The 140,566-nt window shown below is 47.6% G+C and overlaps 10 protein-coding genes and 1 long non-coding RNA gene across 12 annotated transcripts; 9 read left to right on the top strand and 2 right to left on the bottom strand.

The window, feature by feature from the left end:
- Positions 1-54,631: 54,631 nt before the first annotated feature.
- LOC135416395 (potassium channel subfamily K member 16-like) lies at positions 54,632-69,357 on the bottom strand. 2 transcript variants are annotated; one of them, XM_064659497.1, is made up of 6 exons: positions 66,058-69,357; positions 65,657-65,854; positions 63,611-63,731; positions 60,095-60,261; positions 58,371-58,539; positions 54,632-55,582 (listed from the first exon to the last, which is right to left on the bottom strand). In XM_064659497.1, the coding sequence occupies exons 1-6, from the start codon at positions 66,088-66,090 to the stop codon at positions 55,266-55,268; spliced, it is 1,005 nt and encodes a 334-aa protein (XP_064515567.1). In that variant the 5' UTR covers positions 66,091-69,357; the 3' UTR covers positions 54,632-55,265. The 2 variants fall into 2 exon arrangements, with proteins under 2 accessions (XP_064515567.1, XP_064515566.1); XM_064659496.1 differs by lacking the exon at positions 66,058-69,357 and having other exon boundaries at positions 65,657-66,024.
- A 1,357-nt stretch (positions 69,358-70,714) lies between these two features.
- On the bottom strand, positions 70,715-72,101 carry LOC135416396 (uncharacterized). The gene is made up of 2 exons (XR_010431570.1): positions 71,895-72,101; positions 70,715-70,894 (listed from the first exon to the last, which is right to left on the bottom strand). It is a non-coding gene; the product is annotated as an uncharacterized LOC135416396 (long non-coding RNA).
- Positions 72,102-72,404: 303 nt separating this feature from the next.
- LOC135416394 (inositol 1,4,5-trisphosphate receptor-interacting protein-like 1) lies at positions 72,405-74,521 on the top strand. Its single transcript, XM_064659495.1, has one exon. It carries the CDS (start codon positions 72,426-72,428, stop codon positions 74,010-74,012), a length of 1,587 nt encoding a protein of 528 aa, XP_064515565.1. The 5' UTR covers positions 72,405-72,425; the 3' UTR covers positions 74,013-74,521.
- Positions 74,522-77,818: 3,297 nt separating this feature from the next.
- Positions 77,819-79,476, top strand: LOC135416393 (inositol 1,4,5-trisphosphate receptor-interacting protein-like 1). Its single transcript, XM_064659494.1, has one exon. It carries the CDS (start codon positions 77,848-77,850, stop codon positions 79,423-79,425), a length of 1,578 nt encoding a protein of 525 aa, XP_064515564.1. The 5' UTR covers positions 77,819-77,847; the 3' UTR covers positions 79,426-79,476.
- A 3,764-nt stretch (positions 79,477-83,240) lies between these two features.
- On the top strand, positions 83,241-84,897 carry LOC135416392 (inositol 1,4,5-trisphosphate receptor-interacting protein-like 1). Its single transcript, XM_064659493.1, has one exon. The coding sequence runs from the start codon at positions 83,270-83,272 to the stop codon at positions 84,845-84,847; it is 1,578 nt and encodes a 525-aa protein (XP_064515563.1). The 5' UTR covers positions 83,241-83,269; the 3' UTR covers positions 84,848-84,897.
- Positions 84,898-88,662: 3,765 nt separating this feature from the next.
- Positions 88,663-90,320, top strand: LOC135416391 (inositol 1,4,5-trisphosphate receptor-interacting protein-like 1). Its single transcript, XM_064659492.1, has one exon. It carries the CDS (start codon positions 88,692-88,694, stop codon positions 90,267-90,269), a length of 1,578 nt encoding a protein of 525 aa, XP_064515562.1. The 5' UTR covers positions 88,663-88,691; the 3' UTR covers positions 90,270-90,320.
- Positions 90,321-94,156: 3,836 nt separating this feature from the next.
- Positions 94,157-96,136, top strand: LOC135416390 (inositol 1,4,5-trisphosphate receptor-interacting protein-like 1). The gene has a single exon (XM_064659490.1). It carries the CDS (start codon positions 94,171-94,173, stop codon positions 95,689-95,691), a length of 1,521 nt encoding a protein of 506 aa, XP_064515560.1. The 5' UTR covers positions 94,157-94,170; the 3' UTR covers positions 95,692-96,136.
- Positions 96,137-99,124: 2,988 nt separating this feature from the next.
- Positions 99,125-102,007, top strand: LOC135416389 (inositol 1,4,5-trisphosphate receptor-interacting protein-like 1). Its single transcript, XM_064659489.1, has one exon. It carries the CDS (start codon positions 99,365-99,367, stop codon positions 101,045-101,047), a length of 1,683 nt encoding a protein of 560 aa, XP_064515559.1. The 5' UTR covers positions 99,125-99,364; the 3' UTR covers positions 101,048-102,007.
- Positions 102,008-104,707: 2,700 nt separating this feature from the next.
- Positions 104,708-107,371, top strand: LOC135416388 (inositol 1,4,5-trisphosphate receptor-interacting protein-like 1). Its single transcript, XM_064659488.1, has one exon. It carries the CDS (start codon positions 104,729-104,731, stop codon positions 106,409-106,411), a length of 1,683 nt encoding a protein of 560 aa, XP_064515558.1. The 5' UTR covers positions 104,708-104,728; the 3' UTR covers positions 106,412-107,371.
- Positions 107,372-110,215: 2,844 nt separating this feature from the next.
- Positions 110,216-112,696, top strand: LOC135416386 (inositol 1,4,5-trisphosphate receptor-interacting protein-like 1). Its single transcript, XM_064659487.1, has one exon. The coding sequence runs from the start codon at positions 110,268-110,270 to the stop codon at positions 111,843-111,845; it is 1,578 nt and encodes a 525-aa protein (XP_064515557.1). The 5' UTR covers positions 110,216-110,267; the 3' UTR covers positions 111,846-112,696.
- A 2,120-nt stretch (positions 112,697-114,816) lies between these two features.
- On the top strand, positions 114,817-118,073 carry LOC135416385 (inositol 1,4,5-trisphosphate receptor-interacting protein-like 1). The gene is made up of 2 exons (XM_064659486.1): positions 114,817-115,297; positions 115,593-118,073. Exons 1-2 carry the CDS (start codon positions 115,253-115,255, stop codon positions 117,219-117,221), a joined length of 1,674 nt encoding a protein of 557 aa, XP_064515556.1. The 5' UTR covers positions 114,817-115,252; the 3' UTR covers positions 117,222-118,073.
- The last annotated feature ends 22,493 nt before the right edge of the window (positions 118,074-140,566 follow it).

Genomic DNA, 140,566 nt, shown 5'->3' with positions numbered 1-140,566 from the left:
AGGGTCACTTATCCCACAGTGAGTGCTGCAGCTTTCCACAGGGACTCACTTTGCTCTGGATTTAATGGTTTACAACCTGGAGGGATTTCATGTGTCTAAAACCACGTGTCCTCTAGCCAGTCACTCCTGATATTTGAGTGTCAAGGCCAAGGTTTGTGTCAAACCTGACTGAGCAATTCCGGAGGTTCCCATTTGAAATGGCTGGAAACAGTTTCTCAGGGGTAGATGCACCAAGTCTGTGACTGAATTCTTCCATTATTTGAGATTTATTTCTGGCAATGGACAAGTTCCTTTGGGTAAGTCTTAACATGAGCTGACAGTAATTCACCAGAAGTTTGGCATGGTTTTACCCCAGGGAACTCTACACCAGCAAGCCTTCCCATGACATAAATATCACAGAGGTCACGGAGCAATTAGGATTAGGGTTACAAATGTGTTTATCAGTGTCAGGACAATTACGTCTGCTATCTTTGTTAGATGGGCATCTTGAGGCACCGACTCTGGAGAACTTACTGGGAGAAGGAAGAGCTTGAACCATAAACCTCATGAGTGCTGTGTGTGCCACACAGGCTGTTCCTTAAGTGTTGACAACATATTGGCATTGCCAAGAAGGACTGGAACTGAATTCTCACTATTTTTTTTCCACTACAAAGACTAGGAGGTATCTGAGGAAGCCAGAAGAAACTCAGCACAAACAGTAGGAAGTGCACCTTCCCAAGTTAGGCTGATGCCTGTGGAACAACCACAGTGCCTTGATCAGCTGTGGGTACAGATGACAAAAAATTAATGAAGGCTCCCACAAACGCTAAAGAAGTTCATGCAAGGGATATACAGAGAAACCACATCTCTCTTGGGAAAACCTTGTGCTGAAAATGGCTGGAAGCTGGAGAAATACCAGTAGCTGCTTCCCTGAGCTAAGACTCTTTCACAGCCACCTCCTCTTGAGTTAGGCTGATCTGTGTTCTGATGGCTATGGCCATGTTGATGGTTTGTTTTGCTACAGCCTTCCACATTTGGGCTTTGTGGACAGAAAATAGCTCCTTGTTGTGCCCTCGCTTCCTCCCCCCCCTCCCCTGACATGCTGCATCTGATTTGTGGGATCAAAACCATGCAACAGACCTCTCATCAGGAAGGAAGGTACAAGGTGTGTGCTCAGATACCACCACCAGAAAACTATCCCAGAGGGAAGGTAGTTTTTATTGATGACCTCAGTTCATATTAGCCATAACTCAGTTTATTTCTGCTCAGGGGTGGTACTTCTGAAAAAAAAAAAAAAAAAAGAGATGTAGCCTTCCATGAGGACCACACTTGTGTCTCTTTTCCAGAGAAGGAAGATGAGGATTTTCACGTCTTTCCATGCTGAAATCAATTTATTGCTTTATGGGATCCAGAGCTCCTCGGGAAAGTGTCATGGATTGTGTCATGGTGTGCACTACTTGCATGGAGACCTTTGATTCAGCTGGCAGACATTAAAAGAAGACAAAATGTGTTTAGCCAAAATGCTCAGTAATGACTGCATGTATGCAGCTGCAAGAAGAGCAGTGGTAATTGAGCCAAGAGTGGGAATTATTGGCAGCAGGGTCTACATTCATGTGTGCTTCATATTTTATCCCTGATTTATAATTTCTTTACCAGCTGTGCAATGTAGCTTTCAAGGTGACTGCTATGTCCCCACCTTACTGTTGTCCATCCTGCTGCTTTCTCAGGGCTCCTCTGATCCAATGGCTGAGCCTGACCTGCTCTTGACATTGGCCTCCACTGCCCGAGAGTCAGGGAGGTGCTATTGAGTTTGCTCCAGGTATAAACATTTGGGGTGATGTAGTGGAGTAAGAACTTCCCCTGTATACCTTACCCTGGGTTTGGAGAAACTGGAAACAGACTGAGAGCTCAGGAACTTGGGCTGAAGCCAGAAAAACCAAAGCCATTGAGGGAAAGCTGTTTCAAGCTTCAATCCAGCTTGTACGACCCAGCCAGTAAATCCCCACCTCAAGGACTGACAAAATTGTCCTGACAAGACAGATGTTGTCCTTGGTGTATGTTTTCCTCCTCCTCTCATCATCAGTGGGACTGAGGGCTTATTGACAGAGCTGATGTCAGTCATGTGCTGGTTTAATACCTCCTTCACCCTCTCCTGCTGGATGCAGGGTGCAGTTTGGGCTCAGGGCAGATGGTATGGAATTGGTTAAAGGTGTTGAGGACACAGCTGCCTCTTTGCAGCTCAAGTCATTTTTACAAAAAACACAAGAGCCGACTGGTGGGCAGAGGGACAAGGAAACACTCACATAAATATGCCCCTAGATGAAGCAGTGCTGCAGTCTGCTCTCCACTTGCTGTGGGTAGCTTGACATAACTCCTGGAGCGGACTGAGCTGAAGAAGCAGATCCTTGTGGATTCCTAATCTTCAAGTGGGTTTTTCCTGTATTTCTTTAAGCAACTTAATGACCAAGCTAATGTTCAGCTCCAGCCAGGACACACTGGCCATGCTTGTTCCTATATTTTGGATGTCCTGCAGGGACATCAGCCAAAAATATTGGCACAAGACAGAGACAGACCAAGAGTCCCAGCAGAGCTGGTAGCTGGTCCCATTGGCTTGCAGAGTCTCCATTTGTAGGATGAAAGGGAGAAAGAAGGATGCCTCCTCTGGCTTGTTAAAACACAGGGTTTCTGCTGGAATAGGAGATGTCAAATCTCCTGGCCTTACAATGGATCACAGCATGGGCCACAAATCTCTGCTGTGGCTGCTTTAGCTCAGAAGTTCAGAAGTTAAACAGAATTATGTCCTTGGAGAGATGAAATCCTGGACCTGTTAGCCCTGAAGCCAAAGCTCCTTTTTCACTTTTCATAGAATTATAGAATAATTAAGGTTGGATAAGACCTTTAAAATCATAGAGTCCCACCATTAACCCAACACTGCCAGGTCCACCACTAAACCATGTCCCCAAGTACCACATGTATACTTCCAGGGGTGGTGACTCTTCCCTGGGCAGCCTATTCCAATGCTTGGCCACTCTTTCAGTGAAGGAATTTCATCCAATATCCAATCTAAAACTCCCCTGATGCAACTTGAAGCCATTTCCTCTTGTCCTGTTCCTTGTTATCTGGGAGAAGAGACTGACCCCCACCTGCCTACAACTTCTTTTCAGGCAGTTGTAGAGCTCTGCCCCATCCTCCCAGGGACAGGGACAAGAGATGGTGCCCAAGCTGATGTAATTTGCTGCTGGGAATTGCTGAGGAGGTGGGACCCCCTCTTCAAATTCGTGGTTTGGGGAGTTTGTGAGCACCAAGGTGTCAGCCAGGTGCTGCCACTGGAAAGAGTGGCTTTTCCCTTAAAGGCAGGACCTCAGCAGGGACCTACAGGGCTCTGCTACGTATAACTGCAGCCCTGGGGTATTTCCTGAACTTTGCTGGCCTGGCAGCTCTGAGTGCAGCTGGACTTGGGCTGTACTTTGCTGGGAGAGAGCACAGCAGGAGCCACACCATGTTTTCAGTGTTTTCCACTTCTGTCTCTTCCACAAACAGTGGAACTGCTGCCTCTCACACCAAGCTCTGGTGTGGAAGGTGTGATTTCTGTGGGAGTTGTGAGTTTTTGTTGCAACACCTTGTGATGGCAGAGGGATTCTTGCAAATGTAGTTTAGGTTTATTTTAAAGGTTGGAACAGCAAAGTGCAAGAGTGCCTTGTACAAAGAATGAGAAACAGATCCCAACTGTACTATTCACTTGCGTTGTAAGTCATGAGGCTTTTTACACTATTTCTAAAAATTCTTATGGGTATGATTATGCCTTGCAATTTATAAAATCTGGAGCTGTTGCCAAATTAGCTCTCCAAGTTAGAGACAGAGAGGGGATGCTGCTTTTACAGTCATCCCAGGGATATTGTGCACCCCCCTTCAGCACCAGGAGCACATGGGTCTGAAACCCCCCCCAGATGGATGTATCTCCTGAAAACCTCTGCTGCTGTCTCGCCTTTCATGCGTGGTTCTTCCTGGATATTTTCCTTGCCCTTTTCAGAGGTGTTGGTTTCTTTTCCTCCCTTCAGAGAAATTCTCCCCCAGCAGAGACACAGCGTGTCATGCCTCACTGTTAAACCCCACTGGATGGTTTTCAGGCCAATACATCCTGCTTGAATTTGAGGTTTTGTTCAGGCTCTCCTATGTTCCACTACTAGTAAGTGTGAGGAGGAGGAGGATAATGTCTGGTAAACCAATTTCTAGTGCTCTAAATACCTGCTAGAGGAAGGATGTGCCTTCAGCATCAGGTGTATGTGAGCCATGTCTCTCCTGCTTGAGCCCAGCTGTATCCCAGTGCTTCTCTTTGGTAACAAGAGAAGTTTTCCCCTTAGTTTGCAGAGCTCTTGAATTTGCACAGACAAACCCTCCTGGGCCCAACACCTGCACCTTTGGTTCCTGACCTGAAGGTAGGACCCGGCAGAGACTCCTGGAGCTGCCAGCCCTAAAACTCAGTGAGACATATGTAAAGATTTCCATATACGGGAAACAGGGTAAAGAGACTTCTAAGGTCATTGATTCAAATCATTAACCCAGCACATGTGTAACCTCCTTCAGAGGGAAGGATGCAGTCTAAGAGCCATGGGCTACCTCAGCTATAAATAATCCACTCTATTATAGAGGAATTGTTCAGATTCAGATATGACTTCATTAAATCTCAGGTCTTCTGTTCTTTCCATTTTCCATTTCCCCCTGTATTTCTCCATGGTAGGTTTGGGGCACAGCCTGTGCATGGTCCCAGGGAGCTGCCAGTGCCTCTGGGCTGGTGTAAAGGCTCCTTGGGAGCAGTGCAGCTGGGGAGGGGGCACTTCCAGTCACTCTCACACACTGTCCCCTCCTTCCATCTCTATGTCTCTTTCACTGGTGGCTGCCCAGGTGTGGTGCCCTTCCAGTCCATTTGCACCAACAAACAGGGTGAGCTGCCATCTCCTGGGGGTGAGTCCTCAGCTGGTGGTGAGGTGTGAAGATGGGGAAAATCTGGCAGCCACCAGAAATCACATTACTTCCACAGTGTTCCCAGAGCAAACAAAGGTGCTTAGCAATAAATGCCACTGATACAGGAGGTGCCAGGTTTCAGCAACAAGCTGCTCCCTATCTGAGCTGGTCTGTGCCTGTTCCTGCTGAAAATAAGGCCGGTGCCACGGGTAAGCAGGCAAAACAGCACACAGAGAGATGAAACTGGTGGGAAAGGGGAAAAGTGCAGCTTAAAAGAGGGGCCTGTTGTGGTTTGGGCTTCTTTAATGGTCCCATGGCCTCCTTTGTGTTTCGCTGTGATTAATGTATCCTCATGCTTGGCATTGACTGGCGCTCCTGAGTCATTTGATGGTCTCTTGGGAATGACCATAGAATCATAGGATGTTTTGGGCTGGAAGAGACCTTAAAGACAACCTATTTCCCACCCTCCTGCCATGGACAAGGGCATCTTCCACTAGACCATGTTGCTCCAAGCCCCTTCCAGCTTGGCCTTGAACACTTACAGGAATCCACACTTACAGGGGCATCCACAGATTCTCTGGGCATCCTGTGCCAGGGCCTCACCACATTCCCAGTAAAAAACCCACTTCCTTATATCTAATCTAAAACGACCCTCTTTTAGTTTAAAATCATTACCCTTTGTCCTATTGCAACAGGACAATGAGTGTCCAATGAGTTGGACGCTGCATTGAAGACACCAGAGGTAACAAATACCTTCTCCAGCTTCTCTGCTAGGAATAGTAGCCAAATTTGTCTTCTACTCTTTCTCATGCATTGCAAGACATGCACCTCCAATTACCACTGCTTTCAGACTTAGGATCACTCTTTCCAGGGGATATAAATTTTTTTTGAACCACGTGATGGCATAAATACTTCTGCAAAGTTGAACTGGAATTTCATGGAGGCTTAGCCATGTACCTCAAGATCCAGCCTCCCTGTGCCATAGGGGACTGTTCCATAGAATCCAACACTAGAACTGATGAAGTGCTTGTAAGGGTAACAGTGAAACACCTGTATTTTGCCTGTAGAAATCCCTGTTGCTGGCAGTTTGGAAAAACAAATTTCTGCTGGGAAGGGATGAACGAGAGGTGCATCAGAGCAGAGGGACAGTCAGGACCAGCCAGTTATGATGCTCCTTGCAGTCTCCCACGCATTTGACCACCTCCCCATGTCCTTAAAGATCAATTGCTCCCGCCTTCACACACATCCAGCCCCCAAAACGTCCTGGTGTGCCAAGGAGCGAGTTGGAATTAACCACCACACATGTACAAAATGGTCCTGTTTTCTCAGCAGGATCATCCAGTGGTTCCTGGCTGGGATGTAACACCAGAGCTGCTGCTCTGTTGTTCAGCCATCGAGACAGCTGCTATTGATTTTTATTTCACGCACATTGATAGAGATGGTGCAGGTGGGAAACTGTGAAAGGAGACATAAATAATAAACTAAGAAAAGCTGTAGCAGGGGGGTGAGCGAAAAGCAGTCTGGCATTTACTGGAAAAGCAGAGTTTAGCAGGTAATTTTTCAACACAAAGACAGTTTTGCTACAGAAAATGCTGGGCCTGCTTTAGCTGTTAGTTATGCAAGTGGAATTTGGAATCAGTCCTGGGCCAGTGCAGAGAGTGGGGACAGAGTCAGCCCCACTGCTTTTCTTGTGTCTTTTCCCAGGCCCCAGCAGCAGTGAGAGTCAGGAGTGGTCTGGTGCCACTGCCAAGTACCTGGGTTAACAGTGGCTCTGCTGATCAATTAGAAACCCCAATCAACTGCTTGCCAATTGGGGCCTTTTAATCAAGATTTTTTCTTTTGGGGAATGAACTAAATGGTCTTTCTTGCTCACTGTTCAGGTAGATTTACTGAGTGTGGGATGGTTTGAAGGGGAGGGAGGCCCAAGTAAGGGTTCATTTAACACAATATGAGTTCTTAATATAAGGTGAAAGGCTTGCCAACTGTCCTGGACCAAAATCACATTCTCCTTCTCTCCTGTTTAGCATCTTTTATTCAGGAGATACTGTACAATGCTGTGTAAGAATAAAGTCATAAGCCAGAGTCATAAGCAGGGAAAAGGGACATGTCATGTCTGTGATGGGTGAATCCAGCAGGTTCTTCTGTGCAAGGTCTGGGTCTTCTTTCTGGTGTTCACCAGAGCTGCAGGTCCTGCCCTGAGCCCCATCAGAAGAGTCACAAACTGTAGTTGAGACCTTTGGTTTCCTCAAGAGGATCCACTTGGAATCAACAGAGCATGCCCCAGGCATGCTTACAGCTGTTCCATGCTGGGAAAAACCTACCTGCAATTTCCACAGTTATCCATTGATAACCTTCCCTTTGGTGGAAAACAAAAAAGGAAGAGTCATGTCTAGAGCTAAGCAGGCTGTGGACAGTGAGGAAAGGACCTGAAAACCACTTGGAGAAGAGTGGTAGAAAACCCAGAGTGAACAGGAGGAGAACTTAGAGCGGGAAACCCAGATTGTCTCCCTTCTGGTGCCTGCGGAGGGGGTTGGTTACACATCAGCTCAGTTTCAACCAACACCCCATGCAGACCCAATGGTCGCTTCCCACCCGCACACATGATGCAGCTCTCTCTGGGAGAGGCTGCCCACACTTTCTGCTCTCATAAAGCAGCCCACAGCATCAAGAATCTCCCATCCCTCCCGATTGTTTTCCCAGCAAGGAGCATTTATCGGTCAATTTGCCTGTGGTGCAGATGTCTGTCTGGAACCGTAATGACATTTACTAAAGGGGACTTGAAATTATCGCTGGGGGACTGCAAATAATGAAGCCAATGCCTTTTATTGACACACGTGGAAGCTGTTTAATTTGGGATGTTGGCTGTCAGAGAATAGAGCTCTTTTGTGGAAGCAAAGCAATATTGTGCTTAATTTCAAGGTTCATGCTCACATTTAGAAGTGAGCTATTTTCAGCTTTTAGGTTTGGAGTTTCTTCATAGCAATAACCTATCAATTCAACACACATCTAGGGGTCTGATCTGTCTCTGCCTGAAAGCTGTGATGATTTCTGCCAAGGATTTCTTGCTAAGAAAGAACATGAGAATTTTCATTTTTTTTCTCCTTCCAAATGTAGCTGCAAGCCAAGCCCTTCAGCCTGGACCCTTCGGTGCCCCCAATTTTTGATTCAGACATTCTCCTTCCCATTTATGATATGAAACTTGGTCTTCTTGGAATTTTTATGTGTTGAAAAGAGGCACACTGTTTGCCACCTTGTTGTACAGTCATCCAAGAGGACCAAAATCTCTCAAAGTGGTACCTAAAGCTGAGCATCATTGGTTTAAAGACCAGGATAACAGTTCCTGTTAGGAGATGATGCAGGTGCAGACCTCCTTGTAATGATAAGCTATGTTGGTTCTTTTTGTCTCACACAAGAGTCTATGGACTTCCCAACATCCCAAAAACTGGGTGATGAAACCGGATGGTGCAGCAGCAGAGGTTTGCACAGGTCAGCTCTGCTACCAGCTCCAGCTCCCACCAGGGCTGAGAGGTGTCACATTCTCCCTGGAAACTGGAAAAAAATGGTTATTTTTGCATATGCAATATAGGGTGGAGAGAGGACAGGGACATACTGATATTTTTGGGAGGGGGATCTTGTCAAAACATCCCTGCTGCATGGCAAAGCAGCCTGCCTGGGCCGCTCACAGCCCCAGCAGAGTCACCTCTGGGATTAAAGCCCTTCCAAGAAGCTTCAATAGCAATCTCCTCTCCCGAAGATGTGTGTGCATTAGGGCTTATCTCACCGCTTCATTAAGGAATATGACCAGGGGCAACCTCGGGGGTCACCAAATCCCGTCTCCTGCCATTGCAGGTAGATGTGCTGACTAATCCCTTTATTATTGTACAAGGGCGGAGGCGAACGTCAGCGGGGACCCGAGCTCGTGCAGCCTGTCAGCCCCGGAAACATGGCTGGGAAAGGCCCACAGTCCTTTCACTTGACATCTGCCAGGGTTACATCCACCCCAAGACTCGTCTTCTGGGATGGTGCAGCCCAGGAGGAGGCAGCCTGGCTTATTAATTTTAAGTGTGCTTGAGATGCTGTAGTATGCAAAGCTATCATCACGAAAGCGCTCAGCAGCATGTAATCAGTGCTCGGCCTCACAAAGAGACCTCTGTTACGCTCAGCCTTCTCCAAAGGCCAGTTATAATCTACATTATTTATGTGGAAAAGTATTATTAGCCGAGTTTCCTTTCTTTTCTTTCTTTTTTATTTTTTTTTTTTTTTCATGGACGGATTTTAAGGGAGCTCTTTGTAAGGAGTCCCAGAGGCTCTGGGACTTTCTCTGTTTCCTGGCGGGACCAGGTTTTTTATTTATTTACCTTTTTTTTTTACTGAATATTTCAAATGCCAGGAAGTGATATAACGTTAAAGCCAAGCCAGTCAATGTGTAATTGTGGCACCAGTCTAGCTGGTGTGAAGAAAGGTATTTTCTGTACTATTATGAGAGCCTGGGAAATTTAAGAGCTTACCTTTTAACAGCTTCCATAAGAACATGGGCAGACATTAATGATTGGAATAGGCAATTAAAAGCAAAAATGGCTGACACCCTCCATGCCACAGGGTGGGGTTTGTAACAAATTAGACCTCGAAATAGATATTGGCAAAAAGGACCTCCGGAATTATTAAAAAAAAAAAAAAAAGGAGGAAGAGCCTGTGGCTACATCATGCACTGCAGAAATCAGTGTGGGTGTTTGCTCAGCCACTGCAGCAGCTCTGCCTCTGCCCTGAGTTTGTAGAGCAGAGAGGTTTCAGTGAGTGTCCCCTGCCCATGCCAGGCTGGGCATGAGTCCTCCTACCCAGTGGACAGTTTTCCTGGCAGCGAGCTGTTGCAGAAAAAAAAAAGGAAAATGGTCCAAACTATTGCTTTTGGGGGTAATCCAGAAGAGACCAGGGATGATCTCCCTAGACTCAGCAACCCCTTAAAACTTGTTTTTGCATGGACACTGAATTGTCTGCAAACGGTGTTTTAGGGAAGTGGGATCTCAAGGAATCATGAGTGTTCCCATGGAAGCTAAAACAGAAAGGAAGTACCTACTTAGAGTCTGCTCTGGACAGCACTGGACTTAATGCATAAGTGCATTAACACAGCAGTGCTTTGATTGATTAGGCATTTGGAATAAATGCTCGTAAAAATTGGGCATTGGATTTGCCAGGAGTCTAATGCAGCCCTGTCACCTCAGGTGGTGCTTTGCATCTCGGGGTGCAGACCAGCATCCTGCTGAAACAGACCCTCCACTGGGTCCAGGCTGACTCTGGTCAGTACTTGGAATGGATGATCCTCGTGGGTCCCTTCTAATTCAGGGTATTCTACGATTCTATGAACCAGTATGTCTCTGGGCCATTCTTTCCCACTCTGGCATACAGCAGAATTTCTTTCTGCTGTGATTTTCCCTTTTCATTTTCTGCAAATATTTACAGCGTTAATTCCAAATTGGACCTTCTGTCTTTTTCAATGCATAGAACGAGACGCTGATTGAACATTCAGAATATTAAGTGAAAAAGCCGTGTCCAGTATTTGCTGTAAATATGTATAAATGCTTATTGGATCTTACCCAGTAGCACCTGTTTCTTCTGATGAGGCCTACGATATGGAAGAAAAATGCAAACAGGAGCCCTCTAAATGAAATGGCAAATTTAGAGGGTGTAATGCACAGAATACTAATGAGCAATCCCACGGAGCCGGCACCGCACAATGACCTTGCTCAGCCGCGCCAGCGAAGGGAGTCCTTGCACTGGAGAACAAATAGATGATTCTGATTAAACCACAGCCACCTCACCTCCCTGGGGACCTTCACAGCCAAGATTAAGGAGCTTAAGCTGCCAGTGAGCACCTGAATTCAGCTCACGCTTTGCAGTCACTTTGCACCAAGCCCCCCTTTCCCCGCAGTCCCCTTCCAACCCCACCGTCGCCGTCATTGTCACAGTGCGCTGGGTGATGTCTCCTATTAATAAAAATACCAGAATGGCACTCTGTTCCCTCCTGCAGCCTCGAGCTGGTCAATTATTCTCCTTTAATTACCACCTTAAACATGTTTTTTATAGGCATGGGCTTTTCTGTGTTTACGCCTAATGAAGTAATGAAGTGATGCAGTGATAAATTAACTCTTCTGCTTGAGGTGGGGATGGGACATGACAAGTGAAGGGCTGTGAAGGTGGGGATTCAGAGAAGTTTAGTGCACTGCTGTTCTTTGGAGACACAGTTCTTTTTTTTCCCCCATGGAATGCCTTTGTCTCTCCTCTGGTTTTGCAGCAATTTTGATGTTTTAGCATAAGTTTGTCTTTTATTATGTGACTGAATATGAAAATGCTGAAAGTGTCTTTGTTCAGAAGGTTAATTTTCTCGCTGATGATTAAAAGGAGACAATCATTTAAGACAGCAGAATAAAAAATCGCACTTGGGAATTTCATTAGACCAAGAAATAAAGCGGAGGGGTTTTAATAAGGGGCTGTCTAATTTGGATTTCTTTCTTTCTAAGCAGAACAAGGAAACTGCTTTCCATTATGTAAAATCAATAATACTATTTTAAAATCCCATTTTCATATTTAATAATTTGCTTAATGTTTGTGCTGGATCTTTCTGCCATTCCAGCACTGACCCCAAAATGCAGGGATATTTTCTCCAGTGGCCTCCTATGGAAAACTAGGAATTAAGTCTTTCAGCAGTGATCACTGTTGCTCTGTACTGGAGAGGACAAAAAGGTGAAGAGCAGAGGAGATGCTGGCATGATGGAGGTGGGGTGTGAGTGGGGTCTGAGTCATATATGGCCTTTGAATATCTGCAAAATGACAGGTACCTCTGGTCTAGGGATGGGATTTCTCCCCACGTGCCATCAGCAGATTCTTCTGTGCAAGGTCCACAGCCCAAGGGACTCCTGCTCTTACCCTGAGGTTCTTCCACATTGTTGCCGGCCACCTTTTAATTCAAGCCAATATTCAGACTAGGAATATTGCTGTATATATAAAATAACTCCCAAAACTTGTTTTATTGGGGCCAAAAGATCAAAAGCTTAGTGTAATATATTACAATTTTTTTTTATTTTTTTTTTTTCTGACCTCCTTCTCCACACTCTTGGGTGCAGCCAGACCTTAATTCTATTTTAGTGAGTCTATGGTTTTAGAGTTTTTTCCTACAGGGAGCAGAGGGCCAGAAAGATTACTCCCCTGGAAAAAAGCAATATTCTCTGTGCTTCAGTGGCTGAGACTCCTGCCCATGCTCATGAACATCTGTAAGAGCTGAGATAAAAGAAGTATGGAGCATCCTGGATGGTCTTATGGGTCAGACAGAGGAAATTCTGGGACAGGACCTTGCAGAGGCCTTTCCCTTGTGGATCTCCAGGTGCTGTCACAGCTCCCCAGCCTCTACTTTGCTGGGTGATGTCTCCAGCCCTGATCAGTCCCCAATGTCCCATGCCTGGGGTTTATCATCCCTTACTGGGTTTGGTATGGGATAGGTGCATGGATGGATGGAAGGATGGATGGATGGACAGGCGCATTCAGCGTGCAAGCCATCAGAGGCATTAACCCCTTGCAGCCACACTCGTCATCTCCTTCCATGCACAGCTGGAAATCCTCTTAGAAAACTTGTTAAATTAAGTGAAAGCCAGGCTACCCTGGAGCAAAGAGAGGTCCCTCAGAAACAGCATTTGATTTGCTGCTCCTCCCTCCCCCGAGTGCTGCTCAAAGCAGCCCTGTGTTGTAGGTAAGGATGTGGCTGAGCAGCTATTGAAAATATGTAAAGCTGCAAAAAGTAAATGGGCTAGATCTGCAGTAACTCCCAGTGCTGCCGCTGGCCCCTTGAAACAGCCATTTCATCACCACACACGGCCCGTGTGTCTCCTTACATTTACATACACAGAACGTGGCTTTTTGTGGCATGTAGGAAGAGCTAGGGGTGAAAAAGAAGCCCTGGGCGGGCAGGATGTGAAATGCAGTTGGCCTGCAGTGAATGTCAAAGAGGTGAAATGGGAGGAAAAACTGTTTCTTAAACAAACCTCCCCTTGCAAGCGGGGGCAGGGTGTTTAAGCAGGTTGTGGTAGCGTGGAGAGACAGCCCTGCGCCCACTGCAGCCCCTTCCCATCTTGAGTGGGGCTCTCTGGCAGCACCCTACAGGTGGCTGCCTGAGATGTGTAAGTGTATCCCTGCACTCGTGGATGTGTAAATGCATCTCTATACTCATGTGATGAGCTTGTGCTCACTCTTTCCTTCTAAGCAGAACATGGAAACCGCTTTCCATTATGCAAAATCAATAATACTGTTTTAAAATCCCATTTTCATATTTAATAATTTGCTTAATGTTGGTGCTGGATCTTTCTGCCATTCCAGCACTGACCCCAAAATGCAGTGGTATTTTCTCCAGTAGCCTCCTATGGAAAACCGGGAATTTAGTGTTTCAGCAATGATCACTGTTGCTCTGTACTGGGGAGGACAAAAAGGTGAAGAGCAGAGGAGATGCTGCCATGATGCTCACTCATCTTGCTGATCTCACCAAACAGATGGAAAAAGAACCAGGGAATGAGAAGAAAAAGGGAAAAAACCCCTTCTTTATCGCACTTGGACAAGGACCTGTGCCCAGCCCTGCACCCTGTGTCTGCAGTTCTGCCCTAATGGGCTGAGATGAGTCTCTTTCAGCACTGTCCCCCTGGGGCTGTTGACTGCTGCTGCAGGAGAGCAGCTCTGAGGCTGAGCAGCCTCTGTGTGTGCCCAGGAGCTCACAGGTGCCTCTTCATGAGACATCCATTCAGGAAAGGGGGAATATTTTCACTTAACACACTTTCTTTCTCTTTTCCAGGTGTTTCCTTCTGTGTGGTGGATATGGGATGGGTCTTTTCTCCTCTTACTGGTAGCCGGCTTCATAGAATCACTGAACATCTCAAGTTCGCAGGGACCCAAAGGATCATCAAGTCCAACTCCCTTCTCCTTGCAGGGCTATCTAAAATCAAACCACAGGACTAAGAGGACCATCCATATGCTCCTTAAACTCTGACAGGCTTGGTGCCCTGACCACTTCCCTGGGGAGCCTGTTCCAGTGATCAACCATCCTCTCATAGAAGAACCTTTTCCTAATGTCCAGTCTGCCCACTTGTACCCTTTTGCATGCACTGACTTTGGAAGGTGGTGTCTTCTCCCAGCTTTATGCTGCTTTTGGTCCTGGCAACTCAACATACCTGGCCTCACAATAGCACCTCCTCAAACCTCCTGCTTTCCCCACTAGGAGTGAGGAAATCCAGGTTTTTCCTTCCTGCTTCCTTCCTCACCTCCCTTTTGCACTCTTCAGTGTTTCCATATGTTCATTTCTGGGGTCTCAGCTCAACCTAGCCAGCAGGCACAAGAGTTTCCCATCATGCAAGCTGCAGACATGCATGGTGACTCTCAAACAATGATGTTAGGAGGAAACAATCCTCCAGCCTGTGCCCTCCCTCCTCGGGAGGCTTTGAAGGGGGCAGACACTGCACAGACACTGGGCTGCTGGACAGTGTGCACTTGACCCTGTCAAGCATTGCAAGGCAAATATCATGATGGATCACAATTCTGGCTGTGGGAAGGCACCAGTTTTCCCAGAATAATGCTGTCTTCTGCTGGATAGTGCAAAATAACCTTGTCTGGCAGAACATGCCACCTGGGTCCACCCCATGGGATTGGGCTGTAGTGGTTTTTGATCCTACAGAGCAAGGGAAATCATGATGGAGGCCAGAGAGCTGGAGAGTCATTGCCTGGAAAATTGGAGAAAGCCACATGGCAGGGCATGGGTAGGGAACTGTGGAATAGCCATTTACCTCCACTCTTCCCCAGACTTCCAAGAAATGTCCTAAACTCAGAGGCAGGAGTATGAGTTGGGTAGATTGGCCTTTCTGGCCCTGTCTAGTTCAGGACACAAGGTCCAGGTTTGGAGGCAAATAAGTGGCCTTTCCTTGGGGGGGGGGAGGGGGGGGGGAAGATTTTTCCTCATGATTTCATAAGGATTTTTGTTATCTTCTGGAATGGCAATACAAAGGCCTGTTGGGCCCCTCAGCACTCCCCAGGAGTCCCTCTCCTCCAAGTGAAGGACCACCAGCCTTGTCTGCATATGTCTGCATCAATTCAGACATTCACATCATGTCAGTCATGTCTAAATCCACCGAGATCTCTCCCTGCCTTTCTCAAACATCAAAAATGTGGAAGTGGCAAAACCACCTCCAGCCTTTCGTGCCGCTTCCTTGAAGACAATCCCTGCTCAGGCAACAGGGCAAACCTGTGTGGTAAAGGTCTTTCCAGCTCAGTGGTGATCTTCTGCAGGACAGAAAAAACTTCATCAGCTGAAGAAGTAAAAGCTCTGGATTACAATGGGTGCAGAAACAATCTCTTACCTGGGGAGGTGCAGATCCCGGTTGCAGGTGTAGCAGTTGTACTGTGCTGGGTGAAAAGCTCACAGAGCTGTAAGAAAGTACACTTTGATTTACCTCCAACCATAGCCAGCAGCAGATGCCTGAGGAAAAGTAGCAGGACAAAACTTGCATATAGTGATAGTTCTCTGATAGACTCCTCCACTGTGCTGCAATGCAGTTCACAGGTCAACGTTACCTTTGTAACAGACCTTGAGGGGCTTTTCTCAAAAAAATGTGGCTCAAACATTGCCTAAGCAAAAGAAACTTCCAGCCATCGCTGTGGCCCAGGTGAGGAGCACCCCATTTAAAGTGTGATGAGGCAACTTGTTGTTTATTTTTTCTTTTTTTTTTTTTTTCTTTTTTTGTGTGTGGCTGATTTGTTGCTGCTGTTTTTATCTGCCACTGATAATTTCAAGGCCTGACCCTCAGAGTTTGCAATATGTGGGGTAGTGAGTAAAACCTCCCTATTCATCTCCTTTGGGTCATTCATGATCTTTGGTTTTTCCCTTTCCTCCTTTTCTGGGGTTAACAGGGCTCTGTCTCTGTCTCCTGGTGCCGAGAGACTCTGTACCCCTGGAACTGTTAGTCACCCTCCTCTGTGCAATCTGGCTCATCTTGCTGAGATTGTGAAAGGCAAAGAAATACCATATTCAAGGTGGAGGCCAGTCATAGTCTTACGTAGCTGTTCAGGGAGGATTTATGGCTTATTCAGTATTCCTGATCAAACATTTCTCAGTTCTCCTTGCCAGGGCTTACCAGCCTCACCGCTGATGTTTCACAGAATCATGGAATCACAGAATGGTTTGGGTTGGAAGGGACTTTTAAAACCACCTTATTCCAATCCCCCTGCCATGGTCCACTAGACCAGATTGCTTAGAGTCTCATCCAACATGGCCTTGAACACTTTCAGGGATGGGGCACCAACAACTTCTCTGGGCAAAGAGAGCTGCACTGTCTGACGTAGTTGCCTGTTTCACTTTTCTCTGTCTCTTACAGACCAATTTAATGCTCTGTCTTTGCATCAGAACTTTCCCCCATAGTCAGTTCCCTGAAATCAACTCTTGAGTGATAACTCTCAGCTAGAATAGGCAGCTGGGTCAGTTTATAGGTGGTGTGCCCACCTCTAAGCATCATTGACAAAGAGTCCCAGAGGTGCATGGCCAAAGTCTTGGTAGTGTCACTGTGACGTCCCTGGAGCACAGGGTTAACTGCCTGAAAAGTCAACTGAGTGCATTTTCCAAAGGCTTTGCAGAAAATCAGTTGAAGATGTAGACAAATGGACAATACTGTAACTAATAGGAGGTTATGTTGGCTCCTGTAGAACTAACTGAAAATGTTGCCAGCTGGATACAAGAAAGGAAAAGTAATACTGAATAATTTATTTTTAAATAAAACACACATATGTTGCAAAGTGACTGGATTAAAGCTTCTGGGACTTGGGGAATTTTGTGGAATGCGTGTGAAATTCAAAATGTGTACTGTGCTGAGCTGAAGATTAGGCTGTTTCCAACTTTGATATTTCCTAGCTCTCCCTCACCTGCCTTTCAATGGCCCAGGGCAGTTTAAGCTGCGTTATCAGATGTGCACTGGACATGTCTGACGAATGCCAAGATCTCACAGTTTGAGCAGACAGCTACTGCTCTGATCTGAATCACTGCAGACTTTGAACAGGCTGTGTTTAAGCTGAAAGTGGGTGGTCTGAGTTGTCTGCAGACAGTCTAACTTGAGAGGGATCTTATTCCTGGAGCATATCTAACGCCATATATCAAAAGTTACTTTGATTCTTATCAATATTCTGGAGGCGAAACTTCAAAATATGCCATTAAAACAAAAAGGCATGACTGATCTTTTTAAGAACTCTTGGGAATTTATTGTTCTCCTTAAGTCAAATAACCTGGGAACAGAAAATATATTTTCTGAATAGATATCTAGGTTAAAGCAACTTCCTCTGTTAAAAAAAAGCAACAAAACCAACAAAAAACTTTGGAAAGCTATTTTTTTCAGACTTTTCTGACGTTGCTCTGGTTGCACTAAACAGTCCCCTTAAAGCAGTTCTCACAGCACAGTTGAAAATGACCTCCAGCAAGAGGCAATTCTTCAGTAAACAGCCAGCAAGCGCCCTATTAAAGAAAGTATCCTCATTCCTTACATGACACGCAAGCTAAAATAATGGGCTTGTGCTGTCCTCGTGTCTTGATGATGTACATTCTGAGCCCAAGGGGATTTTCCAGAAGAGAGGAGTGCATGGATGGTCAGAGGATACATAAGCAGCTATGTAAAGCCACAAAGATTGCTGTTATTTTATGTTCATTTATATTTTATGCTCATTTATGTTAGCTGAAGATAATATAACTTCCAGTCCCACCTACATGAGAGTTGTGTTTGTAGTACTCCGTTGCTTGAAAATCTCTGTGGAAAAAGACAGTTTTATTATACAAGGAAAGGCAGGGAAAGGGAAAACTTTTCTGGGAGTTCTGTGCTCTCCTTAACTCTTACTTCTTTTGCTCAGGTCAAAGGAATACATTATTTAAATTGGAAATATCTCCACGAAAATTCAAGAGTCAGTAGGTTAAAGACACTATTATCTAAACTTCTTGTTTGACTGATTTCTTTGGAAGGAGCAGTATAATTGAAGATGGTCAAGAAAATCCTCATAACCCTTTCCAGAACTCATCACTTGTGTTTCAAAAACCCAAGGCACAGACTGGACATCCACACCCTTTTCTGAATCAGTATTAAAATATTGGTGGGCTAAAGTCTCCAAAACTGCTTTGGAAAACAATCATCAACTTCCTGGTTTCAGCTGTATCATTTGGTATTTCCACGTGATGGTAGAGGGCAAAATGTGTTTTAATTCATTTTTCAACCCTGCCTGTGATTCAAGATATAACACTTAAATAATTTTAAGCAGTCTTCTGTTGGAGACAGGCTTCTTATAAAAAAAAAAAATTAACTCTCATTGTTTGATTGCTCAAAACAAAGCACAATGTAATTTTGCAAACAGCTAGAGGTGTTGTTTCTTTTTTTTTTTCCAGTTTCACATTAATTTTATTGGCCCCAGATCCAGGGCTGTGTCTTTGTATTTGGGCTTTTACCAGGAGTAGAGTATTTCCTGTAAAAATGCTGTTAACTTGCTGGCACTGTGTTTCCTCCTCCATAGTTTTGCTGTGAAAGAGCTGGTGGATTTATATAAGAAGAACACACTTTCCTAGTGACACATTTTTTTCTGGTGATCACGTTTCCTAGAGGGTGCAGGCTTGTCTTGTTGGTTTACACTGTTTTCTGCCAGTGGGGAAAAGCATATACATCTGTGTCAGTCGACCTATACAAAGAACAGCTGTTTTAGCCCCTGTAGAGATATTTTCCCCTTGAAGAGGATTGTTTGGTCTTGTCTTTACTGCTAAATTTTTTAAATCTCCTTTTTTTTTTTTTTTTTCAACCCCAGGGGAACAAGTGCTCATCCAACATCCTGAGGTAAGAACACAAACAAGGCAGTAAAACTGAAGCACCCCGTGAGATAAATTTGCAGAGGTCAACTTCAAGCGGGATCACAGCATTGACCTTGGTGAGTTTACCCACAGTAAAACTCAAGTCCTCTGTCTTGGCTGTGTTGTTTACCTCAAGAGGGCTGCTGGCCATTAGTTACCTTCCAGTAAAAAGAAATAGAACTGTTTTTCACTAGTGAAGACAAGTATTTGGAGATCTGACAAAACCCTGGCCTTTGGGTGTATTGTCAAAATATAAAATACAGTGGAGATTCTGCTGCCTTTAACTCATGAGAGCAGCTTCAGCAGGAGGGCACTTGGGAGAGCATTTGCTGGCTGAGCAAGCCCTCCCTGCCCAAATCTGCTGTTTCCCTGCCCTGTTTGCCACAGTGCCTCAGGCAAATTCTCAGGTGGACTTGGACCTGGATCCTATAGAATCATAGAGTATCCTGAGTTGGAAGGGACCTGCAAGGATCATCGAGTTCAACTTCTGATCTTGCACAGGACAGCCCCAAGAATCCCACCATGTGCCTGAAAGTGTTGTCCAAACCATCCTTGAACTCTGACAGACTTTGGGCTGTGACCACTAAAGCTTGAGGGCTTTAGGTCCACTGCCCAACTATTGAATCATCTTGCATCCAGAAAGATCTAATAATCACAGAATCACAGAGTGGTTTATCTTGAAAGTACCTCATAGCCCATCTAGTTCCAATACCCAGCTGTGGGCAAGGACACCTTCCACTAGACCAGGTTGCTCCAAGCCCCACCCAACCTGGCCTTGAATGCTTCCAGGGATAATCCTGCCAAAATGAGTCAGTCTAGAGGGTGCTGGTTTCGTAGCAGAGTGAAGGTTATAGACCAGCTAGGATATGACACTTAGAGACCCCAAGGTGATGGTCCTTTGGGTTTTGGAAAAGAGCTGCAAGAGTTGTCCAGGCTTCACCTGTGCCAAACTTACAGAGTTTCTTCTGCAAACAAAGTGGAGAACAGACACATTTGCTTCTTTCCCTGGCCTTGGCATGGGTAAAAGTGGTGCTGTCAATGGTTTTACGTTAATCTAAGTGGCCTCATTTTAAATCATGTGTGCGTGGCATTCAGCTGCTTTCCTTTGAATTCAGTGGGATGGGATGGATGTGGTGCTCAGAGGGAGGATGGAAAGCAAGTGCCAATGGAGGTTACTTTAAACAAAAAAGCAGAGTGGACACAGGCCAGAAACTACACTGTAAAGGTCCTTGGGGAGTGGTAATAATTCCTCTTACTGGCCAAAGGCTGCTTCCTGCTGGTCTGTGCAAACAACCCCACTGCACTAACGGGGTCCTCAGACATCTGTGGAGAAGTGGGGTTTGGCACTGGTCACGAGTGGGCCCAGAAAGGAGACCTGTCCTCTGCAAACGGGGGCTGTGCAAGCCCCGACTGCTGTTTTCACATATCCCCAGTGGGGTTGCAGCTCTCGGCACCACACCCAGGAATTAGAAACTGGGATGAATCTCAAGTTATCTCTCTCTGACAGAAAGCATGATAGGAAGACAGGCTCTTAGCCACAGAAGAGCTCTTCTTCCCAGCCTGTCTCCCTACCAGCGTAAAAATCAAGAAGTGCTCGGCTGTTGTGGTTTGTAATGCTGATAATTCAAGCCTGAGGAAGGGCTTGATCCTGAAAAAAAAGAACTTTTCAAAAGTTCACTTTTGAAATAATGAGCTTTTGCAAATTGTATCAGTTGCTTCCTAAAAACCTGACCTGGAAAGAGTAACTGTTTCCCAAAGGAGCAGAGTATTTGAGATGGTCCTGACCTCTCTCCACATGTAATGTGCATTGTAAGATGAGTTTTCACCAGGTGTTGTTTGTTTAAATAGATTTCTGGTGACGGCATGGTTACATAGGACCTTTGGGGACAGGGCTGATAAGGAAGGAGTAATTAAAACAACCCCCTGAAAACAGATATGGAGAGCCATCAGGAAGCAGGAGACGCAGATGAAAGTGCATTGGCCCCACAGCTCTGAAAAAAAAAGCACAGGAAGAGAGTCCTGTGGGTTGTAAGATGGCTGGAAGAGGATAATACGTCTGGGCAAAGAGATTGTGAGTCAGTCTAGGGGTTACAACTGCATGTTTTCAGTAAAAGTACAACTATATCAATAGTACAACTATACCCCTTCCAGCATTGCCAGTTTTGTTGTCTTAACCGAAGCAAATCCAAAGACCTCAAATACGATAAGATCAGAAAGGGTTTAGAGATTTATTGATGATTTTGGGGTGGGGAGGTTCAACAGGTGAGAAGTGTGCAGAAGGCAGGCAACATGGCCAAGGCCACCTAGGAAATCCCTGTGAGAGAGACTGCTCACAGATGTCCTAAACTCCAAGTGAAGATCCTAATGACCAGAACACTTTTTTACCCTGCAAGAGGTCTCAAGGCCCTGTTCTTTCTGTGCTAGGTCTGCTGCAGGAGCCAAACAGTTCAGCTTCATCCATTCCTTTTTACATTTTATTTATTTACAACACATGGTTTGCTGTTTCTTTATGGGGTGAATCATCCTGGAGGTCCCTCTAAGTGTTTGATTCAGACGTTCCCCCTCCCAGGCACCACTCCTCACCTAGTCACAGGCTTAGAGAGCTAACCCTCTTGTGTTACCCCTGCTGTGAGTTTAGAATGTTTTGAGCTTGTGAAAAGGTTTTGCATTGAAGCCTAGGGCATCAACTGATGAAAAGTGACTCAGAGAACACTTTGGATCATAATTCAATTCCCATCTGTGTCCTGGCTGGGTGGGAGATTAGGGTGAGGTGATCTGCCAGCCAGCCAGGGGCTAATGGGAACAGATAGAGATATTCCTCCTCTCTTTCCCTCTTCAGGAGTGCTTGGTTGGGTTTCCCTCCTTTATGTGCAGGTGATGAGTTTTTCTTTGTCTGTTAACTGAGAAACAAATCAGTAGGAGTGTTATCTTGAAGGCATCTACCCCTCTTTTGAATGTGGTTAAAATTGGCAATCTGGTTCAAAAGTTTGAGGCTGGAGAGGAACCAACGGGTTGTATCCTCATATAAACCTTGTTTCCTGAGGTAAAAATGGCTCCTTCTCCTTCTGCACAAACATAACATTCTCTTGCTGTGTATGAGGCAGCTAATTGGTGTGGTAAATAATGAACTCATCTGTTCACGGCCTGCCCTGACTATGACAAAGGGAACCCTCCTTCGCTCTCCAACTTTTGCCACCACCCACCACCCAAACATACTCTGCCTTCCAGGGTCTTGGGGGTTTGAGGTCTCCTTTGATCCAGGGCTTAGCTCTGTGAAGAATAACTCACTCCACCTGGGATGTGTCCAGCCATTGTTATCTCTGTGCCTTTGAAGCAGCCTATCTGCAGTGCACTTCTCTGTGCACTTCTCCAAGTCCTTTTAACAGCCCCTTCACAGCTGCCTTTGCCTCCACCCCAGGCATTTGGCAGGGCAAAACCAAACAGGGAAGTGGAATCACCCACAGTGTTAATTAAATATTCTCCCTCCATCCCATGGGCTGGAGACACTGGCTCTGGGAGGAGGATTTGCTGGCTGCGATGAGGGATGCTTTCATGTGCCCAGTGTCCCACTGGCTCTTTCCCACGAGGAGAACTGCAGCAGTCTGCCATGACCCCAGGGCTAAGAGCACAGGGGTACAAAACCAGTACAGCTATCATGCTGATTGGAAATGAGCCCAGGGGAAAATCCCTGCTTCAAATAGCTCTGAGCTTTGGAGGGAAGTTTTAGCCCAGGACCAAGAATTGATTAGTAAGTGTTGGGTTTTTTTCCCCCTGAATGCATTTATCCTCCACTTATCGCCAAGATCCCTGGACCCCTGGCAGTGGTAAAAAAAAGCCAAATGTTGAGGTATTCAAAAGCTGATCAGGATCCCATCCTGATCAGCTTCTGTCCCTTCCAGCCTGGCCTTGAACATTTCCAGGGACGGGGCATCCACAGCTTCTCTGGGCAACCTGTGCTAGTGCCTCACCACCCTCACAGTGAAGGATTTCTTCCTAATACCCAATCTAAACCTACTCTCTTTCAGCAGAAGGACAATCATTACAGAGGATTACAGTTCATTTTGAGGGCTAGGTGAAATCTCAAAGCACATGGTGGTTAACTGGGAATAAGTACATGAATTCTTCATTCAGTTTGGCCTTTGCTCAGGACAAGTGGTTGAGTCTCCTCTCCCTGATCTCCCTTATCTTTGTTTGAAGCTGCAGGGAGTTCATTAGAATTGTCTGTCTTTGAGGAGCTAAAGATTAAGGTGTGCATAGATTAGCTAAAGGAAAAACACATCAGGCCAAGGGGGGAAAATAACCCGGGCTCTATATGCTACAGCTGAGTACAATTGTGTGCTGCCACACACCAGTGAATATAGCCCTGGATCCCTCACGTCTGATTCTGCACAGAAATAATTCAGGAATGAATATGGGATCTATTTGTACGTCAGCCTGCAGGACTCTGAGTGTGACTCCCGGCGGAGGTTACTTGGACCGGAGCCCACGAAGTCCCACTGAGATTCCCATTGAGATACATATAGACCATTGTGTATTGCACATTAATGCAGGGTAATTATGTCGTACTGGAAACCTTTCAAGTCAGCATTCATCATTCAGAAATCGTCTTAAACCAGTTTGTGCTGCTCTTGTGCTTGAAAGTGAATTGTGTGGAATTGGCAGCCACCGCTGCAGCAGAGCGTATAAAAGCCCTTTCATTGTGGAGTTAGTGGTTTTACTGTAACTTCCCTGTCTCATCAATGAGCACCATAACTCCCTGCAAAAATCTGTAAATCCTGCAACATCCCGAGCCCTTGGCTTGCTGGGCGTGAGCGACTCCAGCCTGAGCTGCGGTGGGATCATTGCTCCACATCCCAAGTGTAACATCAGCAGAGAGACAGACAGACAGACAGACAGCCTGAACGAAGACTCCCATGGAAGTTGGTCCAGATTGCCCTTTCCAGGTGGTACGACTGTGCTTGCTGGGCGGGAGCAGGGCAGGAGGAGGAACATCATCCTCAGCAGCCGTTCTCAAGTTGAGCTAATATAGGGGCGAGCAGGCATTTGCAAATATCATGCTGGGCAAATTCTCCAGGGCCTCTGTCACAGCTGCAACATGAAAGAGATGATAATGAACATCTCGTCTGTTCCGTGGCCTTTCGGGCTGTTCCTGAGTTTGCGGCAGGATTGCGGTATGCAAAGAGCAAGCCTCCAGCCTCGTGCACCAAATTAGGTGGTAAAAATAATTGTGAAGCAATTTGTGGCTCAGTTTCATTATGTTGGTTTTTTTCTTTCTTTCTTTCTTTCTTTAGGAGCTGCAGACACATAGGAATAGCCTTGAGACTCCTTCGGTGAAGATCTTCCAGGCCAATTATGCTTTCTGTGTCATTTCAACTTCCAGCATGTAAATGAAGGAATATCCATCCAGGTTGCTAGGGGTGGGAAGGAGTGAAACTGAGGTAAAAACCCCTTTGAAGCACACATATAAGACACTGTTCCCACTAAATTCAATGCTAAAACTTTCACAGATCTCATTACAGACAGATTTTCACCAGGCTCCGACTGAAGGGGAGCTGCTCACATCCTTACAACAAGCATCTTAATAAGCTCTTGCAAACTTGAAGCCTTAACTCATTGTCCCAGCTGCTGGATGTGGGAAAGATATATTAGTCCCACTTTTTGCCCTGTGGAAGACTGCTCTCGACGTGACATTAATTGCTTTCTGCCTCGCTTAATAAGAGTCTGCTTTCAGCAGCCAAATATAACCATGTAATCGGAAGAATTTCTGTTTATTGTTAAAATGTTTTCATGCCCAGGAAAGGAAGACTTCTGGAATGTGTCTGATGGCAACATGACATGGGTGTTGGGAGCAAGCGCAAGCATCTGGAGTGCTGGGCTGTGATTTTCTCTGCAGCCTCCCCGTGCCCTGCTCCGTGATGAGCTAGAGTTTAATTTCAGATTAAGGAGCCTAAGGCAGAAAGGGCATTTCACTATAAGTGAGGGAATAGCATGCCAGTTCTGCTGCTTGCTTGCGTGTGCTCTGGGTGTGGGAGCACAAAAGTGTCACTGGCAATCCCCAATCCGAACGGATAAGCAGCTGGGCCATGTCCTGAGCACATGCACCATTCCTGCAGTGAGGGTGAGCTCTCAAACGTGTTACTGCTTTCCCACATCAGGGATGGCACAGAGACATCATTGGCAATGCCCTTCTTCCCAGGATAATCCCCTGCCAGTTGTCCACACCACCCCTCACAGCTACTGCCACAGCATGCCATGCAAGGAAGGAGAAGGACAGTCCAACCTTTGGGGTGCCAGCTTGCACTTCAGGATGCTGTCACCTTGGGCCATGTCTCTGGTAATCAGCATCTCCCCTGGTCCTCTCCACCCCAGGAGGTTGTCCCGTGTGTTTTCAACAGGGGAGAGGGCTCCAGGGCAGGGGCATGTCATTCTAAAGAGGGACTTTCTCCAGGGAACTTCTCCCAGTGCTCTCATCTCTTGCGGGAGCTGTGCTGGAGAAAATTCAGGTCAACAAAAGACACCCTCGCTCCAAAACAAACTCTCATACTGATGTTCATCATTTTTAATTGGGCAGCACCTTCTCAGCTAAATTAACTGGTGCTCATCTGTTTCATCCTGCTGCACACTCCCCCACCCCAAACTCCAGACTAGCGTCCACCGGGTCTCACCTGGATCTAATTAGTGCTGGAAGAAAACGAAGAATTTGAGAAGCTGTGTCTGAAACAGGCATTTTTCAGAGGCTCTTTTGCCTATGGGTGTTCACTGAAGAGAGCCACCATGCAGGAAAACAGGCTGTATGTCAGGGGGCACATACCCAGTGTGTTCCCCCTCTAAGCATCGTGGTGAGGGTTCCTATAGCACTCAGTGTTGAGCTGCTGTGGCAGCAGGGACACGTGTGCCGCAGGCATCCCCTGCCCTAACTGGCCTTGGCTTTACCTATTTATTTCTCAGTAAGTGCATCTGAGCCAGGAAAATTACTGTTTTGGCTGCTTCTCCCTTCACCCATGAGTGTATTTTTCATCTCCAGGCAGCCACCTGTGTGCAGGGCACAAGGGACTCAGTAAGGAGTGAAAAGCACTGATTTTTTTTTTCTCTTTTTTTCCATTGCATCCTGCATGTTTCCAAGGGGAGCCCTTTCCCCTCTGCCAAGGTTCAATGCAGCTCTTATGCACTGGATCCACAAAAAAAGCAGTAAATACAGCACAGAAGCATGCTTTGTGTGCTCTCCTGCCCGAGAAAAGTGGTGCAGAGCAACTAGAGTTTCAAAGCTTCCTTCGATAGGACGTTTCATTCCCCGCAGGATTTTGGGCACCATGAAGCCGAGCTAACTCAGCAAATGTGTTTACTTTTCTGAACTGGAGAGCCACAAGGCAGGAATTCACAGCAACCCCAAGTTCTTAGCACAGAACCAATAACATTATGAGCACCTCAGGGCAGCTGTGAACAAGGGCTTCTTTTATAGGCAGGAAAGTGTAATACAAAGTGATTCTCGGCCACAGGAAAAGGGAAAATTGCCCAGGTAAATGTGCAGTGGGAACTGCAAACTGGATTCTTTCTGAAAAGTTTAATAATTCTATGTTATTCCATGAAAGCTTTCCGGTATTATGAGCAATAACCCCCTCCTCCATCCCTACATGTTAAAGTAATTAGATTGCAAAATTCAATGGCTGTATAATTTATCTATGGCTTTTGTTATTTAGCAGGGATTTTTTGGTTTGTTTCTCTACACCCATGATGAGTTTAATTGAAATCCAAATGAAATCAGAGGCTAAAATAAATGGTGACAAGCTGGGCGCTCCCTCTAGGTCTGTAGCCCCACTGACACACACATTTCTTTAAAAACTTCTAGGAAATGCAAAGCCAAATTAGAAAAGTCATAATATGCCAAGATGCTGCAAGAGATGTTTGGCTGTTCCTCAGAAACTGGTTCTCTGGATCAGTTCTTTTAGCGTAAGGATTTTCCTTTCCAGCCAGCCTAGCACAGTGGTGTTACTAAATGAAATTACACAGGGATCACCAGTGCAAGAAAAAGAAATATAAAATCTACCATTCCCTCAAAAAAGGGCTGCAGTGTGTCACCTTGTGAGACTAGGAAGGAAATTCCATCTTCTCAGGGAAATAGCAACATTGGCTATTTTCTGAAGATTAAGCAACACTAGTGCTACCTGAAATTTAATTACAGATACATGTATGTTCTTTATATTTTTTTAGCTGTTTGACCAGAGGAGTTGCAAAGTCAGGTGCTTCCTAGAGAGCTGAGAGACACCAGCAAAAGTCCTGTTTCTGCTTCTATCCCTGCTGAGAGGGTAAAAGCAGAGATCACATCCCAAAGGGACGGTGCTGAGCTATCAGGAGAGGGAGCTCTGACCACACGACCCAGCTGCGAGCCTTCCCTGCCTGCTTCCAGATTTCTGCCCACATCTTCAGTTCCCTCCGGTCTGTACTGGCTTGTGCATCAGCATCCAACCTCATCTCTCTCTGCTCTGTGTACTTGTAGTAGGGATCTCCACATGCCTGTGTTCCGGTGAGGGAAATGAGATCCTCCCCACGGCAGTTTTGGTGTTCCCCAGGAGACAGCTGGAGGGTTTGGTGGGTTTAGTGTTTGGTAGGGGGTCCCTTTCCCTGTCACAGCACAAACCATCAGTTCCCACATCCCCCTCTGTGTTTATGGTGTACTGGGGAAAATTTTCATAAGCAGTTGTTACTGATGGGAGCTTTTAACACTCGCAGCTGTAACGCTGAACAAGATGTGTCTTTCAGAATGCTTTTGACTAAATAAATGAAATCCAGTTATTTAAATTTATGTAAAAAGACTGCAATAAATGTGAGAGCATTTTTTAAAATGCATGTCACACAAGGATTCTATAGAAAAAGCAGACACTGAGGACTAGTTATCAGCTGCTGGGATCCAGATGATCAATAGGTATCAGTCCTCAAGACAGACCAGAACAGCAGAAAATGATGAATAGGGATTTTCACCATCATACTAGTTCCTGTAGTACCTGATGGCTTCCAAATCTCCTAATTATTTAGCCTCATGACCTCTGGAGGTGCCAGGTGCTCTGCAGGGGAACAAAGGCACAGACTCACATGCCATTTTGGTTCTAGGCCTTAAGATTCTTCCTTGGCTGAGATCATAGAATCACAGAATGGTTTGTGTTGGAAGGGACCTTAAAGATCATCCATTTCCAACCCCCCTGCCATGGGCAGGAACACCTTCCACCACATGCTCTGAGCCCCATCCAGCTTTTCCTTGAACACTTCCAGGAATGGGGCAGCCACAGCTTCCTTGGGTAACCTGTGCCAGGGCCTCACCAACCTCACTGCCAAGAGTTTCTTCTGTATATCCAATCCAATCCAATCCTGCCCTCTGTCAGTTTGAAGTCATTCCCTCCCTTGTTCTGTCACCCCATGCCCTTGTCAAAAGTCCCTCTCCTGAGTTGTAGATACTTTAGGTACTGGAAGGTGCTTCAAGGACTCCCTTTAGATCTGACCCCCCACGTTTGAGGAGGACACAATAGTCCCAAGACACTGTTTACCTCTCTCTGCATCTGTGTTAGAGGAAAAAGAGTCACTTTGGTGATTTTGTTGACATTCATTTGCAGCAGAGTATTTGAGAAACTTCAACAGCCCGGCATGTGTAGGGGACTATGCTTCATTCCTTCTGCCAGAGCTTCTTGCGTCCGGGGCTGTGCTGGTTTGGCACCTTCTTGATGGAAAAAACATGCAAAAATTTGCCCCAACCTGAAACAGTGACACCTTCCCAAAGCAGGCTGCTCAAGGATCTGTCCATGCTGCTATACTTTGCCTGAGAAAATGAATATAAAAGCAAACAGTGCCAGGATTAGTTTCAGCTTTTTCTCCTTAAGAATTTATGCATAAACATCATAGCGTGTATTGTAAAGAGAAAACGTCACAAGGTTTAAATCTCTGAGGGCTGGACTGCAGGGAGGATGCCAAGAGAGGATGGATCCAGCCCTGTCCCAGACCATCCCAGTCCCATCAGAGCCCACCATGGCCAGATGTCCCTCTTTCTTCTTCAAGCTGACGTGTGAATTAAATGTAGAGGGATGAGATGGATTCGTCTCATAAAACCACTGAGCTCTGAAATGAAGCCCAACAGGTTGTGGTGGTGACCCAACAGAGGTGGTTGTGAAAGAGAGTTTAAAATATGTTGCCCATCCCTGCTCTAAAGTATACTTTCAGTTGTAAAATATTTAGTTTCCTTAGTCCCTTTCTTAGACCACAACCTGGCTAGTGTTTCCCCGTGCTGGGATTTTCATTTCCAAGCAATTCAGTCATTGTTTCCACTCCAGAGCTTTCTCTTTCTGAAGCATTTTTGCTCTCTGTGGATAAAGTGCAGCCCCAGCCCCTTGTAAATCAGAGCTCTCGCCTTGAACAATGAAGACTCCTAACCACGATTTAATAAAAACCAAAGGAGGTCCCAGTGGGAGCAAAAGCAGCTGGAACCAGAAGGCTTCCTTGCATCTTTACATGCTGTCCTAATGCTGAGGAGTGTTGCAAAAGACAACACTCTTTTTTGGAAATCAACACCAGCATTTCTCTACTTCTGGCTGTTGTCAAGAGTGTCCCTGTCAGCACAGGATGAGGCCAGTCCCAGCGCTCAGCTGCTGCTGGAAGTGCTGGGCCTGGTGTAACAGCCTGTGACCACTGCTGGGGCTTACCTGGCCATTCAGTAGCAGTTCACAGGGTTGCAACTTCTCTCTGGAAGATTTTAAAAGTCCAGTATAAAATATCAGGGAAATACAAAGAGGCATATTTGGCACGTAGCATCGATTTCTGTCCCTGCAGCTGGCTTCGGGTGATAGTCTGAAATATTACTTGTAATATTATGAGATCCAGAGTGATCTTCAAATTGATGATGTCCCCTTAAAATGACTTTCAAAAATCCTTTTAAAATAGATGACAGATTCTTAATACCGCCCACAGAGTTCAGCATGTATCAGTGTCACTGTTCCTGCACAGCTGTAACAAACCCTCTCCATCTGGACTTTAAAAGATTCGACTTTAAAAAGGAAAAACAGCAACCCCCCCAATCATTAACGAGGACCCATTTGCAAGAGATCAATGAAATTAAAGAGCACTCATGTTAAATTACTTCCATCCAATATGTATGACACATTAGATTTGTTACACTTGGGGAAATCGTGATATTCCTTCTGCTATTATGAGGCAGAAATACAAAAATTCCTAATAAAAGAACACACACACACACACACACATGAAAAATCAGCTTCTTGTGGCATTTCTCTTTGAAGCTGCTCTGGCTCAGTGCCAGTGAGTGGTCACAGACCCATCTGCAGCAGCATTGCTGGACCCTGTGTGCTAAGACAGATGCTGAATTTGATGCCAAAATTTGAATCAGCGTCTCCTCTCTCTCATGCTAGTATAACCAGTATGGCATTTTGCAGGCCTCAAAACATCTTCCTTTTATTTTTTTAATTCTATTTCTTGGTTTTCAGGAAATGCAGATCGTTGTTGTCCTAAGTGCAACAGGTGACTGCGTTGAGAGAGCTGCACCAAGGAATGCTGTCTGGGAGAAAAAGGTCACCTTCAGGCATCTTCTCCAGCAGCATCCCATCCTCAGAGGCTCCCCTCTTTAGCTAACAGTTTGTCCTGGTTTTGATAGCCATCTGCCTCTTGGTTTGCACAGGTTATCCAAGGACACAAAGCAGGAGGACTTACCCAAAGTGCTGGTGGCATGAAAGATGTGTGGGTTATCCGAGGCACGAGTTGTGCACATCAGAAGCGATCGATTTAAAACAGACGTGCAAAAGTGCTGAGAAACATGGCAAGCCCCTGTGAAGCCTTGCCTCCTCCTCATCCTCCCACATCCCAGTGAAGAGAGACCCTGCCTCCACTGGAAAATTTACAAATAGTCAGGAACCCAGCTGGTGTGAGGGAGGGGAGAGGGCGAGTCTGCGAGAACATGAGGAGGAGTTGATTTTTCTTGCTGCCTTCCACGGGCTGACCTTTGTCTTCGTCTTCTATGGAGAGATGATCTTATTTATCAGCTCCTTGCAAGTTCCTTCTGAGGTATATGCAGGGAGGATGCCCAAGGCTCTGATAGATGGAGGGATGGAGGGATGGATGGATAGAAGAATGGAGGGATGAATGGATGGAGGGATGGAAGGACACAAGTAGAAACACATCGCCTCTCCTCTCTATTCTCCTGCTCCCCCAGTTTTCCTACACAAATATGCATGCCCTGTCATTTATCACTTCCTTCAATCCTGACAACTGATGAGAAAGTGTTGTTTAGAATCAAGGTCTTTATTTAATTTTCTAATCAAATAATTTAAATGTATGAGTTGACACAATAGGCAAGGAGCCATAAGTCCCACTGCTTGCTATTATGTGTGATTCTCCTTCGAACAAATATATAATCACAGCCCTAAGTTATAATAATTATGTAATATTTCTTGATAGAAGCAATTGGAATCCATTGTGCAGGGAAGTAATTACAGCCTACTTTAGTTCCTTTGTTTCTGAGTGGGTGGCGTTTATGGGCAAAAAAATTATGCATGCTCAAAAATCTTCATAAAATGTTGGGTTCTTAGAAAATCTTGAACCTCCTCAGATGCATGGGATTTTTAAGGGATAATAAGTTCTCTTTCTTTTCTGCAATGAAAAAATTGTTTATTCAATTAACCAAGAAACATTTAGTTCTAAGGATGATAGAACATCAAGGCAAATGTTTTCCTTACCAAAAAAAAAAAAAAGAGACGATAAATTTACATATTCAAATAAGCTTGATGGGTGTGTGCACATGCTCCCCCTTAAACACACAGAAGGTATGAGCTGTTTTTAAGCTGACACCTTAAATATGGATTTTTATCCTGTAGCAGTTTCATGTTGGAGTGTTCTTTTTCGTAATTAATTTGCTGAGAAAACCTTCACAGTAGTGACAGAGCAAAAATTGGCTTAAAGGAATAAATTAACAGTAACAGCACAAAAGAAGGAATGTCAGGCAGACTGTTACAACACTGCCTAATTTGCTTTTCTGATGGCATCAGTGAAGGTCTGGAAATACATAGATGCATTAACATTTATCTAGAAATGATAAAAGTTGCCATCCTGCCAGATATTCAGTTGGTTTATTAATTACCTCCAGAAACCTGAGATGGGATGTGTGTTGGTTCAGCTTCTTAACTGCTCACTGGAGAATGTTTTTAAAGGGATTTCCTGTAGAGAAATAAGAGATGTTTGGGAAATATTTTTGAAGCTTGAAAAAAAAATGTTAAGTTTCAGTTCCTGCCATGATCTTTGTCAGTCTTTCATCAAGCATATAGGGAACTGGTAAAGGATGCAGGAAGTGGGATAAAGAGGAGAAAAGATCATAAAACCACAAATATTTATCTGGAGGCATGGGGTGGTCTTTTATACATGGCAAGTTAAGGGGCTCCTCTAATAATGTGGTGTTCTCAATCAGTCCTGCATCCATTAATATCATGCTGGGTGCCAAAATTAGTGTTGAGGAAGCCAGAACTGGAGTTTTCTCCGTCAGGTGTGGCATTTGCATCATCCCCATCCCCAGCAGTGACTTTTCTCACTAAAATTTAGTGCTGACTCTGGAGTTTAGATGAGACATCTCCCAGTCCAGGGCATGTCTGGTGATAGAGATTTCTTTGGGCCAGCGTTTTCCACTTGGATTCCATTTGCTCAAATATTACAGCCCATCTTTAGGATTTTCCTGTGCGTTTCCTGTCTTCTTTTTCTGTGATATTACCCTTCCAAAGGATGCTTTTTTCCCATATCTGCCCCTCTTTATACCTTTCTGAAGCAGACTGCATTTCTTGGGGTTCAGGAAATGCAAGACATATTTGGATACCATCACAGCAGCTCCTCCATCTCCGTGTCCACTGCTGGGGCTGGTGGGACAGCTGATGAGTCAGTGCCTTGTGTCCCTCTCTCTGCCATCCTGTGGTCTGAACAAAGAGCTGCCTTGCTGAAAGCATTTCCTGGAGGTTTGTGAGGGCATCACCTCCGAAATGGGACTATTTGCTGCTAATCTTCTGTTCCTACCCTCCATTTCACAAGAACCCATCTGAGAGTTTCTGTTGTCATAAGTATTCAGTCACCAGCACCAGCTGAGAAACTGGCCCATGGCTTCATTTGCTCCTGACTGACACAGAGGCTTAAAAACTTCAGCTGCAATGACACCTTCAGAGCCAACACTTGGCACTAGGCATTTATTCACTTAGATCTGCCTACTTCATCTGTCTGCTTCCCATGGAAAGCTTTGCTTCCTAAGATGAAAAAAAAAAAAGTTATTTTCCTCCCACTGCACGTAGATTCAGATACTTTTTTTCCTTTTGACTTGATTCCCTGCTTCCTGATCAATAGGCCAACAGTTTAGCTAGTGACCCTTTCCAAAATGTTCTCCTGACCATTAGAGATTCTCTAATTTGCTCAAAAATTTCCCAGGTGAGAACAGAAATAGGAAGGGTGGTTGCAGATGCACGGGCTATATATAATTCCATGTTTTGCTGAGTATAGACCTATGTGCAGGCCCCCACAGGAAACCTTTTCTCTGTGGCTGAGTAGCACTTAGGATGAAATTTTTTGCATGTGGATCTTTCAAGATACACTTTTTCATGTGTCAGTTTTATTCTGGGTGCCTGCTGCTCACAAAAGTGATGGCATGGTAGCAAAGCCCACCCTCTTCCACATATTTTGACTAATTGCCTCAAAACATCCTGTGTTAGAGTCAGGCTGTGTTTTACACCCACGTCACCACCATTTTCTTGTGTTTTTTTATTTCCCTGGCTTTCTGAAGGAAAGCTGTGAGCTGCCAAACTTCTCAGAGATAAATGACAGGTCAGAGTCAGCTGCTCCTGAGTGGGCAAGCAAAAAGCCAAAACTGTTCCTTATCCTATGGGGCAGCTCTTGTGTAGCTGTGAAAAACTTCATTTGCCAAGAAGATAAAGAAAATTCATACTGAATTTGATAGGAAACATAATTGATGGGTGTGGGAGGTGGTTTAAAACCCCCCCTAAAGCTCTTCGTACGGGGTTGGCTGCTGTCCTGCTCATCCCTGGCTGTGGAACCCTGGTTTTCCTCCCCACCTGAGTCCCACCTGAAGGGAGACTTTCAGGAACAGACACTTCAAGGATGTGCCAACTCCACAGCTGCTTCCTACCTTATTGAGGCTTTGTATTGAGATTCAAATTCTTTTTGAAAGATTGCAATTTACGCTTCAGTGTTATTGTAGCTGTGGAGATTTCTTAATGACTTCCTGTCAAGTGGAAAATGCAAGTTAATTTCTGATCCTAAAGAAGTGCAGTGACAAAGACAGTTTTAATGACAACGTTTGGTGCAGCCAAGCCACAAACCACTCTGCTTCTCCAGGTCAGTATGTACAGCTCATTCTCCTGTGACTACTGCCCTGATGTCCTTCACCCCCTAAAAGTAGCACAGAAAAAGTAAAGCCAAGTTAATAAATAATCTGTTTTCACCTCAGAGTGACTAATTTGTCCTATCGGTTTCAGAGCATGAAAATGTGATCCCACCCCAGGTGATAGCTTTTAAGAATATCCTTGACAACTCCACAGTGTGACTTCCTTCAGCAGCCCAGTATTAATAAACAGCACCTGATACTAATGAAATACAACAAGACAGCAAGACATTGTCCCAGAGGCCAAACATCTCATAGTTCATGAAAGAGTTAACAGGCAGTCCTGCACCTCGCAGGGAGACCTTTGCTACACTCTTGGTAGGTGAAAGGAAAGTTCCAAGCAATAATTCAGGTTTAAAATACTGTCTCAGTGCCAAGTAATCAAACTAGTTTTAAGTGAAGCAATTAGCAAGCATTAGAAAGGCAGCTATTTCCTGCTTGAAGGTGGTAAACTCTGTCTCTTATTATGATTTCTCTGGGGATGTGAGTAATGGGCTATGGAGTTTTTTGGGGGGGGAGTGGGGATTATTTTGCATGCATGGGAATACTGGCAATGTCCTAAATCCTTGCCAATTTACTAGATACGAATGACGATGAGGGTGGAACAAAGTCCTTACTCATTTCTGGTGGCTCGAGCAATATCTGTGCCAAAGTCAGAGAGGTGGTTTTCTCATTAGTTGCTTCAGTACAGGTTTTTTTGTTGCTGGTTTGGCCCCACTGCCTTACCAGATCACCATCTTTGGGACCAGGCTAGTGCTGCTGGCTGGAGTGAGAAGATTAGGCAGAAACTGGTCATTCTGCAGCTCTTGCCAGATTTTGTTGATGGAGGTTGATGGAGCACAGGTGGGGACCACATCTCCCTGAAGGAGAGTTTTCTCTTTGGAACCAGCTTGATTTTTTTGCCAAGGGGAGCTCTCAGACCTGCATTTCCAAGGTGAGGTGGCTCCAGGTGGGTGCAGCTGCATCAACAGTCTGTTTTAACCTAAATGGGCACTTTTGGAGCCAATCTGTCACTTTTCCTAATTTCCTAGGCTTTACTTTGTGAGTACACTTTACCCTGGAGAGCCAGACCGGTTCTCTCCCCCATCTCCCTTCGTGCCTCTTTCCTCCACCACAGCTTTGTAACCAGCATCCACACCTAAAGCACCTTGGATTAATGAGAAATCCCCCTGTTGGCTCTGCTGGGCTTTGAAAAAGGCCTTGGGGGCTCCAACTGAACAGACATGCAGCCAAATAAAGGTGAAAAGTGAGGTGAGACCTTGCCAAAATGCTTGAGGTGCAGGAACGTGACCTTGAAGGCTCAGCACCACATGGGGGCAAACCCCTGCCCCAGAGGAAAACCTCTACAGGAGGTCCAGAAATTCCATTACTTTTTCACTGCAATTTATTCTCCTTGTCTTGACTTTGGGGAAAACCCTCACCTTTTCTAAATGAAAAGTATGCATCTTAGGAAATATTAAAACTAATTTGTTTTATATGGTTTATGTTCCTTCCCCAGCAAATTCAGCAACAGGCTGGAAAGCCTGAAAACCAGATTGTTCAACAGCATTTTGGATTTTGGCAAGCACGTGTCCTTATCTAGTACCAAGCCTGATGAGACTAGTTTTATTTTAACAAACCTGGATCATAAATTTGATCAGGTGGAATTTTATGTTAACACCAGCTGAAACCTGTGCTGGTAGAATTATTGCTGACTGTAAGCAAAAAAGGAAAGCACACAGAAAAAGGTGGAATCTTAACTTCAGCTTAAAGAAACAATGGGAAGTTTGGCAGAAAATGTGGAATTATATCCATTTTTTTTTTTAGAAGACTTGAATTTGTGTCACCACAGGAAGCAGAGGGGGAAGGTCCCCCTCCCATCCCCTGGATTTTCAACCCATTTGTTCTTAATTCTTTCTCTGAACACACAGTACAACTCAGGCTTTTCTGACAGGGTGCCCAGATACTGAAAATAACCACAACTGTGCTTAAACTATTGGATTTTGTGGCTAAGTGCTGGAAGAAAGAGCAGAGCAGAGAAGAGGAAGAAGCAGTGTCCCCCCAGCATGTTGGACCTCAACCCAGATAGATATTGGCAAATGAAACTCCTACTTTGGGAAAGAGGGGAGCTGACTGCGTCCTTTCCAGCTGACAACTCAGCTGATGAGTCTATCAGCTCATCGAAAAGCCTCTTGCCTGCTCTTTGTTTCTTATTATCATGGCATCTGTGCAAAATTTGGTGGTTTTCACAGCTTTGATTTTCACGCTCAAGTTTTTCTGGTGGAGGCATGAATGCCTTTACAGCAATCTAAGCACCTTCCTGGTATGCTTGAATTCACAGAGGAACAAGCCACAAGTTGGAAACCATTAAACCACAGATGATGGATGTGATATTTTCCATCAGAAGACCCAGCATGTGGTTTTTTTAGAGCTTTTCCAGCCCAGCCTACTTCAGATGGGAATTTTGCTGTGTGTCCCTGGTCGGGTCAGACTTCTCAGAGATGGGCACTAATTACATACTGCTGGTGGCTTCACTGCCCAGCTTGTCCCCCTTCTGCCAAACACCAGGGTGAAGCTCTCACAACTGCAGATGCAGTCAAAGGGCACCTGTACTGTGACCAAGTAAAGTGCTGCAGAAATAAGTACTCTGAAAAAATCAAGCCCCGTGCTTCCTCAAATTTGCAGATGCTTTTAACGATGTTGACCTTCCTATCTCTGCAACTCATTTCCCTGTCTCTGAAAATAGGGATAATGGTGTCATTTTGTGGCACTGGGCTCTGCTGATGATACCCCCATTAGTGCTGATGAGGTTTTCAATCTCAAAGAGAGAGCACTTCATAGGAATGCTTAGCCCAGGATTAGAAAGATGTGTAAGGGAATGAGGACAAGAGGATGTGTGATGAACAGGGAGGGAAATTCCCAGCAACTGCCCTATCTGGGGATGTGGATCATCATATCCAGAGCAAAGCAGGGTCTGATGGAGGGCAAAGGAATAGGTCTGTGATCACATCTTTCTAGACCACATTATAACACATGCAGAGGAGACTAAATCAAAGTGGATGGCACTGTGTGTGTTCATGTGTGCATATATACATACAGGATCTAATTTTAAATTAACACCTAGGGCAAAGCAGTCATTTGGAATGGTGAGATTCACAGGAATGAGTGTGAAGTTTAGAGTGGCTGTGAAATGTGTATTTATCAAAATAAAATAAAATAAACCAGGCAAATTTCTAATCCTGCAATAGAAAGGTTCCTTTGCTGACATCAAAGCCACCAGAACAGCAAAAAAATTAACTTATGGCAGCAAAGAAATCTTAGAGTATCACATTTTGGCACAGGGCAGACTCCCAAGCACTTCAAGATGACAATAACCAAGACTGCTAAGGCTGAAGTCAAAGGCCCAGGATTTTACCAGGCACCAGGATCCTTCCAGGGTATCCACCCACTTGTCTCAACCAGGAGACCCTCCTGTGCTGGCTGTGCACTGGGGTCTGCCTTTGTCTGGGGTCTCCACTGCTTCCTGCCCCATCTGCCCCTGCCTGATCAATCCCCTCCCGGCTGCCCTTTAGCCAAGACCTGCCCAATGTTGAGGTGATTTCTCTTTTCTTCTTTCTGCAGCCAAATTTCTTGAGGGCTGGGATTGGAAAGGCAGAGAAATGGTTGTGCTGCACAGCTGGTGGGGTGGTAACCTCTGGCCAGCTGGGGCTGAGAGAGGGTCATAAACCTCTGATCCAGGGGAATGGTCACTGCTGGAGCTGGGATGTGTAACGTGGCCACTCCTGAAATATCCAATTGCTTCCACATCAGACTTTGGAAGCAGAACAGAAAGATTTGCATCCTACAGCTTATGTCTTGCTAGCAACACTCTCCAAACTCTCCTCACTACCTCTTTCCCACCCCAAATGCAAATGTCTTTTTATATGTATTTTATTTCCAATCTGAGCAACTAAACTTCGATGATTATGCTGCTCAAGTTTCCTCGTTTGAAGACTGAATCTTCTATATACTCTATTTACCCCATTTCCTTTCAGTCAGACCTGATGGCTGCTTGAAATATTCCCATTACATCCGGCTGATGGAGATCTTTCACAGTGGAGCACAGTGCAGTCGCCCAGAGTGTCTCCACCTGAGCGCAGCAGTGCTGCATTATTAGCTTGGGAAGCTATGACCTTGAAGGCTTTATATTTAATTTATTTCAACATTCCAGCCATAGAGATGTTTGCTCTGATTAGACCCAGTAAATTACCCTCCACAGATGAATTATCAGGAGATTTTCTTCTATTTTTTTTTTCTGCCCATTCTCAAACAACTCAAAATGAGCCTGGATATGTAGCTCTGTGTGTCTGGATATTTTAAATGACTTCTTTTTCATAGCACAGATCTCCAAACAGTCTACAGTGAGTTTTCCTGAACTGCCCATCATGTATGTGCCATTTATGGTGTCACTCACTGGTTAATTTGATTATCAAAACTTTTTAATAGTTAAACAAATCACAAATTATTTGTGAGTTTGGCCAGTGATTAGTAGGTGTAATTAGAAGGTGTCCTTGCCCACGGCAGGGGGGTTGGAACTGGATGATCTTTAAGGTCCCTTCAAACACAAACCAGTCTATGATTCCATGATAAGCAGCCATCCTCTTGGCATTCGGGGAAGGAGGGGAACTTTCTTAGCAGTTTAGGAAAGGAGACATGCAAATAATGAAAAACCAATGGATGTTATTAATGAGAGTCCAAAAATTGTGGCTTTTTGGAATTAGCAAATCAAGAACCTTGATTTATATAGTCTGCTATGGCAGTGACCACGACTTCTCTAGATGAATAACCTCTCTTGCAGAAATATCCTGTAATCTGGTAATAGAAAAGTGGGAATTTCCTCTTGGTGTGTGAACTTGAGACACACTGACTGACCAGCCACGAGAAGAGCTGAACCAAATCTTTAATGTTTTCTGGCTGTCTATGAGCAAGGGGTGTGCTTTTTCTGCAACATTTTTTTCCACCAGAAATAGAGCAAGCACTTGCAAGCAGCTGAGTAATAGGAGCTTAATTCTTTATCACTTTTGCCCCAGCAAGAAGCCTTGTGCGACTCTGAGCCAAATGCAAATGCAAAGCAAAGCATATTAGCTCCAGTCACCCTGCAGGGACATTTTGGTTTGCATTTGCAGGAAGCTAAAAATCTGCACATGGGTAGTCACTGTGGCTTACTTTGTTAGCAGGAACTTTCCCTGAGCTTCCCTCATTCAGCCACCTGCATCTACATGAATATCTCCCTAGGGAAGAGGCAGTTATACCAGCATTTAGAAAAGGGCTTTTTCCAAAATGACTCATCTGAAAGAGTGAAAATAGGGATAGATGCACGCTTCTGAAGGTGTTTTTCTCCTTGGGGGACATCTTTTCCCCGAGCAGGAGCTGTGGCATGTGCGGAGGCCAGGTTTAAGCCGGTGTGCTCATGATTCCCAGCAGAGCAGTCAAAAAGCCTGTTAGAACAAGTGTTCACCCTGCGAGACCCAGGACTGTGCTACCTTACCTATCACCTGCTGAGCTTCCTGCAGGCTCCTCAGCTTCACCTCACACCTAGAATGGTGATGAATATTGCCTGCTCTCCGGCACCTCTGTCCTGGCATGTTTCCAGCCCGGGCTTGGGGACTCCATTAGGAGCTTATTGCACTTGCAGAACGAGCCACCATTACAAAAAAAGCATTATTTTCTGATACTTCTGAAGCTCTATGAGAAAGTTTTCCCCCACAAACTCATTTTGCAGTTTAGATGAGGCTGGTAATGATAGGGGTTTGTGGCTCCAGGTACCCTGAGATTAATTTCCTTGTGGTAACTTGGATAATGCTTCCCAACTCTGGGGGAAGGAGGGCTGGAATTTTTTATTTGTTTGTCTTTATACCAAAGACTGGAAATTGTGATTTAATCCTTGAACTGTGTAAACAAAATCCTAAATGCAGATTTACTGGAAAAGGTACAGGGGCTATTTCAGCCAGGAAATAGCTTCATCCAATATTTCTTGGATCAAAACTTCTCAAAGTGTATTTTGCACTTTTCATACCCAAAGAAAAAGTGTTGCAATGAAAGAGGGCACACAGTTATTTGAGCTCTAGCATAAAACACTGACATAACATTCTCTTGCACATGAGCTGTGATTCTTTGGGGTCTGTATAGCTACAGGCAAGTCAGAGCTTTGGCAGGTCAGGGTAACATGTTTAAGCTTGGGCTCCAGTGACCTCACTAGCCAAATAGATGAAGCTAAAAATAAATGTGAGATGTTGTAGACATACAGGAGCCCCTGTTGCCTGAACTGTTTGCAAAAGGAAGAGACTGATTCTCCTGCTTTCAGTTTGTTGTTGGAGATAAGAGCTCACATCAGACAGTTTTTTTTTTTGAGGGGGTCCTTTGGTCTCATTTTCCCAGACAGCAAATACTGCATAGAGATCCTCCAGAAATCCCTCTTGCTCTCTGCATTCCCATTCCCCAAATACTTCAGGCCCTTACATTTTTATGGCTAGATAATGAGGCCAGAACAAATCTGTCATCTGATCTCTCTGCTAATGTAGCAGACACAGTTTTCCAATCCCAGCTTAAGCCGATTTTACTTAACTGTGACCTCTACAGCTGATGGGAGCTGAAACAAAACTCCTTCAGTTCAGGTCCCAGGTTTTGGACAATGTGTGATTGCTGCTCTCTACAAATCCATTTGAAAATCCATAAAACTACCAAGTAAAGATGCTGAGTTCAGAGCTACAATAAATTATCTGGAGCAAATAATTATCCTTGATCGCAGAGGGGGAATTTCATATTCACAAACAATTTAAGAATCCAGTTGAGCTGGTACAGAAAAATTACAACAGACAACAGGCCACTGTTAGTTTTCCCATGTAACATGGACTCAAAATTATTTCAGCAAAGGTTGGATGTGCTGTGCTATGGGACATGAAGATGGACCTTCGTGGGTCTCGATGAATTTTCTCTGAGTTTTCTGAAGCTTCAGGAGCAGAATCAGGTGACGGTAACTGGTCATGAAGGCAAGAAACCTTTGTGTTGACACGGCTTTCACTGCTAGAGTTGACTCCATGTGTCTTCACCCCAAGATGAGACTGGACTTGTGGAGCACAGGGAGACTTTACACCGGCTGGGGCCGGCAGACCCAGGTCACCCACAGCACCAGAGGTGGAACTGGGACAACTAAACAGACTGAATTTTTCAGTAGGAAAGTCCCAAATGCAACCAGGCAACCTGTGACAGCTGACACTGGAGCGGGTCTCCACAGATGTGGCAATCTTGCACTGTGCCCTGTAGTGGGAACAGGATGTTCCCTTTGTTCCTTCCCCTCCTAATTAGTTGTGGCCTTTTAATAACAAGGCTGTCAGGTGCAAAGGGATCTGGGTCCCATGGGCTGGGCAGGGAGATTGGCCATCCCCACCACAGCGCCGTTCCCCAGGCTGAGGCGATGTCCTCCTTTTTGTATTTGGAAGGGAGCACGGGAGAACAGGGCTCTTTAGGGGATACTTTAAATTATTTTTCCTGCTGACAAGGAGGGGAGAAAAGGCTTCCAGAATGAGACCTGACCTTTAGCGTGCCGTGGCACTGGTTCCCAGAGAGGCCCATTGAATTCCTCCCTAATGAGAAAGAACTTTGTTTTTGCGCCGCGGCAGAGCTCACCAAGAATAGCCCTGTTTTCCTGCTGATCAGCTGGAAAACTTCCTCTTTCGGAGCTCTTGTGGGCTCCTCTGGCCAAGGGCTCATCCTGTCCTCCTGTGTATGGGGAAACCACCACATACCAGCCATGGAACCTTCTGCCCAGGAGCAACTCCATGCCTTCAGCGCTCCTTCCCCAGGTGACCCTGAGGCTGGCCATCAATTTGGGGAGGTCCAAGAGGTCCAACTAAACCCCAAAGTCCCTGAGTAAAGCTGATATACCTCTGATGTATCTTAAAAGAGCCTCACAGCCCCAGCTAGTCCCAGTGGAGGGAGAATTTGGGATGTGCAGACAGCCCTTTTCCTCCAGGAAAGGCAGCGGTGTCTCCTCCAATGCTTGTTCCTGCCCTTTACCACAATCTCCCTTTTATACAGTCAATTCCTTTTCCTCTGCACTGTAACCAACCTCCCCTCAACCCTTCATCCCTCTTTCCTTGCCCTGGAGCATGTGGCAGTGGAAGGCATAAACATGGTTTCCCTTCCTTGCTCCAGGATGAAATGGAGCTTTGCTAATTTTCTTCCTCTGGTCTCCTAGGATCATCTCCAATGGACTTTACAGGTTAACCCCGATGTCAGCTCAGCTCTGTGACAATCTGTAACACCTGTGTAAAGAAAACCCCAAAAGATATCTTTGTTTTGTTTTGGTTTTTTGGTAAGAATAAAGAAGGAGTGTGGTAGGAATGTGTCAGCTGCAACAGCTGCCACAGGGGAAGGGGAAGCAGTTGAGGTGGGATGTGAAAGACAAAAATGTTTTTTACCAGGGATACCCTGGGATGCAGGGAGGGTGAAAAGGGACAGAAAAGAGCTAATATAAGGGAGATGAGAGGGGGGGTTCAGTCTCCCATTCCTCCCTGCTGGTGAGGCTCAGCAAGGACGTGCTGGAGTTTGAGATTTGCACTCCGGACTTTGCTTCCTCGGTCCCAGCCCTGAGTCCCATTTCTGCTTTTGGCCAAAGCACTGAGCCTGGCTGCACCTCGTCTGCAAGGGAGTACTCACTATCTGGATTGCACACAAATAGCAGCATTCCCATCCCTGAAAGGCTTGAGCAGAGCAGCACCAGTGACTGTGTGCACAGCCAAGACCCACCATACATCCTTTTCCTCGTGAATAACAAGGGTGAAGCGTGTTTGCTGTGTCGCAGCACCTCTGAAGGGGCTGACACGTCTCACCAAGCAGGTACAAATAATTGCTTTACACTGCACAAAGGCAGTCGAGGGCCAGGGACTGGCTGTTAAAATGTTTGCAGTGACGCTGTGCCAGGCTCTGTGAAGGGAATTCACCTTCATATAATTAATTCTGAGGCTCTGTCACTGAACCCAGTTCTCCTCAGATAAAGCCAGTGTTAAATAGGCTCAAAAACTTGCCATGTCAGTCTGCTTTGTACTTGAGAGGAGACATGTACCTCGGGGTAGGGGGAAGGAAGGGAAGGCAAATATGCTGATGACTGAGAGACACTGAGACATGCTGGTAATGGGGCCAGCCAAGAGCCAGAGAGAGAATAAATAAACATAATTTGGAAGTGACAGTCTGTCTGGCATTGTACTGCAGTCTGCTAAGATTTCTCTTTTTAAAGGATGCAGTAATTTAGTGAAAGCAATATGGTGAAAGGGCTCTGGTATTATCGATTAACTTTGATCCATGTATTGCTGCTGAGCTCCTTGAAAATGCAAGAGATGCAGGGTAGACTGAGGCCAGATCTGGACTGATGTGCAGGTCTTGGTGGTGCTAGCACCACAAAATGTGACCTTAAGGACAACTTGGGTGGGAATGAAGGGTCTTTTACTATTCTGTGGTGGGTCTTAGTCTTGATTAGGTATAAAACTAGTGAAATCATAGTAATCATAGAAATAACAGAATGGTTTAGGTTAAAAGGGACCTTACAGATCATCTTGTTCCACTTCATCGCCATGGGCAGGGACACCTTCCACTAGACTGGGTTGCTTCAAGCCCCATCCAATCTGGCCTTGAACACTTCCAGGGATGGGGAATGCACAGCTTCTCTGGGCAACCAGTGAACCTGGCCTTACTCAAGCCCCTCAGGTCCTCCTATACTTTAGGGAGACTGTGTTGTGCTGCAGCGACAGAGAAGCTTGTTTAAGGTGCCTCAGGATGTGCATGGATTCCTGTGGAGATGGCTTGCCAAGCTGGGAGACAAAGGGGAAACAGAAACAACCCAGACCAGTGGCTAGCAGAGCATGATGCAACAGGTCCCACCACGAACCCCCATGAGTGCTGGGCTATCCCAGCCTCCCAGTGCATATTTTCTATCATACATTTGCTCCCGGTTTCAGGTGAGTGGGTTGTGACCCCTTGGGGTGTGGGAATTTTGTCAATCAAAACCTTGTCCCTTGGGATGCTCTCTCTGTGGGATGTTTCTTTGCAAGTTTAAGCTGGGCAGCGTTATCAGAAATGCTTATTCTCACAGGCAGATTTGAGCATCTGAGCCCTGTTTGGTGGAAATTTGACCAGATTGCTTCCTGAGCAGTGAAACAGATACATTCCATAGGGCTTTAGCCCCCAGGTGACGTGAAATATTAATCTCCTCTGTGTAATGCTTGCTGGCCTTGCTTCCCAAAACATTATGTCTCAGCATTGCAAGAGTTATCACATGTCTCTGAATGCATAGCTCAGGTTCCTCAGACACAGATTTCCTATGGCTATCTTGTCACTGGTACCATGAGCAGGGCTGTGGACAAAGAATGGACTCATATAAGGGTGATTTGGTGTGGGGTCAGGTTTCCACAGAGCCTGGAACTGGCAAATGCATTGCAAGTTGCCAACAAGTCTTTGCTGTTTTTGCTTGATGATCCTCCAGACCAGCACATTCTCAAACTATGGTGATTTAACATTTTATTGCATCAGGGATCAGCTGTGGTCAGATTTGGCAAAGCCAGTGGCTTCTTGCCAGCTGTCAGATGTGTACTCCAAGGCTGGAGCTCCTTCAAAGAAGCTGTGTGAGGAACAGGGTATTCCCTTCTCATGGTTCCATTGTAAAAGGGAAGCAGTTTATTTCAAGCATCTGATCTTGCAACTCTCTCCAGGGTGCTCCAAGGCTGACCAGGGAAATCATGGGCTTTTCTTTGGACCATCACTGTCTCCTCATGGGTTTTTATGGGTAGCACACTTGCTAAGCTCTCTCCCACAGCATCCTTTTTCAGGTGATGATGGAGTCTCTTGACTCATCCTCCCACAGAAGTCTGTACCCACCTGGCTCCAAGTCAGTGACATGTTGTCCATCCAAACACTGACTGTTTCTCCAGGATCAGGCCATGCATGCTGGTCTTCAGTGGCTTGGATTCAAACCCTAGAAGCGTCCATGGAGAAATTCCTGTTTCTTTCAACTTTGGACCTCTTGCCAAGTTCTCAGCACTGTGCTGAGTATGAGCCAGGATCCTGCTGGAGTCAATATCTGATCCAGTACTATGTCACCCCTTTGGATTCCCTGTCTGCAGATTTTAAACCCCTCATCTCCCTAATGGCTATTCAAGAACACAAGATGGGAAGATGATTCCTTGAATCATCAAGGCTAATCCCCCGCTCTCTCTGGCAACCATGCCACTCAAATTCTTGAATAAATCTCAGTTCTGACTGTAATTAAACTGTTTGGCCCTTTAAACCATGACTAGCCTCTCCTGCATGTTGCATCCTTTTTCTGCCCAACATGCAAGTGCGTTGTAGAGTCTTTTCTAGTAGAACTTGGCTGCTGTCATTATCAGCTCACACCTTCTACTCCCACCCCATCTGTGCCTGGCACTATTTTCATGCATAATACATCGATCATCTGCAGCCTGGTAGGGGGGGAAATCATCACTTCAAGTCACTTGTCTGAATTCAAGCCACATCCGAGCTGTATCCTTTGCTGAATTCCATATCTACAGTCTGATATAAGGGAGGGAAACCAGTGAGAAGACCTCAGGCTCCTCCTGCCTGCAAGGACTCCAAAGCAAAAATATCGTGTAAAGCAAAAGTATTGTGTTTATAAGCCTTTGAGAGCCTTATGGGCCACTGTTGAAGCTGGTGGAAATCCATGCAAGTCTGATGGACTCTTGCAGCAATGTCAGCTGATACCAGGCAAAGCATAAGACCTCTGTGTGTCTGCCTGTCTTGGCTTTCTGCAATGCAAAGACTCTCCTCTTTTGCAGGTTATCTGCACCTTCCTGAATGCTTCCTGATTTTCCAGTGTGCTGATCTTCACCCACACCAGCATGGCTGGGAAGGGCACTGATGCTTAATTCTGGAAGGTAGATCTTCAAAGTGTAACGTACACTTGACAAACTTGATTTTGAAGTCTCTCAGGAAGGCTTTGAAAACAAAGGCTCAAATTCCAGAGTAAGTAGAAAGTCCTTGGTTCCTAGTGGTGAAAGCTTCCTACCAGAATTATTCCCAGAGGCAGTACAGACTTCACATTTTTGCCTCATCTAAATGCATTAGGAGGAGTATTAAATTTCACATGTGCTGCATGTTGATGTAATTCTCCTGACATGTCTGTTTGCACCATTATGAAATAAGGGATTTCCTTTCCCTTTCTTTCCACATTTGCCCAGCTCTCTAGGGATCTCAAGGATATGATCCATTGGCACACAAGGATTACGCCTTTTACACAGAGGACTTAAAAAAGGCTTCGTCATTGTGCTAACAGAGGTCTCGGGGCAACATCCTGCATTAGCAGTGCTTGACTTAACTGACAACCTACGGCTGGAAGAGATCCATTAATCTTCTGTGTCACGATCCCCACGGGCACCCCTCACCCTGCTCAAACTCTGTGATGTGCAGCTCTGCTCTTCATACAAACTATTTTGGTGCAGGAGGACCTTGAAGGTCTTTTCATGCAAAACCAGCACCTCTGTGTCCTACCAGGGTTGGAGAATCTGGCATTTCCTTCGGCAATATTCTTTTTGATGTGGTGTTAAGGGGGACCGTGTGTTTAAATAAACAGACCCCGGATATCCCTCCAGCTATCTATGGGTGCAAGGTTCAGTCAGAGGGTGCTCTGCCACCCTGCACACCCCTCTGCAGCCTGTGGAAGGGTGACCAGCATTCTCCCTTGGGTCCCACACCTCTGCTGCCTCAATGCTTGTGACTTTATTCTGCGTCACAGCTCCACACTGTGACAGGGACGATGTAAATGCCGTCTTTGAGCAGAGTTTAGGGCCTTTTCCTTCCTAATGGATTTTGGATGCATTTGAAATGAGAGGTCAGAGTTAAAGGGAAGGAGGCAGAGTTGGGATTTTTTAAGACTTGTTTTTTCCTAATAGGCAAATTTGGATTGCTGAAAGAGTGGCATAAAGCAAACTTAACAAGCCAAGGGAAACAGAAGAGACAACCAATTCCTTGATTGATTAACACTGGTCTTACTACATAGACTTGAGGGCATGCTGCTTCTCATCACTGGGGGATCCCACACCTGCTTATGTTCTCAGATCCTTTATCCGGGGCTGATCGCTGAGTTTCTCAGCTCACCAGCTGCATTGGGACACAGGAATATGTACTGGAAGAGATGAATATGCATAGAGCTAGAAAAGGTACTGGAGGAAATGCCTTGCTTTTACCTTCATGTAAAGTTGTTGGCAAAGAGCCTGTTATTCTTAAGACCTAAAGTTATATAGATAAAGTTACGTAGATAATTTTATATGTATATTAAAAATATGTGTACACAGACATAGGTGATAGCACCTACACATAGGGGAGAACACATGTGGTCTACATCAGTATAATATGCATGAAAAATGCTTGCACTCACGGCTACAAACTACATTCCCCTGATTTTGTCTGTGAACCGAGCATTTTATCCAGGTGAATTGGAAACCGTTCTGCCTTGTCTGTCTGTCTGTCTGTCCCAAACAGCAGAGCAGGGGCTGCAGGAGAGGGTTTCTGGAAGTTAAAGCCTGCGAGTCGGGATTTTCTGCACGGTTCGAGTTGTGCCTCTCTCTTTCTTGGGTTGATGGTGACATCTGGAGGTTGTCTCGTGTGTGTGCACAGTGACTCCACAGAATCACAGAATCGGAGAACGTTTTGGGTTGGAAGGGACCTTAAAGCCCATCTCATTCCAACCCCCCTGCCATGGGCAGGGACACCTTCCACTAGATCAGGTTGCTCCAAGCCCCGACTAATCTGGCCTTGGACACTTCCAGGCTTGCGGCAGCCACAGCTTCTCTGGGCAACCTGTGCCAGGGTCTAACCACCCTCACAGGCAAGAATTTCTTCCTAAGATCTAATCTAAGTGTGCCTTCTGTCAGTTTGAAGCCATTCCCTCTTGTCCTGTGACTCCATGCCCTTGTAAACAGTCCTTTTCCAGCCAAAATGGACTTATTGTCTCAGCTGATGGGCATCTGGAGCACCACTGATGTTCACCTATGGCACGTGCTGTTTGACACTGCTGATCCCAAAAATCAGCCACTCTCCATAATCCCCCAGGGAAGAGTGCTGCCTGTCCTTTATGCCACCTCTCCTCACCATGCTGTCACCACGGATGACAGATGGTCACACACTTCCTTGGTGGGGAAGTGACAACATTTGTGTACCTCACTTCTCTGCTCTTTGGCATCTATGAGGCAAGTGTGGGCTTTGGGTTTTTAACATGAGGTTGCCATTCTCTGCTTTTGCCCCTGAACCACAATAACTGAGAAAACTGTGTGCCAAAGCAAGGCTCTATATAGAAATTTCCAGTCATGGAAATTTTAGCCTCCCAGTAGTGTAGCTGGAAGGCCACCTGGCTGCCACGCTAGAGCCCTACCCACTTTGGTATGGTTTAGTACTGTTTGTTACTACAAATGCCAGCATGCAGGTTTCACGTACCAAAAATCATGCTTCTCCCTTGACTTTTGCATCCTAAGAGGATGCCTTCTACTTCCACTGGCTGGTTTGCCAAGGCAGGCTGAGTCCCTACAGAGATCTGTGAGATGATGACTGGGAAGTGTTTGTTACCAAACCCCCAGCCCTAAAAATGACCTATGTTTGAGTAAATAGCCTAGGCAGCTTGTATTCAGGCTTTTGCTCAGAGACCTACTGCAAGTAAGGAATGGACTTGTACAGTGACTGCTGGGAACTCCTCTTCTTGTTTTCCTCCTGGCAATTTTTGGCTATTTGGCATCACTAAATTGTGCTACCACTACTGTCATTGCACTCAGCTTTTAAGCACTTTGTAGACCTTGCTGCTGGGCCATGTTTCTCTAGGAGCTGTGCAAGCATATCTGGGACTGTATTAAGCTCTGCCGCATCCATTCTTCATCCCCTCACCAACTTGAAGGCTGTAAGGAAGAAAGAAAGAAGGAAGGAAAGGAAGAAAGGAAAAAAAAATCTATTAGAAAACATTTATGTGTTGGAATTTTATAGTGGCCATTGGGAAACTGGCTGAAGTTCTGCAGAGATCAGCATTAATCTCTAATTGATTTATATCTACTTTTGGGCAATACACAGGCCCTGACCCCAGCATTGATTTGCAACAGACTTGCACAGTAGAGATGCTGAATAGCTCCTGAATGATTTGTGAAGAGACAGACTGCTTGGATAAGGAGAATTGCTATCTAGCAACTGGAAGGTGCCTACACTGGGCTTCTTGCATCTTTCTCATTCTCAGACAGTGTGTATTATATTTTGAGACTGATGCCTGGACTTCTGAGGTTGAGAATAGACAGATCTCTGCTTAGGTTTCAGCCTCGATTTCCAGTAAATATCCAAAGCCCCTTTAAATGTAAAACCTTAACCTTGGTTTTAAAGCACTCAATGAGTCATTTAAATGAACAAAATTGTGAACTCTGGGGAATTTTCAGCACAAATTCTGACTTAGGTTCTTTTCTGGTGTTGATGCATGATTTTCTCCATGCCAAAAGATGAACAATCATCTTTTACTTTGACAACCTCAAACCACAATTATTCTTTGAGAGCATCAGCACCTTTCTGGCTAATCCTTTTCAAGGAAGCCATTAACTTAAACTGCAAGTTGTACCTCCTCTCATTTTTCAATGACACACGCTTGTTATTATTATTGTTCTGCTTATCAGTGTATCTCTCTTTCTGGGGATGTACTATTTCATGCTTCGACATCTCACCACAAAGTACAGCTACAGTTTCCAACCACATATGTAAGAGTAATTGAAAGAAAAATTTGGAAAGTCTTTGTTCAGGAGACATGTCTCCTAAATCATGTTGAACTGGTAATCAAATGGATTCAATAGTTGCTCTAACTTTAACTCAGCAAAATGAGCCTTTCCAAATCCATGGTAGGGAGTTATTCTAATTGAGCCCAGGACCCCTTGTGATAGAAAATGCTGAATTTTCTAAGCAGATTTGAGTTCACGTTCTGGATTGGAGGTGAGACTGCCTGCAGGGATACAAGAGCATCAACCAAGTTCTCTGGAGGCAGCATTTTTGCTCCCTTGCAACCTTTTAGCCCCAGAATAGCTAAATATTGACTTTACTAGTATGGAATAGCAATGTTGCCCTGGATTGGTCCTCAGCCACATGTGCCAGAGACCCCAAGGGATCTCCTTTCCTTACAGTGTGAGAGGTGGTATAAAATCTGTCTTTAAGACCACTTTGAACCCTGCTGGAATGGTACAAGGGGATTTGGCTGGCACCAAAATATGTTGTTTTTTTTTCTTCTTCGAGTCTGATCATGAGGGATGGATTACAAGCCTTTGGAGAGTGATTAGTTATGTTTGTTAAACCAGTTCTTAGCTGGATCCAGCCTTTTGGTCAGGAGTCAGGCGAGGAAGCATAAGTCCAAGTGTGACACAGAGGAAAACATCATGTGTGTGGCCCACATTTTGTTATTTCTGTAAAAAAATGTCCCACTGGCTAGATGATGTTACATTAGCCAAGGTGTTCCACTGCTTTGAGTCGTGCCTCGGCTTCCAGAAAAAAATAATCTCTCCAAATGAACTGACTAATAATTGAGGGAGACCTCAAACGATCCCTAAACAGCCCACATATTAATTAAAGACAGATCAAAGTAGAGTTTCTCCTGTTCTCTCTGGAGGCAATTGAATTTCTGAGGGAAAGATAATTCCTTGTGGCTTTTCCTTGGTTTCAAGCTGAGAAATGCACCCTGTTTCCTGGCTGGCAGCAAAGATGTGGGTGATGTATGAGGAGCAGCCTGGACTGAATGCAGGAACATGCTGCTGCCATTTAATCCAAGATAATATATTTCACCACCATACGCCTGGAGTTTTTCAGCAACTGGTTTAATGTATTGGAAAATATTTGGCTTGCCTTGGAAATGTTTCCCATTTGAAAACAAGCTGCAGTGGGAGAGCTGGCAGTTGCACAGGAGGCTGCTCCGTGAAAACTGGATTTCCCTGAGCGGCGCAGTGGGAATAGGTCACAGTGAGGGCTTTGAGCAGCTCCCAGAAAAGGCTCCAGGCTCTACAGATCTGCCAATGGAGAACTCCTCCCCTTGGTCTCCAGAGGACTGCTGTCACCTCGTAGCTTGGCAGAAGAGGGATTTGGAACGTATTTTATTCCTGGTTTCTGTCCCTGGGGCAAGGAGGACGTGCAGAAGAAGAGCAAAGCCTGGCTTATACTCATGAATTAAAAATCTTGGGATTATTTTAAATCTCCAGCTGTGGAGTAGAATCTCCATTCTAATTTTGCTCTCATTTTAAGACTGTTTTCTTAACCTCAACAACTACAGAACCATTAGCTGGCTCTAATTTATTAGTAAGCAACACCAGGACACCTGGTCCTGGTTGAGAGAGCCAAAGGTCTCATGCATGAACTCAGGTGACACACTGAATTTCCTCTGGGGCCTCTATTACCTGCACAGGAATCAACAGCTCCCCCTCTCAGGGGTGACGTGAGGACAAGTTCTGCTGCTGTTGTGATAATGCTGAAAGAGGCTGCTTGCTCCAGCCCTGGAGAGATTTGTTGCTGTGCCTAAGCCCTTCTGGACACGGACTTATTGTTCAGCTTAAGCACAAGAAACAATACTGCATCCAAAAAAGTTCCTCTCCCACCCTGGCTTGCAGCTTTCCCGGGTTTTTCCCTTGCCTTTCCCAGCACAGAGGACCACACACCCTTTGGTGCTGGTTCTTTCTTCCACATATCAGCAGCTCATATCTCCACCCCTCGTGCTGCATGGGACCCTGCCTGCCCTTCAGGGTGCCACAGCCTGGGCCAGCTCACCCTGCTCCCAAAGCCTGCACCCAAACCTGGTTTTTTGTACATTTTTTTCTAGATCGATCCCTTTCCCTCTGGGATAGGGGGTGGGAATGCTGCCACTTCAGCAGATGTTATGCACGGGAAGGTTGTGCATGAGGCATGTGATAGGAGTGTACTCCATCTCACTGGCACCCCGCATGCTGCCAGTGAGGATGGTTTGCTGACAGAAGGCTGTCACATTCCCAGCTGACCTCCACAAAGCTGTCTCAGTGTGGGTATAAGGCAGGATCCCTGGCTGGACCGGTTTGAGGTGCCCATCCCCATCTCCTTCTTGAGAATGAGGCGTGTTTTAGCCCTTAGCAAGCTCGTATGAACTCGATAAAAATACAGGGCGGCTTCCTCCCGTTCCCACTGACAAAACCCGAACTGCACAGCGGGAGGTGGAGTAAAACAACCCAAACTTGGCAGGAACGCGGAGGGAGAGGGTCCGCAGCGCACAGCCACGAGAGGGCACGAGAAGCAAAGCTAAGACCCTTCTTCAAAAGGGCTCCCCGCGGGGCTGAGGATTTATGAATGACCGGTCTTCTTTCTCAGAGCAGTTGAGCTTCTCCTTGTGGATGTGGATTTCTGTGTTCCCAGGCTGGCACCTACAGCTGAAGGGACACCTCAGTTCTTGGTGCCCGAAGGAGGACAGCCCCATGATGGGCATTCCTGGATAATGTTTCCTGCATCCCCCGTCCCTGGGTAACTTTTCCAGTCCCTCTGTGCTGCATCCTTACCTGGGAAGCGTGGCAAGAGGAACAAGTTAAAAGGTGAATCACCTGCCCTCTATGGCAGTAACTGCACAGGGCAGATGGACTCTCGAGAGTGGGAAGTGCTTGGGTTTCAAGGCTTATTGTTAGACATTCACCAGTGCAAAGGAAAGAGAATTTGTCCTGTTTTGCAGCAAAGCCTGGCTCTGTGCTTGCTGTTTACAGTCAGAGTCCATGGGATGTCCCTCTTGCCCTTCCTGAAATGTCTAAAAAAAGCATCTGCAGTTGCTCTGCGTTGCAATGGGGCATCACCAGCTTGTTCTAGGGCTGGGTTGTGTTATTTGTCACAACAGGGAGCAAGTGGGACAATGGGAAGAAGTTGAAGAAAACCCTTCACTGGGTCTGGGGGGCATGGAAGGAATTATGAGAGGCTGTGCAAAATGGTTATTTCACCCCAAGGCAGGACCACCCCACCGTAAACCAGCCCTGATAGTACCTCCATTAGACTGGGAGTGGGGTAAAATAGTCCTGGTAGGAAGGGATGGGAAAAAAAAATTAGAGGAAAAAAAATTGTACCTGGAAAATAATAATGTGGGTCACTGCTCGGTCAGAGAGAAAAACAGAGATGTGAAGAGATCTCTGCCTGGGAGCATTCAGCTGCTTTCTCTGCCTGGCTCTGGTGTTGCCCTGTGACAGCAACAGGATTCTGGCTTGCACAAGACCGCTGTGTCCTATGATACCCTTGATACCCTTCCCTAATTTCAGTCAGTTCTTGTTCCTGCTGCCTCAGAAAGGTTTACTGACAGTGAGACATATGAGGTGAGAAGTCAGCCTTGAGGCTAACACTGGAAAATAATTTGTGGAGGGAAAGAAAGTACATATTTGGTCAGGTTTACATGCCAGGTCTTGAACCAGCAGAACTGTTTTGGCAAGAAGCATGATTCTGTTTGACTGAAATAGTTATGAATCCAACTTCAAGGCTGATTGCATCTTTATGACCTGAAATTACTTTATAGCTGTAATTTATTCTCCCTTTACTACAGGAATAACTCTGGCAAGGACTCATCTTGCTGTAACTAACACCCAGAGGGTGATCAAAGAACAGTTATTCAGTCTGACAAAACAGGAGCTTGAGGGGCTCACAAAAACCTGTCAAGTGGCATGTTCAACACCGTCAAAGAGAGGCACTTTGTGTACTAAAGCTATGGACTGCCTTGGGTGGGTCCTGTGGGCACTGATGTGAGTTCAACATGTGGGCAAGTTCATAGGATTTGATGTACAGAGACCCCACCACCTGTTTTGGGTAGCCTTGAGCCCCCAGCTGCTAGAAGAGGGATTTGACCCCAGCACTGGGTCAGGGCAGAGCTGCCTCTTTCTTACACTCTTTGGAGGCATGATCAGAGATAGGGTATTGGACTAGGCTGACTTTTGGTGTGACCATATACACCCATGGCACACTTCAGGGTTGGGTTTCCCTGCACTTTTGACACACAGAAGGCACATGATACAGAGACTGAGCCTTAGAAGGTCACAGTCTTCACCCAGAAGTGGCCTGCAATCCAGACAGTACATCTGAAAAACCATGCCCAGGTCCAGCATCCTTTTTTTTTCACCTGGTTGAAGGTTTAGACACCACTCACACTTGGAAAGCTACAGCCCTTCAGAATGACTTCATGGTTCCTATGCAATACAAACATAGCAGAAAGGCTCTGATGCAGTGAGGACTCCTCCTTTCAATCCGGTCTCTGTTATTCTAAAAAGCTTATAGAATAAAATTATTATAACATTTGAATTCAAGACATGGATTTATGTGCTCTTCATAAACACTGTCAGAAAGGGTTTTCAGAGCCACAGGGATAAAAGGTAAAATTGCCTTTATTCAACTTAGTATAAAACAGGAAGAGGTAGAATGAATCATTTCTAACATGTTAACCTTTCCATAACCCTGTCCATTAGATGCTTCTGATGTCCCTGAACTGAGCCCAGGTCTTGCCATTTAAACACATCTTTCAGACCACAACACTTTATCCAATATGATGGCTCAAATCAGGCATCTATTCAGTTATTTATTTCTCATATATATCCTTATTTCTTCTTCCAAAAGTGCTATGCAATGCCTCAGAAAAGCTTGTGCATGTCAGTTCCTGGAAGAGATATGATTTTTTGCAAGCAGCAAAATCCAAACAGAGCCAACAAGCTCCACCGTGCCCCTCCTCTGCATTTTTGTGAAAGCACCTTAAAAACACATTGCAAAGCAAGTGCACTTCTCAGGTTGTTACCACAACCCAGCTGCAAATTGAGGAGCAAATTTCTTACCATTAATATTCAGGCTTTGTGCAACTTTGAGTCTTGAGTTCTAAAAGGTCATATCTCAGCAAAAGGTAGGAAAAATTTTATTTCCACGGGATTTTCTTTAGAATAACTAACTAACAACTCTCCGATGAAGAATTCAACTCTTATATGTTATGGCAATAGTTTTTCTATTAGAGAACTATTTTTTTTCATTTTTTGTGTGTTCAGAATCTGCTGTTAATGACTCCATTTTCTGTGCATCCCCTCCAGCACGTGGTGGTGGTAGTTCTTCTTCTGGAATAAACTGAACAGGCCAGCATCTTCTTTGTTGGCTTGCTCCATTGTCCTTACTCACCTTTCCAATTTGCTGGAGATCCTTGACAATTATTTTTTCAGTATCTTCTAGTACCGTTGTCAATAAATTAAACAGCAGAGCAATCCAGGCAAGGCCAAAAAGAATCCAAATGGCCACCAGCACTCGATAGTAGGAAAAGTAATTCCTGCCAGACTGTTTGCCTGAAGATAAAGGGAGAGAAAGAAGAAGAAAATTAACAAGTTAAAATTCCCTTGCCAAAGTAAAGTGGAACAGTTTAATGAATTCATCAATATATTTTACACTGAGAACTTCAGGGTGACTTTTTCATTGTAATGGAGACTCTCCAGCATTTGATTAAGGCTGAGCAATGGTTTATTGTGTTTATTGTTGCAGTAAACTGATATATGCTAGCACAAATATGCTGGCCTGTCAAAAGACACACTGGGATTGAAGTGAATCATTTCATGGTTCTATGATTCTGTGATTGAGGTGAATTAGCATGAGAGCAGGATATTTTTTCCCCTTATAGTATATCACTCCTGGTTCAACTGCTGCATTTACAGGTAAATGCAATTATGTGGGAAGTAGTGTTAAATTGTACTTATTATCTTGGAAATATTCCCAAACTCCCAAAGCATAAAAAGCAGAGCACAGTGGGCTGCTATAATCACACAACCATTACTACCTGGCTTATTGTAATTCTCTGTATTTCTAGCAGAGTGTGATTACAACCTAGTAAATATTTCCTTTAAATTATAGGTACCTGTGTTCATACAAAGAGAGCATTTGCAATTCCTACCTTACTTTTCTATGGTTTCAGGAGCTTCCTCCATTAAAAAAACTAGGTGACTGATGAGAATTCATTGACACATGCCAAGAACACAACTTTCTGCACTGGAAACCAGTGAACCAAAGCTCATTTCATTCAGTGCAACCCTCTTAGCATCAGCCAGTATCTCACACTCGCTGTTCTGTGTGGGTCGTTTAGTCTGATCTTTCATATGTCAGCAATCTACCCCCAACACACAACAAAGCATTTGCTCCTACTGAACTTGGTCCCACACAACATTATCACCATGATACAAGTGATGTGGCACTGGCATCTGCAGGAAAACTTGGTGATATTGCTTACTGAGTGCTCCAAGTCACTGCCAGGACTCCACATAGTTGATAACACAGCCATGTCCATGGACAGGGAGATCACCACAAACCTGGTGGATCACTTCCCTTTGAGAACCTGCATGGAAGGAGTCAGGATGCTGGCAACTCCTGTCAAATCCTGCAGTGCTCTGAACTGCACAGGTTAATGAGCAAGATTTTTGTTCTTCGTCATGCAGGAGCTCTGGAAATGGGGTAGGACTGGGCAGGTCTGTCCTCATGGATAGATATCCAACAGCTGTTTCTTTTCCTTCTGCTGGAGTTGAGTTGGCAGAGACATTCTCAGCCTTGGTACAAAGCATCTCCTTGTGCTCTTATCCGAAGTTCAAGATGTGGGGTTAGCAAAGCAACTGGCAACATCTTTATAATGTTAACTCAAAACTGGACTTGAGCAGGGCACATATTTGGTTAACAGCCCACAGGGAGTTTCACCCTAGAGGTATCACCTATATGCACATATATTCCAAACAGTTAAATCCAGGCTCTGCCACCTTCCTAGTGTGTCTCCCTACCCAAAACAGGCTTAGCTACAAAACAGTTTTGAATTACTAAAATGCAAATAAACTCAAACCTGTTCTGTTCCACTTGGCCAGCACAAAACCACTTGTCATCTGTAAGCAATGCCTGACACTCAGAGCAGTCACTGATTCTGCTTGCCTCACTGTAAAGATGTGAAGCATTAAACCTATCACTATTTTATTACTGTTGTTAAGGCAAATTAAGATAAATACTGGCAGGGAAAAATATTTCAGCTCCAGTTAAGTCATCCTAATGAAGGTGAAATCATAAAGCCAGGAGGCCTATCTAATTGTTATTTTAAAATAACAATTTAAAAAATTAAAATACAATTAATTGCATTTGTAAAGTAATATGGCTGCAGAGGAGGAAAGTGCTGTAGAGGTTGTGGTGGATTTCTGTCCCTCAGAAAGGAACAGGAGGCTTCCAGATTCTTTGTAGGGACAGCACAGCATTAGATACACAGCTTCCTTTGCATATCCCCACTGAGAAGTTGTTCAGGCTGGCAAGATGCTGGCAGGACAGGTGATTGTAGAGAAATCTTTGATTCTCCATGGAGTCCAGGTGTTTGCTTGCTTCTTCTGTGGACACTGATTTGGCTCCTGGTGAACATTTTGGACTTCCTCTGGAAATTCCTCGGAGAGTGTATTTTGGTCAGCAGATCCACGGAAGCGTTTTGAGAAGCATTCTGGAATGCTTGAATGTATCTTAAACAGTTTTCCTTCAGGGGAACTCCTAAGCTCTGGTTTGTGAAGACAGAGAACCTTCAGAGATGCTCAGGAGATCAAAGAAGGCCACTTTTGCAGTGATACATATCTTTAGGCCAACTTCTCAAAGAGTGAGTAGATTTCTTCGCTTTCCCATGACTGGGATTTCCACCTCTCTGTCTGTTGTGTAAAATCATGTATTCTGAAACATGATCACTTATTTCTTTACTCTACACTTTGAAACATAAGTCTTAGATAGCTAAAGCAGTGATATGTGCCTTGTTTTGTATGACTGTCTCTAACTGTTCCCTTTTGGTGTGTACAAATTGCCAAGCTCATTGAATTCTCCCCTTACACTTCTCTTTTCCTCACCAAAATACTTGTCTTCTTTGCATCCCAAAGCACCTCATTTCATTATATTTGTCAGCACATAAAATCCCTGAGAAAAGAGTATTTCCCCCAGAACTGTATAAGGCAAAGATTAGTCAAAGACTCCTGTTGACAGATTTGTCTCTACAGCACACTGGTGGCCTGTGCAGTCAACCCATGGGAATTACAGTCATAAACCTGCTGTTTTGATGTGTCTCCTCTCTGCAGTCAACCTTACCTACTACATAATCTCCAAAGCCAATGGTGCTGAGGGTGATAAATGCAAAGTAAATTCCTTCGCTGTAGGACCAGCCCTCTGTTATCTGGAAGAAGACTGATGGCAAGCACAGAAAAACTAGGATCCCCGTTGCCAGGAAGAACAAAAGGGTCAGAAATTTGATCTTCTTCTGAAAAATAAACCAGTTCAATTATAATCATGACTTGACACGCTAGTAGGCCATATATAGTGGTGGCTGTTCAAAGTGGGTGGCTATCTAGGACCACAGGGACGGAAGGATTTCTACTGAGTGCTTTTCCTCTGGAAGCACCCCAGCCTTGCTTGGGAGCAGGGGGAAGCCATGTGTTATGGGTGTTTCATGTCCACAGTAGCCCTGGAAGATGTAGTCTTTTATGTGATTGTATCAGTGACCACGAGTATAGGAGGAATTCCTATCCAATGACTTTTTCTGGAGTCAGACTATTTCCACTTATCACTAGACTACATCATTTTTAATTTTTAGGTATTCAGGGTTACCACCTAAAGACATTTAAATTTGCCTGGGAAAACGGACTTTTTTACAAAAAATATTTGCACCATTTCTGACAGTATTATCTTCAAGAGTCTTGATTATTGACTTTATTTCTCATTGCATCAGTGCCACAACTTTTCTCCTACCCAGTGAATATCTTACTACAAGAAAACCATTAACTAATGAGGTCCTGATAAAGAAGTGCCTGGACAGTGACTTTTGAACCATTCTACTTCCCAGCAGTCATGAAGAAGCCTTGACTGGAGAAAAAGTCTTGTTATATGTTAAGATTTATCAGCCAGACATGCATATATTTCATGTATAGATTTTTATTAGTCCAGATTGCCTGAAAATCAATGGCAACTGTTGGATAATTTTCCATGTCCTCATGCATTGTGCACTTGCTTGTGTCTCTATCTGAGCAAGCCCTAATTTCTATTTAAGTTTGTCAGATATGGCAAGAAATTCAGCAATCTGAACAGGGTTATCTGTAGCATTCATACCTTATCCTGAAAGAGAACAGTAGGAGACACAGAAAACCTATTCTTACTTCCTCAGCAGTGGTGAGAGAAAGGGAGGAGCTGCAAATAACTTGGGACATACACCAGACAAGACACATCCTGTCTCTAGCCCTTTACAGGTGTCTCCTCACCTTTCAGCAGCTGGGCTCAAATGAACAACTTCGATCTGATGCTTCCCTATTGCCAGAGTCAAAGGTGGAGAGGGAGTAAAGGACTGTGTAATGAGTTAGGAGCAGTGACATGCTATTCATTGAGTCAATATTCATTAAAGCCTCAGCAGCTCACCTACTTCTAACAGCTTTTCACAGCTCACCTGCTTTTTGCTGCCTCACAATGAGATGTTTAATCATCTTTACTGGTTATAAAGGGAGGCATGTACTTCCCTAGAGTGTTAGGTCCCGAGGTAAGTGTCTGGAGAAGTGGGATGGGATGCCTACTCTCTCCACTGATTGCTGAAGGGGGCTGGATGTCTGCATTTAGATGGGAAGATAAAATGCATCCCTTTCTCTGAATATCTCTACAGTTGCCACGTCTGCTTAGCTCCGTGAGTGAAGAATTTGTCTCTCCCTCTCCTAGCACGTCTAACATAGCATGAGAACAGATAAATTAGAGGATAAGGCAGCATAAAACTGGAGAAAAAGAAAAACTAGAGTTGAGCATATAACTGTGCCTGAGTAAGTAGAAACAATTACCTTTCTCATTCCTTTCTCATACAGGAATTTCCCCAGCTTTTTACACAGCAGTGAGAGCATCTTACCAACACGGTGCAGAAAAACAATGTTGAGAGGGATTCCAAACAGAGCAAAAAACACACAGAAGATCTGTCCCCCAACAGTTCTAGGATGTAACGTGCCATAGCCTATGAAAAAAAAGATTGGTTAGAGAAGATATTCCAGAGTACTGGAGCAGTCCACAGTCACGTTCAACCCTACCCCCAATCCAGCCTGCCTGTGACCCCAAAAGATGTGGTTAGCACTTCTCAGGACACGTGAATTCTTTTCTTCTCTGAAAAAGGCAGTAAGCAGATGAAGTGATTCACCCTGCATGTTTGGGGTGATGCAGAGAGCACTGTGTGCTCCCGACACAGACTTAGTGGGAACAAAAGTTCAATCTAGAAGCAGTTATGGGTAATGTGCTCTGTCCTGCAACAAATACATGGAAAGACAGAAAACAGAAGTCTGAGGATCTGGAAGACATCAAGGCTGGAGTCCCAGGCTGTTAGAATCACATGCAGCCATTTCTAGCTTCTTGTTGATCTGCCTGTGTGTTAGTGACCTCTCTGGCTAAATCCCAGTAAGCTGGTGTGTCCAGATACTGGCTCCAGTCCCAAGGAGCTCAATGTGCATTGGAATAAATGGTGCTAATTAGTCCAGATCCCACTGGTGGCTGATGTATTCAAGCCACAGAGATATTTGTCTTAAAGTCCTACTAAAAGAGGATTTATCTCAGTAGTGGAACAACTCCAAACATGTCTTTTAATGATCTGGAGACTCTTAGACACCATGAGGTACATCCCTGAGTGCAAGAGTACTGCCCTTTGTGTTTGTCCTTACTCTACCAATGACCCTGGGAAAAGGCATTTCCCAAGCACAGTTCATCTCAAGGCATGCATTACTTGGAAAATGCAATGTTTTCTTTTGGGGGAAAAGACAAATAAAACAACTGAGTGATTTTTTTGTCTACAAGATCCCAAATGCATGAGTTTTGTTGTGCTCCTGTTGCAGAAATATTCCATTTTCATGGAAAAAAAAGCTGGTGAAGAGAAGTACCTGACACGCGTTCACAACAGACCTTTGTGGCGAAGGTGCAGAGAAACAGGCACTGGTTTTGGCTGGGATGGAGTTAATTTTCTTCCCATCGGCTGGTATGGGGCTGTGCTTTGGATTTGTGCCAGAAACAGTGTTGCTAATTAAGCGCTGTTTTGGTTATTGCTGAGCAGGGCTTGCACAGAGTCAAGGCCTTTTCTGCTCTTCACCCCACCCCACCAACGAGGAGGCTGGAAGTAAACAAGGAGCTGGGAGGGGACACAGCCGGGACAGGTGACTCCACCTCACCTAAGGGACATTCCAGACCATCTGGTGTAATGTTCAGCATATAAAGCTGGGGGAAGAAGAAGGAAGTGGGACACATTCACAGTGATGGCTGTTCCTGTGCCAGTCATGGGCAGGCTGGAACTCCAGTGAACCTGAGTTCACAGACAAAGGGAGTGTGGATGGGTCCAGGTGGGAGCAGGGCACCCTGAAACATCTGTGGCTCTGGATAAGCCTGTGACAGAGCAGGTCCATCTTAAAAGGCCTGTGGTTATGTCTGTGCCACAGCAGGTGTACCTGTGAAGGGATTGTGGCCCAGGGATGAGCCCACACTGCAGCAGGTACACTGGATCATCCGTAGCTGTGGATAAGTCCACGCTGGAGCAGCTCAAAGCATGTGTCCATGGATAAACCCATGACAGAACAGGCACACCCCTGGAAGGACTGTAGCCAGGTGTAAGGTTATGTTGCAGCAGGTTCACATCTGAAGGGACCGTGGCTGTGGGTAAGGCCACGCTGGAGCTGGTACAGCTCTGAAAGCGTTGAGGCCCATGGATAAGGCCATGCTGGAGCAGGTGCACCTCGAAGTGACTATGGCTGTGGATAAGTCTATGCTGCAGCAGGTACAGCTCTGGAGAGACTGTGGCTCACGGATAAGGCTCCGCTTGGAGCAGGTACAACCAACCCTAAGGGACCACAGTCTGTGGATAAATCCAGGCTGGAGCAGAGGCAAAAGGAAGAGTTCATTGCAATGTTAAACCATATGACCTGGCTCAAAGGGACCAGGGCGGAGATGGTAAAGGAAATATATTGTTGTAACCTGGGACCTGAGTTGCATGTTATGGGAATTACTACAGCAGGAGCCACCAGAACCAGTGGAGAAGGCTTGCAAGAAGCAGTGCAAGTGCAGCAGTGACCCAACCTGAGCTGCCTTTGGTGATCAGTAACTCCAACTCACACAGCTCCCCTCCTGTCCTGAGTGACCACCACAACAGATTGAGCCCAAAGTCATGGCCTAAATGAACTCATTGGGCATTTTGTGGACATCTCTGGACCTTTATGGACATTTTACAGACATTTCACAGGGGTAATCCATAGACTAAGGGAATGATATCTGTGTATTATATCAAAGGATGGGAAGAATGGTGGTGAGTATTGAAAATGTGTTGGATAGTGTGAGACTTGGGCACGATGTAAATGGTACACGAAATGAGGGGTGGGTGTGCTTATTTTGGCTGGGGTACTTAATTTTCTTCTTTGGATTTGTGCTGAAAACAGTGTTTCTAATTGAGAGATGTTTTAGTTCTTGCTTTGCAGCACTTGCACAGAGCCAAGGACTTTCCTGCCTTTCCTCTACAGCAGAAGATCTCCACATGGGTTCATGCAACACCTAAACACCTGGCCTGATGCTAGGACAACATTTGGGCCTTTGTAATATGTAACACTCATGGATCAGTGGAGCAGCTGTGCTTAGGGTGTAGTGGGAGGGAGGCCTCAGCTTCACTCTGCAAAAACATAGATTTGACTTCCACTTCATGAGAGTGTGAAGCAGGTGCCAACAGTATGGATTTTGTGCTTAAGCTTGGCAGGCCTGCACTTTTTGGGATGCATATTTGAGAGAAAGGGAGAAGCAGGTAGGAGCAGGTGGGCCCTGAAAAGGTCAGAACAGCTTGAAGCAGCAGCATAAAGGTCTCAGTATTTGCCTTTCACTCTTACCATTTTTTTCCTTCTGGCATATTACTAATTCAATATGTGAATTAACAGCTCAAGACAGGTTATTGAGACAGTGCTCATGCCCCAGCAGGGTTCACTTACTTCCTACCATTTTTTTATCCTTTACAGCACTCTCAGATTTAAAGCCTATTTGATCCTGGAGTAAAGACCAGGAAAGTGATCTCCCACACACAACTGTCAGCAGAGCAAACATTTTAACAGATGGCTTGAAAAGAAGAAACAAGTGGGAAATAATATGAAAGGCTACTGCTATTGGACAAGCCAAAATAATGCACGAAGAGCTGTGCAGTGGTAAGGACTAAGTCCATGGCTGCTTACTGTCAGTGTCAATGAAGGGCTGGAGTTTTTATCCTGGAAAGTATTATCCATTCATGTCCTAATTACCAGAGGTAATAAGCATCATTCACGCATGAAGCACACACAAATGAAAAGCATTAGACCTACCTATTGTGGAGACAACTGTGCCTGCAAAGAAGAAGGAGTTACTGAAATCCCAGTTGCTCTCTTCAAACCGTGATTCATTTCCAACAGGGTATACTCCATTTTGAATGGCTTCAGTCAGGTTCTGGGAGAGAAGGCAAAGTTTGGTATCATCATGACTGCTTTTCTGAAGTGCATGATGCAACAATACTGCAGGTATATCCAACTACTGCTCCTTTCCTGTGAGTACCACTCACCTGACTGTGGTGATCCTCTACACTACTCACACCTTCACCTCCAAGGTTGGGTAGCAGTTAGTTGGTGGTTTTCAGTGTTCATCTTCTGCCCCGTTGATGCTGATTGCCTTAGTGGGTGTTACGAGAACTTTTAGTGCTTTTTCTTTCAGTGGGATCAAGGACCTTGATTCTTTTAGTCTGAGTACTTTGGGAAAAAATGATCCTATAGATGGCTAGGATGTGGCAGAGCTAGACTAAGGGATGGGATGGCTGGTTGCTAGATTTGTATTCACCCTTGAGGTGGCACTGGTGGATCCAGGATCTGATCACCCACCTGTGCACAGGCACACTGAGCAGTGACTCTGATCTGTGCCATGGGTGCATCGGGGAGTTGTGGCAGGGCACACATGACATACACCCAGAATTTAATTTTAGGACTGTATTCTGGTTAGTGTCACAGAATTACCTTCAAAGAAAGTCCACTGATTTGCAAAGCTGGACATATACACTCTTCTCCAAACTGCATGTATGAACAAACATGAACATATTTACAAAGTGGCCTTTGAGATGAGGTTAGAGTAACATCTGTCAGAGATGGTTTGGAGTGAGTTGAGACTACCCTGCCTTAAGGGGCTTGACTATCCAAGCCTCTCAAGCCCTGTCATCTATCACTTTAAGCATTTTCAGACTCTTCTTTCCCTTTGTTTTAATTCTAAGTCCTGTTAATTTATTTAAGTTAAAAAAAATAATAATAATTAAAATAATTAAAATTGCCTTTAGCAAACAGAGAAGATCAGACTGGACATCTGGAAGGCAGGCTGGTTTGTACAGAAACAATTGAGATAAAATCCAAGACAGAGCCCTGCCAGAGGCAAGACACAAGCTGGAATAAATTGCACCAGCAAAGTCTTCCTCCCTGCTTCCTCCCTCACTATCCGTTTTGCTGGTGTTACAGAAAATCAGGGCTAACAAAAATCATTCCATAGCCCTTGCACAAAGATTTCTTTGTCTTGAAAAGCTCATCTTTTTTTTTACTCCCCTACCCATAAAAACCAATTAAGGTGAAGAGAGTGCATGTGTAGGTGAAAAGGGGGCTGAATTGCTTGTTGTGTTATTAGAAATACCAGTTCTTCCCCACCTTTCATTATTTTGCAAACAAACCCATTAAGAGCTCCATTCCTCTCCCATGTGGAAATGCTTCCACACAGGGCTGTCACTCCTCATTTTCTCTATCTTGTAGCAGATAGAGCTAGGAAATACTGATGATGGAGAGACAACCGTACTTCTCAGCTCACTGTGCTGTGATCAGAAACACTTTCCCTCTGACCAGACTACCTGTTTCACTTCTATACCATCTTCAGAAAGTAAGCCCTGACCATGCCACTCTCCTGGTAGTAATTTGGGCTTCTTTCCCCACCCCCCCCATTCAGACCTTGCCTTATTGTTCCTTGGTGCTACCAGTGACACTGTTGTAAGTGGAAGCCACAGCCATTCATTTCAGACAGCCTTATTTTTCCTGCCTTTCCACCCATTGTGTATGAGCACAGCCACACTGAGAGCTGAATCAACAGGAGGCAAGAACCCCCCACACCAAAAAAAGGACATTGCAGGATGGGGACTGTTAATAACTACCACAGACAAGGTTTTGTCCAGCTACACGAGCTGTATTTACCTTCAGAGTGACCCTCTCAGACGGGAGAGGGGTTTGCTAAAAGCATCCAAGTGACCGCATCAGGAGAGCAGTGAAAGTCAACCTGTGTAGCAAGGCTGAGTAGGAAACAACAAATAATGAGGAAAGAGCAGGGAGAAAGGACTTCCACAGGGCTCCACTTACCTTCATGAACTGCTCCATCTCCACCACCGTGAGCTGCCTGAAGCTCTGCAGAAAAGCCTCCTTCATCTGGGCAGCTGCCATTTTCTCCTGCTTCTCCGCGGTCCTCTCCAGTGCCTGGAACACCGCGGCACCCACCAGCAGGTACACAAAGTAGCCAGCCACCAGCAGACCTGTCTGCAGCTTGCCTCTGCACATGGCCTTCAGTGGGACACAGAGAGGGATGAGGGAGTGAAAGGTGGCGATTAGTAAATCCCTTGCACTCCTGGGAAGGCCTCCCCCCCGGGCAGGAAGAGCCCTCCCAGCTCTGGCTTCCGCTGGGATCCTGTGCTGACAGGGACAGCGAGCTGCCAAATACATTCATTGGGAAGTTGGGTAAAAAAAAAAAACAAAACACAACAAACCCAAGAAAAAACTTTCCACTCTCTGGGCTGCATGCTGTTTAGGGATTTCCTCTTGTCTGTGAAACTCTCCCTTGCTGATTTCTCAGGAAAAGTGGGTCAGGATGCGAGGAGCTGGCGGGTGGCCATCTCCTGCTCAAGAGGCTCTGGGGACAGGTGAGGATAGTCTGTAAATGGTCCACAGGGGAGTTTGCTTGAAAAAATATGATTTATGCTCTTGTGTCTCCTGCTGAGTCCAGGAACTGGACTCCAGGGCAAGCCTCGATGATCCCAGAAGCCACTTCTTGCCCTGTGTTCAAGGGCAGCTTCAGGGAAATGCAGCTGGACTGTTCTTGTCCACTTGGACTTACTTGGACTTACTTGTCCACTTCTAAGTGTCAGAGCTTGTTCCCATCACAACTTGGGTGCCATTGAGAAGAATTTGTAGGGTGGCAGAGGGAAGTCCTTGAATGAAGATATTGACTTGGGAACAGATAGCAGACAGATCTGAGCTTGGCTGCACCATGGACATTGTTAACCTTCAGATTAACTTTCTTGACTTTAGATTTTCCAGAATTTTCATTTGCTTTGTGCACGATTTCTTTGTTATTTCAGCAGATGCTCTACTTTAATAATGAGAAAACACTGTAGCAAATGTTCCATATAATCTTCAAGTCTTTGTGTTTTTATTGAGTTCAAAAATACCAGAAAAGGCAGAGGCTCTGGGATTAGTTTTGCAGAACTGGTGTAACCAAGAAGCAGCACATAGCTTCACTCTGTCAAGTGCAGGTTGTCCTTTCACACATAAATCTGTTTGACCTCAGAGGAAAACAGGAAGACTATGAATGAAGGTAAGTATCTTTCCAAACCCTTAAACCTTTAAAGACTTTCCTTAGAGTTACTGGAAAAGGGTTTGTAGAAACAGGATGTGTCGTTTTTCCTTTCACTTCTTTTGAAGTTACGACAAAGGTGTGCTTCTTGCTCAGATTTAAATTATTTCTATAAAAATAAAGGCACCTATGGTTCACCATTTTGTGTCTCTCAGACTCCCAGCCATGTGAGATAAGAGAACTCCCTTCACATATACAAATGCACCATTTCTTCATCTGCACAACAGACATGAAGATAATACAAGTGGGTTATTTCCTCAGTTCATCTGAAGGGAAAATGGATGAAAGAGCCATGAAAGTCATGGAAGATTGTGAGAATTTGATATTGATTGCAGTTGTAGTGGTTCGATCAGGTGGGTAAGTGCCAAGAAACCTCACCTTTTTCATGCTCTCTCCTCTGAACTGTATACTAAGCTGGATTTCCCTCTAGTCCCATCTCCAAGATAGCAGGTTTGCTATTTGTGCATGCATCTTCAGGAGCCCTTGACTGCCAGGAAGATTGGTGACCTTTGTTTTTCTGTAGCTCCAGAACAGGCAATGCACATCACCTTATTCCAGTCTGTGTCTTCGTATGAAGAATCTTCAATAACCTGCCTGTGAATCTGCAAAAACCACTACAGATTGTTCTGATGTGAGAGGTGTGTCCCATTACACAGCATCTTGTTCATACTTGGGTTTACACTTGCACAGGGAAAGAGGGAGGGAAAGAGGGAGGGAAAGCACAGTTCATTACTGTTGCTTTGGAGAAGACAAAGAAGAGGGAACTCATGTTCACTCAGTGGAATTCTTCACCTGAAGCCATTCCTCATAAAAGGAAGAATAATTTCCGTTAGTGGTGACTGCTCTTCTCCTCACTTTGCCTAGATTAAAAACTACAAAACGTGCTCTTGGTGGAGGCTGCAAGAGCTGTGCCACTTATGGTTATTGAATGTCACTGGGCTGAGACAGTGCACCATCATCCATCCCACCCCAGGGGTCTGGATACTGGGTTAGCCTGACACCATTCACCCCAGTTATGGAAACTGAGCACTTTCCAAGTGCTGGGAGCTGCTGTAGGTACAACATCCTCATCTGAGGGCTGATGCTGACACCTCGCACCTGCTTCATAAGCAGAGTGATAACTTGTTTAGAGAGCTGGGAAGGTAAATGGGGAGAGTGTATCTGGTGAACCAGCCACCATTACCTTTTTGCACTGTGAGATCATGAATACATCCCACCTAGATACAAGTTATCAAAGAAATCATAAAAGTCATAGAATAGTTTGGGTTGGAAGGGACCTTAAAGATCATCTAGTTCCAAACCCCCTGCTCTGGGCAGGGGGGCCACCGACTACATCAGGTGGGTCCATGCTCAGGGCCCCATCCAACCAGGCCTTGAACACTGCCAGGGAATTTAGTACAACCCTACTAGTTAATCAAAACAAATCACTGGTGGGAGCAGCTTTTATCTCTTGTTCCTCAATACCTCGGGCCATGTGGGCCGACAGGCCTATTCAATGGCACTTGTTTCTCAAGAAGGAGCTGAAGAAGTGGATGTAAGGCCTAATCACTGTGACTTTTAGTTGTGGGAAACCAACAAATCCAGCTACCAATTGGAACACTTCTCCACAACCCATAAATTGACAGGAGGAATTCTGCTGGCCCAGTTCCCTTGGGACTGCCTCACTGCCACCTGTCCTATAGCTTGTAGTTACAGCAACAACAGGGCCTTTTGGGCTGCCTGATGCTGTGGTGGGTTGGGGTGTAGTTTCCCGGCAAGGACTGCCATGGCAGCAGGATGTGGCTGTCATGGTCCTGCAAACCTTTGTGCCCAGGTGCAGTGAGGGCTGGCAGCTCCCTCAGACCCGGGAGCTGGGAACTGAGTGTGCTGACACCACAGTCTGTCTGTCCCACTGTCCCCATCCACGGAGCAGGGCAGGCCTGGACACCCTCAGCAGGTTCAATCACCCCTGCAGGGTGATCATGGGTCATGTTCATGGTGATGAGACAGGATGAGTTCAGGCTGGGAAGTCATCTTGTAGCTCAGAGTCATGTGCAGGGATGGCCAGGCAGGGCTTAGGGAGCGAGCCAGGCAGGGCTGTTGTTCTGCTGGTGGGCTTGGCTCATTGGGGCCATGGCTGGACTGGGAAAGGCTGGGGGAAGGTGAAAATGGACAACCTGCAGTGCTGCTGGAACAGGGACTGATAGCTCTGGTGTGGGCTGGAGGTGAATCCTGGGCCATGGAGGGTGGAAGGGAAGCTCTGGGGGCTGGGTGGCCTTGGCAATCATGGATGCCGTGTGGCTAATAAGGCAGTTAATCAATACTTTTTGTTCCTGAGCTAGGAGAGATCCATGGCACAGTTAATGGACAAGGGAAGGATAATAAAATCCTCTAACACTGCATTTTTAGTCTTAGAAAGCCAGACATTACTTTATTCACAGTGCTGGGGGGTGTGTGTGACTGAATCCCAGCCTCCACAGAGACCCTGATGCAGAATGTCCATGTGGTCCATAAATTCTGCACTCCTTGTATCCAATTTCAACAATACATCTCTCTCTTCCCAGGCTTTGCTCATTAAATCCTATCAAGGTTAGTTTATCAAAGGTTAAAGTTTCAGTAATTTTCCCAATTTTCTCACAATGTCAGTTTATGTTAAATTCTGCTCAATGCCAGCTAAATTTTAAGGCCACACACACTACTTATTAACAACTAATTAAAAGGTTAACTAAAACCATTAAAAAATTGGAAAAGTTATATCAATTCCAATAATTCCACATGCACTATTTACCCAGTCCATTGCAGGGAAACCCACGTAGTGAGATCCGGTGGTAATGGAGGGCAGGGAGCATTTCCTGCCTGTGACGTGATGTGCTGGGACAGAGTTTTCTTACACTCAGTCCTGCTCTCACTCCTTTACACTCCAATTATACCCACGGTTTGGCCGTTTCCTTTTTCTACATATGGCATTAGCTATCTTGCTGCATCCTTAAGCATTCTGTGTCCTTAAGCAGATTATAGCCTGAAATTAATTCCAGTTTAATGGAAAATGTTATCAGTTTCCATGGAAATGACTTACCATGTGATCGTGGTTGTACTTCCTGTTGTGCTTAGGGCTAAAACCATTAGATTATCTGTATTTTTTACACTTTCTTGCAGTTCTCCTATAAATACCTATTACTCATAACTGGTCAGAACATTCAGTCTTCAAATGTGGAATTTTGATTTTTATACTGTGATCTTATGCCAGACTATCAAACACTTAGGCTAAAGCAGTATTCAACAGAGATCCTTATACTTCCTTTTTATTATTTTAGGTCTGCAAAGCCAAATTCCTGCAGATAACTATCTACTGTCAAGGAAATGGGCTGATATCCATGAGTGAAGAAAATCTTTAAGCTGGTCACTTGCCTTTGCTAGTTGGCTGATACTGAGATAAGAGCTGTGGTGTTCAGGAGGTAAGGGCTGCTGTGCTAGACAGCCCAGCATGGAGAACTACCCAAGTGATCTCTGAGTCCTGGCCCATAGCGCTGGCCAGAGTGATCAGCTGAGCACAGGAAGAAGGGAGGGTTATGGTAAAGATATTTTAAGATTTGGGTTTATTTTTCATTATCCCACTCTGATTTGTTTGGTAGAAAATTAAATATGTTTCCCCAAGCTGAGCCAGAGTGATCTCCCTGTCCTTGTCTCAACCCACAAGTCTTTGGTCCTGATTTTCTCTCCCTGTCCAGCCAAGGTCAACACACCACAAGCACTGAGTACTAGTGCCTGCATTCCTCACTAAAGTGAGGCACAGACACTCAACAGAGGAAGCATTTGCTCAAATACACTATTTATTGGCATTTTTGCACTGAGTGAAGCTCCCAGAGAGGCTGGACTCCCTCAAAAAGGGTGTGCAGTCAGTGTAGAGGTTGCAATGGGAGTCTCTGGTTCCAGGCTCTTTGCCATGGACTCTTCAGCTGCCTTGGCTCTGACTTCCAGAGGAAATGTGTTTGCTGTAGAGGAAATGTTCGGCAGAAATTACCACAGTTGATAGAGCACTGTCTTCTCCATGTCCTGCATGCTATGGTCTGTGGCACCTGCTCCCCAGGGAGTCGAGGGTGGGTGGATACTCCTTCCAAACAATAGAGAAGGTAGAGAGGCCCTGCAGCAGTACCTCTCACTTAGACCCACCTGTCAGAGACTGATATGGCTAATGATTTATGCATTCTAGGAGACTTTTGCAGGCTTTTGACTTGCATGATACCTCTGATGAGCAGTCAGGCCCCTCCCTCCCTCCAGTGCTGAAGGTGTGAAGCCCTGAAAAGGCAAGAGCTGAGCTTGCAGGCTTTTGACTGTTGATACATCTGATGAGCAATCAGGCCCCTCCCTCCCTCTGCTAGTCTTGAAAGGCGGGAACCAGGCGAGAGGCAAAAAACTCAGCATACAGACCTAGGAGATGTTGGAGGCTCGAGGCATGGCCCGTGACACTAACCATGGATATAATTCATAACTTCTTGGAGTATGGGGGCTTCCCTCCTTCACCCCCAGCAGATCAAGGCCACCACTTCAACTGACAGACATGGAAGCATCACTGGACTCCGTGGGCGGTGACTATATACATCTGTCCACTCTCAGCTTTTCTTTCCCTTACTTTCCCTTGCTCTTATCCTGCCTTATGCCCTATGCATTTTCTTTCCCCCCCCCAAAGGTTATCTCTGTGTCACATTGTTGTATGACAGCACCCAAACTGCTAGCATGCCTGTTGATACAGAATCGTTAAAATAAACCTTGCCAGTATATGTTTTCAGACACCGATTATTTAGTGTCGTTTTACTTTAATCCACCCCAAGGGAATTATTGATAAAAACCTGAGTTACCCCCTCTCCCCTTTTCCTGGGGCGGGTCGTAACACCACCACAGCCAGATCATCCATTCCACAGAGAATTGTGACAGCAGAAGAGCTTCTCAAGCTACAACTATAACCCATCTAAAAGCTTCGGATGGAAGCCACACCTTTAGTCTTTCAGCTACTTGACCTCCCAGTTCGGTCTGTATTTTGTGGGTGTCACCAGTTTGGTTGCCTGAGGCTATTATAAGTCGATGAGCTGGAGTGGAGACCAAGGGCGAGGCTGGCCTGGCTGTGATGTGATGTGGCTCTTGTGACATCACAGGCATTGTGTCACAGTGGGGGCAGCTAGAGATGGCCCCAGCAGGTAACGCGGCCCCAGTTGAGCCTGGACAAGTGGTGAGTGCACACACGCAGGGACGAGGCTGCGTTGGGCGAGGGCCGGGGCCGAAACGCTGCCCCTGGGGCTGGGTTCCCCCTCTGCAACCACGACCAATCCCTCACCAGAGCACCTGGAGCACCGAATGGTGCTGCTGCTGCTGGGGCAGTGGGACAGGCCTTGCTGCCTGTCAGCTGCCCTGGGGCCCTCTCCTTCCTGCTCCACATCCCCACTGCTCCCATTCGTACTCCCCTCACCTCTAGATCCTTTCCTCTCTTTCAGCCCCACTCAACCCCTTCTCTCTCTCCTCCTGCAGGCCATGGCTGTTACAATGTTTCTTCTCATGCTTTTGCAAGCCCTCATCCAGTACCCACAGATGGTGGGTGATGGGCTGGATGAGGTTACCCGTCTGCGCATGGAGCTGCGTGCAGAGCTCCTGGACAGAGAGATGACTCGGCTGCTGCAGGAGCTGGAGCAGAGCAGCCTGGAGCGCAGTGTCAGGGCCTGGGGAGCCCTGCTCTGGGCTGCCTTGCAACAGGGGGACTTCTGGGCTCTGGCTGGAGTCCTGGGCCTCCTCTTGTGGCTGAGGTTTGTCTGCCGGAAAAGGAGCCACGAGCCAGAAAACAATGGCCGGGATGAGGGGGCAGGAGATGGCAATGGTGGTGGAAATGAAGGGGAAGAAAACCGTGATGCGATTGGGCAGGAAGTCAACAACGGTGATGCAAATGAAGGAGAAGACCATGATGTTGTAAATGAAATAGAAGATGATGTTATTCCCCACAACCTGAGATGGCTTTTAGAGGAGCACATACAGTGGCCTGTTCAGGACCTGGAGGAAGGCAGCGAGATGACAACTTTCCTGATGGACAGCTTTGTGATTATCATTAGAGAGATCTTGTCAAACAGTTCATACCCAGTGCCGCAACGAGCCATCGGGGTGGGAAGTGCCTTTGAAGGCTGGAGTCCCCGGGAGGAGGATGTGGTGTACCATGTCCTTGTACCTCTCACTCCTCCCCCGGGGCACACCTTCCATCTGGAGATGGACACTTCAGGGCACATACCCGGCAGGAACTTCTGCGTCCGCGTGGAGTCGGTGTGCACCTGCCCAAGGGAGCAGCAGGATGACAACGTACTGTGCTCCATTCACCACCCAGAAGAAGAGCAGAGGAGGAACGAGGAGCCCAACTTCCTAAACACCCTCTGCACTGGCTCCTACCTGGATGTGGAGAAAACTGCCCGCTGGTTCTACCAGTTGGTGAGAGCGGCCTGGCCGGCTTTGCCTCAGTCACACAGTTGGCAATTAGTGCTGCTGCCCTCCAGCCGCTGCTGCAAATTCAAGCTGACCAGAGGCAGACAGAGCCTGACGGTTGAGTTGCTTTTTGGGGTGCAAGTAGGCAATTCAGACATCTACGTGAGCAGCCAGCATACAGAGGCCCTCTTCACCCCAAGCATAGTGTGGCCTGAGACCTACGCCGTGGCAGAGATGAAGTTCTTCAGGCTCATTGCCAATCAGGCTCCACCTAACAGCTGGCACCTCAAGTGCCTGCAGCTCTTGGCCCGAGCTCTTCTGGGGATAGACTTCTCCACCTATACCCTGAAGACCATTGTGATGCACCTCCTGAACACCGTACCTCTGTCAGGCTGGCGCATGAGGCATTTCTTGCAGCGGCTGGAGGATACCATGGAGTACCTGCGTGGCTCCCTGGAGGAGAAACGCCTTGACCACTTTGTTGTGGGCAACCGGACATTTCCTCGGGAGATTCTCTTGCCCACGGATGTCAAAACGGCTGAGCCACCCAACCTCTTCCATCGCCTGGCACAGGATCCGGCCGCCCACACGCAGGCAATGAACGAGTGCAGTGAACTCGGACATCGGCTCTCAAGAATGCTGCACGACGGCCATTGAAAGAAGTCTTCCTGCACACAGCTGTGCTTGGGGGGCTCACAGCTGGTCAAGGACAAGCACCTCCTACTGCCGGCAAAAAGAGAGGAGCATGTGGGACAGGAAGAGGGAAAGGAAAACCCTTTGCAGCAGCACTCTGCCATCAGCATTCCCCTCTGCCCAGCACAGCCTGCAGTGATGGCCAGGGGGCCTACAAAGATGACTTTCATCCTCCTTTCCCCTCACACTCTCATGGCCATTGTGGCCATTTTAGATGGGCCCAGGAATTCTTTCTGGTACCTCCAGCTGCTCAGGGATCAAGTGATAGGCATCGCCACTATTGCTCCTTGTGTTCGTGGTGGCCTGGCTGGAGAATCTGCTCATCCCAAAGCATATCTCTCATAGATCCCTGAAGGGCCATCTTTAGGTCAAGGTTGCACTCACCCTGCTGGACCTGACCTGAAACTTTTTAGATATAAATTTAAAAGTTTTTCTTTAGTGTATATATATATTTAAAACTAATAGGCCATAGAGATATTCTTCTTTTTAATATATATATTTTAGGTAATATTACATATACCTCTTGATATTTTTTATAGCACATAGATAATTAACTTGATAGAATAATATTTTTAGGTATTAATATAGCATTAATAAATCTCTCACAGTCTTTCTGCTTGTCCCCTTAAGGGACACCTTTAGGTCAGCATTGCAAAAAGTCTGTCATCCCCAGACACAGTTGGAGCTGACCTTAATCTTTCAATATATAACTACATAATTTTTAATTTAATGCATACTTATATTTTATAGGTAGTTCACCTGATATAATATTAGTATTACATAAATATAGTACCAATAGATCTCCCACTCTTTGTTTCAACACATATTAACAGTCAGTAGTCACTGCATTTAGGACTGGCGATCCAGAAATCACTTTCCCCTTGCTTCAATAAAGAGTGCTGTTCTAGAATCTGGATCGTGCAAGTTTGTGTGGAACTCCACCAGGCCCAGAGGCTTGGGAAATCACACTAGTTGTGAGTCTGTGCTCATGAACAGTCACATTGACCTCAAGCAAACGGAGAGTGCTGAATGGCTTCTCATCCCAAATTAGGCCTCCTACCACCCGGCCCTTCTGCTCATCGAATCACAGAATGCTTTGGGCTGGAAGGGACCTTAAAATTCATCTGGTTCCAACCCCCCTGCCATGGGCAGGCACACCTTCCAGTAGACCAGGTTTCTCCAGGCCCCAGCCCACCAGGCCTTTAACACTCCCAGCCCTGTTCTCTGCTCTTCTCCTTCCCTCTCATAGACTGGGCATTTTGCACCAGGCGTCTCAAGAGAGCAGAGCGATCCTTTCAAAGGGGAGCTCTGTGCAGGGGAGAAATGCAGCCAGCAATGGCCTCTGGCTGGAGCCAGAGATTTAGGGATCCCCCTCTGCTCCTGCAGAGGCACAACAAGTGAAGGGCTGGAGAGCTGCTTGCCCTCTGCAGAACGTCCATCTTCCCTTGTCTCTAGTTACTTCCTCATGTTTTTAAAGCAACCTGAGCAGGGGGAGTGAAAAAGAACCCTTTCCAGACGCTTGGCTGGCCCAAATCACCCCCACTGTGGAATAAAGGATGGCAGTTACCCTCAAAGGACTGGAGGAGTTTCTTTCCTCCCCTCTGGCAGCTCTTCCTTTTGTAGGGGGATCATTTCTCTTGTGTGGGTTTGAGATCCTGGATCCCACTCTCACTGAATTATTGCCATGGGTGGGAACCAAGTCCCTGGGAGTGTGTGTGTGCATGTGGGGAAGGGCTGGGCCTGGACCTGCAGCTCCCTGCTAAGGCCTGCACATCAGGCCTGTGCTGAGGGCACAGGGCAGAGCTGAAGGCAAGGCCTGCTGCCCATGCAGAGCACAGGGCAGAGCTGAAGGCCCAAAACATGCCCGTGTCGAGAGCAGAAGGCTGGAACAGGCCCCGACAGCAGTGGCAACAAAGGCCAGACCCGTCCAGCACAAGGAGGAAGCCGAGCACACCCATGTGCTGCCAGGGGCATTTTGGGGGCACTGCTGAGCCAGTCCCTCTGGAGGGATGGGCAATTCCCAAGGACAAAACAGAACCACACTGAGGTGTCCAGACTCTGTCAGGGTGGCAAAGCAGAGTCCTGCAACCACAGTGGCCCTGCTGGAAATGATATCTCTTTTCTAATGTTCTAACGGTTTCATTAACTCATTAATTAATTGTTTTAACTAATAATACACAGTCTGTTGAATCACTTTCCGCTTGCATTGAGCAGCATTTGACATGAGCTGCTATTGTGGGAGCACAGCTTGGGAAAATACTGAAACTTTCAGTTTTGATAAAGTAACTCTGATAGGGAGAGAAAGGTGCGTTGCTGAAGTTGGAAATCGAGCATGCAGAATATATGGACCAAAAGGATGTTTTACAGAAACCAGAAGATAAAGAAGAGACTAACGGAGACTCGGTATATGTAATGGAAAGTCTGTACCGGGGCAAAACCAGAATAAAAAGATTAAAAATATGGACTTAATTTGCATGAACAGGGAGGAATTAATAACCAGTAGAGGGGAGATTACTCATCAATGAAAGGGAATTATGTCATTTAGAACCAATGAACATTCGTTTCTTTCTTTCCTAAAAATTAATAAAGAGGTGAAAAACAGTTGCATTGGTGTCTGTGGCCAGGATTCTGTAGAACATAGACACACCTAGGATTGTGAATAAAGTAATGCCTTGCTTTCTAAGAGGAAAAATGCAGTGTTAGAGGGTTTTATTGTGGCATGGATTTTGGAGGATTTTTGGTGACAGGTGTACACGTCTGATGAGAAGCGTTTGAGAGCACTGGGTGTGTTTAGCAGGAGGAAAAAGAAGTTCGGGGGGGACCTAATCGTTCTCTACAACAACCAGAAAGGAAGCGGTAGCCAGGCGGGGGATGGCTTGTTCTCCCAGGGAACAAGCACTGCGACAAGAGGAAAGGGCGTCAAGTTGTGCCAGGGGAGATTTCCATTGGATCCTAGGAAAAATTCCTTCACCAAAAAGCTTATCGAGTTTGGGAACACAGCGCCCAGAGAAAAGGCTAACTCCCCACCCTTGGAGGCATTTAAAGGCTCTGTTGATGTGTCATTTGGGGACATGGTTTATTGGTGGAATATTCAGTGTAAGGTTGGCAGTTGGACAAAAGATCTCCAAGGTCTTCTCCAACCTCCGTGACTCAGAGATTGAACTTCAGCTCAAGCAGTGTGGAGTCAGGCCTTGCACTCCAACACCCTCAATGGTCCCTTCAAACATGGCTCTTCCATGTGACTGCCACTGAGGAACAGATGAGAATAAATGCAAAAGAAAGGAGAATGGAAGTTCTTGGAAGAAGATTAACTCCAAGGCAGCCTTAAGCATTACACCAGGGCCACTGGAAGTTGCTGAGCCAGGGTGGGGACGAAGGGCGGGGCTGACCTGGCTGTGATGTGATGTGGCTCTTGTGACATCACAGGCATTGTGTCACAGTGGGGGCAGCTAGAGATGGCCCCAGCAGGTAACGCTGCCCCAGTCGAGCCTGGACAAGTGGTGAGTGCACACACACAGGGGCGAGGCTGCGTTGGGCGAGGGCCGGGGCCGAAACACTGTCCCTGGGGCTGGGTTCTCCCTCTGCATCCAGGGCCAATCCCTCACCAGAACACCTGGGGCACCGAGTGGTGCTGCTGCTGCTGGGGCAGTGGGACAGGCCTTGCTGCCTGCCAGCTGCCCTGGGGCCCTCTCCTTCCTGCTCCACATCCCCGCTGCTCCCATTCATACTCCTCTCACCTCTCGCTCCTTCCCTCCCTTTCAACCCCACTCAACCCCTTCTCTCTCTCCTCCTGCAGGCCATGGCTGTTACAATGTTTCTTCTCGTGCTTTTGCAAGCCCTCATCCAGTACCCACAGATGGTGGGTGATGGGCTGGATGAGGTCACCCGTCTGCGCATGGAGCTGCGTGAAAAGCTCCTGGACAGAGAGATGACTCGGCTGCTGCAGGAGCTGGAGCAGAGCAGCCTGGAGCGCAGTGTCAGGGCCTGGGGAGCCCTGCTCTGGGCTGCCTTGCAACAGGGGGACTTCTGGGCTCTGGCTGGAGTCCTGGGCCTCCTCTTGTGGCTGTGGTTTATCCGCAGCAGAAGAAGCGGCGAGCCAGAAAACAATGGCCGGGAGGAGGGGGCAGGAGATGGTGATGGTGGTGGAAATGAAGGGGAAGAAAACCGTGATGCGATTATTTGGGTAGTCAACAACGCTGATGCAATTGAAGGAGAAGACCACGATGTTGCAAATGAAGTAGAAGAGGATATTATTCCCCACAGCCTGAGACAGCGTTTAGAGGAGAACCTAGACCGCCTGATGGAAGGTAGAGTGATTACAACTCTCCTGATGGAGAACTTCACGGTGTTCTTTGGACACCTCTTGTCAGACAGTTCATACCCAGTGCCGCAACGAGCCATCGGGGTGGGCAGTGCCTTTGAAGGCTGGAGTCCCCGGGAGGAGGATGCTGTGTACCGTTTCCTTGTACCTCTCAATCCTCCCCTGGGGTACACCTTCCATCTGGAGATGGACACCTCAGGGCAGTTGCCCGGCAGGAACTTCTTCATCCGCGTGGAGCCGGTGTGCACCTGCCCAAGGGAGCAGCAGGATGACAACGTGCTGTGCTCCCTCCACCACCACCCAGAAGAAGAGCAGAGGAGGAACGAGGAGCCCAACTTCCTAAACACCCTCTGCACTGGCTCCTACCTGGATGTGGAGAAAACTGCCCGCTGGTTCTACCAGTTGGTGAGAGCGGCCTGGCCGGCTTTGCCTCAGTCACACAGTTGGCAATTAGTGCTGCTGCCCTCCAGCCGCTGCTGCAAATTCAAGCTGACCAGAGGCAGAAAGAGCCTGATGGTTGAGTTGCTCTTTGGAGTGCAAGAAGGCAATTCAGACATCTACGTGAGCAGCCAGCATACAGAGGCCCTCTTCACCCCAAGCACAATGTGGCCTGAGACCTACGCCGTGGCAGAGATGAAGTTCTTTAAGCTAATTGCCCGGCAGTCTCCACTTAACAACTGGCACCTCAAGTGCCTGCATGTCTTGGTCCGAGCTCTTCTGGGCATAGGCTTCTCCACCTATACCCTGAAGACCATTGTGATGCACCTCCTGAACACCATACCCGTGTCACGGTGGCGCATGAGGCATTTCCGGCGGCGGCTGGAGGATACCATGGAGTACCTGCGTGGCTCCCTGGAGGAGAAGCGCCTTGACCACTTTGTTGTGGGCAACCGGACATTTCCTCAAGAGATTCTCTTGCCCACGGATGTCAAAATGGCCGAGCCGCCCAACCTCTTCCATCACCTGGCACAGGATCCGGCCGCCCACACGCAGGCAATGAACGAGTGCCATGAACTGGGACATCGGCTCTCAAGAATGCTGCACGACGGCCATTGAAAGAAGTCTTCCTGCACACAGCTGTGCTTGGGGGGCTCACAGCTGGTCAAAGACAAGAACGTCCTACCGCAAGGCAAAAAGTGAGGAGCATGTTGACAGAGAGAGGGAAAGGAAAACCCTTTGCAGCAGCACTCTGCCATCAGCATTCCCCTCTCAGCAGTCTGCCCAGCACAGCCTGCAGTGATGGCCAGGGGGCCTACAAAGATGACTTTCATCCTCCTTTCCCCTCACACTCTCATGGCCATTGTGGCCATTTCAGATGGGCCCAGGAATTCTTTCTGGTACCTCCAGCTGCTCAGGGATCAAGTGATAGGCATCGCCACTATTGCTCCTTGTGTTCGTGGTGGCCTGGCTGGAGAATCTGCTCATCCCAAAGCATATCTCTCATAGATCCCTGAAGGGCCATCTTTAGGTCAAGGTTGCACTCACCCTGCTGGACCTGACCTGAAACTTTTTAGATATAAATTTAAAAGTTTTTCTTTAGTGTATATATATATTTAAAACTAATAGGCCATAGAGATATTCTTCTTTTTAATATATATATTTTAGGTAATATTACATATACCTCTTGATATTTTTTATAGCACATAGATAATTAACTTGATAGAATAATATTTTTAGGTATTAATATAGCATTAATAAATCTCTCACAGTCTTTCTGCTTGTCCCCTTAAGGGACACCTTTAGGTCAGCATTGCAAAAAGTCTGTCATCCCCAGACACAGTTGGAGCTGACCTTAATCTTTCAATATATAACTACATAATTTTTAATTTAATGCATACTTATATTTTATAGGTAGTTCACTTGATATAATATTAGTATTACATAAATATAGTACCAATAGATCTCCCACTCTTTGTTTCAACACATATTAACAGTCAGTAGTCACTGCATTTAGGACTGGCGATCCAGAAATCACTTTCCCCTTGCTTCAATAAAGAGTGCTGTTCTAGAATCTGGATCGTGCAAGTTTGTGTGGAACTCCACCAGGCCCAGAGGCTTGGGAAATCACACTAGTTGTGAGTCTGTGCTCATGAACAGTCACATTGACCTCAAGCAAACGGAGAGTGCTGAATGGCTTCTCATCCCAAATTAGGCCTCCTACCACCCGGCCCCTCTGCTCATCGAATCACAGAATGCTTTGGGCTGGAAGGGACCTTAAAATTCATCTGGTTCCAACCCCCCTGCCATGGGCAGGCACACCTTCCAGTAGACCAGGTTTCTCCAGGCCCCAGCCCACCAGGCCTTTAACACTCCCAGCCCTGTTCTCTGCTCTTCTCCTTCCCTCTCATAGACTGGGCATTTTGCACCAGGCACCTCAAGAGAGCAGAGCGATCCTTTCGAAGGGGAGCTCTGTGCAGGGGAGAAACGCAGCCAGCAATGGCCTCTGGCTGGAGCCAGAGATTTAGGGATCCCCCTCTGCTCCTGCAGAGGCACAACAAGTGAAGGGCTGGAGAGCTGCTTGCCCTCTGCAGAACGTCCATCTTCCCTTGTCTCTAGTTACTTCCTCATGTTTTTAAAGCAACCTGAGCAGGGGGAGTGAAAAAGAACCCTTTCCAGACGCTTGGCTGGCCCAAATCACCCCCACTGTGGAATAAAGGATGGCAGTTACCCTCAAAGGACTGGAGGAGTTTCTTTCCTCCCCTCTGGCAGCTCTTCCTTTTGTAGGGGGATCATTTCTCTTGTGTGGGTTTGAGATCCTGGATCCCACTCTCACTGAATTATTGCCATGGGTGGGAACCAAGTCCCTGGGAGTGTGTGTGTGCATGTGGGGAAGGGCTGGGCCTGGACCTGCAGCTCCCTGCTAAGGCCTGCACATCAGGCCTGTGCTGAGGGCACAGGGCAGAGCTGAAGGCAAGGCCTGCTGCCCATGCAGAGCACAGGGCAGAGCTGAAGGCCCAAAACATGCCCGTGTCGAGAGCAGAAGGCTGGAACAGGCCCCGACAGCAGTGGCAACAAAGGCCAGACCCGTCCAGCACAAGGAGGAAGCCGAGCACACCCATGTGCTGCCAGGGGCATTTTGGGGGCACTGCTGAGCCAGTCCCTCTGGTGGGATGGGCAGTTCCCAAGGACAAAACAGAACCACACTGAGGTGTCCAGACTCTGTCAGGGTGGCAAAGCAGAGTCCTGCAACCACAGTGGCCCTGCTGGAAATGATATCTCTTTTCTAATGTTCTAACGGTTTCATTAACTCATTAATTAATTGTTTTAACTAATAATACACAGTCTGTTGAATCACTTTCCGCTTGCATTGAGCAGCATTTGACATGAGCTGCTATTGTGGGAGCACAGCTTGGGAAAATACTGAAACTTTCAGTTTTGATAAAGTAACTCTGATAGGGAGAGAAAGGTGCGTTGCTGAAGTTGGAAATCGAGCATGCAGAATATATGGACCAAAAGGATGTTTTACAGAAACCAGAAGATAAAGAAGAGACTAACGGAGACTCGGTATATGTAATGGAAAGTCTGTACCGGGGCAAAACCAGAATAAAAAGATTAAAAATATGGACTTAATTTGCATGAACAGGGAGGAATTAATAACCAGTAGAGGGGAGATTACTCATCAATGAAAGGGAATTATGTCATTTAGAACCAATGAACATTCGTTTCTTTCTTTCCTAAAAATTAATAAAGAGGTGAAAAACAGTTGCATTGGTGTCTGTGGCCAGGATTCTGTAGAACATAGACACACCCAGGATTGTGAATAAAGTAATGCCTTGCTTTCTAAGAGGAAAAATGCAGTGTTAGAGGGTTTTATTGTGGCATGGATTTTGGAGGATTTTTGGTGACAGGTGTACACGTCTGATGAGAAGCGTTTGAGAGCACTGGGTGTGTTTAGCAGGAGGAAAAAGAAGTTCGGGGGGGACCTAATCGTTCTCTACAACAACCAGAAAGGAAGCGGTAGCCAGGCGGGGGATGGCTTGTTCTCCCAGGGAACAAGCACTGCGACAAGAGGAAAGGGCGTCAAGTTGTGCCAGGGGAGATTTCCATTGGATCCTAGGAAAAATTCCTTCACCAAAAAGCTTATCGAGTTTGGGAACACAGCGCCCAGAGAAAAGGCTAACTCCCCACCCTTGGAGGCATTTAAAGGCTCTGTTGATGTGTCATTTGGGGACATGGTTTATTGGTGGAATATTCAGTGTAAGGTTGGCAGTTGGACAAAAGATCTCCAAGGTCTTCTCCAACCTCCGTGACTCAGAGATTGAACTTCAGCGCAAGCAGTGTGGAGTCAGGCCTTGCACTCCAACACCCTCAATGGTCCCTTCAAACATGGCTCTTCCATGTGACTGCCACTGAGGAACAGATGAGAATAAATGCAAAAGAAAGGAGAATGGAAGTTCTTGGAAGAAGATTAACTCCAAGGCAGCCTTAAGCATTACACCAGGGCCACTGGAAGTTGCTGAGCCAGGGTGGGGACGAAGGGCGGGGCTGACCTGGCTGTGATGTGATGTGGCTCTTGTGACATCACAGGCATTGTGTCACAGTGGGGGCAGCTAGAGATGGCCCCAGCAGGTAACGCTGCCCCAGTCGAGCCTGGACAAGTGGTGAGTGCACACACACAGGGGCGAGGCTGCGTTGGGCGAGGGCCGGGGCCGAAACACTGTCCCTGGGGCTGGGTTCTCCCTCTGCATCCAGGGCCAATCCCTCACCAGAACACCTGGGGCACCGAGTGGTGCTGCTGCTGCTGGGGCAGTGGGACAGGCCTTGCTGCCTGCCAGCTGCCCTGGGGCCCTCTCCTTCCTGCTCCACATCCCCGCTGCTCCCATTCATACTCCTCTCACCTCTCGCTCCTTCCCTCCCTTTCAACCCCACTCAACCCCTTCTCTCTCTCCTCCTGCAGGCCATGGCTGTTACAATGTTTCTTCTCGTGCTTTTGCAAGCCCTCATCCAGTACCCACAGATGGTGGGTGATGGGCTGGATGAGGTCACCCGTCTGCGCATGGAGCTGCGTGAAAAGCTCCTGGACAGAGAGATGACTCGGCTGCTGCAGGAGCTGGAGCAGAGCAGCCTGGAGCGCAGTGTCAGGGCCTGGGGAGCCCTGCTCTGGGCTGCCTTGCAACAGGGGGACTTCTGGGCTCTGGCTGGAGTCCTGGGCCTCCTCTTGTGGCTGTGGTTTATCCGCAGCAGAAGAAGCGGCGAGCCAGAAAACAATGGCCGGGAGGAGGGGGCAGGAGATGGTGATGGTGGTGGAAATGAAGGGGAAGAAAACCGTGATGCGATTATTTGGGTAGTCAACAACGCTGATGCAATTGAAGGAGAAGACCACGATGTTGCAAATGAAGTAGAAGAGGATATTATTCCCCACAGCCTGAGACAGCGTTTAGAGGAGAACCTAGACCGCCTGATGGAAGGTAGAGTGATTACAACTCTCCTGATGGAGAACTTCACGGTGTTCTTTGGACACCTCTTGTCAGACAGTTCATACCCAGTGCCGCAACGAGCCATCGGGGTGGGCAGTGCCTTTGAAGGCTGGAGTCCCCGGGAGGAGGATGCTGTGTACCGTTTCCTTGTACCTCTCAATCCTCCCCTGGGGTACACCTTCCATCTGGAGATGGACACCTCAGGGCAGTTGCCCGGCAGGAACTTCTTCATCCGCGTGGAGCCGGTGTGCACCTGCCCAAGGGAGCAGCAGGATGACAACGTGCTGTGCTCCCTCCACCACCACCCAGAAGAAGAGCAGAGGAGGAACGAGGAGCCCAACTTCCTAAACACCCTCTGCACTGGCTCCTACCTGGATGTGGAGAAAACTGCCCGCTGGTTCTACCAGTTGGTGAGAGCGGCCTGGCCGGCTTTGCCTCAGTCACACAGTTGGCAATTAGTGCTGCTGCCCTCCAGCCGCTGCTGCAAATTCAAGCTGACCAGAGGCAGAAAGAGCCTGATGGTTGAGTTGCTCTTTGGAGTGCAAGAAGGCAATTCAGACATCTACGTGAGCAGCCAGCATACAGAGGCCCTCTTCACCCCAAGCACAATGTGGCCTGAGACCTACGCCGTGGCAGAGATGAAGTTCTTTAAGCTAATTGCCCGGCAGTCTCCACTTAACAACTGGCACCTCAAGTGCCTGCATGTCTTGGTCCGAGCTCTTCTGGGCATAGGCTTCTCCACCTATACCCTGAAGACCATTGTGATGCACCTCCTGAACACCATACTCGTGTCACGGTGGCGCATGAGGCATTTCCGGCGGCGGCTGGAGGATACCATGGAGTACCTGCGTGGCTCCCTGGAGGAGAAGCGCCTTGACCACTTTGTTGTGGGCAACCGGACATTTCCTCAAGAGATTCTCTTGCCCACGGATGTCAAAATGGCCGAGCCGCCCAACCTCTTCCATCACCTGGCACAGGATCCGGCCGCCCACACGCAGGCAATGAACGAGTGCCATGAACTGGGACATCGGCTCTCAAGAATGCTGCACGACGGCCATTGAAAGAAGTCTTCCTGCACACAGCTGTGCTTGGGGGGCTCACAGCTGGTCAAAGACAAGAACGTCCTACCGCAAGGCAAAAAGTGAGGAGCATGTTGACAGAGAGAGGGAAAGGAAAACCCTTTGCAGCAGCACTCTGCCATCAGCATTCCCCTCTCAGCAGTCTGCCCAGCACAGCCTGCAGTGATGGCCAGGGGGCCTACAAAGATGACTTTCATCCTCCTTTCCCCTCACACTCTCATGGCCATTGTGGCCATTTCAGATGGGCCCAGGAATTCTTTCTGGTACCTCCAGCTGCTCAGGGATCAAGTGATAGGCATCGCCACTATTGCTCCTTGTGTTCGTGGTGGCCTGGCTGGAGAATCTGCTCATCCCAAAGCATATCTCTCATAGATCCCTGAAGGGCCATCTTTAGGTCAAGGTTGCACTCACCCTGCTGGACCTGACCTGAAACTTTTTAGATATAAATTTAAAAGTTTTTCTTTAGTGTATATATATATTTAAAACTAATAGGCCATAGAGATATTCTTCTTTTTAATATATATATTTTAGGTAATATTACATATACCTCTTGATATTTTTTATAGCACATAGATAATTAACTTGATAGAATAATATTTTTAGGTATTAATATAGCATTAATAAATCTCTCACAGTCTTTCTGCTTGTCCCCTTAAGGGACACCTTTAGGTCAGCATTGCAAAAAGTCTGTCATCCCCAGACACAGTTGGAGCTGACCTTAATCTTTCAATATATAACTACATAATTTTTAATTTAATGCATACTTATATTTTATAGGTAGTTCACTTGATATAATATTAGTATTACATAAATATAGTACCAATAGATCTCCCACTCTTTGTTTCAACACATATTAACAGTCAGTAGTCACTGCATTTAGGACTGGCGATCCAGAAATCACTTTCCCCTTGCTTCAATAAAGAGTGCTGTTCTAGAATCTGGATCGTGCAAGTTTGTGTGGAACTCCACCAGGCCCAGAGGCTTGGGAAATCACACTAGTTGTGAGTCTGTGCTCATGAACAGTCACATTGACCTCAAGCAAACGGAGAGTGCTGAATGGCTTCTCATCCCAAATTAGGCCTCCTACCACCCGGCCCCTCTGCTCATCGAATCACAGAATGCTTTGGGCTGGAAGGGACCTTAAAATTCATCTGGTTCCAACCCCCCTGCCATGGGCAGGCACACCTTCCAGTAGACCAGGTTTCTCCAGGCCCCAGCCCACCAGGCCTTTAACACTCCCAGCCCTGTTCTCTGCTCTTCTCCTTCCCTCTCATAGACTGGGCATTTTGCACCAGGCACCTCAAGAGAGCAGAGCGATCCTTTCAAAGGGGAGCTCTGTGCAGGGGAGAAACGCAACCAGCAATGGCCTCTGCCTGGAGCCAGAGATTTAGGGATCCCCCTCTGCTCCTGCAGAGGCACAACAAGTGAAGGGCTGGAGAGCTGCTTGCCCTCTGCAGAACGTCCATCTTCCCTTGTCTCTAGTTACTTCCTCATGTTTTTAAAGCAACCTGAGCAGGGGGAGTGAAAAAGAACCCTTTCCAGACGCTTGGCTGGCCCAAATCACCCCCACTGTGGAATAAAGGATGGCAGTTACCCTCAAAGGACTGGAGGAGTTTCTTTCCTCCCCTCTGGCAGCTCTTCCTTTTGTAGGGGGATCATTTCTCTTGTGTGGGTTTGAGATCCTGGATCCCACTCTCACTGAATTATTGCCATGGGTGGGAACCAAGTCCCTGGGAGTGTGTGTGTGCATGTGGGGAAGGGCTGGGCCTGGACCTGCAGCTCCCTGCTAAGGCCTGCACATCAGGCCTGTGCTGAGGGCACAGGGCAGAGCTGAAGGCAAGGCCTGCTGCCCATGCAGAGCACAGGGCAGAGCTGAAGGCCCAAAACATGCCCGTGTCGAGAGCAGAAGGCTGGAACAGGCCCCGACAGCAGTGGCAACAAAGGCCAGACCCGTCCAGCACAAGGAGGAAGCCGAGCACACCCATGTGCTGCCAGGGGCATTTTGGGGGCACTGCTGAGCCAGTCCCTCTGGTGGGATGGGCAGTTCCCAAGGACAAAACAGAACCACACTGAGGTGTCCAGACTCTGTCAGGGTGGCAAAGCAGAGTCCTGCAACCACAGTGGCCCTGCTGGAAATGATATCTCTTTTCTAATGTTCTAACGGTTTCATTAACTCATTAATTAATTGTTTTAACTAATAATACACAGTCTGTTGAATCACTTTCCGCTTGCATTGAGCAGCATTTGACATGAGCTGCTATTGTGGGAGCACAGCTTGGGAAAATACTGAAACTTTCAGTTTTGATAAAGTAACTCTGATAGGGAGAGAAAGGTGCGTTGCTGAAGTTGGAAATCGAGCATGCAGAATATATGGACCAAAAGGATGTTTTACAGAAACCAGAAGATAAAGAAGAGACTAACGGAGACTCGGTATATGTAATGGAAAGTCTGTACCGGGGCAAAACCAGAATAAAAAGATTAAAAATATGGACTTAATTTGCATGAACAGGGAGGAATTAATAACCAGTAGAGGGGAGATTACTCATCAATGAAAGGGAATTATGTCATTTAGAACCAATGAACATTCGTTTCTTTCTTTCCTAAAAATTAATAAAGAGGTGAAAAACAGTTGCATTGGTGTCTGTGGCCAGGATTCTGTAGAACATAGACACACCCAGGATTGTGAATAAAGTAATGCCTTGCTTTCTAAGAGGAAAAATGCAGTGTTAGAGGGTTTTATTGTGGCATGGATTTTGGAGGATTTTTGGTGACAGGTGTACACGTCTGATGAGAAGCGTTTGAGAGCACTGGGTGTGTTTAGCAGGAGGAAAAAGAAGTTCGGGGGGGACCTAATCGTTCTCTACAACAACCAGAAAGGAAGTGGTAGCCAGGCGGGGGATGGCTTGTTCTCCCAGGGAACAAGCACTGCGACAAGAGGAAAGGGCGTCAAGTTGTGCCAGGGGAGATTTCCATTGGATCCTAGGAAAAATTCCTTCACCAAAAAGCTTATCGAGTTTGGGAACACAGCGCCCAGAGAAAAGGCTAACTCCCCACCCTTGGAGGCATTTAAAGGCTCTGTTGATGTGTCATTTGGGGACATGGTTTATTGGTGGAATATTCAGTGTAAGGTTGGCAGTTGGACAAAAGATCTCCAAGGTCTTCTCCAACCTCCGTGACTCAGAGATTGAACTTCAGCTCAAGCAGTGTGGAGTCAGGCCTTGCACTCCAACACCCTCAATGGTCCCTTCAAACATGGCTCTTCCATGTGACTGCCACTGAGGAACAGATGAGAATAAATGCAAAAGAAAGGAGAATGGAAGTTCTTGGAAGAAGATTAACTCCAAGGCAGCCTTAAGCATTACACCAGGGCCACTGGAAGTTGCTGAGCCAGGGTGGGGACGAAGGGCGGGGCTGGCCTGGTTGTGATGTGATGTGGCTCTTGTGACATCACAGGCATTGTGTCACAGTGGGGGCAGCTAGAGATGGCCCCAGCAGGTAACGCTGCCCCAGTCGAGCCTGGACAAGTGGTGAGTGCACACACACAGGGGCGAGGCTGCGTTGGGCGAGGGCCGGGGCCGAAACACTGTCCCTGGGGCTGGGTTCTCCCTCTGCATCCAGGGCCAATCCCTCACCAGAACACCTGGGGCACCGAGTGGTGCTGCTGCTGCTGGGGCAGTGGGACAGGCCTTGCTGCCTGCCAGCTGCCCTGGGGCCCTCTCCTTCCTGCTCCACATCCCCGCTGCTCCCATTCATACTCCTCTCACCTCTCGCTCCTTCCCTCCCTTTCAACCCCACTCAACCCCTTCTCTCTCTCCTCCTGCAGGCCATGGCTGTTACAATGTTTCTTCTCGTGCTTTTGCAAGCCCTCATCCAGTACCCACAGATGGTGGGTGATGGGCTGGATGAGGTCACCCGTCTGCGCATGGAGCTGCGTGAAAAGCTCCTGGACAGAGAGATGACTCGGCTGCTGCAGGAGCTGGAGCAGAGCAGCCTGGAGCGCAGTGTCAGGGCCTGGGGAGCCCTGCTCTGGGCTGCCTTGCAACAGGGGGACTTCTGGGCTCTGGCTGGAGTCCTGGGCCTCCTCTTGTGGCTGTGGTTTATCCGCAGCAGAAGAAGCGGCGAGCCAGAAAACAATGGCCGGGAGGAGGGGGCAGGAGATGGTGATGGTGGTGGAAATGAAGGGGAAGAAAACCGTGATGCGATTATTTGGGTAGTCAACAACGCTGATGCAATTGAAGGAGAAGACCACGATGTTGCAAATGAAGTAGAAGAGGATATTATTCCCCACAGCCTGAGACAGCGTTTAGAGGAGAACCTAGACCGCCTGATGGAAGGTAGAGTGATTACAACTCTCCTGATGGAGAACTTCACGGTGTTCTTTGGACACCTCTTGTCAGACAGTTCATACCCAGTGCCGCAACGAGCCATCGGGGTGGGCAGTGCCTTTGAAGGCTGGAGTCCCCGGGAGGAGGATGCTGTGTACCGTTTCCTTGTACCTCTCAATCCTCCCCTGGGGTACACCTTCCATCTGGAGATGGACACCTCAGGGCAGTTGCCCGGCAGGAACTTCTTCATCCGCGTGGAGCCGGTGTGCACCTGCCCAAGGGAGCAGCAGGATGACAACGTGCTGTGCTCCCTCCACCACCACCCAGAAGAAGAGCAGAGGAGGAACGAGGAGCCCAACTTCCTAAACACCCTCTGCACTGGCTCCTACCTGGATGTGGAGAAAACTGCCCGCTGGTTCTACCAGTTGGTGAGAGCGGCCTGGCCGGCTTTGCCTCAGTCACACAGTTGGCAATTAGTGCTGCTGCCCTCCAGCCGCTGCTGCAAATTCAAGCTGACCAGAGGCAGAAAGAGCCTGATGGTTGAGTTGCTCTTTGGAGTGCAAGAAGGCAATTCAGACATCTACGTGAGCAGCCAGCATACAGAGGCCCTCTTCACCCCAAGCACAATGTGGCCTGAGACCTACGCCGTGGCAGAGATGAAGTTCTTTAAGCTAATTGCCCGGCAGTCTCCACTTAACAACTGGCACCTCAAGTGCCTGCATGTCTTGGTCCGAGCTCTTCTGGGCATAGGCTTCTCCACCTATACCCTGAAGACCATTGTGATGCACCTCCTGAACACCATACCCGTGTCACGGTGGCGCATGAGGCATTTCCGGCGGCGGCTGGAGGATACCATGGAGTACCTGCGTGGCTCCCTGGAGGAGAAGCGCCTTGACCACTTTGTTGTGGGCAACCGGACATTTCCTCAAGAGATTCTCTTGCCCACGGATGTCAAAATGGCCGAGCCGCCCAACCTCTTCCATCACCTGGCACAGGATCCGGCCGCCCACACGCAGGCAATGAACGAGTGCCATGAACTGGGACATCGGCTCTCAAGAATGCTGCACGACGGCCATTGAAAGAAGTCTTCCTGCACACAGCTGTGCTTGGGGGGCTCACAGCTGGTCAAAGACAAGAACGTCCTACCGCAAGGCAAAAAGTGAGGAGCATGTTGACAGAGAGAGGGAAAGGAAAACCCTTTGCAGCAGCACTCTGCCATCAGCATTCCCCTCTCAGCAGTCTGCCCAGCACAGCCTGCAGTGATGGCCAGGGGGCCTACAAAGATGACTTTCATCCTCCTTTCCCCTCACACTCTCATGGCCATTGTGGCCATTTCAGATGGGCCCAGGAATTCTTTCTGGTACCTCCAGCTGCTCAGGGATCAAGTGATAGGCATCGCCACTATTGCTCCTTGTGTTCGTGGTGGCCTGGCTGGAGAATCTGCTCATCCCAAAGCATATCTCTCATAGATCCCTGAAGGGCCATCTTTAGGTCAAGGTTGCACTCACCCTGCTGGACCTGACCTGAAACTTTTTAGATATAAATTTAAAAGTTTTTCTTTAGTGTATATATATATTTAAAACTAATAGGCCATAGAGATATTCTTCTTTTTAATATATATATTTTAGGTAATATTACATATACCTCTTGATATTTTTTATAGCACATAGATAATTAACTTGATAGAATAATATTTTTAGGTATTAATATAGCATTAATAAATCTCTCACAGTCTTTCTGCTTGTCCCCTTAAGGGACACCTTTAGGTCAGCATTGCAAAAAGTCTGTCATCCCCAGACACAGTTGGAGCTGACCTTAATCTTTCAATATATAACTACATAATTTTTAATTTAATGCATACTTATATTTTATAGGTAGTTCACCTGATATAATATTAGTATTACATAAATATAGTACCAATAGATCTCCCACTCTTTGTTTCAACACATATTAACAGTCAGTAGTCACTGCATTTAGGACTGGCGATCCAGAAATCACTTTCCCCTTGCTTCAATAAAGAGTGCTGTTCTAGAATCTGGATCGTGCAAGTTTGTGTGGAACTCCACCAGGCCCAGAGGCTTGGGAAATCACACTAGTTGTGAGTCTGTGCTCATGAACAGTCACATTGACCTCAAGCAAACTGAGAGTGCTGAATGGCTTCTCATCCCAAATTAGGCCTCCTACCACCCGGCCCCTCTGCTCATCGAATCACAGAATGCTTTGGGCTGGAAGGGACCTTAAAATTCATCTGGTTCCAACCCCCCTGCCATGGGCAGGCACACCTTCCAGTAGACCAGGTTTCTCCAGGCCCCAGCCCACCAGGCCTTTAACACTCCCAGCCCTGTTCTCTGCTCTTCTCCTTCCCTCTCATAGACTGGGCATTTTGCACCAGGCACCTCAAGAGAGCAGAGCGATCCTTTCAAAGGGGAGCTCTGTGCAGGGGAGAAACGCAACCAGCAATGGCCTCTGCCTGGAGCCAGAGATTTAGGGATCCCCCTCTGCTCCTGCACAGGTACAACAAGTGAAGGGCTGGAGAGCTGCTTGCCCTCTGCAGAACGTCCATCTTCCCTTGTCTCTAGTTGCTTCCTCATGTTTTTAAAGCAACCTGAGCAGGGGGAGTGAAAAAGAACCCTTTCCAGACGCTTGGCTGGCCCAAATCACCCCCACTGTGGAATAAAGGATGGCAGTTACCCTCAAAGGACTGGAGGAGTTTCTTTCCTCCCCTCTGGCAGCTCTTCCTTTTGTAGGGGGATCATTTCTCTTGTGTGGGTTTGAGATCCTGGATCCCACTCTCACTGAATTATTGCCATGGGTGGGAACCAAGTCCCTGGGAGTGTGTGTGTGCATGTGGGGAAGGGCTGGGCCTGGACCTGCAGCTCCCTGCTAAGGCCTGCACATCAGGCCTGTGCTGAGGGCACAGGGCAGAGCTGAAGGCAAGGCCTGCTGCCCATGCAGAGCACAGGGCAGAGCTGAAGGCCCAAAACATGCCCGTGTCGAGAGCAGAAGGCTGGAACAGGCCCCGACAGCAGTGGCAACAAAGGCCAGACCCCTCCAGCACAAGGAGGAAGCCGAGCACACCCATGTGCTGCCAGGGGCATTCTGGGGGCACTGCTGAGCCAGTCCCTCTGGTGGGATGGGCAGTTCCCAAGGACAAAACAGAACCACACTGAGGTGTCCAGACTCTGTCAGGGTGGCAAAGCAGAGTCCTGCAACCACAGTGGCCCTGCTGGAAATGATATCTCTTTTCTAATGTTCTAACGGTTTCATTAACTCATTAATTAATTGTTTTAACTAATAATACACAGTCTGTTGAATCACTTTCCGCTTGCATTGAGCAGCATTTGACATGAGCTGCTATTGTGGGAGCACAGCTTGGGAAAATACTGAAACTTTCAGTTTTGATAAAGTAACTCTGATAGGGAGAGAAAGGTGCGTTGCTGAAGTTGGAAATCGAGCATGCAGAATATATGGACCAAAAGGATGTTTTACAGAAACCAGAAGATAAAGAAGAGACTAACGGAGACTCGGTATATGTAACGGAAAGTCTGTACCGGGGCAAAACCAGAATAAAAAGATTAAAAATATGGACTTAATTTGCATGAACAGGGAGGAATTAATAACCAGTAGAGGGGAGATTACTCATCAATGAAAGGGAATTATGTCATTTAGAACCAATGAACATTCGTTTCTTTCTTTCCTAAAAATTAATAAAGAGGTGAAAAACAGTTGCATTGGTGTCTGTGGCCAGGATTCTGTAGAACATGGACACACCCAGGATTGTGAATAAAGTAATGCCTTGCTTTCTAACAGGAAAAATGCAGTGTTAGAGGGTTTTATTGTGGCATGGATTTTGGAGGATTTTTGGTGACAGGTGTACACGTCTGATGAGAAGCGTTTGAGAGCACTGGGTGTGTTTAGCAGGAGGAAAAAGAAGTTCCGGGGGGACCTAATCGTTCCCTACAACAACCAGAAAGGAAGCGGTAGCCAGGCGGGGGATGGCTTGTTCTCCCAGGGAACAAGCACTGCGACAAGAGGAAAGGGCGTCAAGTTGTGCCAGGGGAGATTTCCATTGGATCCTAGGAAAAATTCCTTCACCAAAAAGCTTATCAAGTTTGGGAACAGAGTGCCCAGAGAAAAGGCTAACTCCCCACCCTTGGAGGCATTTAAAGGCTCTGTTGATGTGTCATTTGGGGACATGGTTTATTGGTGGAATATTCAGTGTAAGGTTGGCAGTTGGACAAAAGATCTCCAAGGTCTTCTCCAACCTCCGTGACTCAGAGATTGAACTTCAGCTCAAGCAGTGTGGAGTCAGGCCTTGCACTCCAACACCCTCAATGGTCCCTTCAAACATGGCTCTTCCATGTGACTGCCACTGAGGAACAGATGATAATAAATGCAAAAGAAAGGAGAATGGAAGTTCTTGGAAGAAGATTAACTCCAAGGCAGCCTTAAGCATTACACCAGGGCCACTGGAAGTTGCTGAGCCAGGGTGGGGACGAAGGGCGGGGCTGGCCTGGCTGTGATGTGATGTGGCTCTTGTGACATCACAGGCATTGTGTCACAATGGGGGCAGCTAGAGATGGCCCCAGCAGGTAACGCTGCTCCAGTCGAGCCTGGACAAGTGGTGAGTGCACACACACAGGGGCGAGGCTGCGTTGGGCGAGGGCCGGGGCCGAAACACTGTCCCTGGGGCTGGGTTCTCCCTCTGCATCCAGGGCCAATCCCTCACCAGAACACCTGGGGCACCGAGTGGTGCTGCTGCTGCTGGGGCAGTGGGACAGGCCTTGCTGCCTGCCAGCTGCCCTGGGGTCCTCTCCTTCCTGCTCCACATCCCCGCTGCTCCCATTCATACTCCCCTCACCTCTCGCTCCTTCCCTCCCTTTCAACCCCACTCAACCCCTTCTCTCTCTCCTCCTGCAGGCCATGGCTGTTACAATGTTTCTTCTCATGCTTTTGCAAGCCCTCATCCAGTACCCACAGATGGTGGGTGATGGGCTGGATGAGGTCACCCGTCTGCGCATGGAGCTGCGTGAAAAGCTCCTGGACAGAGAGATGACTCGGCTGCTGCAGGAGCTGGAGCAGAGCAGCCTGGAGCGCAGTGTCAGGGCCTGGGGAGCCCTGCTCTGGGCTGCCTTGCAACAGGGGGACTTCTGGGCTCTGGCTGGAGTCCTGGGCCTCCTCTTGTGGCTGTGGTTTATCCGCAGCAGAAGAAGCGGCGAGCCAGAAAACAATGGCCGGGAGGAGGGGGCAGGAGATGGTGATGGTGGTGGAAATGAAGGGGAAGAAAACCGTGATGCGATTATTTGGGTAGTCAACAACGCTGATGCAATTGAAGGAGAAGACCACGATGTTGCAAATGAAGTAGAAGAGGATATTATTCCCCACAACCTGAGACAGCGTTTAGAGGAGAACCTAGACCGCCTGATGGAAGGTAGAGTGATTACAACTCTCCTGATGGAGAACTTCACGGTGTTCTTTGGACACCTCTTGTCAGACAGTTCATACCCAGTGCCGCAACGAGCCATCGGGGTGGGCAGTGCCTTTGAAGGCTGGAGTCCCCGGGAGGAGGATGCTGTGTACCGTTTCCTTGTACCTCTCAATCCTCCCCTGGGGTACACCTTCCATCTGGAGATGGACACCTCAGGGCAGTTGCCCGGCAGGAACTTCTTCATCCGCGTGGAGCCGGTGTGCACCTGCCCAAGGGAGCAGCAGGATGACAACGTGCTGTGCTCCCTCCACCACCACCCAGAAGAAGAGCAGAGGAGGAACGAGGAGCCCAACTTCCTAAACACCCTCTGCACTGGCTCCTACCTGGATGTGGAGAAAACTGCCCGCTGGTTCTACCAGTTGGTGAGAGCGGCCTGGCCGGCTTTGCCTCAGTCACACAGTTGGCAATTAGTGCTGCTGCCCTCCAGCCGCTGCTGCAAATTCAAGCTGACCAGAGGCAGAAAGAGCCTGATGGTTGAGTTGCTCTTTGGAGTGCAAGAAGGCAATTCAGACATCTACGTGAGCAGCCAGCATACAGAGGCCCTCTTCACCCCAAGCATAGTGTGGCCTGAGACCTACGCCGTGGCAGAGATGAAGTTCTTTAAGCTCATTGCCCGGCAGTCTCCACTTAACAACTGGCACCTCAAGTGCCTGCATGTCTTGGCCCGAGCTCTTCTGGGCATAGGCTTCTCCACCTATACCCTGAAGACCATTGTGATGCACCTCCTGAACACCATACCCGTGTCACGGTGGCGCATGAGGCATTTCCGGCGGCGGCTGGAGGATACCATGGAGTACCTGCGTGGCTCCCTGGAGGAGAAGCGCCTTGACCACTTTGTTGTGGGCAACCGGACATTTCCTCAAGAGATTCTCTTGCCCACGGATGTCAAAAACGCCGAGCCGCCCAACCTCTTCCATCACCTGGCACAGGATCCGGCCGCCCACACGCAGGCAATGAACGAGTGCCGTGAACTGGGACATCGGCTCTCAAGAATGCTGCACGACGGCCATTGAAAGAAGTCTTCCTGCACACAGCTGTGCTTGGGGGGCTCACAGCTGGTCAAAGACAAGCACCTCCTACCGCAAGGCAAAAAGTGAGGAGCATGTCGACAGAGAGAGGGAAAGGAAAACCCTTTGCAGCAGCACTCTGCCATCAGCATTCCCCTCTCAGCAGTCTGCCCAGCACAGCCTGCAGTGATGGCCAGGGGGCCTACAAAGATGACTTTCATCCTCCTTTCCCCTCACACTCTCATGGCCATTGTGGCCATTTCAGATGGGCCCAGGAATTCTTTCTGGTACCTCCAGCTGCTCAGGGATCAAGTGATAGGCATCGCCACTATTGCTCCTTGTGTTCGTGGTGGCCTGGCTGGAGAATCTGCTCATCCCAAAGCATATCTCCCATAGATCCCTGAAGGGCCATCTTTAGGTCAAGGTTGCACTCACCCTGCTGGACCTGACCTGAAACTTTTTAGATATTAATTTAAAAGTTTTTCTTTAGTGTATATATATATTTAAAACTAATAGGCCATAGAGATATTCTTCTTTTTAATATATATATTTTAGGTAATATTACATATATCTCTTGATATTTTTTATAGCACATAGATAATTAACTTGATAGAATAATATTTTTAGGTATTAATATAGCATTAATAAATCTCTCACAGTCTTTCTGCTTGTCCCCTTAAGGGACACCTTTAGGTCAGCATTGCAAAAAGTCTGTCATCCCCAGACACAGTTGGAGCTGACCTTAATCTTTCAATATATAACTACATAAGTTTATAAATTTTTAGATATAGAGATAATAAATACTGTAGGCAATTTATTTGATATAATATTATTAGTTCATAAATATAGCACCAATTCACCGGTCCCAGCACATTTTAATGCCCTGTAGTCACTGCATTTAGGCCTGGCAATCCAGAAATCGCTTTCCCCTTGCTTCAATAAAGAGTGCTATTCTAGAATCTGGATCGTGCAAGTTTGTGTAGAACTCCACCATGCCCAGAGGCTTGGGAAATCACACTAGTTGTGAGTCTGTGCTCATGAACAGTCACATTGACCTCAAGCAAACTGAGAGTGCTGAATGGCTTCTCATCCCAAATTAGGCCTCCTACCACCCGGCCCCTCTGCTCATCGAATCACAGAATGCTTTGGGCTGGAAGGGACCTTAAAATTCATCTGGTTCCAACCCCCCTGCCATGGGCAGGCACACCTTCCAGTAGACCAGGTTTCTCCAGGTCCCAGCCCACCAGGCCTTTAACACTCCCAGCCCTGTTCTCTGCTCTTCTCCTTCCCTCTCATAGACTGGGCATTTTGCACCAGGCACCTCAAGAGAGCAGAGCGATCCTTTCAAAGGGGAGCTCTGTGCAGGGGAGAAACGCAGCCAGCAATGGCCTCTGCCTGGAGCCAGAGATTTAGGGATCCCCCTCTGCTCCTGCAGAGGCACAACAAGTGAAGGGCTGGAGAGCTGCTTGCCCTCTGCAGAACATCCATCTTCCCTTGTCTCTAGTTGCTTCCTCATGTTTTTAAAGCAGCCTGAGCAGGGGGAGTGAAAAAGAACCCTTTCCAGACGCTTGGCTGGCCCAAATCACCCCCACTGTGGAATAAAGGATGGCAGTTGCCCTCAAAGGACTGGAGGAGTTTCTTTCCTCCCCTCTGGCAGCTCTTCCTTTTGTAGGGGGATCATTTCTCTTGTGTGGGTTTGAGATCCTGGATCCCACTCTCACTAAATTATTGCCATGGGTGGGAACCAAGTCCCTGGGAGTGTGTGTGTGCATGTGGGGAAGGGCTGGGCCTGGACCTGCAGCTCCCTGCTAAGGCCTGCACATCAGGCCTGTGCTGAGGGCACAGGGCAGAGCTGAAGGCAAGGCCTGCTGCCCATGCAGAGCACAGGGCAGAGCTGAAGGCCCAAAACATGCCTGTGTCGAGAGCAGAAGGCTGGAACAGGCCCCGACAGCAGTGGCAACAAAGGCCTGACCCCTCCAGCACAAGGAGGAAGCCGAGCACACCCATGTGCTGCCAGGGGCATTTTGGGGGCACTGCTGAGCCAGTCCCTCTGGAGGGATGGGCAGTTCCCAAGGACAAAGCAGAAGCACACTGAGGTGTCCAGACTCTGTCAGGGTGGCAAAGCTGAATCCTGCAACCACTGTGGCCCTGCTGGAAATGATATCTCTTTTCTAATGTTTTAATGGTTTCAATAACTCGTTAATTAATTAAACTCATTTTAACTAATAATACACAGTCTGCTGAATCACTTTCCGCTTGCATTCTGCAGCATTTGACATGAGCTGCTATTGTGGGAGTACAGCTTGGGAAAATACTGAAACTCTCAGTTTTGATAAAGTAACTCTGATAGGGAGAGAAAGGTGCGTTGTTGAAGTTAGAAATCGAGCACACAGAATTTATGGACTACAAGGATATTTTACAGAAAGCAGAAGATAAAGAAGAGACTAACGGAGACTCGGTATATGTAATGGAAAGTCCGTATCGGGGCAAAAACAGAATAAAAAGATTAAAAATATGGACTTAATTCGCATGAACAGGGAGGAATTAATAACCAGTAGAGGAGAGATTACTCATCAATGAAAGCGAGTTATGTCATTTAGAACCAATGAACATTCGTTTCTTTCTTTCCTAAAAATTAATAAAGAGGTGAAAAACAGTTGCATTGGTGTCTGTGGCCAGGATTCTGTAGAACATGGGCACACCCAGGATTGTGAATAAAGTAATGCCTTGCTTTCTAAGAGGAAAAATGCAGTGTTAGAGGGTTTTATTGTGGCATGGATTTTGGAGGATTTTTGGTGACAGGTGTACAAGTCTGATGAGAAGCGTTTGAGAGCACTGGGTGTGTTTAGCAGGAGGAAAAAGAAGTTCGGGGGGGACCTAATCGTTCTCTACAACAACCAGAAAGGAAGTGGTAGCCAGGCGGGGATGGCTTGTTCTCCCAGGGAACAAGCACTGCGACAAGAGGAAAGGGCGTCAAGTTGTGCCAGGGGAGATTTCCATTGGATCCTAGGAAAAATTCCTTCACCAAAAAGCTTATCGAGTTTGGGAACACAGCGCCCAGAGAAAAGGCTAACTCCCCACCCTTGGAGGCATTTAAAGGCTCTGTTGATGTGTCATTTGGGGACATGGTTTATTGGTGGAATAGGCAGTGTAAGGTTGGCAGTTGGACAAAAGATCTCCAAGGTCTTCTCCAACCTCCGTGACTCAGAGATTGAACTTCAGCTCAAGCAGTGTGGAGTCAGGCCTTGCACTCCAACACCCTCAATGGTCCCTTCAAACATGGCTCTTCCATGTGACTGCCACTGAGGAACAGATGAGAATAAATGCAAAAGAAAGGAGAATGGAAGTTCTTGGAAGAAGATTAACTCCAAGGCAGCCTTAAGCATTACACCAGGGCCACTGGAAGTTGCTGAGCCAGGGTGGGGACGAAGGGCGGGGCTGACCTGGCTGTGATGTGATGTGGCTCTTGTGACATCACAGGCATTGTGTCACAGTGGGGGCAGCTAGAGATGGCCCCAGCAGGTAACGCTGCCCCAGTCGAGCCTGGACAAGTGGTGAGTGCACACACGCAGGGACGAGGCTGCGTTGGGCGAGGGCCGGGGCCGAAACGCTGCCCCTGGGGCTGGGTTCTCCCTCTGCATCCAGGGCCAATCCCTCACCAGAACACCTGGGGCACCGAATGGTGCTGCTGCTGCTGGGGCAGTGGGACAGGCCTTGCTGCCTGCCAGTTGCCCTGGGGCCCTCTCCTTCCTGCTCCACATCCCCGCTGCTCCCATTTGTACTCCCCTCACCTCTCGCTCCTTCCCTCCCTTTCAACCCCACTCAACCCCTTCTCTCTCTCCTCCTGCAGGCCATGGCTGCGAAAATGTTTCTTCTCGTGCTTTTGCAAACCATCATCCAGTACCCACAGATGGTGGGTGATAGGCTGGATGAGGACACCCGTCTGCACATGGAACTGCGTGCAGAGCTCCTGGACAGAGAGATGACTCGGCTGCTGCAGGAGCTGGAGCAGAGCAACCTGGAGCGCAGTGTCAGGGCCTGGGGAGCCCTGCTCTGGGCTGCCTTGCAACAGGGGGACTTCTGGGCTCTGGCTGTAGTCCTGGGCCTCCTCTTGTGGCTGTGGTTGGTCTGCCGGAGAAGGAGCCACGAGCCAGACAACAATGGCCAGGAGGAAGAGGAAGACAGAGAAGACCATGAAGATGCCAATGAAGAAGAAGAAGAACTCACTTTTGAGAATGCCCTGAGATGGGTTTTAGTGCACCTGATAAAGTGGCCTGTTCAGGATCTGAAGAGAGGTTGCAAAGACACAACTGTCCTGATGGAAAACTTCACATTTGTCTTTGGACTACTCTTGTCAGACAGTTCATACCCAGTGCCGCAACGAGCCATTGGGGTGGGCAGTGCCTTTGAAGGCTGGAGTCCCCGGGAGGAGGACGTGGTGTACAGTGTCCTTGTACCTCTCACTCCTCCGCCGGGGCACACCTTCCATCTGGAGATGGACACTTCAGGGTACATACCCGGCAGGAACTTCTTCATCCGCGTGGAGCCGGTGTGCACCTGCCCAAGGGAGCAGCAGGATGACAACGTGCTGTGCTCCCTCCACCACCCAGAAGAAGAGCAGAGGAGGAACGAGGAGCCCAACTTCCTAAACACCCTCTGCACCGGCTCCTACCTGGATGTGGAGAAAACTGCCCGCTGGTTCTACCAGTTGGTGAGAGCGGCCTGGCCGGCTTTGCCTCAGTCACACAGTTGGCAATTAGTGCTGCTGCCCTCCAGCCGCTGCTGCAAATTCAAGCTGACCAGAGGCAGACAGAGCCTGACGGTTGAGTTGCTCTTTGGGGTGCAAGTAGGCAATTCAGACATCTACGTGAGCAGCCAGCATACAGAGGCCCTCTTCACCCCAAGTACAGTGTGGCCTGAGACCTACGCCGTGGCAGAGATGAAGTTCTTCAGGCACATTGCCAATCAGGCTCCACGTGACAGCTGGCACCTCAAATGCCTGCAGCTCTTGGCCTGTGCTCTGGTGGGCATAGGCTTCTCCACTTACATGATGAAGACCATTGTGATGCACCTCCTGAACACCATACCCGTGTCACGGTGGCACAAAAGGCAAGTCCTGCAGCGGCTGGGGGATACCATGGAGTACCTGCGTGGCTCCCTGGAGGAGAAACGCCTTGACCACTTTGTTGTGGGCAACCGGACATTTCCTCAAGAGATTCTCTTGCCCACGGATGTCAAAACGGCCGAGCCACCCAACCTCTTCCATCGCCTGGCGCAGGATCCGGCCGCCCACACGCAGGCCATGAGGGAGTACCAAGAACTTTGGGGTCGGATCCAAAGAATTGTCCTCTACGGCCGGTGAAAGACATCTCCACATAGAGAGCTGTGCATGTGGGGCTCACAGCTGGTCCAAGACAACCACCTCATACCACAAGGAAAAAGAGAGGAGGACATGGGACAGAGAGAACAAAGAGAAAACCCTGTGCAGCAGCACTCTGCCATCAGCATTCCCCTCTCTGCCCAGCACAGCCTCCAGTGATGACCTGGGGGGCTAAAAAGATGACTTTCATCCTCCTCGCTCCTCACACTCTCACGGCCATTGTGGCCATTGTAGATGAGCCCAGGAACTCTTTCTGGTGCCTATAACATGTGATTGTTCCATCACTTTGGAGGGGCCAAAAATTACCGTATAAATATAGTGGGGATGTGGGACAGAAAAAGAAAGACCAAAAAAAAGAGCAGAAAAGGCAGAGGGGGAAAAGCAACTCTGCTTGCTCGGGATCAGTCAGCAGACTGTATCTCTCCTTGTCCCCTGAACAGACATCTCTAGGTCAGCATTGCACACACTGTGTGGGACCTGACCTGAAATTTTTTAAATATAACTTTAGAAAGTTTTATTTCATATCTATATATTTTAGCTAATATTACATATATCTCTTGATATTTATTATAGCACATAGATAATTAACTTGATAGAATTACACTTTTATATATTAATATAGCATTAATAAATCTCTCACAGTCTTTCCGCTTGTCCCCTTAAGGGACACCTTTAGGTCAGCCTTGCACCAAGACTGTCATCCCTTGACTCTGTTGCAGCTGACCTTAATATTTTAATATATAAATACATAAGTTTATAAATTTTTAGATATAGAGATAATATATACTGTAGGCAATTTATTTGATATAATATTATTAGTTCATAAATATAGCACCAATTCATCTGTCCCAGCACATTTTAATGCCCTGTAGTCACTGCATTTAGGACTGGCAATCCAGAAACTGCTTTCCCCTTGCTTCAATAAAGAGTGCTATTCTAGAATCTGGATCGTGCAAGTTTGTGTACAACTCCACCAGGCCCAGAGGCTTGGGAAATCACACTAGTTGTGAGTCTGTGCTCATGAACAGTCACATTGACCTCAAGCAAACTGAGAGTGCTGAATGGCTTCTCATCCCAAATTAGGCCTCCTGCCACCCGGCCCCTCTGCTCATCGAATCACAGAATGCTTTGGGCTGGAAGGGACCTTAAAATTCATCTGGTTCCAACCCCCCTGCCATGGGCAGGCACACCTTCCAGTAGACCAGGTTTCTCCGAGCCCCAGCCCACCAGGCCTTTAACACTCCCAGACCTGTTCTCTGCTCTTCTCCTTCCCTCTCATAGACTGGGCATTTTGCACCAGGCGCCTCAAGAGAGCAGAGCGATCCTTTCGAAGGGGAGCTCTGTGCAGGGGAGAAACGCAACCAGCAATGGCCTCTGGCTGGAGCCAGAGATTTAGGGATCCCCCTCTGCTCCTGCAGAGGCACAACAAGTGAAGGGCTGGAGAGCTGCTTGCCCTCTGCAGAACGTCCATCTTCCCTTGTCTCTAGTTGCTTCCTTGTCTTCTTAAAGCAGCCTGAGCAGGGGGAGTGAAAAAGAACCCTTTCCAGACGCTTGGCTGGCCCAAATCACCCCCACTGTGGAATAAAGGATGGCAGTTGCCCTCAAAGGACTGGAGGAGTTTCTTTCCTCCCCTCTGGCAGCTCTTCCTTTTGTAGGGGGATCATTTCTCTTGTGTGGGTTTGAGATCCTGGATCCCACTCTCACTAAATTATTGCCATGGGTGGGAACCAAGTCCCTGGGAGTGTGTGTGTGCATGTGGGGAAGGGCTGGGCCTGGACCTGCAGCTCCCTGCTAAGGCCTGCACATCAGGCCTGTGCTGAGGGCACAGGGCAGAGCTGAAGGCAAGGCCTGCTGCCCATGCAGAGCACAGGGCAGAGTTGAAGGCCCAAAACATGCCTGTGTCGAGAGCAGAAGGCTGGAACAGGCCCCGACAGCAGTGGCAACAAAGGCCTGACCCCTCCAGCACAAGGAGGAAGCCGAGCACACCCATGTGCTGCCAGGGGCATTTTGGGGGCACTGCTGAGCCAGTCCCTCTGGAGGGATGGGCAGTTCCCAAGGACAAAGCAGAAGCACACTGAGGTGTCCAGACTCTGTCAGGGTGGCAAAGCTGAATCCTGCAACCACTGTGGCCCTGCTGGAAATGAAATCTCTTTTCTAATGTTTTAATGATTTCATTAACTCGTTAATTAATTAAACTCATTTTAACTAATAATACACAGTCTGCTGAATCACTTTCCGCTTGCATTCTGCAGCATTTGACATGAGCTGCTATTGTGGGAGTACAGCTTGGGAAAATACTGAAACTCTCAGTTTTGATAAAGTAACTCTGATAGGGAGAGAAAGGTGCGTTGTTGAAGTTAGAAATCGAGCACACAGAATTTATGGACCAAAAGGATATTTTACAGAAAGCAGAAGATAAAGAAGAGACTAACGGAGACTCGGTATATGTAATGGAAAGTCCGTATCGGGGCAAAAACCCGAATAAAAAGATGAAAAATATGGACTTAATTCGCATGAACAGGGAGGAATTAATAACCAGTAGAGGAGAGATTACTCATCAATGAAAGCGAGTTATGTCATTTAGAACCAATGAACATTCGTTTCTTTCTTTCCTAAAAATTAATAAAGAGGTGAAAAACAGTTGCATTGGTGTCTGTGGCCAGGATTCTGTAGAACATGGGCACACCCAGGATTGTGAATAAAGTAATGCCTTGCTTTCTAAGAGGAAAAATGCAGTGTTAGAGGGTTTTATTGTGGCATGGATTTTGGAGGATTTTTGGTGACAGGTGTACAAGTCTGATGAGAAGCGTTTGAGAGCACTGGGTGTGTTTAGCAGGCGGAAAAAGAAGTTCGGGGGGGACCTAATCGTTCTCTACAACAACCAGAAAGGAAGTGGTAGCCAGGCGGGGGATGGCTTGTTCTCCCAGGGAACAAGCACTGCGACAAGAGGAAAGGGCGTCAAGTTGTGCCAGGGGAGATTTCCATTGGATCCTAGGAAAAATTCCTTCACCAAAAAGCTTATCGAGTTTGGGAACACAGCGCCCAGAGAAAAGGCTAACTCCCCACCCTTGGAGGCATTTAAAGGCTCTGTTGATGTGTCATTTGGGGACATGGTTTATTGGTGGAATATTCAGTGTAAGGTTGGCAGTTGGACAAAAGATCTCCAAGGTCTTCTCCAACCTCCGTGACTCAGAGATTGAACTTCAGCTCAAGCAGTGTGGAGTCAGGCCTTGCACTCCAACACCCTCAATGGTCCCTTCAAACATGGCTCTTCCATGTGACTGCCACTGAGGAACAGATGAGAATAAATGCAAAAGAAAGGAGAATGGAAGTTCTTGGAAGAAGATTAACTCCAAGGCAGCCTTAAGCATTACACCAGGGCCACTGGAAGTTGCTGAGCCAGGGTGGGGACGAAGGGCGGGGCTGGCCTGGCTGTGATGTGATGTGGCTCTTGTGACATCACAGGCATTGTGTCACAGTGGGGGCAGCTAGAGATGGCCCCAGCAGGTAACGCCGCTCCAGTCGAGCCTGGACAAGTGGTGAGTGCACACACGCAGGGACGAGGCTGCGTTGGGCGAGGGCCGGGGCCGAAACGCTGCCCCTGGGGCTGGGTTCTCTCTCTGCATCAGGGCCAATCCCTCACCAGAACACCTGGGGCACCGAATGGTGCTGCTGCTGCTGGGGCAGTGGGACAGGCCTTGCTGCCTGCCAGTTGCCCTGGGGCCCTCTCCTTCCTGCTCCACATCCCCGCTGCTCCCATTTGTACTCCCCTCACCTCTCGCTCCTTCCCTCCCTTTCAACCCCACTCAACCCCTTCTCTCTCTCCTCCTGCAGGCCATGGCTGCGAAAATGTTTCTTCTCGTGCTTTTGCAAACCATCATCCAGTACCCACAGATGGTGGGTGATAGGCTGGATGAGGACACCCGTCTGCACATGGAACTGCGTGCAGAGCTCCTGGACAGAGAGATGACTCGGCTGCTGCAGGAGCTGGAGCAGAGCAACCTGGAGCGCAGTGTCAGGGCCTGGGGAGCCCTGCTCTGGGCTGCCTTGCAACAGGGGGACTTCTGGGCTCTGGCTGTAGTCCTGGGCCTCCTCTTGTGGCTGTGGTTGGTCTGCCGGAGAAGGAGCCACGAGCCAGACAACAATGGCCAGGAGGAAGAGGAAGACAGAGAAGACCATGAAGATGCCAATGAAGAAGAAGAAGAACTCACTTTTGAGAATGCCCTGAGATGGGTTTTAGTGCACCTGATAAAGTGGCCTGTTCAGGATCTGAAGAGAGGTTGCAAAGACACAACTGTCCTGATGGAAAACTTCACATTTGTCTTTGGACTACTCTTGTCAGACAGTTCATACCCAGTGCCGCAACGAGCCATTGGGGTGGGCAGTGCCTTTGAAGGCTGGAGTCCCCGGGAGGAGGACGTGGTGTACAGTGTCCTTGTACCTCTCACTCCTCCGCCGGGGCACACCTTCCATCTGGAGATGGACACTTCAGGGTACATACCCGGCAGGAACTTCTTCATCCGCGTGGAGCCGGTGTGCACCTGCCCAAGGGAGCAGCAGGATGACAACGTGCTGTGCTCCCTCCACCACCCAGAAGAAGAGCAGAGGAGGAACGAGGAGCCCAACTTCCTAAACACCCTCTGCACCGGCTCCTACCTGGATGTGGAGAAAACTGCCCGCTGGTTCTACCAGTTGGTGAGAGCGGCCTGGCCGGCTTTGCCTCAGTCACACAGTTGGCAATTAGTGCTGCTGCCCTCCAGCCGCTGCTGCAAATTCAAGCTGACCAGAGGCAGACAGAGCCTGACGGTTGAGTTGCTCTTTGGGGTGCAAGTAGGCAATTCAGACATCTACGTGAGCAGCCAGCATACAGAGGCCCTCTTCACCCCAAGTACAGTGTGGCCTGAGACCTACGCCGTGGCAGAGATGAAGTTCTTCAGGCACATTGCCAATCAGGCTCCACGTGACAGCTGGCACCTCAAATGCCTGCAGCTCTTGGCCTGTGCTCTGGTGGGCATAGGCTTCTCCACTTACATGATGAAGACCATTGTGATGCACCTCCTGAACACCATACCCGTGTCACGGTGGCACAAAAGGCAAGTCCTGCAGCGGCTGGGGGATACCATGGAGTACCTGCGTGGCTCCCTGGAGGAGAAACGCCTTGACCACTTTGTTGTGGGCAACCGGACATTTCCTCAAGAGATTCTCTTGCCCACGGATGTCAAAACGGCCGAGCCACCCAACCTCTTCCATCGCCTGGCGCAGGATCCGGCCGCCCACACGCAGGCCATGAGGGAGTACCAAGAACTTTGGGGTCGGATCCAAAGAATTGTCCTCTACGGCCGGTGAAAGACATCTCCACATAGAGAGCTGTGCTTGTGGGGCTCACAGCTGGTCCAAGACAACCACCTCATACCACAAGGAAAAAGAGAGGAGGACATGGGACAGAGAGAACAAAGAGAAAACCCTGTGCAGCAGCACTCTGCCATCAGCATTCCCCTCTCTGCCCAGCACAGCCTCCAGTGATGACCTGGGGGGCTAAAAAGATGACTTTCATCCTCCTCGCTCCTCACACTCTCACGGCCATTGTGGCCATTGTAGATGAGCCCAGGAACTCTTTCTGGTGCCTATAACATGTGATTGTTCCATCACTTTGGAGGGGCCAAAAATTACCGTATAAATATAGTGGGGATGTGGGACAGAAAAAGAAAGACCAAAAAAAAGAGCAGAAAAGGCAGAGGGAGAAAAGCAACTCTGCTTGCTCGGGATCAGTCAGCAGACTGTATCTCTCCTTGTCCCCTGAACAGACATCTCTAGGTCAGCATTGCACACACTGTGTGGGACCTGACCTGAAATTTTTTAAATATAACTTTAGAAAGTTTTATTTCATATCTATATATTTTAGCTAATATTACATATATCTCTTGATATTTATTATAGCACATAGATAATTAACTTGATAGAATTACACTTTTATATATTAATATAGCATTAATAAATCTCTCACAGTCTTTCCGCTTGTCCCCTTAAGGGACACCTTTAGGTCAGCCTTGCACCAAGACTGTCATCCCTTGACTCTGTTGCAGCTGACCTTAATATTTTAATATATAAATACATAAGTTTATAAATTTTTAGATATAGAGATAATATATACTGTAGGCAATTTATTTGATATAATATTATTAGTTCATAAATATAGCACCAATTCATCTGTCCCAGCACATTTTAATGCCCTGTAGTCACTGCATTTAGGACTGGCAATCCAGAAACTGCTTTCCCCTTGCTTCAATAAAGAGTGCTATTCTAGAATCTGGATCGTGCAAGTTTGTGTGGAACTCCACCAGGCCCAGAGGCTTGGGAAATCACACTAGTTGTGAGTCTGTGCTCATGAACAGTCACATTGACCTCAAGCAAACTGAGAGTGCTGAATGGCTTCTCATCCCAAATTAGGCCTCCTGCCACCCGGCCCCTCTGCTCATCGAATCACAGAATGCTTTGGGCTGGAAGGGACCTTAAAATTCATCTGGTTCCAACCCCCCTGCCATGGGCAGGCACACCTTCCAGTAGACCAGGTTTCTCCAGGCCCCAGCCCACCAGGCCTTTAACACTCCCAGACCTGTTCTCTGCTCTTCTCCTTCCCTCTCATAGACTGGGCATTTTGCACCAGGCACCTCAAGAGAGCAGAGCGATCCTTTCGAAGGGGAGCTCTGTGCAGGGGAGAAACGCAGCCAGCAATGGCCTCTGGCTGGAGCCAGAGATTTAGGGATCCCCCTCTGCTCCTGCAGAGGCACAACAAGTGAAGGGCTGGACAGCTGCTTGCCCTCTGCAGAACGTCCATCTTCCCTTGTCTCTAGTTGCTTCCTTGCCTTCTTAAAGCAGCCTGAGCAGGGGGAGTGAAAAAGAACCCTTTCCAGACGCTTGGCTGGCCCAAATCACCCCCACTGTGGAATAAAGGATGGCAGTTGTCCTCAAAGGACTGGAGGTGTTTCTTTCCTCCCTTCTGCCAGCTCTTCCTTTTGCAGGGGGATCATTTCTCTTGTGTGGGTTTGAGATCCTGGATCCCACTCTCACTAAATTATTGCCATGGGTGGGAACCAAGTCCCTGGGAGTGTGTGTGTGCATGTGGGGAAGGGCTGGGCCTGGACCTGCAGCTCCCTGCTAAGGCCTGCACATCAGGCCTGTGCTGAGGGCACAGGGCAGAGCTGAAGGCAAGGCCTGCTGCCCATGCAGAGCACAGGGCAGAGCTGAAGGCCCAAAACATGCCTGTGTCGAGAGCAGAAGGCTGGAACAGGCCCCGACAGCAGTGGCAACAAAGGCCAGACCCGTCCAGCACAAGGAGGAAGCCGAGCACACCCATGTGCTGCCAGGGGCATTTTGGGGGCACTGCTGAGCCAGTCCCTCTGGAGGGATGGGCAGTTCCCAAGGACAAAGCAGAAGCACACTGAGGTGTCCAGACTCTGTCAGGGTGGCAAAGCTGAATCCTGCAACCACTGTGGCCCTGCTGGAAATGAAATCTCTTTTCTAATGTTTTAATGATTTCATTAACTCGTTAATTAATTAAACTCATTTTAACTAATAATACACAGTCTGCTGAATCACTTTCCGCTTGCCTTCTGCAGCATTTGACATGAGCTGCTATTGTGGGAGCACAGCTTGGGAAAATACTGAAACTTTCAGTTTTGATAAAGTAACTCTGATAGGGAGAGAAAGGTGCGTTGTTGAAGTTAGAAATCGAGCATGCAGAATTTATGGACTACAAGGATATTTTACAGAAAGCAGAAGATAAAGAAGAGACTAACGGAGACTCGGTATATGTAACGGAAAGTCCGTATCGGGGCAAAAACCCGAATAAAAAGATGAAAAATATGGACTTAATTCGCATGAACAGGGAGGAATTAATAACCAGTAGAGGAGAGATTACTCATCAATGAAAGCGAGTTATGTCATTTAGAACCAATGAACATTCGTTTCTTTCTTTCCTAAAAATTAATAAAGAGGTGAAAAACAGTTGCATTGGTGTCTGTGGCCAGGATTCTGTAGAACATGGGCACACCCAGGATTGTGAATAAAGTAATGCCTTGCTTTCTAAGAGGAAAAATGCAGTGTTAGAGGGTTTTATTGTGGCATGGATTTTGGAGGATTTTTGGTGACAGGTGTACACGTCTGATGAGAAGCGTTTGAGAGCACTGGGTGTGTTTAGCAGGAGGAAAAAGAAGTTCCGGGGGGACCTAATCGTTCTCTACAACAACCAGAAAGGAAGTGGTAGCCAGGCGGGGGATGGCTTGTTCTCCCAGGGAACAAGCACTGCGACAAGAGGAAAGGGCGTCAAGTTGTGCCAGGGGAGATTTCCATTGGATCCTAGGAAAAATTCCTTCACCAAAAAGCTTATCGAGTTTGGGAACACAGCGCCCAGAGAAAAGGCTAACTCCCCACCCTTGGAGGCATTTAAAGGCTCTGTTGATGTGTCATTTGGGGACATGGTTTATTGGTGGAATAGGCAGTGTAAGGTTGGCAGTTGGACAAAAGATCTCCAAGGTCTTCTCCAACCTCCGTGACTCAGAGACTGAACTTCAGCGCAAGCAGTGTGGAGTCAGGCCTTGCACTCCAACACCCTCAATGGTCCCTTCAAACATGGCTCTTCCATGTGACTGCCACTGAGGAACAGATGATAATAAATGCAAAAGAAAGGAGAATGGAAGTTCTTGGAAGAAGATTAACTCCAAGGCAGCCTTAAGCATTACACCAGGGCCACTGGAAGTTGCTGAGCCAGGGTGGGGACGAAGGGCGGGGCTGGCCTGGTTGTGATGTGATGTGGCTCTTGTGACATCACAGGCATTGTGTCACAGTGGGGGCAGCTAGAGATGGCCCCAGCAGGTAACGCTGCCCCAGTCGAGCCTGGACAAGTGGTGAGTGCACACGCGCAGGGACGAGGCTGCGTTGGGCGAGGGCCGGGGCCGAAACACTGTCCCTGGGGCTGGGTTCTCCCTCTGCATCCAGGGCCAATGCCTCACCAGAACACCTGGGGCACCGAATGGTGCTGCTGCTGCTGGGGCAGTGGGACAGGCCTTGCTGCCTGCCAGCTGCTCTGGAGCCGTCTTCTCCCTGTTCTACGTCCCCGCTGCTCCCATTCATACTCCCCTCACCTCTCGCTCCTTCCCTCCCTTTCAACCCCACTCAACCCCTTCGCTCTCTCCTCCTGCAGGCCATGGCTGCAAAACTGATTCTTCTCGTGCTTTTGCAAACCCTCATCCAGTACCCACAGATGGTGGGTGATGGGCTGGATGAGGTCACCCGTCTGCACATGGAGCTGCGTGAAAAGCTCCTGGACAGAGAGATGACTCGGCTGCTGCAGGAGCTGGAGCAGAGCAGCCTGGAGCGCAGTGTCAGGGCCTGGGGAGCCCTGCTCTGGGCTGCCTTGCAACAGGGGGACTTCTGGGATCTGGCTGGAGTCCTGGGCCTTCTCTTGTCGCTGTGGTTTATCCGCAGCAGAAGGAGCCGCCAGCCAGCCAACAATGGTCGGGAGGCGGGGGCAGGTGATGGCGATGGTGGTGGAAATGAAGGGGAAGAAAACCGTGATGCGATTGCGTGGGAAGTCAACAACGGTGATGCAATTGAAGGAGAAGACCACGATGTTGCCAATGAAGTAGAAGAGGATATTATTACCCACAACCTGAGACGGAGTTTAGAGGAACACATAGAGCACCTGATGGAAGGGAGCGCGATGACAAATTTCCTGATGGACAGCTTCATGATGTTCTTTGGACACCTTTTGTCAGACAGTTCATACCCAGTGCCGCAACGAGCCATTGGGGTGGGCAGTGCCTTTGAAGGCTGGAGTCCCCGGGAGGAGGATGTGGTGTACAGTGTCCTTGTACCTCTCACTCCTCCCCCGGGGCACACCTTCCATCTGGAGATGGACACTTCAGGGTACATACCCGGCAGGAACTTCTTCATCCGCGTGGAGCCGGTGTGCACCTGCCCAAGGGAGCAGCAGCATGACAACGTGCTGTGCTCCCTCCACCACCACCCAGAGGATGAGCAGAGGAGGAACGAGGAGCCCAACTTCCTAAACACCCTCTGCACTGGCTCCTACCTGGATGTGGAGAAAACTGCCCGCTGGTTCTACCAGTTGGTGAGAGCGGCCTGGCCGGCTTTGCCTCAGTCACACAGTTGGCAATTAGTGCTGCTGCCCTCCAGCCGCTGCTGCAAATTCAAGCTGACCAGAGGCAGACAGAGCCTGACGGTTGAGTTGCTCTTTGGAGTGCAAGAAGGCAATTCAGACATCTACGTGAGCAGCCAGCATACAGAGGCCCTCTTCACCCCAAGCATAGTGTGGCCTGAGACCTACGCCGTGGCAGAGATGAAGTTCTTCAGGCTCATTGCCCGGCAGTCTCCACCTAACAGCTGGCACCTCAAGTGCCTGCATGTCTTGGCCCGAGCTCTTCTGGGCATAGACTTCTCCACCTATACCCTGAAGACCATTGTGATGCACCTCCTGAACACCATACCTCTGTCAGGCTGGCGCATGAGGCATTTCCGGCGGCAGCTGGAGGATACCATGGAGTACCTGCGTGGCTCCCTGGAGGAGAAACGCCTTGACCACTTTGTTGTGGGCAACCGGACATTTCCTCAAGAGATTCTCTTGCCCACGGATGTCAAAACGGCCGAGCCACCCAACCTCTTCCATCGCCTGGCACAGGATCCGGCCGCCCACACGCAGGCAATGAACGAGTGCCGTGAACTGGGACATCGGCTCTCAAGAATGCTGCACGATGGCCATTGAAAGAAATCTTCCTGCACACAGCTGTGCTTGGGGGGCTCACAGCTGGTGAAAGACAAGCACCTCCTACTGCAAGGAAAAAAGTGAGGAGCATGTCGACAGAGAGAGGGAAAGGAAAACCCTTTGCAGCAGCACTCTGCCATCAGCATTCCCCTCTGCCCAGCACAGCCTCCAGTGATGACCAGGGGGCTACAAAGATGACTTTCATCCTCCTTTCCCCTCACACTCTCATGGCCATTGTGGCCATTTTAGATGGGCCCAGGAATGCATTCTGGTACCTCCAGCTGCTCAGGGATCAAGCGAGAGGCATCGCTAATGTTCCTAAACTGTATCTCTCCTTGTTCCCTGAAGGGATATCTTTAGGTCAGCATTGCACACACCATGTGGGACCTGACCTGAAAATTTTTAATTTATACTTTAGAACATTATCATTATTACATGTATTATATTTAATATTTCATATATCTATTGATATTTAATATAGCATATAGATATTTAACCTAATATCATAATATTTTAACATATTAGTATAGCATTTATAGACTCTCAGCGTGTTTCCCCCTGTCCCCTTAAGGGACACCTTTAGGTCAGCCTTGCACCAAGACTGTCAACCCCAGCCTCTGTTGGAGCTGACCTTAATGTTTTTATATATAAATATAGAAGTTTTTAAATTTTTAGATATATATAGATAATATAGACTATAGTTAGTATATTTGATAAAATATTATTTTTTTGCAAACACGGCACCAATAGATCTGTCCCAGCACATTTTAATGCCCTGTAGTCACTGCATTTAGGACTGGCAATCCAGAAACTGCTTTCCCCTTGCTTCAATAAAGAGTGCTATTCTAGAATCTGGATCGTGCAAGTTTGTGTGGAACTCCACCAGGCCCAGAGGCTTGGGAAATCACACTAGTTGTGAGTCTGTGCTCATGAACAGTCACATTGACCTCAAGCAAACTGAGAGTGCTGAATGGCTTCTCATCCCAAATTAGGCCTCCTGCCACCCGGCCCCTCTGCTCATCGAATCACAGAATGCTTTGGGCTGGAAGGGACCTTAAAATTCATCTGGTTCCAACCCCCCTGCCATGGGCAGGCACACCTTCCAGTAGACCAGGTTTCTCCAGGCCCCAGCCCACCAGGCCTTTAACACTCCCAGACCTGTTCTCTGCTCTTCTCCTTCCCTCTCATAGACTGGGCATTTTGCACCAGGCACCTCAAGAGAGCAGAGCGATCCTTTCGAAGGGGAGCTCTGTGCAGGGGAGAAACGCAACCAGCAATGGCCTCTGGCTGGAGCCAGAGATTTAGGGATCCCCCTCTGCTCCTGCAGAGGCACAACAAGTGAAGGGCTGGAGAGCTACTTGCCCTCTGCAGAACGTCCATCTTCCCTTGTCTCTAGTTGCTTCCTTGTCTTCTTAAAGCAGCCTGAGCAGGGGGAGTGAAAAAGAACCCTTTCCAGACGCTTGGCTGGCCCAAATCACCCCCACTGTGGAATAAAGGATGGCAGTTGTCCTCAAAGGACTGGAGGAGTTTCTTTCCTCCCCTCTGGCAGCTCTTCCTTTTGTAGGGGGATCCTTTCTCTTGTGTGGGTTTGAGATCCTGGATCCCACTCTCACTAAATTATTGCCATGGGTGGGAACCAAGTCCCTGGGAGTGTGTGTGTGCATGTGGGGAAGGGCTGGGCCTGGACCTGCAGCTCCCTGCTAAGGCCTGCACATCAGGCCTGTGCTGAGGGCACAGGGCAGAGCTGAAGGCAAGGCCTGCTGCCCATGCAGAGCACAGGGCAGAGCTGAAGGCCCAAAACATGCCCGTGTCGAGAGCAGAAGGCTGGAACAGGCCCCGACAGCAGTGGCAACAAAGGCCTGACCCCTCCAGCACAAGGAGGAAGCCGAGCACACCCATGTGCTGCCAGGGGCATTTTGGGGGCACTGCTGAGCCAGTCCCTCTGGAGGGATGGGCAATTCCCAAGGACAAAGCAGAAGCACACTGAGGTGTCCAGACTCTGTCAGGGTGGCAAAGCTGAATCCTGCAACCACTGTGGCCCTGCTGGAAATGATATCTCTTTTCTAATGTTTTAATGATTTCATTAACTCGTTAATTAATTAAACTCATTTTAACGAATAATACACAGTCTGTTGAATCACTTTCCGCTTGCATTCTGCAGCATTTGACATGAGCTGCTATTGTGGGAGTACAGCTTGGGAAAATACTGAAACTTTCAGTTTTGATAAAGTAACTCTGATAGGGAGAGAAAAGTGTGTTGTTGAAGTTAGAAATCGAGCATGCAGAATATATGGACCACAAGGATATTTTACAGAAAGCAGAAGATAAAGAAGAGACTAACAGAGACTCAGTATATGTGATGGAAAGTCGCTACCAGGGCAAAACCATACTAAAAAGTCTATAAATAAGGATTTAATTAGCATGAACAGAGGGGAATTAATAACCACTAGAGCCTTGACTACTCCTTTATGAAAGGGAATCATGTCATTTAGAACCAATGAACATTCGTTTCTTTCTTTCCTAAAAATTAATAAAGAGGTGAAAAACAGTTGCATTGGTGTCTGGGTAGAGGCCGGGATTCTGTAGGACCCGGACACACCCAGGATTGTGAATAAAGCAATGCCTTGCTTTCTAACAGGAAAAATGCAGTTTTAGAGGGTTTTATTGTGGCATGGATTTTGGAGGATTTTTGGTGACAGGTGTACAAGTCTGATGAGAAGCGTTTGAGAGCACTGGGTGTGTTTAGCAGGAGGAAAAAGAAGTTCAGGGGGGACTTAATCGTTCTCTACAACAACCAGAAAGGAAGTGGTAGCCAGGCGGGGGATGGCTTGTTCTCCCAGGGAACAAGCACTGCGACAAGAGGAAAGGGCGTCAAGTTGTGCCAGGGGAGATTTCCATTGGATCCTAGGAAAAATTCCTTCACCAAAAAGCTTATCGAGTTTGGAAAAAGACTTCCCAGGGAAATGGCTAACTCCCCACCCTTGGAGGCATTTAAAGGCTCTGTTGATGTGTCATTTGGGGACATGGTTTATTGGTGGAATAGGCAGTGTAAGGTTGGCAGTTGGACAAAAGATCTCCAAGGTCTTCTCCAACCTCCGTGACTCAGAGATTGAACTTCAGCTCAAGCAGTGTGGAGTCAGGGCTTGGACTCCAACATCCTCAAGGGTCCTTTCAAATATGGCTCTTCCATGTGACTGCCAGTGAAGAACAGATGAGAATAAATGCAAAAGAAAGGAGAATGGAAGTTCTTGGAAGAAGATTAACTCCAAGGCAGCCTTAAGCATTACACCAGGGCCACTGGAAGTTGCTGAGCCAGGGTGGGGACAAAGGGCGGGGCTGGCCTGGTTGTGATGTGATGTGGCTCTTGTGACATCACAGGCATTGTGTCACAGTGGGGGCAGCTAGAGATGGCCCCAGCAGGTAACGCTGCCCCAGTCGAGCCTGGACAAGTGGTGAGTGCACACACGCAGGGACGAGGCTGCGTTGGGCGAGGGCCGGGGCCGAAACGCTGCTCCTGGGGCTGGGTTTTCCCTCTGCATCAGGGCCAATCCCTCACCAGAACACCTGGGGCACCGAGTGGTGCTGCTGCTGCTGGGGCAGTGGGACAGGCCTTGCTGCCTGCCAGCTGCCCTGGGGCCCTCCCCTTCCTGCTCCACATCCCTGCAGCTCCCATTTGTACTCCCCTCACCTCTCGCTCCTTCCCTCCCTTTCAGCCCCACTCAACCCCTTCTCTCTCTCCTCCTGCAGGCCATGGCTGTGAAACTGTTTCTTCTCATGCTTTTGCAAACCCTCATCCAGTACCCACAGATGGTGGGTGATGGGCTGGATGAGGTCACCCGTCTGCGCATGGAGCTGCGTGAAAAGCTCCTGGACAGAGAGATGACTCGGCTGCTGCAGGAGCTGGAGCAGAGCAGCCTGGAGCGCAGTGTCAGGGCCTGGGGAGCCCTGCTCTGGGCTGCCTTGCAACAGGGGGACTTCTGGGCTCTGGCTGGAGTCCTGGGTCTCCTCTTGTGGCTGTGGTTTGTGTGCCGGAAAAGGAGCCACGAGCCAGACAACAATGGCCAGGAGGAGGTGGAGGAGGAGGAGGAAGGCAATAATGTTGTGATTGTGCAGCAAGAAGACAATGAGGATAGGAATGAAGTCAGAAATGTTGGTGAAAATGAAGAAGAAGAAGCCGGCAATGATGCTGCCATTGCAGAAAATGGCAATGATGATGGAAATGCAGTGGAAGAAGAAGACGATCCTGAAAACGACATTGGAAGGATTTTAGAGGGGCAAATACAGTGGCCTACTCAGGACCTGGAGAGAGGTTGCGAGATGACATCTGACATAATGGACATTTTCATATCTGTCTTTGGACACCTCTTGTCAAACAGTTTATATCCAGTGCCACAACGAGCCATTGGGGTGGGCAGTGCCTTTGAAGGCTGGAGTCCCCGGGAGGACGATGTTGTGTACACTGTCCTTGTACCTCTCACTTCTCCTCCGGGGCACATCTTCCATCTGGAGATGGACACTTCAGGGTACATACCCGGCAGGAACTTCTGCGTCCGTGTGGAGCCGGTGTGCACCTGCCCAAGGGAGCAGCAGGATGACAACGTGCTGTGCTTCATCCATCACTCCCAGGAGCAGGTGAGGAGGAATGAGGAGCCCAACTTCCTAAACACCCTCTGCACCGGCTCCTACCTGGATGTGGAGAAAACTGCCCGCTGGTTCTACCAGTTGGTGAGAGCAGTCTGGGTGATTTTGCCTCACTCCCAAAGTTGGCAATTAGTGCTGCTGCCCTCCAGCCGCTCCTGCAAATTCAAGGTGACCAGAGGCACACAAAGCTTCACGGTTGAGATCCTTTTTGGGGTGCAGCAAGGAGTCTCAGATATCTATGTGAGCAGCCAGCATACAGAGGCCCTCTTCACCCCAAGCACAATGTGGCCTGAGACCTACGCCGTGGCAGAGATGAAGTTCTTCAGATATATTTCCAAGCAGGCTCCACGTGACAGCTGGCACCTCAGATGCCTGCAGCTCTTGGCCCGTTCTGTGGTGGGCATTGGCTTCTCTACTTACATGATGAAGACCATTGTGATGCACCTCCTGAACACCATACCCATGTCACGGTGGGGCAGCAGGTATATCCTGCTTCAGTTGGAGGATAGCGTAGAGTACCTACGTTGCTCCTTGTTGGAGAAACGCCTTGACCACTTTATTGTGGGCAACCAGAGGGTTCCTGAGGTGATCAGCTTGCCCCTGGAAGTCCAAACTGCCGAGCCACTCAACCTCTTCTATCACCTGGCACAGAATCCGACCGCCCACACCCAGGCAATAAGCGAGTACCGTAATCTGCGATACCGGCTCAAAATAATGTTGCTAGAAGGCCATTGAAAGAAGTCTTCCTTCACACAGCTGTGCTTGGTGGTCTCACAGCTGGTCCAAGACAACCACTTCAAACCACAGGGAAAAAGAGAGGAGGATGTGGACAGAGAGAGGGAAAGGAAAACCCTTTGCAGCAGCACTCTGCCATCAGCATTCCCCTCTGCCCAGCACAGCATCCAGTGATGACCAGGGGGCTACAAAGATGACTTTCATCCTCCTTTCCCCTCACACTCTCATGGCCATTGTGGTCATTTTAGATGGGCCCAGGAATTCTTTCTGACAGCTCTGGCTGCTCAGGGATCAAGCGAGAGGCATCGCTAATATTCCTAAACTGTATCTCTCCTTGTTCCCTGAAGGGATATCTTTAGGTCAGCATTGCACACACTGTGTGGGACCTGACCTGAAATTTTTTTAATATATACTTTAGAATATTTTTTATATTACATGTATTTTAATTAATATTTCATATATCTCTGGATATTTAATATAGCATATAGATATTAAATCTGATATAATAATATTTTAACATATTAGTATAGCATTTATAGACTCTCACTGTATTTCCCCCTGTCCCCTTAAGGGACACCTTTAGGTCAGCCTTGCACCAAGACTGTCAACCCCAGCCTCTGTTGGAGCTGACCTTAATGTTTTTATATATAAATATAGAAGTTTTTAAATTTTTAGATATATATAGATAATATAGACTATAGTTAATTTATTTGATAAAATATTATCTTTTTGCAAATATAGCACCAATACATCTGTCCCAACACATAGTAATGCCCTGTAGGCACTGCCTTAAAGACTGGAAATACAGAAACTGCTTTCCCGTTTGCTTCAATAAAGAGTGCTATTCTAGAACCTGGATCGTGCAAGTTTGTGTGGAACACAACCAGGCCCAGAGGCTTGAGAAATCACACTAGTTGTGAGTCTGTGCTCGTGAACAGTCACAATGACCTCAAGCAAACGGAGAGTGCTGAATGGCTTCTCATCCCAAATTAGGCCTCCTGCCACCCGGCCCCTCTGCTCATCGAATCACAGAATGCTTTGGGCTGGAAGGGACCTTAAAATTCATCTGGTTCCGACCCCCCCGCCAAGAGAAGGGACACCTTCCAGTAGACCAGGTTTCTCCGAGCCCCAGCCCACCAGGCCTTTAACAGTCCCAGGGCTGGGACCTTCACAGCTTCTGGGGTCAACCTGTGCCACTGCCTCACCACCCTGACACTCAAGACTTTCTTCCTAATATCCAAACTGAGTCTGCCCTTTTAATTTTAAAACCATTCCCTCTTGTCTCTCACAATATGCCCTTGCAACTAGTCTGTCCTCATGTCTCTTGTAGGCTCCTTTCAGGTACTGGAAGGCTGCAATTAGGTCAACCCAAAGCCTTCTCTTTTTCAGGCTGAACAGCCCTAATTCTCTCATCCTTTTCTCATTGGGGAGGTGCTCCATTCCACTCATCATCCTAGTGGCCCTCCTCTGGGCTCACTCCAACAGTTCTGTGTCACTGACACCAGTGACAACAACCACCAATTTCACCAGAGAGCTTTCAGTGGTGACTGTAAACGCTTTTTCTCTCTCTTCCCTTCTCTCCTTTTCCTTTAGCTCTTCTTCTCTCTCTCTCTCTCTTTCCTCTTAAACATTTTCTTCAGTGATATCTTTATGGTTTTACATAGCCATATTGCAAACAAAACAGCTAAATACCTCTTTTTCTTTGCAACACCTTTATGCTTTTATATTGCCATGTTACTACAGATACAATCAAACCAGCTATTTACCTGTATTCCTTTGCAACCAAATTGTTCTAAAATAAACCATTTATATATATATATCTGTAAACAGTGATCATTAGTATCGATTTACTTTAAATCAGTCCAAGGAATTTATCAGCAAAAAAGAAGTTATTCCTGCCTGGCAGAGAGGGTTGTAACACCTGGGGATCCCCGAGCTGGATGCAGTACTCCATGTAGTTTCTCCCCAGAGCGGAGTAAAGGGGCAGAATCACCTCTCTTGCCCTGCTGTGCACTCTGCAGGGGATGCAGCCCAGGATGTGATTAGCTTTCTGAGCTGCAAGTGCACATTGCCAGCTCATGTCCAGTCTCTCATTTGCCAGCACCCCCAAGTCCTTCTTGGCCAGGCTACTCTCCATCCCTGCATCCTCCAGCTTGTATTCCTACCAGGAGTTGCTCTGACCCAGGTGCAGCACCTTGGACTTGTTAAACTGCATGGGATTCCCATGGGCACACTTCTCAAGCCTGTCCAGGTCCCTCTGGATGGCATCCCATCCTTCAGGTGTGTCAACAGCACCACTCAGCTTGGTGTCATCAGCAAATCTGATGAGGGTGCCCTCGATCCCTTCATCTAGGTCATTAATGGTGATATTAAATAACAGTTCTCCCAATATGCACCTCAGAGGGACACACTTGTCACTGGTGTCCATCAGTGACTCTGAGCCTTTGACCTCTGGATGCGACCATTCAACCAATGTCTTATCCATCCAACAGTCCACCCATCAAATCCATCTCTCTCCAATTTAGAGAGGATGTTGTGGGGGACCGTGTCAAAGGTTTTACACAAGTCTCCAAATAAATGACACGTGTAGCCCTTGCCTTGTCCACTCCTCTCCTCACTCCATCGTACTATGACAGGGAGCAGGTTTTGACCAAAATAATATTTTGTAGAGTCATTTCATAAAGTCATTAGTAGCAATTTCCCTTTGGTGCTAGAGCTTAGGCAGCTTCTTTTCCACGTGCATCTTGATTTCTACCCTTGCCCTTGGGACAGGAGAATTTGCTTTGGTGTGGTCAGACACAGTGGGAAAGCCTCATGCCAGCAGGTGGTGGGTTGGGTTATTTCTGCCAGGGTTAGAACTGCCTCCAGAAAAGGCTGTGATCCCTCTAGTCCCTATTCACATGCTTTGACTGCTCTGAGACGAGTTACAGGCTGCAAGAAATGTTTGTCAGGCCAAAGGCAGATCACAGAAAGCACAGATCTGAAACCAGGGTGAACTAATAAATAAATGGATGGAGTCTCTTAGCCACATCAATCACAGCCTGTGTTTGCCAAGCAGATTAAAATGACACAAACACAAAACATGTAGGAAATGGTGGAAAAGTAGCTATTTTCCAAACAACATGATTCCTGGAGTCATGCATGTCTCATGTAACAATTAATGGAAGCTGGTGCACCAGTGTTATGACCCTCTGTTGTTCCAATATCATTTATCACACAATAGAGTCATTACAATATTATTATTGTCTATTTTATGTATTTTAAAATTTATTACAATATTATTTCAATGTTTCTTACATTAAGACAAGGCTTTGACAACCTGGCCACGGGTCATGACAAGCAGACAATGACAGAAACAGCCCACACAAGAAGGAGATTTGATTTGCTGAAGTCCCTTTTGATTTCCATCCTGCCATCCTGCTGCAGCCCTCTAACTTGATGGCAGGATGAATGTGGGGCAGGATAGAGCCCAGATGCTGGCAGCTGTGAGCTTATTCAAGCCATACAGATGAATTTTGCAGACAGGCTAGGACATGATTTTGGGACCAGTGGTAACATGCCACAGCTGTTACCCTATTGCACAACCCTGCCTGCTTTCAGGTTAAAGCTGTGGGGGGGTCGGCTGCTCTCCCAGCTCCTGAGCACAAGCTGAGAAAAGAGAAAGGGTGTTACCCATAAAACCCTTAAATGACAAGTCAAATCTAGGTCTCCAACATGGAAAATGCCACAGGTCTTGCTGTGGGGGAAAAAACCCAAACCAAACCATTAATAAATGTTTAAAATGTCTGCAATTTATAGCTGAGAGAAGCTGCTGCACACTGCTGATGACTTCTTCTCTGCACACTCCTCTTCCTTCCTTGTCTCAGGGGTCTACAAAGGCTGGTGAGGGTTTATTTCTGCTTTTCTCTGTGCTGAGACACCAGGTGAGACAAAACACCCTTAGGGTGCCCAGTGCTGTCATCAGGAGAGCTGGTGAAAGTCATCCCACCCCACCCAGGAGCCAGCCTTCCCCTCCAAGGCTCCAGAGGTGCAAAGGCAGAAAGCTGCAGCCTGAGCTGTATTGCATTAGCACCTTTTGAGCTTGTCTGTCCCCTGCCATCCCTCATGCTAGGGTAAATCTGACCTGCTCTCACAGGGAATTCAAAGCATGCCCACACTGTGGCCTTGCTGAATGCAAAGACCAAGGAAGGGCTCCCACTTGTGCTGGCAGTCCCATGGAAAGCGACAGAGCAAGTGGGGATTTCTTGGGTGCAGAGACCCCATCTTCAAAGTCTGGCATTGCAGGTTAGCAAAATTCATACTGACATCCTGGGACATTCCAGCACTTAATTTCACTCCAAACCGTAAAATTTTGTACAAGGAAAATTCACATTTTTCCTCCAGCTTTTAAGGTGGTGCATCCCCCGGTTTCATGTATTCGGCACAAAGGTTCTCACATGGAAGCACTTTCTGGGAGGCTGAATATCTTCCGCTCACCGCCAACCCATTTTGCACTGGATCATGGGAACTGTAGTCCAAAAGCATCATCTTCCCCTCCTCTTTAATGAGCTGCCCAAACCTCCTTCCCACCCCAAACCTCCTTTCCCACCATACTCCAAAGGTCAGGCAGTTCCCATATGGCCAAATTGTGTTCCCATTTTAGTCATGGGATGATTTTAGGATATGTAGTCTTCCAAAGTGCCTTGCCCCTAAGAAAGGGGTTGAACTCTGCGGGTTTCTCTGGAAGGTCAGATGAGGAAATACTGTCAGATGATCTTAAGGTCTTTTAAAACTGAAATGTGTGATGTTCAGTGGCATGTTCTGGCTTGGAACTGTGACCAAAATGAAACAGCTAAATGTGACTCTGCCTAATGTAAATGAGAAATATTTTAGCAAAAGGAAGATTATTTTTTTTTTTGAGAGCTACATCTTCCAAAGAGAACTCTTTCGATGAGATATCCCTTGCTTAAGTCCAGCTTGCTTTGATTTTTTCCCTGTCCCCCACTCCCGTTCTGTGCCATGCTGGCAGTGCAGCTGCTGACTTGGGATGGAAACTGCTTTGCACCAGCAGTGCTCCTCATGAAATCCTTCCCCAAGGATGAAAGGACCTTTGCACAACTGCAATGGTCCAGAGCATCAGCACTTCAGTTCAGCATTCTGCTCTGACTCTGCCCTTTGTGAAAAATCTAACTCCTGAGCACTGAGGCTTGTTCTCAACCAGCCTGAACCAGTGGCTTTCAAGGGTGGCTGCCCAGCTATGCCAGCTGGGAATGCTCCTTTGCTTCTACATGTTTCCCCATGTCTCAGAGGCAGGAGTCTTTCTAGACACACTGTAAAACTAGCTGTGAGGTGGACACAGACCCTACAGAATTTGACACTAAGCAACTGCTGAGTGCAGGGCTGTAAGGTATTTAACTTTCAGTCAGACGTAAATTAAGTTTATTAAATCTTGGCTGTGAAAACACTAAAAAAATGTAATGTTCATTGCACCAGACTCCACCCTCTAAGTCAGTATCTCTGGAGACCCAGTCCCAACTTCCCCATTGCCTCTACATGCAGCAGTTTTGGTTGAACAAATGCAGCACTCTTCCCCAGAGTGGTGAGACAGGAGCCCCCCTCTTCATTTCAGCTACATTCCCACTGCCAGACAGATTTTCAGCTCCTTCCTTTGGCCCAGAGCATCTGTGTGTGTTTGTGTTTTGTGACTTTGAAGAGAATGTAAAAGGACTTATTTTATTAACAGCCAACAGACACTTCAAAGCAAAAATGTGGTTGAGAAATTAATCATTCTGCACCTCTAAAGTGGGATTTATTATGACTCCAAAACTAAGATAGAAATGAACCAAAAGCTAAATGTATGAATCACTCTTTTAAAATAAAGTCAGAACTTCAATGGAGGGTATATGTACTGGTAAAATTAAATGCAGGGCCATGTAATTTTTTTTCATTTAAAGAAAACATTAAAGTAACATGTTGGTCCTTAACATCTCAATGGCCTGGGGAAAGTGTTTCCCTTTAGCAGAAAAGGTCTTGTCTGATAATACTTTCCCAGATTATTGAAAAGGTTTTGTTTCCCACTCTTCCTTTTTTTTTTTTTTTTTGGTCTAAAAAGCCAAATTAACTTCCTCTGAGGAAATGCCTCCTTTCTGTGTTTGCCGGGGCAAAGCAGGCCATTGTCTGGGGAAAATGGCTCCAATGGGAATTTAAATGCAGGACAGGGCATTGACATTTGTTGAGTTGAGTAACAAGTGGGATGGAGTTTCACCCAAGAGGTGACATTCACAGATCCTTGGTGGATTTTTTTTCCCCACAGTTCCTCCCAGTACACCGTTTGGCAGCAGGAAAATGTGGCCAGCTCCAGGTGCAGCGTCAAGGGTGTATTTTTAAATAACCACCACTGCCAGTTGCGGCTCTGGGAGCTGGTTCCCAGCAGTTCCTGGGAAGCAGATGAGATGCCCTCTGCCTGTTCATGTGCCTGCAGCCTCCGTGATCACAAGCTGCCAGCATACAGAGCCCATTTCACAGGTAGGACTGTCACCACAGTAACCTTGCCATGTTTTCTTGGCCCATCTGATTGCTTCAGGGCCTGGTTGAGCAAGGATGCCACTTTCCTAGCTGTGTGGCCATGCAGTCTGCATTGGCCTCAGTGCCTTTCAGCTTCTTCTACATTACTCTCACAGTGTTATAACTCTGTTTCATCCTGGGTTTTCCTCAAACTGTATAGTACCAAAAATCTCAGCAGGCAGAACAGCTTTGCCTTTTTCTGAATTATTTGTACACAAGATATACTTTACCCCAAGGGCTGGAACGGCTCAGCTTCCCATAATTAACCCTTGTCTAATGCACTAAAGTGTCTTGGAATACTTTTATTTTCTGCCCGCCTTGGCTTTAATTTCAAAAGCACAAAATCTCTGACTAAAAAATAAATGACAGCTTCACACTGCAGGGATAAAGTGCCTGGGCAAAAATGGTGCAGTGATATGAAAGGGAAATTCAAATGTCAACATCAAATCCTTAGACACCTTTGAAAGAGTTTCCTGTTTTTCCAATCCTTTAGGGCCAGGTGGTGAGTTCATGCAGAGCTTGCTCAGAGCTGACTTACACGAGTAGGGCAGCTTGTGGTGGGGACGGCACGTATGCTAGAGGCACCTCGCTGCTGCAGAGAGGCAGCTGAATTTACAGCAGAAACCCACCCAAAAGCAGGCTTCTTGCTTCAAATCCTCTGCCAAAATTGGGCAAGAGTGCCAAGCACCTCAGCTTCCAGAGGGTGGAGCTGTCCTTCCTCGCACCATCATCCTGTCTGTTTAAGGGGACACTTGCAGAGCAGAGGGCTGCTCACTCATCATGGTCAGAAAAAGACTTAGAACCTTTTAGGTTGTAAAAGACCCCTAAGATCATCGAGTCCAGCTGTTGCCCCAGCACCATCAAGCCCACGACAAAACCATGTGCCAAAGTGCCTTTTGAACACTTCCAGGGACCACTGCCCTTGGTCAGCCTGTTTCAATGCCTGACCATCCTTTCAGGGAATAAATTTTCCCTAATCTAAACTTCCCTGGTACAACTTGAGGCCATTTCCTCTGGTCATATCACCTGTTATTGGGAGAAGAGACCAATCCACACCTGGCTACAGCCTCCTTTCAGAGAGCTGTAGAGAGTGATAAGGTCACACCTGAGTCTCCTTTGCTTAAGGCTAAACACCCCCAGCTCCCTCAGCCACTTCTCATCAGACTTGGGCTCCAGACCCTTCCCCAGCTCCACTGCCCTTCTCTGAACATGCTCCAGCAACTCAATGTCTTTCTTGTCGCTAGGGACTCAAAACTAACCCCAAAATTCAAGGTGTACTTTGGTGCAGAGCTCGTTTTCACGTGACAGTCCTCCCCGAGCCCACAAAACACTGTGGTGTGTTGCTGCTCTAGAGCTGGGCTGAGCAAAGATGGTGGTGTCAGCCTAAAGAGAGATTAAGTGATTGTGGAGGAATTTCTTTATCACCATCCTGTGTAAATAGAGATTAGAGACATAACATTTTCCTTACAGCTGCGCTTCTGCAAACAGGAGGGAGTACAGGGCCAGGCAGTATTACAGAGCCAGCTTCTAGTGTGTTGCTGCAAAACCAAGAGGACATGACTCACTGTAGCATCCAGGTAAGGTGAGACTGGCATTGCCACTCTGCCTGTAGTGCATTCCTCCACTGGCAATGCCTTGTGGAGCAGGGAAGCACCAAGTCCACATCGCCAGGTTTGTGCTGGTCCCAGCCAAGCCTCACCCCAGCAATGACCTGCTCCTTGCAAGGGCAGTGTTTGTCCTCCTGGTGAAAGTCTCTGTAGGCTGTGGAGTTGCAGGAGCCCTAAGGAGATCCCTGGAATACTTCCATCCCTGGAAGTGTTCAAGGCCAGGTTGGATGGGGCCCTGAGCAACTTGGTCTCATGGAAATTATGGAACAAGATTGGAATTGCTTTCATTTGGAGTGGGTGGCTAATTCTGTGCATCAAGCCCTGAATTCTTATCAGAAGAGGTGAGTTGTGCCTGATAGAGGAGAGTATAAAGTGTAGTTTCCCATATTTCAGTGGCTGTCTCCTTCCTTGCAAGCAGGCCGTGGAAAGCATGCAGAGGGGAGTAAAAATAAAATAGTATTCATCACTGGTAGTGAAAAACTAATCCTACCCCAAAAAAGAGATGAGTAGCATTTTCCACAGTTTGAGGTGCAGGGATTCGACGGAGCAGGTCCTGCTGCATGCTTGGATGGCACCCAGCCCACATCTCATTGCTGTTTGCTCTGTAAATATTGATTTCCCAATGGGAACAACTATTGTACAGTACAGCCAGAGTTAAACAACAGCTCTGGAAAAAAAAAAAAAGCAGCCAACCACACGCGTGCCTCACTTCTGCAGCATTCCTGAGACAAGGCTGTATTTTTATCATCTGCAAAACTAGCTACATCTGCTGTGCCGAGCTATAACTGGAATCCCGACTCCCTCATTATGACCTCTGTCAGAGAAGCAAGCCAGCTTCTCTGGGGTATAATTTAAATTCTACCCAGTTCCCTGGCTTTCCCGAGAAAAAGATAACACCCTGGTGCATGAAGTCAGATGAGAGGCTAGCACAGCTCAGCTGCTGCAAGAGTACACGCTCTTTTTATCTTTCCTAAAAGTTGCTCCAGGCCACAGGTGTCTGTTGCTGCTGTGGATGAACCCTTATAAAAACTATCTCCCACATTTTAGCCTCCTCCTGCACATAGAAGCTTTGAAGTGGGAGCTTTCTCCCTCCACCTGCCTCCAGTGGCCTTGGGTTTGCTGCTCTCTTGGGTGCTGAGCAAACACTGCCCTCCTGCAGTGCTCCAGCCACCCTCCAGGGAAAATGGGATCTCCTGCACAACTCCCAGCTGCCTGCAAGCCTGCCAGAAACGCCTGGATTCCTCCCTTCCATCCGCCACAGCTCCTGTGTTGCAGAGCTGCTCCCAAAACACCTCGCAGGCCAGGGCTGGATGCCTTTGCTGTCACAGTTATCGGGGGTTTTGCTCAACTGGTCTGAAGAGCTCCAAAATCCCCAAGAGGAGGGCAAAGCTCCAAGTTGGACTCAAGCCCAAGTCCTTTGCATGGTGAATGAGGGATACATCAATCCACAGTAGAAAACTGCAGCAACTCTCCAAGGGTCCCTTCTCTACCATCCATCAAGGGAGGTTGCTCTCCTGCCAGGGTGTCCTAAAATCAAATATGGAATAATTTACTCGTTTGGTAGCATATTTCTTTTAGGAAGATCATTTCTGCACCCTCTAACTTCAAAGGAAAACAGGGAAGCTTTGCTGGTCCAGTGAGGACTCCTAGGAGGAGAAATGTTTCTCAGTTTTGTTGCATCTGTTAACGGGGTTCAATTAAGCTGCCAGAAATGATAAGTATTTAGAGGGACATCAGCCATCACTTCTCACTACCAGACAAAATCTTTGTCATGTCAGCGGTCATAAATCACTGTGATTGTTCTTGGGAAGTGTTAGGCACTGTAAGTCATCATCAGGGCTTAATTCAGCTTCCCTTGGGCACTGTTGTACCTGGCTGGCCAAGGTAAATATCTTGCATTGATACACAAGAAAGGAGCATTTGGGGGGTATAGCAATTACGTCTGTTTTAGCTGTATAAGGAAAAAAAAAGGTAAAAAAAGAAGTTCCTTCTAAAACAAATTTAAGATTGTGAGATGTTGGTCAAAAATCAAATTTTCTATTCCTAGGGAAAAGTCAGGGTGTCCAAACACTTGGTTTGATACCAAATAAGGGCAAGAAAAGGGAAATATTCTTATTTTTCACACAACAGTATTTTTTGCAAAGTTCTGGGTACATTTAAACCTTCCAGCCCTGCTCATTTTGCAGCATACAGGCTGTTCATTGCGATGCTGGTCCCAGGGGGCTTTGGCCCCTCTTTTTCACCCAGGCTTAGGCAATACCTGTCACAATGTGCCCAGGACAGCACTGTAAGTGATGATGGATACACACAGACCAAAGAGCATCTCCCTCTACCCAGAGTGCCTGGGGATTTGAGAGCAGAGGTGGATAGTGGATGGAGACGGACAGAGAGAAAAACACAAGGATACAGGAGAGTTTACTCACCATGAGAGTACAGCCTCAATGCCTTGGGTGCCAGTACCAGCTTTGATCTCTGCAACCATCACTGCAGGCACGACTCAAAGAGGGTGATGATGTGGTAATGGGAAGAGTAAAAGGCAGCACAGGAGGAAACATGAAGGTGGTGGGATGAAAGTGGAGCAAGACGGACACCATTGACCAAATCCATGCTTGGCCAGGAGAGCACCTACCAGGCCATGGAGATGAACCTATGGAGAGGCAGCAGACAGATGTAGGGAGAAAAGGTGGGTGGTAACATGGTGGAGTGGGAAACATCAGCTCCTTACATCGCATTTGAGAAGATGAGCTCATGCTGAGAACAACACAGGCCCATGTGGCAGCTTTCCTGCATGGATATGTTGCTGAATAGATGCTGCAAAGAGGGGAGCAGGTGCCTTAGGCCAAGATGGGAAGTCTCACTAAGGGCCCTCCGGTGTGGCAAGCCTCAGATTTCCTCAGCATCCTCCTGGTGGGGGTTGCCCACCACCTTTTGAATTTCCCAAGTTGCCAGACACTTTTCAAACCTCTGTCTGAGGCCAACCTATGACCCACTCACAGATGCTTTTTTTTCCCCTCCCCTAGTCTCCTAAGGGCCTGATTGCAAATTGCTTCCTGAAGTCAGCCTCCTTCCTTGCACACTGGCAAGCCAAAACAGCCCCCTGAGCTGATGGAGGCTCTGGAAAATGTTGGTTCACGCTTGGCTCTTTCCACGCCCCGCACCAGGCGCAGGAGGTGGTTGGGTCCTTGTGCTTCATTTCAACACTGCCAATATTGACCTTTTCTTTCCTTAATGAGGAGGGATTCAGGGAGGTAGGAGGGACAGGAAAGGAGGTTTGTTCTTTGCTCTTGCTTTGTGAGCTGAGCAGAGGAAAGAGACACTCGGAGCTCTCTTGGGGGATTGTTCACACTGACATTGCATGAAAATAGAAGTGCTGGGTGGGAGGGTTTTACTGCTTTCTGCACTCCACAAGGCAGAGGAGATGCCACACTGAAAATAAGCTGCTCTTTGGATGGTTTTTTTTCTCCTCAGTCTGCAGATCAAATAATGGGTGCTCAGCAAAGGCAGTCTCAGAGTCCTCTCCTAAAAACAATGAGATCAGGGTAGAAAGAACTTGGTCCTTGGGCTGCTCCCACCTTCACTGCCCATGTTAAAAGGTTTCATTTGGGTCTTTAGGAAGGAGGTGTTTTTCTAAATTCCTGTTTCTGGAGTCAGGCAATTGTGTCATAGGTTGTAATTTTTGCAGAAGGGGTTGTTCCTGCTGCTACATGTGGAGGGAAGAAAAAGTCATGTCATATTCTGAAAGCACAAAACCCCAATGAAAAGAGCCAACTTCTCTTGTTTAAAAAATAAACAAATACAAATGTTGTGATTTGAGGAAGCTTAAGTTACAATTTATGAAGTCTGAGATTAACAGCACAGCACATCCATGAGACTTGAACAGCAGTAAGTGATTTCCTCTGCTTAATTCAGTGCAAAAAAAAGTAACAAGACCTAAAAAAAATGAATAAATATTTGGCCTCCAGCCCACATAAGTTCAGTCGGAAGAGCAATTCCCAGCAAGGATTTTTAAAGGAGTTCCCAGTGAGGCAGGTGGGAAAGCCAAAGCACACATCCAGCCTTGAACCAGTGATTTCCAACCTGTCTCACCAGTTGTGTGTGTGTGTGTGCCACAGGCAGTGCAGGATCAGGCTCTCAGCAGGTTCTGGCCACTGCCAGCAGCCCTGTGGCAGCAGCCAGTGGCTCTGGTGCCGTCCTTCCATCCTGCTCCTAATGGAAGTGATGACTCAGGCTTAATGAAGGAGCACACCTTCCTCGGTGGACAAGCAAGCTCTGCATCATCTTTGTTTTACCACAGCTGGTGATGCATTGCACCTCAAGGCCTAACCAATAATCTCAATTCTCTTATTTTGTAAACAGAAAATAAAAATAATTTGCTTGGAAGTCACCAATAGATTAGCAACCTCCAGCCTGTAGCTTTGATGACTAACTCGACCTGATCTAACCTGGCTGTGCCGAAGTTCTCGTTTGTGTAATTTGACATCTTCCTACAGGTTCTCCATGAGGGCGATGAAGAGGAGATGGGTTTTCAGAGGGAGCTGAGGTTTGTTTTGAAACTGTGCACTTGACAGGGTGTAAAGATTGTGTTAGGATAATCTACCACAGACCTGTCTGAAAGGAGAAGTGGAAAGGGCTGATCTAGAAATCAGAGAGACATTATTGCAAAGCTGGAGGCCTGGTTTTGAAAAGGACTGAATTCAGTTCCACACTCACAAAAGAAAGTCTCTTAGTTAAATACGTTTAATATCTAAGTCAATTCCAGCCTGTTTTCAGCATGAAGACATGTAAAAGCTTTTGTATCAGAAAAAAAAGCAGGATAAAAAATTGAAATGCAGATCTGTGTTTCTCATGGCCTTCAGATTCTTTGTTTCTCTTCCAAGCTGATTTGCTTTGTTACTGTGGATTTATTCAAACTAAAAGGGTCAGTACTTCAGGAGGAACAGATAGATCAGCCAAAAATGTCCAGTCCAATGCCATCTATTTTCAGCATTGGTTCTGAGCAGCTTGCAGTGGGCATGGGTGAGTAGATCCTGGTTGAAGTTTAAAGCAGCTAATTCACTATGTGAGCTCAAGGTACCTTTCACCATGCTCCCCTCTGGATCGTAAAAAGCTGTAATATTCAGGAAAATATGCCCTCTGCCTTTCCCATGGCTGAGTTCATATCTAAGATCAAGTTGTAAAGATACTTTTTGACCATGCAGAGTGTTTCTCTTTGCAGGAAGGGAGAGAGGAGGCTGAGGAACAGCCCAGACACATGAACAAAGGGAACAATAGCAGCTATTCTGCAGGCAGAGGCTGCTGCATTCTTGAACACATTCACATGGATAAAGGAGATCAAATAAGAGCCTCCAAAGCTCCGCGATGATAAGAGAAAAAATATTACTCTGCTGTTCTGCAAGCTGGATTGTGCAGTGATTATACAGCAGTTTGTCCAACACACCTCCCCAGGGCCAAACGCAATCAGTAACCCTTCCCTTAGAATCCTGGCTTCCCTGCAGAGCCACAAGAGCATCTGATAATTCCCTGGCAGCCCTGGCCGTGGCCGGCCTTGTGCAAAGACGTGGTAAGTTGAATGTCTGGTTTGTGTGCTTTTCACACAGAATGAGGCCAGGTTGGAGGCACAGCACAGGGAGGGATGTCCACATCCCTCCTCTGACACTGACCCACTCCTTCGTCTTGGGCAAGTCATCTAGTTGCAGTCTGAGTCCCAGGAGCCACGGCTGCAGGAGGCATAAAGGGAACCAGGACTCTCTCTGTGCTGCTGTGCAGCCTCCCTGGACATCTGCCAGGGAAGGTATGTCCCGATAGCAAAAGGATGGGTATGGGAGAGAGGTGGAGCAGATGGAGCTGTGCTGGGTGTTGGCAGTGGCTGTTGGGTAGAAGAGTCCAAGGTGGGATGTAGGCAGGTGTACCACACGTGGGGAGAGGGATGGAGACTCCCCTTCTGTAGTTCAAAAGAAGGGACAAACTTAGCCTTTCCTGACAGACTAGAGCTTCAGTTAGAGGCAGAGCCAAGGGTAGTACATTGCTGGCAGCTTCAGAAAGCTGGAACTGGGATTTTGAAGAGGAACAGACAAGGAAATATTATCCAGAGCTTCTTCCAGACAAAGAGCAAGCAAAAGAGCACATTCTCTATTGTAGCTCCATTAGTGCTTCGTCCCTGTGCTCTGGGGCTGACAGACTGCCTCTGGACTGGGCCAGGAGCGGAGAGGTGCGTCTCCCAGATTCCCTATTTCTCTGCCAGGGCGTTTCCAAGCAGCTACAAATTGCACCACTTCTGACGCAGGACATCTTGTAACTGCACCGCCTGCCCCACTCTCTCTCTCACGTCCTCTGCAGCTGAGTGTTTATACCAAACCCCAGAGATGTGGCAGTGCTTTGAAAGGCTTGGAAGATGAATGATGTTAAACATCTTTAAAAGCAGTCCTGGATGTGGAGATGATTTCTGAGCACATCCAAAGGAGCCTCTTCACCTCCGCTTCCCAGCAGCAGAATCACTCAGGGCATCTGCGTTATAAACAGACGGATGGTAGCCCAATAAAAACAACAGCAGCTTTTATATACAGCCTCCAGTCCAAGCTCTTCCATGAGAGATTGTTTCAAATAGCAAAGAAATACATATCAAAGCTGGACCACAGGATCTGCCAGGTTTACTGGGGAGCGGCAGCACCTGTGTGGTGGGTATGTCACAAGTGGTCCCTCCCCGAGTGGGAACCCCTCTTCCAGGAATGAACTGGAGAGAATGGGGACATTTGGGGCTATCAAAACCATGCATGTTGTTGAGCCTGTCCCCAGCACTGCTTCTGTACTCACTGAACTCAGGTGGGTGGTAGGACATTCCTGGAGCACCCTCCCTAAGGAGCACGTCGGGTGTCATGCAGGGCAGTGCTCAGCTCCAGAAGCAATAAGCAACCAGCAGTCCAAGAGCTAATAGGGAGAATGTGAGCCAAAAAAACAACCACACCCATGTGAATCCCTTTAACCCAGACTAGTAGGTATGCTAAGAGGATGGTAGGCAGCTGTGGTTGTGAAGAGAGTCATTCAGAAAGAAATGGAGAAAGTTGAGTGCCCTGCACCAAAAAAGTGCCTTGCGTCCCAGAGAGGATCTGGTTGTCCAGAGGGTCATGTTGTCAGTTCCTGGTTTTCATGACAAGGTCATTAAGGACAGGGCAAAGGTGAATGGACACATCATCCCCCACAGTCATCCTCTGCACTGACATGAAGTCAGAGGAAAATCTGGGCTGGGTAACATCGCCAGCACGCACTGCAGGGACCTCCCAGGCAGCCCTTTCCAGGGCCAACTCCAGCCAGCCCTCATACCCAGGGTTAGTACTCTGGACTGCCACAGGTTTGCAGTGGCCCATGTGCTGTCTTGGCTGATGACCAGGGCCAAAGCCAGTAGCCCATGCAATTATCATTAAATCAGTAATTAGTGCAGTCTAATTTCTTTTCCAGGCCTTGCTTCAGGGGAGAGGGAGGGAGGGAGAATGCAATCTTGTCCCAGCCAAAAGAGGGTTGGTGCCAGCTTGTGTTGGGGCAGGATGGATGACTGTGGGCAGATGGGTCATGGGAGCTCAAGAAAAAGCCCCAGGTGAGCCGTGCTATGGATGTTGGTTGTCCCTTGGCTGGGAGTAGCCCTGGCAGAGCCCAGCGCAGCAGGTAATGGGACACAACAGTCCATTGCCTGTGCCGAAGCCCTAGGAAATGACCTTTCCCCACTATTAGCAGCTGGTGGGGCACCCATAACACCTACAGCTTGCTTGAGCCAAACAAACTTTGTTGGCAAGAGCACGTTTGGCCTGGGATCGCTCCTTCTACGCAGGATCTTTGCTACTGCAAGAAAGCACAGCATAAGATGTTGTCTGCTGGACTGGTGTTACTGTTCCAGTGAAAGCTTTGAGTGTTCTGAACTCAGTGCAAATAAATAATGTAAAAAGATAGCTAATAAAACTATTATCTGGAAAGATTGCAGCCTAATCTCCAGCCCAATGAAGATAATGAGCGTTGAATCATGCCTGGAGCATCCTAAGTAAGCAGCAGTGGTTTTGATAAAGGATAGGAGTGGATTTTTGGCTTCAGCCTGTTGCTTGCTGACAGATTTCTGGGGTGAGCTGTGTTGGTCCCTAAGCTGTGGGTCCACATTTCTCCTGGGGGCAGAGCTGGCTCAGCCTCCTGTGCTCCCATAGCCTTCATCTTGGGCTGGCCTGGGGAACTGGATGGATTGGCCACACCAGTGAGACCAAGCAAGTGGGACATGGCCATGGAGCATATTGAGCAGGATTGGAATGCAATCCCCAAAAGCGATGCCACATCATTTCAGCCTCTGCTGGATCCACATGACAATACCTGTGTGTTACCAAAGGGGACCAGACTTTGCCATAAAATTAATTTCCATGAGCAAGAAACTTCATCTGTGTCCCAGGGCCGTGAGGGCTGTGACTGCAGCTGGGGAAGGACACTGGCTCTGGCTGCTCAGCCAGAGTGAAGCACCTTTCCCTGGGGCTCCTGCAATGGCTCAGGGGGAACCCATGGCCAGAGCAAATTCCTGCTTGCAAAATCCTTCGGCCTTGCAGAAAGGCAGGCACAGTGCAAGGGATTTGCAGGGGCCAAACTCAGGTTGGTGCTTGGAGCTTACACTGTCACTGGCGAGCAGGAGAACGAGGCAGGAGGGGGCTGCTAAATGCACAGCTCTGCAGCAAGCCCCGAAAGCAAGCAGCCATCCCAAAATAAAACACCCCCGGACAAGTTGAGGATACACAAAGGAACTGACAACCTCTGAATCTGGCCTCACATCAAGGAGTCATAACTTGAAAGCTTTATTTAGACTACTAAGAAAAACAGCTGCAGAAAAGTACTGACGACCTGTTTAAAGGGGGATTTCTGCAAGGAAAGAAGAGCTGGGTTCCTGCTGGAAGTGGAGCACCTAACTCCCCTAAATTCCCTTCAAAAATCCCAGCATTGGAGTGGAGAGAACTGCAGAAGGGCAGGACTTTTATAAACTGAAGAAAATAAAAATACTTCTGAAAAAAAAAAAAAAAAAACAAAACAACAACCCAGCAATTTAAAAGGAATAGAAACCTACCTTGAGGAGATGGGAGAGCTTAGGGGAGACGTGAGCAAAGAATAGGATGGGAGTGGATGCCGTGCTTGGCAAGCTTTTGGTTTTGGGCTCCCCCACGCCGAGTTTCCCGGTGCTGGGTGTTGGCGACTCTGGGAGAGCAGCCCGTGCACATGGACCTGTGCAGTGTTGGAGAAAAATATTTGCAACTGTCAAACAGAGCGAGCTTGTTATGGTGCCCAGCAGGGCTCTATCGCTGAATCTCTATCTGCACGGCCATAAAAAGCAGGGAGGGGGAGATAACTCCAAGGCGAGATTCTTGCGAGCCCATAAATCTCCGCCAGCCGGGTCCCAGGACTGATGAAATCGCCGGGAAGCCCGGTGGCCTGGTTTCCGCAGCGCTGCCCGCCCTGCCTCCACTAGCGACCGTATCACTGGAAGAAAAATGGAGCCAGGCTGTTGGGAGAGGGGTGGCTTTTTCCGAGCAACGGGGAAGCTGTTACAGCCCAAGGCTTTCTTGGGATGGAATGATTTAAGCACCTCTCCGGCATCCTGCTGATCTTTTGGGGGCGGGGGAGCCTGATAGCTGAGACTCCTCGGGATGATAATTGTGGTGTATTTGCAGAATCAAAGGTTTCCCCTTGGAGCGGGGCCAGCAAGCTTTGGGTAGAAGAATGGATCCAATACAAAGGGGTTTTTTAAAAGCCCATTAAGTCGCCTAGGGGCTGAGCTCAGATTCCCACCGCCTCGGCAATCAGGGCTGAGGGAGCAAGGTTTCGTTCCCATCGGCTCAACCCAAGTGGGAAAGATCTTCTTCCCCATCCCTCCCCTTCCCGGCTCTCCACAGGGAGGGGAGTCGCCCCAGGGTCTGGGTGCAAACCCTGACTTCAACCCTGGAGGCTGCTGGGGGGCTGCCATCTCCTGCTCCTGCACTGCAACCGCCCAGCCAGCTGCGGGGAGGCTGGAGCCAGGATCTTGGGGCTGCTGGGATACCCATGGCTGGGAGCTGCAGGAAACATGTGAGACTTGGCCTGTGTTTGAGCCCTGAAACCTGTAACCTATGCTCATCATTTGCACTGTCCCTTACACATAAGACAGCATCTGGGAGATGTTAAAATGCTCCCAAGGCCTGATCTCACCCGCATCTCAGCATCAGTCAAAATGGGGAGAGCCATGAACAGACCAGGTTTGCTGCAGGGGCTGGGGGCTCTTCTCCAAGGCAAGTCCATGTCTTGAATATAATCTCTAGAAGGACTGAGGTGTTGCAGAGATGATGGAAAAGGCTGAGCAATGCATGCCCATCCCCTCCTAGTGATACTGCCTTGGGGGATGCTTGGGGTAGCTCTCTCCATCCTGGCCCCTCTGGGCTGGCTCTGTCCTGTACCTGTGTCACCATCCGGCTCCTAGCACAGCTCTCCTGATGTGGCCTGAAACCTAAACAAGCCTGATAGTCCTGTCAGCATTTCTCTCCTTGAGGGTTTCTTGAGGTAACAGCCATCACTAGGAGTCAGCTCTTACTCATGCCACCCCCATGGAAAATATAAAAATGGGGTTAGTAATCCAGCTGTGACTAAGGAGGTTGCAAGTGGGGAGGTCCCTCTTGCTGTTGCTGTGACCATGATTTCCCTCTCTGTTAGTTTGGTAACACCCTTTTGCCACCAGCAATCCGGGGCAGTGAGGGCATGGCTGGGACCAACCTGTTGCTGGGGCAGTGATGCAGAGAGGCTGCTACTACTTCCATGTGTCTCCTACAGCCCCCAGCTCCTCATCCCCACACTGCCAGTGGCTTCTCCTGTGCCAGGGAGGTGGTGCACTCCCAAGGCTGCAACCTGAGTCTGAGACCTCTGAGCAGCACCAGCCATGGACAGCTTTTAGATACTGAGGACATCAGTATCTAAAGATATCACCGAGATATCCCCCAGCTACGAGTGCATGGGCCTAAATTATTGCAAGGCAGATGAAGGAGGAGGAGAGGTTTGTCTGCTTGGGCAATCAGAGAAAAGGCTGAGCAGAGGAAAGAAAACACCTGTCCTGCAGTGTCCAACCCCATGCCCAGCCAGGAAACCTTTCCAGTAGGGCTATTCCTGCAGGTACAGCCCAGGTCAACCAGAGGTGGCTGCAATATCTTCCCCATCGCAAACACTCCCAGCACAGTGGCTGTAGCAGCTGATGGAGCCACAGCTGCACAGAGACCCTGGGGTGGAGCATGGGGTGGTGCCATGGAAAAAGGAACAAGAGCCTACGAAAAGTCCTCACAGCAGAGAAACTGCAACCAGAGAGCAACTCGAAGCCCTCGAGGGAAAACCTGTAAGCAAAATACAGCCAGTCAAGAGAGATTATCTCAGGGCACTGATGTCACCCCAGGAGTGCCCAATGATGGAGCAGGGAGGCTGGAGCAGTGCTGTGCTTGCTCCGTCCATGCAGGATATGATCTCTGGACAGGGCTGCAACAGAGCTCTGCTACTTTGCTGAGTGTAACATCATTATTTAAGTCTTGTAACAGATCTGTCCTGAATTCTTCTTATCAGAAAGAAATGCTCCACCAGGACCTGTAAAAGCCACACTGATGCTCCGAAAGACACTGGGAGCACGTATGTCCAGTTACACAGCTGTCAGGGATGGGGGAAATGTTCCTGCCTGTGCTGGTCGCTGAGTCTTCACATTCCAGCCCTTGTGCTGCGAGGAACAAAACCCCTTAGCTCTGCAGTTACTGGAGACAGGAGGCACAAACTTTAAGTCATCTGGAGTCAGTGGCTGTAAAAATTTAATGATGCAGGACAAATCAGGGTGACCAAAATAGTGAGCAAGACAGAAATGGTCTTGTGATTTAATGTGCTCGGCCAGGACTTGGGGTATCTGGGAGCCATTCCCAGGTTGACCACAGACTCCGTGTGTGACCTTGACTGAGTCACTTTGGACAAATTCTGCCAAGAATTGGCTTAGGTGTCATGCAAAAGTAAGATAGGTGCTTAGAAAACTGGATAATATCAAAGATCAAGAGGATTAAGATATTCCAAATGCTGCTAGGCCCTTGATGAGGGCTCCTAATTACCCGTGGATAAGTTCCCGTCCCTAATGGATGGCAGAATTGGGCTGAGACGCTCCTGGTAACCTGGAGCTCAACTGTTTTATGCTCCAGTAAGAGGATGGAGACTCCTCATGAGCATAAGGTGACTTGGCACTTCCTCATTCTGCCTCTGCTCCAGCTCTGGAGCAAAGGATGCTCTACTGATAAGGCAACAGCCTCACTTGACTCCCTGGTCGCTGTTGCCAGGTGGGTTTGTAGCCCAATCTCCCAAGCAATGGAGCCAGAATCTGGCCAGGTCATTTCTACCTCCTCGTTCTCCCTTCCTGCAAAGCCTTAATCTGAGGTTTTAAGTGGGATTTAAGTGATGCTCTGTTTTTTTGCTGGCCTCTCTGCAAAGGCTATAAATTCAACCCCTGCTAGATGTGAACAAATAAAAGCAGCTCTCTCTGTAGGCTGTTTGTGCACGCATCCCTGTTAAACCCTTCTCTGACAGTCCCAGCAACAGCTGGTGTAAATCTGCAGCAATCTCTGGCCTTGAGAGAGAGGCACTGATTTACACCCCCTACCACCCCTTTGCTCCTCTTCCTCCTGCTTCATCTCTTCCCTGACTTCTACCCTTCATCCTACCTCTTTCCCTGCTCTCAGGAGATAAATATCCATGGGTGTAAGGAAGATATCGGGGTACTGATTGTTCATCCATTGAGAATTCGCTCTGTCTACCTTGAAATATTTTTTGTTTGTTTTCTTTTAGGGTTTTGTTGTTGTTTTTGTTTGTTCGTGTGTTTTGTTTGGGGTTTCTTTGTGGATTTTTTTTGTTTGTTTGGGGTTTTGGGCTTTTTTATGGATTTTTATTGGTTTGTTTGTTTGGTACCTCCTATAGCAATTCAGTGCAAGAAAAGTCATCTCTAGGAACAGGGAGGAGAAAAAGGACCCGGGCAAAGTTACAGATCCCTAATCAGGAATGGCTTGTTTCCTAACAGGGTCGTGGAGTCTAGGGGGGAAGAGATAGAACCCTCAACCCACCCTGAACAACACATTTTCCCCCAGACCCAGCATCTGAGGCTGGCACAAGACTGTGGGTGAAGCCCAGCACTGGCAGGAGGATCCAGGGAGGAAGATTTGCCCTTGGCTTCGTGAGCAATCAGGATTTATGTGTCAGGGGCCTGCCAAAGACAGGCCAGGTACCAGCAAGATGATCCAAACCAGGGCATGGCCACACATGCAGCATCTCATGGGAGACAGCCAGGAGGATGGATGGCAAGGGAAGCACAAAGTGCTTCTGGCAGCTGCAGGAAGCAGTGGAAAGGGGAGGAAGGCAACCACAGGAGCGCAGTGAGGCATGGGGTGGAAGGCCCTGGCCAAGGCACTGAGATTATTAATGACTTCCTACACTCCCAGCAGGCCTCCAAGTGATTTATATCTCTCTGCCACTCATCTGAGTCATCCTGTCCCCACAGGACATGGTGTTTTTTCAGGGGAAGCAGCTGGCAGAGGGCATGCTCTCCCAGCATCTCCCAGCAGAGAGTGGGCTTGGACAGGCAGGTCTGGAGCAAAACCTCACTAGAAGCAGTAGCTGTTTGCAAGAAGTCTCACAATATGCTCTCTAATTATTTCTTATATATTTTATTTCTCAGAAGGCCAGGCTGGATGGGGCTCTGAGCAACCTGGTCTAGTGGAAGGTGTCCCTGCCCATGACAGTGAGGTTGAAAATAGATGATCTTTAAGATCCCTTCCAACTCAAATCATTCTCAGATTCTGTGACATGATTCCACAATTCTGCCCTTCTCTGAACACTCTGGAAAATAATTTAGGTGCTTGGGCTCAGTATCCCCACCTCCACCAAGGTACAACTCCCCGGTACACCATAAAGCACTTATGTGCATGTGATTAAATGCCACTGAAGCGGATGGGAATTTGCTTACAAGCAAATTACAAATTCCTTACAAGCTTAAGGACTTTGCAGAATCAGGGCCTAAATCCACTGAGTCTTTGCTAACACTCCCAGCCACCACAGGCACGGCTGAGTCCCGCCTTGGGAATGCCTTTATTTTCCCTTTTGAGGCTATGGAACATTACGCCAAAGCTTCACCTCCCCCTGCCAGCATCAGGGAGCTGATGTGAATCCTGGGGTGAGATTGGGCTCAGCGCTGTTGGAGATAATGCTGGCTTAGGGTGAGGTTTGTTTTTCATGCAGAACCTCCCAGTTCAGATACAGAGCCCCAAAAGGCCACCTACACACTCTGAAAACCTCATTTCAAAGAGCAAAAAGCATAACGCTGTCTCCTACCTTGGAGCCAAAACCAGCCCTGATTGCAGCCGACGGAAATCTTCCCATGAACTCCAGTGGATTGGGATGGTGGTGGCAGCTCACAGGGGGGTTTTGTTCATTTGGTGCGAGTCTTCAGCTTAGACCAAAACAATTAAATAAAAGCTACAGCCCATTTTTCTGCCGAGCAGGTCATCTGTACAACATCAAAGACTATGACCTCAAGAAGAGAGGGCTTTTTTTCCTCCAAAATAAATTTTATTTAATTTTTGTAAGGGGGTGGGTTCCATATTCCATTACTCTCAGCTGAACCAAGAGTGTCCTTTTAAGTTTCCCCGGAGCAGACACATAAAAACTCCCCCCCTGGGATAAGACAATATTGATCTGACACGGATTGATCTCAGAGAACATTTACAGGGTCTAGTGAGCAGCTAACGATGAACAATACCGAGTACATTCTTACAGATTTAGAACAAGAAACCCATTTTCTTTCCCTCAGCTCAGAGAAAGTCCTGGTTTAGTTTTTCATCCAATGAAAAAACCCTATCAAACCCCTCCTGTTACAAGGCATTACAGGGATTATTCTCCAGGCAGGCTTGGTACCCACGCTCTCCCCTTCTCAGGGACGGATGCTCGTCAGTCTTATGCGATGACTATTGCATGTGTCCTACTTATCCAGAGAGGCTCTGGGCAGCTGGTTATTGGGTTTTCCTGCCTGAATACAGGAGCTTAATTTAATAGGCGGCTGTTGGAAAAACAAGCAGGAAAGCAACACAATGGGACTTGATAAGCAGCCTCCAAACAAGCTCCGAGGAGGCAATTACAAGAAAATGGCTGAGCCCTTTC

Source organism: Pseudopipra pipra, chromosome 6 (genome assembly GCF_036250125.1).
Source record: "Pseudopipra pipra isolate bDixPip1 chromosome 6, bDixPip1.hap1, whole genome shotgun sequence".
Classification (NCBI taxonomy): domain Eukaryota; kingdom Metazoa; phylum Chordata; class Aves; order Passeriformes; family Pipridae; genus Pseudopipra; species Pseudopipra pipra.
This window is presented reverse-complemented; position numbering and strand designations above follow the sequence as displayed.

Excerpts from the sequence above, each read along its gene's own strand:
- LOC135416395 (XM_064659496.1), bottom strand. The coding sequence starts at position 66,013 with ATGTATTTGGCAGCTCGCTGTCCCTGTCAGCACAGGATCCCAGCGGAA. Across the intron at positions 63,732-65,656 it reads AGATGGAGCAGTTCATGAAG|AACCTGACTGAAGCCATTCA; the intron begins GTAAGTGGAGCC and ends CTTCTCTCCCAG. Across the intron at positions 60,262-63,610 it reads CACAGTTGTCTCCACAATAG|GCTATGGCACGTTACATCCT; the intron begins GTAGGTCTAATG and ends TTTTTTTCATAG.
- LOC135416394 (XM_064659495.1), top strand. The coding sequence starts at position 72,426 with ATGGCTGTTACAATGTTTCTTCTCATGCTTTTGCAAGCCCTCATCCAG.
- LOC135416393 (XM_064659494.1), top strand. The coding sequence starts at position 77,848 with ATGGCTGTTACAATGTTTCTTCTCGTGCTTTTGCAAGCCCTCATCCAG.
- LOC135416392 (XM_064659493.1), top strand. The coding sequence starts at position 83,270 with ATGGCTGTTACAATGTTTCTTCTCGTGCTTTTGCAAGCCCTCATCCAG.
- LOC135416391 (XM_064659492.1), top strand. The coding sequence starts at position 88,692 with ATGGCTGTTACAATGTTTCTTCTCGTGCTTTTGCAAGCCCTCATCCAG.
- LOC135416390 (XM_064659490.1), top strand. The coding sequence starts at position 94,171 with ATGGTGGGTGATGGGCTGGATGAGGTCACCCGTCTGCGCATGGAGCTG.
- LOC135416389 (XM_064659489.1), top strand. The coding sequence starts at position 99,365 with ATGGTGCTGCTGCTGCTGGGGCAGTGGGACAGGCCTTGCTGCCTGCCA.
- LOC135416388 (XM_064659488.1), top strand. The coding sequence starts at position 104,729 with ATGGTGCTGCTGCTGCTGGGGCAGTGGGACAGGCCTTGCTGCCTGCCA.
- LOC135416386 (XM_064659487.1), top strand. The coding sequence starts at position 110,268 with ATGGCTGCAAAACTGATTCTTCTCGTGCTTTTGCAAACCCTCATCCAG.
- LOC135416385 (XM_064659486.1), top strand. The coding sequence starts at position 115,253 with ATGGCCCCAGCAGGTAACGCTGCCCCAGTCGAGCCTGGACAAGTG. Across the intron at positions 115,298-115,592 it reads CAGTCGAGCCTGGACAAGTG|GCCATGGCTGTGAAACTGTT; the intron begins GTGAGTGCACAC and ends CTCCTCCTGCAG.